The 141186-nt window shown below is 50.5% G+C and overlaps 3 protein-coding genes, 1 long non-coding RNA gene and 5 other non-coding genes across 14 annotated transcripts in view; 6 read left to right on the top strand and 3 right to left on the bottom strand.

Moving 5' to 3' along the window:
- Positions 1-47088, bottom strand: part of AACS (acetoacetyl-CoA synthetase) — a 54314-nt gene extending 7226 nt beyond the window's left edge. The window contains exons 1-14 of one of the 4 annotated variants that reach the window (XM_057745016.1): positions 46784-47088; positions 38799-38902; positions 36982-37102; positions 36217-36330; positions 31109-31206; positions 23182-23296; positions 22911-22992; positions 19203-19350; positions 14876-14956; positions 11936-12060; positions 7082-7146; positions 6823-6945; positions 3745-3858; positions 2908-3033 (exon numbers count right to left, since the gene is read on the bottom strand). In XM_057745016.1, the coding sequence (XP_057600999.1) occupies positions 2908-3033; positions 3745-3858; positions 6823-6945; positions 7082-7146; positions 11936-12060; positions 14876-14956; positions 19203-19350; positions 22911-22992; positions 23182-23296; positions 31109-31206; positions 36217-36330; positions 36982-37102; positions 38799-38902; positions 46784-46916 (1549 nt within the window). In that variant the 5' untranslated portion in view covers positions 46917-47088. Of the gene's footprint in view, positions 1-2907; positions 3036-3744; positions 3859-6822; positions 6946-7081; positions 7147-11935; positions 12061-14875; positions 14957-19202; positions 19351-22910; positions 22993-23181; positions 23297-31108; positions 31207-35335; positions 35400-36216; positions 36331-36981; positions 37103-38798; positions 38903-46783 lie in introns of those variants that run through there. The other 3 variants (XM_057745017.1, XM_057745018.1, XM_057745019.1) reach the window with 3 other exon arrangements.
- A 20629-nt stretch (positions 47089-67717) lies between these two features.
- On the bottom strand, positions 67718-93391 carry BRI3BP (BRI3 binding protein). The gene is made up of 3 exons (XM_057746704.1): positions 93066-93391; positions 81820-81922; positions 67718-72724 (listed from the first exon to the last, which is right to left on the bottom strand). The coding sequence occupies exons 1-3, from the start codon at positions 93270-93272 to the stop codon at positions 72303-72305; spliced, it is 732 nt and encodes a 243-aa protein (XP_057602687.1). The 5' UTR covers positions 93273-93391; the 3' UTR covers positions 67718-72302.
- A 2886-nt stretch (positions 93392-96277) lies between these two features.
- Positions 96278-126550, top strand: DHX37 (DEAH-box helicase 37). 2 transcript variants are annotated; one of them, XM_057746278.1, is made up of 27 exons: positions 96278-96472; positions 99642-99814; positions 101957-102069; positions 103708-104053; positions 106832-106980; positions 108121-108213; positions 109970-110066; positions 111351-111464; positions 113719-113820; positions 114028-114142; positions 114803-114898; positions 115098-115180; positions 116001-116145; positions 116583-116659; positions 116994-117226; positions 118761-118872; positions 120697-120803; positions 120956-121144; positions 121568-121692; positions 121807-121923; positions 122768-122940; positions 123657-123771; positions 123883-124020; positions 124205-124299; positions 124395-124468; positions 125745-125842; positions 125995-126550. In XM_057746278.1, the coding sequence occupies exons 1-27, from the start codon at positions 96367-96369 to the stop codon at positions 126078-126080; spliced, it is 3471 nt and encodes a 1156-aa protein (XP_057602261.1). In that variant the 5' UTR covers positions 96278-96366; the 3' UTR covers positions 126081-126550. The 2 variants fall into 2 exon arrangements, with proteins under 2 accessions (XP_057602261.1, XP_057602260.1); XM_057746277.1 differs by having other exon boundaries at positions 103705-104053.
- Positions 126551-128013: 1463 nt separating this feature from the next.
- Positions 128014-128085, bottom strand: TRNAA-UGC (transfer RNA alanine (anticodon UGC)). The gene has a single exon. It is a non-coding gene; the product is annotated as a tRNA-Ala (tRNA).
- LOC130858050 (uncharacterized) lies at positions 128082-131109 on the top strand. Of its 2 annotated transcripts, XR_009054973.1 has the most exons (3): positions 128082-128358; positions 129771-129986; positions 130567-131109. It is a non-coding gene; the product is annotated as an uncharacterized LOC130858050 (long non-coding RNA). The 2 variants fall into 2 exon arrangements; XR_009054972.1 differs by lacking the exon at positions 128082-128358 and having other exon boundaries at positions 129426-129986.
- On the top strand, positions 128342-128413 carry TRNAD-GUC (transfer RNA aspartic acid (anticodon GUC)). Its single transcript has one exon. It is a non-coding gene; the product is annotated as a tRNA-Asp (tRNA).
- TRNAF-GAA (transfer RNA phenylalanine (anticodon GAA)) lies at positions 130384-130456 on the top strand. The gene has a single exon. It is a non-coding gene; the product is annotated as a tRNA-Phe (tRNA).
- On the top strand, positions 130923-130994 carry TRNAD-GUC (transfer RNA aspartic acid (anticodon GUC)). The gene has a single exon. It is a non-coding gene; the product is annotated as a tRNA-Asp (tRNA).
- A 5176-nt stretch (positions 131110-136285) lies between the features above and the next one.
- Positions 136286-136357, top strand: TRNAA-UGC (transfer RNA alanine (anticodon UGC)). Its single transcript has one exon. It is a non-coding gene; the product is annotated as a tRNA-Ala (tRNA).
- The last annotated feature ends 4829 nt before the right edge of the window (positions 136358-141186 follow it).

Here is a 141186-nt window from a genome sequence, read left to right as displayed (position 1 = left end):
TTCTAACTGGATGGTTAAAGGATTCCCCTACACAAACAGAGGGAGAACTTGCAAATGACACGCCAGGTTTTTGCAGAAGCATATCTGTACGGCCACTCAGAAAACCAGGCTTATAAATGGTGGTCCCAGCAAGCTGCAGACACAGCAGCAGGGCCTGTCCCACCCATCACCTGGGAATCCTTTTTCATTTTGGAATTTGGGTGCCAGGATCAATGCACAGTCTGGCTTATATGGAGTCTGGCCTCCCACGAGCCTGATCCTTATTAAAGCCCTGGAAATGCGAAGGAAAAGGAAGATGCAAATCTCCCGGAAGTAGTTTTCATTTGTGAGAATGAAATGAAATGGTTCAACATTTTGCACAACAAAAGCTAAGGGGATGAATCCACAGGTGGCTGGTGGCTCTGGTGCTGGGTTGTCACGTCAGAGAAAAGAAGGGTTTCCCTCTAGGTTTCCATGCCCCGGGCCTGCAGCTCAAACTCTCTTGTTTTCATGGCAGGTGATTTGGCTTCACTCTGGTTCTCTCCTACTCTCCCATTTCAGGGATGGGACCCGTGAACAAATACACTAGGATGAATGAGCAAAACCAGCCTTTCTCCTGCTTGAAATCTTTTTATAGTGAGCATGTATTCTTGTATGTAAAAAAATATATATGTGGCTCAGCTTTCCATGTACATGAATGTACTACTATTTGTGAATATAAATAATCAACACATTGCACATACATACTTCTCTTACTACAGGACCTAAGATCACTGGACCTGTTCTGCTGATGAGGAAGCTTTGGCTGCTCCGTCTCATCAAGCTCAAAATCTTGATGGTTGTGGGTGGGCCTGGTCTCCTATCTGGAATTTGTCATCTGCAGTCAGCTGTACCTATTACACTTCCATTTTTGCCTTGGCTGCCAGGAAACTCAGAGCTGAAATCATTGCTTTGAAGGGCCAGAATGATCTAAATCTTTCTAAAGTCTGCCTTTAATTTCCTTTTAAGTTTCTGTTAGGTTTAAAAAAAAAAGAATAAAAAGTCACAAAGAAAATCAAGATGGCTCATAATTCCACCACTCAGATAACTCCTTATAATGAAATGCATTTATTCTCACACACACACACATATATATTTCCTTCTAAAAATTTACACAAAGGGGATACAATGCTCTCTGTTCTGAACTCCTATTTGCCACTTAACAAATTATTGGATACTTCTCCATATCAGCATGTTGTCAGTTTACATTTTCACCTGGGCTAATTTTTCAGGGTGGTGATGTCTGTGAGTCTGCTGCCCCTTGCAGGAAGGAAGACCTTGCTTCTTTGTTGCTGTTTCCTTTTATCATAGAGCCACGCCCTATACGGTCCAAGAATCTCTCAGTGCTGGGGCTGCTGAAACGGTCTGAGTTCAGCCTGTGTCCGCCGTGCCCATGACCTAAAGCTTCAGATCCCATACTCTCATCTGCCCTTTCCTCCATATTTATTCATATGTCCCACCCACTTCCAGAAAGTATTTGAGGAAGCTACCTATAAAGCCAACTATCTGATAGGGTTATTGAAAGGATCAGAAACTCTGCCCTGGGCTGAGAGGACTCCTACAACAAAGCAATGATGACAGCTCTGAGTTTCCTGGCAGTCAAGGCAAAAAAGGAAATACAACAGGTCACAAAGTATTTGTTTTCTCCAAGAAGGAATACCAGCACTTCAGAAATAAAGACTTTTTCTAAAATTAATCCTGAGAGACATTTATCATGCGAACCCCTGTATATATAACAAAAAGTGACAGAAAAGACAGTTTTCAAGGAGCAGAGTTGTTGAGGATGAAGAGATGTCATTTCTTAGATGGATCTTCAAGCTGAAGTTCTAATCCTTTTCTAAGACAGGAGCCCCTGACTCTTCAGGGTCACTGGAGGAACACATCTCTCTCTCCCTCTCTCTAATCTGCCTTAGTCTGTCTGAACAGGTACACACTGGTAGGAACCAAGGTGGGGCTTAAATGCAGCAGGCATCCGATGGAGGCCAGGCCATGGGGACAGGGTGGGGGACGGTGATGCTCCTGCTACCCTCATACGGGAGGTACGATGGCTTTTATGTGGGATGTTACGTGGGAACATGCAAGGCTGAGTAGAGAAATGGGATGGGTCCATGGCAAATTCTACCCACAATGGTCACCTGCTACCTTCTGATTCTCCCCATGTGGTTTATGCAAAATCAAATTACCTTTCTAGAGACTGAAGAGAGCAAGTACTTAGTATAAATAACTCTAGAGCAGAAGGCTTGCTAAATTATGAATTACATAGCAGCAGTAATTCAAGGTTGCTTATGAAATAAGATGAGAAGGCAGGAATCAGAGCTTTAAATAAAAAGACTTTCCAGTTCTGGGGCAAGACACCGCTGCGAAGATGAACGGAGGGCGGCAGCCTGAGTGAGTGACGGCCTGGAGTTAATTACCCCACCGCCAAAGCTCTCTTCTCGCATCACCTCCATGAGGACTGGATGATGGGGTGTGAGACAGAGGAGACCCCAGAAAGACACCTCTTGCACACGCATCCCTCCCCAAACAGGCAGACAAGCCTGGGTGGGTGAGCACACCCCTCACCCCGCCCCCACGCAGGCAAACCAGTGGCTCAGGCCAGCGCCCTGGAGCAGGGCTCGGGGCCAAGGGGCTCTGGGCACAGAGGGTGGTTAAAAATAAACGAAACCCGGGTCAGAGTTTCGTATGATGGCTTCACGCTGAAGGTGACAAAAGACTGATCAAAAATTCACCATGGCCCCCCTGCCGGAATGAGCCGCAAGCAGCCTTCCCAGGCTTTGGGGTGGGGTGGGGGGGGGGGGTGGCTGGCAGGGGGCGAGCACATCCAGAGCTGGACACGGAGGGCCCAGCCTCGGCGGGAACCTGGGCAGCTCTGCCCGCATCCCGACCCACCTGGGAACTTGGAGAAATACGCCTTCCGGTACTTGCTGCCGTTCTCGTCATTCCAGAAGTGCGTGGGCTGGCAGGGAAGCGGCTTGGTGCACACCAGCTCCCCGCTCTCCCCCCAGACTGCCTTTCCTGCTCGGGGAGGGACGAAAGGTAAACGGAGCACATACCACTGCCACACCCTGGCTCGCTTTCTTTCTCTCCTTTTTTTAAGCTATTAGCTATTACACAGCGTTTTGGACGCGTACAAAGCCACAGAGCTGTGGTCTCACATGCCCAACACCCCGGGATCACTGAAAGCCATGCTAACCCCTCCCCACATGGCTCTCCCTCCTGATTCCCTCTCCCAAATCTCTCTCGACTGTAATGCTGTATTATTCCCTTACGTGTATTAATACTTTTACTACATCTACATGCATCTGAATAATGTGTCATTTTGCGTATTTCTAAACTTTGCACAAATAGCATCGGCACTGCGTCTTGCTCTGGGTCCTCGTCAAGGTCAGGGCACAGCCACTGGGACTTCTCTGATGGTCCAGTGGTTAGGTCTCAGCAGCAGCCGCAAAGTCTGGGTCCCTGCCTGGCGTTCCGAGCACACGGCCCTCTGTCTGTGCTCCAGCCAGCACCTACTCCTCAGCTGGATGGGCTGAAGGTGGCTGGGGAGCCCCGCGGGGGTTAAACCAGGCTCGGGGGCCGTCAGTCTGCAAGTAGGGGGGGTTGGGGGGTGGCCCCTCAGATGGGACGGTTTTGGAGAACTGTCCCCAAGCAAAGTTACACATCCAAGCACATTCAAGTTACCATTCACACCTCGTCACAGAGAGAGAAAGGGTTTGGGGCTGTCACCTTCCTCATTCCATGCCTCCACGGCCATGCCCAGGTTCCGGGCCTGAATCTCCCCTTTGTACACAGGAACGGAAGGATTATGGCCCACGAAGCAGGAGATGATGTCGGTGCCACCTGCAAACAAAAGGAGAGTCAAGATTCAGAAGACTGGGACTTCCCCGGTTGCCCAATGGTTAGGGCTCCGCACTTTCACTGCTGAGGGCCTGGGCTTGCTCCCTGGCTGGGGAACTAGGATCCCAAAAGCATACAGTGCGGACAAAAACAAAAATTTTTTTTTCAGAAGACTGAGACAAACTGCTCATGTTTTTTTTTTTTTTTTACTAATGAACAATAAAGGAGAAAGACCTTGAAGGACAAATATCTACTACTCTTTCTCCAGATCAATACTGAAAAATTCCAAGACAGTTGAGCTTCTTTTCAGGGAGGGAGGGGGGAGGTGATTTAGAAACTGGTGTAAACCTCCCATGTCTGGGTGATTTATTTTTTTTGACCAGGGCTTCCCTCTGGGGGAGAAACCAAATAAATGACCTCTCATGGTCACGTGGAAATCTGAGACTCGGGTTTATGGGAAATGGAAGCTTCGCCCCATTAGATCTGCCCGCAGGCACTGCCATGGTATATGGGTCACGTGCAAAGCCTCTTTGCTACGGTTTACGTTCACTTAATCATTGCAGAAGCAGAAACCCTGTGGTGCCTGGAGTGTGAGTCGCACACAAGAGAGAATGTGCTGGATGGGAAACACTCCGATCTCAGGAAGGAGCTCGAAAGGGACTCAGACCCTGGGTGCCATCAAAAGGGAGTGGCATCGGCACAGAGCAGCTAAGCCTGTGTACCAAAACTACTGAGCCCGTGGGTCACAACTACTGAGCCCGCATGCCACAACTACTGAGCCCACATGCCACAACTACTGAGCCTGCGTGCCGCAACTACTGAGCCTGCATGCCACAACTACTGAAGCCCATGCACCTAGAGCCCATGCTGCGCAACAAGAGAAGCCACTGCAATGAGAAGCCCACACAACCGCGATGAAGAGTAGCCCCCACTCGCCACAAGTAGAGAAAGCCCGCATGCAGCAACGAAGAGACCCAATGTAGCCAAATAATAATAATAACCTAAAAAAATAAAATTATTTTTTTTAAAAGTTCAAAAAAAAAAAAAAAGAGGGAGTGGCATTGGGACTTCCCTGGCGGTCCGGTGGTTAAGGCTTCACCTTCCAATGCGGTGGGTGCAGGTTCGATCCCTGGTCAGGGAGCTCAGACCCCACATGCCTTGGGGTCGAAAAACCAAAACATAAAACAGAAGCAATCTTGTAACAGATGCCATAAAGACTTTAAAAACTGTCCACATCAAAAAAGCTTTAAAAAAAAAAAAAAAGGAGGGAGCAGCATTAACCCCAGACCTGGACCCATCCTGCAACAACTGTACCCACCCACCCACTGGTGCAGGCAGTCGGGGTGGGCGGGGCCTCACGTGACTGCAGTGCAGGATGTCCTGTGGGCACAGCAGATGGAGACGGCAGCCCAGGGAGGAGAGAGGGGAGGGCAGGGGGCACACACGGAGCCCCTGATTCAGTCCCTTTCTAGACTCGGCCATGCGGACACTGGTGTCCATGCTGCCCTTTATACCTGTTTGTCCACTAAAAAGACGGCCTTGCGATTTAAAAAGTGCTTCTCCTTAATCACACTCTGCGTATATGCATGGGGTGGGGCAGGGCGGTTCAAAACCCGCATAAAATGATCCAGTGCTTCCAACAATCCACAGGATTAATTCAGGCAGAGAATTGAAATGTGATGTCTTTTCTGCCTCCTCCCTACACCTCGAGTCACCGGCTTATGGGTCCCGTGAAAATGGGAGACTTGCATTCACTGCAGTGACCAGCAAGCTCGGACCAGCCCCCAGCCCCCGAGGAGGTATAAGCACTGTGAGCAGAAGTGCTGCTTCCGCTGCTTCAGGATGCGAGCTTGGGCTCTCGGGACAGGGACAGGAGGACAGGCCAAGAGCCTAACAGACGCGGCTGCCCTGAGATGGGCTGGGCCGGCCTGGGAGACAACCCTCTGGCCCACCTCCGCCCACTAAGAGGGCTCTGGGGAGGACCAGAGGATGGGATGGGCGGGGTGGGAAGCTCCAGCTCTGGGGCGGCAGGACCGGGCTTGAATCCCACTCTGTGCCCAGCTAGTGGGTGGCCTCAGGCCAGTCACTTAGCATGTCTGAACCTCGTTTTCTCTTTTGTAAAGAAAACAGAATCTGGGACTTCCCTGGTGGAGCAGTGGATAAGACTCTGTGCTCCCAATGCAGGGGCCAGGGTTCGATCCCTGGTCAGGGAACTACATCCCACATGCATGCCGCAACTAAGAATTTGCATGCCACAACTAAGGAGCTGTGAGTCGCAACTAAGACCCAGTGCAACCAAATAAATAAATAAATATTTAAAATAGGGGCTTCCCTGGAAGCACAGTAGTTAAGAATCCGCCTGCCAATGTAGGGGACACGGGTTCAAACCCTGGTCCAGGAAGATCCCACATGCTGTGGAGCAACTAAGTCTGTGCGCCCCAACTACTAAGCCTGTGTGCCACAACTATTGAGCCCCTGTGCCACAACTACTGAAGCCCGCATGCCTAGAGCTTGTGCCCCACAACAAGAGAAGCCACCACAATGAGAAGTCTGCACACCGCAACAAGGAATAGTTCCTGCTCGTCACAACTAGAGAAAGCCCACAAGCAGCAACGAAGGCCCAACGGAGCCAAAAATAAATACATTAAAAAATAGATATATTTAAAATAAAATCTACCAGAATGAGTTGTTTAGGATCTAAGGTTATAATGGCTGTGTGGTGTATGTGTACATTCCCCACCCCCAGCAAAGGCTCAGGACTTGCTAACTCCATGTTTGCAGCTTCTCCCTAGAACATAACTACTGAGAATAAGGAACAGTGACCGCATGTACGTGCAGGCCCTGCTGACTGTTTACTCGGATGAAAGCAAGCCAGTGGACTTGTTGGGTCAGGGGGGAAGTACACTTAAAGGCCAAGCCTGATCCCCAAGTCCTCTGATTCCTCCAGGCACCTGGCGGGGGCCGCACCTGAGATGGAGGCCAGGAGGACACTGCTCTTGATGTTCCTGTAGACGTAGTCGTAGCTCTGGGCTTTCAGCGGGGAGCCAGTGACCAGGATCGTGCGCAGCGTCTGGAGGCTGTGAGTTTCCACTAGAGCCAGAATCACTGAGAGATCAGAACCCAACCCGACACTCTCTGCCTCATGTGCAGAAAAACAGGTAACACAGGGGATTTGACTTCTGCGGCCAGGGAGACGGGGAATGGACACGCTGGGAGGCACGCTTACCTGGCTTCATGCCTCTCTCCTCCAGCACTGACAGCCACTTGGCACCCGTTCCAAGGATGGTGATGCTGATGGAAGGAAAACACCAGAAACTTGTCAAGGCTCTTGTACATTCCAGGCACCAAAGCTTTCTCAAATGAGTGATCTGTTTCAGACAAGGTTGCAAATTCCAAGACATATAGTTTTTCTGGGTTGAAATAATATTTAATATTTAGTTGAAAGCAAGTTACAACACCTGTGTTACTCTGGGGCCAGCAATGACATGTCTGCAGAGCACCCGGGCTCCCTTTAACCTTTGGCTCTACTTAAAACAACTGTCTGGGGACTTCCCTGGTGGCGCAGTGGTTAAGAATCTGCCTGCCAATGCAGGGGACGTGGGTTTGATCCCTGCTCCGGGAAGAACCCACATGCCACGGAGCAGCTAAGCCCTCAAGCCACAACTACTGAAGCCCGTGTGCTGCAACTATGAAGGCCACGTGCCTAGAGCCCGTGCTCTACAACAAGAAGCCTGCACACGGCAGTGAAGAATAGCCCTCGCTCACCACAACTAGAGAAAGCCCGCACGCAGCAACAAAGTCCCAAACGCAGCCAAAAAAACCCAACTGTCTGTACATAAACCCACTATCTTCCCAACTGAAAGATGCTTTCTCTTAGGGGGACCAAAGGAGGCCATAGAATCAAGACCCTTCAAATTCTGACCTCATGCGATCATTTTCCAGGGAAGTGTAGAGGGCCAAGGAAGCTTTTGTTAGAATAGGTTCCATGCTTAGAATTCCTGACCCATCCCCTTTTCTTTTTTTTATTTATTTATTTATTTATTTATTTATTTATTTATTTTTTGGGGGGGTACACCAGGTTCAATCATCCGTTCCCCTTTTCTTAAATAAGCTCCCGTTTTTATGAAACTTAGAAAACTACACCTCTTCCCTTTTTGAACGTTTAGAACCAACAGTCCTTTATCCCCGAGTGTGCACTAAAAACAACACTTTATGCTGAGTATAAATCAGTTTCCAAGGGGAGAGTGTTACTTAATGTTCTGTTTCTTTCCAGCGAGGCAACCCTTAACACGAAAGCTCTATCTTCTGAACTAAAGGATTTTTTCTCCTGGGGCTGAAGAAGGCCATGAAATCCAGGTCCCTCCTCGCCCCTCTGGGCAGCAAAACCCATCCCTTCACGCGTGGCTGGTGAGATTCATCCCAGGGAGACAGAACGCTGTGTGATTCAGGGCCGGCTGGGCTGGGAGGGGTGGAATTCACGGCGGCCGGGGGAGTGGGGGGTGGGGCTCAAAACTCCTGAAACTACTGCCTTTCATGCCTCCTGTCCCCCTTCCCTTTCTTCACTTCTCTGGGACACCCTGTCACCACTAAAACCTCAGGTGCCTCCTGGGCTCGCTGTGCCCTGGTGAAGGCTGTTTTGGGAGCTGGCAGGTTGTGGGGAGCAAGAAACGTACATAATCCCCCCCACCCCCTTGTTTATTTCATAAACTCAGAGCGGCCGATTAACTAATGCCAGATCACCTCTGAGGACTGAGGTGTCACCTGCTTCGGGAATACCCCATTTCAACAGAAGACCAAGGACCCCCTCACATGAACAGCAGGGACCCCCTCCAGCCACACGTACAGAGATCTCCAAGCACACCGGCCCACACCAAACAACGCCGGGATTTCTGCTCATCCCCCCCACCCCCCCCACCCCAAAATCGACGGCCCTCTGTGGTCCTGATGAGCGTCCAAGTCGCAGGTGTCTCTCTGCAAACCGTGACCCTGGCGATGTGTAAAGACTGAGTCGGCATCCCCAGGGCTGGGCCCCAGGCCTGCTTGTCTCAAGAAACAGTGAGGAGGCCTCTCCACCTGCCTCCAGCGCTTGTGTAAGGCGGTTTAGGAAACAGTTCAGGAAGGGCGGACGCTCCTGCGTGGGTGCTGGGAGCTGTGTATTTTTAGCGAGTCCTACTGGAAAGTGCCCCACAAAGAACAAGGCGGCGCTTCGGCTCGGGGCGTCGGGACCCCAAGCCCCATGCAGACAAGTCTCTGCCAGCCTGAGCCCTGGTCTCCCCGCAACCCCACAGCTCCTGGGGGGGGGGCCATGTAGCTCCCCCAACTCAAACGCCCCAACGGTGTCCTGTTTCACGCAGAAAAAACACATCCTGCAGGCACAGCCCGGAAATCCCAGGGGGATCGGGCTCCTGCCCTCACTCTTCAGGTTCCATCACCTCCTGCCCCAACACCTGCATCCGGGCCCTAAGGGCCTCCTCCCGGCCTCCCCAACACCCCAGCTTGGTCCCCTCTTTCTGCCCTCAGGGGGCCTCAGCTCTCACCGTTCCCTCGGCCTGGACCACGCGTCCCCCAGTCCTAAACATGAACAACCTGCCCAGTTACAAACCTGGAGAAAGACCCCAGAGTTCTGCCCTGACCCCAACCAGAATGTTCCCCCGGCTAGACTTGGGAGCCCAGAACTACACCCCAAACAAGAGCACAATCCGTCCTTTGAAAGACTCACTTGGTTATCAGACATGTTAGTGAGCCTGGGGGCTGACACCATGGTAATCAATGAAGATGTCGTCCCTAAGCACATCGGCGTTATTTTAAAAATCAGAGGCCCTGAAATAGCACTGTAAGGACCCTGCCCGCCTTGCCAGGGCTGAAGAATCGTTCCTCCTGCCACAAACCAACAGGAGCTTATGTTAAACCACGTCTGGTCCGTGTTACTTCATCTTCGGGAGGTGGCGGCGCTGGAAGGGAGGCATCCCGCCCCACCCGACCTGCACCCTCCCCTCTCACCCCCGTGGGCGGCCGAGCGCCCCTCACAGGCTGCGAAGTGGCACCTGCCTGGCTAAGCCCAGCAGGTAAGCCCTCCCAGCCAGGTGGAGAGCCAGGTCAGAGGGGTCCCCGAGGACAGCCAAGGCCACGGCTCCGCTGGAGGCTGGTGCACAGGCTAAATCGGGATGGAAGGCAGAGGCCCAGCACGTGCTTACTGCACGGACCCAGACCACAGGGCTGTGAACCCACTCACACGCACCCTCTCACCCACACACCTGCGCACACACTCACAGATGAGTGCCTTCACGCCCACGTGTGCACACGCTCACACACCCACTTTCCTATGCACATATACACACACATACACACGCATATACACCCTCACACTCAAGTGCACGTGTACTCACACTTGTGCACATATGCACACTCAAAGCTGGGTCGCCCTCCATCCTTCAACTTCATGAGCTCCAAGCCCCAGGATGTACCCTTCTCCATCCCTCTTCACGTCATCCTTCTTCAGGCACACACGTCCAACGTGTCTCCGCCTGAGCCCAGCTTACAGGTATTAAGGGCAAAAATCTTCCTGGGGATTTGATTAACCTTTCGCTGGAAACAATCTCATTAGGAAATAACCTTCCTCGCTAATACTGTGAGCCAAATGTCAGGATTTAAATATTACCCAGGCCAAAGCTATACTTAAAATACCAACGGTCAAGGATTTAAAAACATTAGGGGCTCCTTCCGTTTCCCCAATGTGAACGGACCCAAACGTAAAGTAATTAGAACATTTCAGAGGGCAGTTGACTTCCGGGCCCCGGGAGCTCTGGTGGCTTCGTGTTCGCCTTCCTGGAAATACGATCATTAGGCCAGTGGTGACCGCCAACCACAGTGGCGAGGACCCATCGGCTGGTAATGATTAATTCATCAGCAAAGAAAGTGCCGATGGAACAGGGTCTGCTGACAGCTTCTAACAAGGACGATGAGGAGGCGGCTGGGGGAGGAACGGGGCCACTTCACCCTTCCTGACACCCCACCGCCACTGGCCGCTGCCTCTGCCGACAGGATGCCCGCTGGTCACCCTGTTAACAGGACGGCGGGGAAGCGGAGACACCCTCTGCGGCACTGGCAGCAGGGCTTCTAGGAGCACGCTACTGGGTCTGAGGAGCTGCTCGGGCGCTGGCCAACCCTGAGGGCTCGCAGAAAGGTGGGTGGGAAGGCCAAACGCTGGGAGCACCCCAGAGACAGACCTGCCCTCCCCTGATTGAGCGTGTGCACACCATCCCCTGAACAGGCTTGTACTTTCAGGCTGGATCACTCTCTATCTCACCCTTGCGGCCACAGCCCGTGTGAAACAACGCTCTTTTCAGCCCTCAGCCTGCCTCTCTTCTGAGCCGCTGCTCTGCAAGCTCTTAGAATCCAGAGTTATAGAAATAAGACACAGACTTCCCTGGTGGCACAGTGGTTAAGAATCCTCCTGCCAATGCAGGGGACACAGGTTCGAGCCCTGGTCCAGGAAGATCCCACATGCCTCGGAGCAACTAAGCCCGTGCATCACAACTACTGACCCTGCGCTCTAGAGCCCACTAGCCACAACTGCTGAGCCCACGTGCCACAACTACTGAAGCCCGTGCTCCATAACAAGAGCCTGTGCTCCATAACAAGAGAAGCCACCGCAATGAGAAGCCCGCGCACCGCAATGAAGAGTAGCCCCTCGCTCACTGCAACTAGAGAGAGCCTGTGTACAGCAACGAAGACCCGACATAGCCTATAAATAAATAAATAATTTATTTTAAGAAAAAGAAAAGAAAAAGAAAAAAGACCACGCTCCCTCTCCTGGTGCCCACGGTTTCAGAGCTCACCCCAGGCCTGGGGAGTCGGGGGGGCAGCCCCCTCCTCACTACGTGGAGCTCCGCAGCCAGTCCCTGTCAGGACGCCCGCCCCTTCCCTCCCAACTTGACAACTTCCCCTGCTCTGGGCACCTCCAGCACCCTCACACAGCTGCCCCTGCCCAGAGGGGGACACTGAAGGTGGCATAGCATCCAGAGACGGCACCCAGTCCCTCAGAGCAGCCGCCCTATGTCTGAGCATCCCAGGTACCTACCCAATCCTATCGACCAGGTCCCAGAGCACGTTGGGCGTTGGCACCAGGGGGGAGCCATCATACAGGACCACGGCCGCCCCCGTGGCAAGAGCAGACACCACCCAGTTCCACACCATCCAGCCAGCCTGGAGTGGACAGAAGGGAACACGTGTCAACCCGGCACCGGCTCCCCTCGGCCCCATCACGCAGCCTCTCATGTCCCTAGAAAACTGCCCGACACTGAGCCAAAGTTGCCAAGAACTGCCCATCCCAAAGGCACGCTGCTCCGCCCCATCAGGAGTTTTACGGCAGGGATTAACACACACGTGTGCCTAAACCAATACAACGACAGAGCAAGGGAGTGGGAATCTCTGTCCAGAGGGCAAAACAACCCAATTCCACCCCGTAAGCAAGGAGCGCAGGAGAGGGGCCTGCCCGCAAGCCTGGAGCAGATGCAGCCAGGTGTCCCGGGGTACCCGGTGTCCCCAGTTCAGAATCCCGCCATTGGGGACTGGACGACCACTTGAGGAGGCACCTGAGTGGCAGTTAAGTTATCCCAGACGGGGGCACTTAGGACCAGCAGCGTAAAAGCCTGACGACCAACCTATGCTCCACCCTCGGCACCATGGAAACAACAAAGCGAACCAGGGGTCACACGAAAAGAAAACCTTCATTTAGTTGAGCAGCCTTTTTTTTTTTTTTTTTTTAAGGGTTTTAACATCCTAAGTTGAGTTTCTTCTATTAAGGAATATTTTTTTCTTTTCTTCTTTTTTTTCGGCTGCACCACACAGCTTGAGGGATCTTACTTCCCCAATTAGGGATGAACCTGGGCCCCTGGCAGTGAAGGCGCGGAGTCTTAACCACTGGACCACCAGGGAATTCCCGAGGAATTACTGTAATAAGCAGCACTGCATTCTTGCCACCTCAGGTCCAGCGGTTAAAGTGGGTCCGTAAGTGACAGCGCAGGCCTGGCTGGGGTACCCGAGGCTGCTGCTGGCACCTGGCATACTCCACCAAAAACTCCAACAGCCCCATCCTTCATGGGCAGGATGCGTCCCAGAAAAGTGAAATGCCCTTGAGAGAATTGCTCTGGGGCTCTGAGTCCTTCCGTTGCCCTCTTGGTGCAAAGCCCTGCGGTTTTCAATCACAGTGTCCCAGGGAGACAGCTGAGTCGGACATCAGTGTAGCTGTAGCTGCCAGGCGGCGGGGTGGGGGCGGGGGGGGGCTTCTGCTATTCAAAACGATGCTCCGTTAATGCCCCCAGGCTGGCCTTCCTGCGTGGAAAGGGCCAGAGTCTGGCGGGGGCCCAGTACCACTCACTGTTCCACGATGGGGGAGGGGTGGGGAGGGGGATGGGAGGAATGCCTGCAGCTGAAAGAAACCCGCATCATTTGGCCCAAACCCCTGGATTCACAGCTGGGCACACAGGGAGATGGGCGGCCCGCCCTGGTCACACGTCAGCGCTCCCTCCTGTATCTGCGTGGGATCCCGGGCTCTGGCACCAGGGAACCAGCAGGGCACCACTGGTGGTTCCCTGCTACTATGCTCACATGGGCCTCATGGGTTAGGAGGACGCCGTCAGCGTTCTGCTTCCTTAAAAACGCAGAGCAGAATCATCACCCAGGAAAGGGAACTAACTCATTCTGGAGCCTCCTGCTAGTTGCGGTCTTGGAAAAAGCTGGTTTCGAGTTTTCCTCCCTTGGGATAAACAACACTTCCTTTAACTGGGTGAGCTTTCACCTTTCAGCGGGGTCAGGAATACCTCCAACGCCCAGAGCTCAAGCTTTGGTTTGATACGCCCGTTCCACACTAAACCGTGTGAAGGGCTGCAGGCAGGATCACATCCGTCCTGGAGGCAGGACACTGCGGTGCAGGGGCGGCTCTGGTCTCACCGTGTAGCCCCCTGCAGGCCCCGCCCAGACTGCCCCGCCGTCCAGCAACTGCGCGAGCCGCCCTGGCTGTGCTCCCTCTCACTGGGGTCAACGGCTGCCACACACCCAGTGGCCTACATGTATTGTCTGAGCATTCTGGAGGTCAGATGCCCAAAATCAGGTGTCGGCAGGGCTAGGAGTTCCTTCTGGAGGCTCCAGGGGAGAGTCTTTCTTTGCCTTTTTGCAGCTTTGCAAGGCGCCCGCATTCCTTGGCTCATGGCCCTACATCACCCCGACCTCTGCTTCTGTCGTCACATCCCCTCCTCCTCGGACTCCACCTCTCCTGCCTGCCTCTTATAAGGACCCTTAGGATCACACTGGGCCCCCTGGATAATGCGGGAGCATCTCAGGAACCCTAACTGAATCACGTCTGCAAAGTCCCTTCTGCCACGTGAGGTCAGACATACACAGGCTCCAGGAATGAGGACATGGAGCTCTTCGGGGCCATTATTCCGCCCCCCACACCACCCAAGGGCTTCCAATAAATTCCTTTTCAGCCTGAATGGGTCGGAGCCCCTTTACTATTGCACACGACTAAGCACGGACCATCCTCATGGCGTCTCTGGTAAGTTCCTGCCCCCCTGGTTGAGCCACAGATTTCAGTCATGTGATTCTCATCCCCGCTTCTACAGGCTCAAGAAACTGAATTAACAGTCAGGGTCCTTGGTTTCTCTAGAATTCCCCAGGGCACCTGGTCCCAGTGGCAACCGAGGTCAACACAGGAGGACAGGCCAACTTGAGGAGCGACCTCGGTGCCGATATTCAAGTGGGCAGCTGCCTGGAGGGAGAGAAAGAAAGCAAGAGCGAAGGATCCCGCAGCAGAGGCCGCTGGCGCACACAGCCCGGGGCCTGGTGCACGCAGCCTGCGGCTTGAGCTGCGCTTTTGGCTACTGACACATGCGATGGTGGGTGGAGAGGCAAAAAGGAGAGTAAAGATAAAGGCCTCCCTAGCTGAATGAACCGAAGACCGACCTGGCAGGGGCGCAGGGGTGGGGCAGGGCACCCGTCTCAGCACAGCACCCGCACTCACCGTGGTGTAATACAGGATGATGTCACTGCTGGTCATGTTGCCGTGAAGAACGTGTTCCTTCATGTGCTGGAGGAGGGTCCCCTGGGGAGAAGCGAGAGAAGTCCGTGTGAACCGGGCTGCGTCCTCTGAGCGCACAGAGGCACGTGGCACAGACACTCGGCCCCGGGGCAAGGAGGAGGCAGAGCTCTGAGCACCCCCGCCCCAGGACAGGCGATGCTCCCGTCCCTCTGCCACCTGACCCCTGAGACTCGCCAAGGACACGAGAGGAAACCCTGACCCACTCCTGCCGGCCTGTGGGCTCCGGGCACCGCGTGATCAGGAGCACAGGGGACCCACCAACCTCAGGCAGAGAGGAGTGGAGAGTCACAGGGCACAAGGACGCAGGCTGGGTGCAGCGACACCTCGACACCTGCACCTCCAGACCAGGGCACTACTCGCTCGCTCGCCGTGGATGGGGAAGGGCAGACGACCGAGCAGGACCGTCCCCAGGGAGCACAGCTACGGCTGCGTCTGCAGCCCCCTCAAGCCTCAGATCGGAGCTCAGGGACTCCTCGGCCAAGGGTCAGCTCGAGACCCTGCTCTCAGCTCAAACACCCAATCGGACCCCTCTCTCCCAACCCCCACGCATGATCTATTATTTTTTTAATGTTTACCAGGCAGTATATTCGCTTGGACCAAAACTCTATAGCATACACCATGACAAGCTCCCCGCCCCCCACCCCCACCCCAGTGACCGTGTAAGTTTCCTGCGTATATTTCCAGGTATATTTCTTGCCTATCTGTGTATATTTATTCATGCTGGTTTTTTATTTGGACGCATTGTCCTGAATACTTTGCTTTTTCCATTTATCAACACAGAGCTTCCTCATGGTTTTTCTTACAGCTGCATAGTATTCCACGGCCCAGACCCCGCTCGTTCCAAATGACTCTGTCATCTGCGGCTCACAGGGAGGATAGGAAGCTTCCCATCCCCCAACTCGGAAGGCAAAGCAAGGAGACCCTGAACCAGCCGTTCAGTTTTCTCATCCTTAAGATGTACCTCACACAAGATCCTAAGGCTAGACCAAGGATGCTGCCCCTCTGAAGCCCCTGAAAAGCCCAGACCACCGCACTCAGTCTGGCCCACAGACGGGAGCTGCTGGCTGATGGCAACGGTGGCCCTGGTTGTTTAGGAACTATCGAGACCCACATAGTAAAACCAGCCTTGACGACCCTCGTTGTACCCAAGAGAAATAAAGAGCGAGACGATAGGAGGAGATGATCCCTTTCAAAGCTCAGCAGAAACAACCCTACCCAACAAATTCTAACTCAGGAGCCAGAGCTCCTGTTCCAGAGTCGGTCCTGGATGTCGCCCCATCACCAGGCCCGCGTGGGGGCGCCTGCCCCGGGGCAGGCCACATGGGGGACGTGCAGATGGCAGGAGAAAGGCTGCTGGGAGGGACAACCCGTTCCAAGGGTTCCCTGAGGCCACCCTGGCTCTGCAGGAGCCGAGAGTCCCATGGCTTTACCTCGCGTGCATCCTGGGGTCAGGGATAGGCCCCCTACCCCTCACCCAGGACAGTCCTAGCCTTCCTCGGAAAGTCCTACAACACACACTGTGCTCCCGCAGAGTGGGTGGGCGATCGTGTGGGGACCACAAACATCTCGGGAACTCTTTCGATAAACGCGACGTGTTCACGTGGCAAATCCACGCAAAGGACTGGGGGCTCCTGGGATTATATGAACCCGTGGCAAATCCCCGTCCCACTCCCCTTTTCACTGAAATCGGCGTAATCTGTGCCTTCGCCTATAGGGTCTGCCTTTTTAAGCTCCGCCTATTCACAGCCCCCCAAGGTTCATCTGCTCAGTACCGTTTCTCTTGATGGCACAAAACTGTCCTTTGGGTCTCTTTGTGTGAACCTTAACGAGTCACATCAATAGTTCTTCCCTTTTTTTTTTTTGCAGGAGGGTGGGCTGCATTGGGTCTTCGTTGCTGCGTTCGGGCTTTCTCCAGTTGTGGCGAGCGGGGGCTATTCTTCATTGCAGTGCCCAGCTTCATTGCGATGGCTTCTCTTCTTGCAGGGCTCGTGCTCAGTAGTTGTGGCGCAAGGGCTCAGCTGCTCCGCGGCATGTGGGATCTTCCTGGAGCAGGGATCGAACCCGTGTCCCCTCCGTTGGCAGGCAGATTCTAAACAACTGCACCACCAGGGAAGTCCTGCCCTTAATTTTTAAATATATATGGCAAGTCTGGATGCTTTCCTGAGAGTCAGGAAGTATAAGCAGCATGGTTTCCTGGGTCTCAAGCAAGAATAATTTAAAAGAAGGAAGAAGGAAGCTGTTTTCTGGGCTCTTTCATGGTCTTAGAAAACACAAACCAGCAAACCAGGACATCAGCAACCCCCAACAGTCCCGGGGCACTGTTGGCAGTCCCACCTTCCTGTTTTCAAGTTTCCCCTCGAGGTAACTCTTGAGAACAGGCAAGATGCTTAGTCACTCCTCTGGTGATGCAAGGGCCCAGCAAAGCCAGAATTAATGTAATTTTTTCTGACTTTTCCATACTCTAAATATACCAGGCACGATGATTTTATGAGCAAACTACATTATATCTAACACATTTTTATGCTCCACTCCTAAAAAAGTGACACTCACTAGGCAAAGAGCACTAAAAATAAAAGTACAGTGGGGCATTTCAGTTTTTCCTAAAATGTGTTGTTTTGCCACACACCCCCCCCTCACCCTCATCTGCAAGGTTTCTAAAAACGCTCATCTCTCTGGCTGGGTATGGGGCCTCCAACCAGGCGGACCAGGGCTCCCCCTCCAGGGAAAACACGATACCAGCAGCCACACCTTAGACGATCCACATGCCCGACTCGACTTGATAAAATAGGATGGTTTGAGCAACAAGAACTCACTCCTGCAAAGAGGCCACATGGCCCCGCCAGTGTTGCTTCCAGAAATCAAGCCTTTGGCCCCCGAGGTCCCCTCCCCCCTGCTCTGCGGTTCCCGAGAAGTCACCCGCTGTGTATGAACAGGCGCGTGTGCACCTGGCGGTTATAATTCACAACCTGCTATCAGACCTTCCGTGAATCCAAGTCTAGGTAATAACAAAGCTCTGTTAACTCCTTTCCACGTTCTGATGAAAACACCATGTAAAGGGCTGTACGAGGTGTTAAAGTGATTCCAATGTATGTTTCCTTTCTCTGGCAGGGGTTCAAACAGCTTCTAGGTGCAGAGAACATCTGTAAAAGCTAAATGAGCTAGAATAAGAGAAATTTTATATTTTATTTCCAAATCCCGCCATCTGACTAAGCAATTGCTAGCAAGCTGTTTGAGAACGTGAGGTTTCTCCACTCGGATAGTGCTCGGGCCTCGGAGCGGGGAGGAAGTTAAAGTGAGGTCGTTAGGGCAGGCCCTCACCCACTGTGACTGATGTCCTCACAGAAAGAGGAAATTCAGACATCAAAGATGTGTCCAGGGAAAACACTCCAGCAGCCACACCTTAGACGCTGAAGATGCCCAACTCGACTTGATAAAATAGGATGGTCTGAGCAACAAGAACTCGCTCCTACAAAGAGGCCACTTAGCCTGGCCAGTGTTGCTTCCAGAAATCAAGCCTTTGGCCCCCGAGGTCAAAGAGACGCCGGGGATGTGTCTACACAGAGGAAAGACCGCGTGAGGACACAGCAAGAAGCCGGCCGCCTGCAAGCTGAGGAGAGAGGCTCGGAAGAAGCCAATCCTGCCTACATCCCAATCTTGGACGTCCAGCCTCCAGAACCGTAAGGAAGTAAACCTCTGCCGTTTAAGCCCCCTGTCTGTGCCATTTTGCTAGGGCGGCCCGAGCTGACTAGCGCAGTATGGTAAGTCCTTCCTCGGTTAATTGCACTTTATAACGTAACCCGGTAGCTTTCAAACTTTTTGACCCAAACCCACCATTAGAAAGTTCTGCGATGCTGCTGGCAATCGCACCATCCACACCCTCACATGACAGCTTGAGAAACCACACCAACACCTCTTACGACCTGGGAGGCACTGATATTTTCTATTCTTATCTATCCTGTTTCCTACCATTTAAAATGCGGGCAGGGCCCATCCATTGGACTCACGATCCCCTAAAGGGTCACGACGTGTGGTGTGACTGTCACCGGCTCACCAGGCGCGGGCCTTGCCCTGGTGGCACTGCAGAGCCCCTTGCAGCCCGTGGGGAAGGGGGTCACAGCAGCTGGGCCAGCGGCACCCCATCGCCCGGCTCGAGGCCGGATCTCTGCACGTCACCCCACCTGGAGAGCGGAGATGGGGCGCCGCCTTCACCACCGGGGAGCCGCTGAGCAGGGACGGAGAGCAGACCTACCCCGGCCGAGTGCACCATGCACTTGGGAGCTCCGGTTGTGCCCGATGAAAACATGATGAAGAGCGGGTGGCTGAAGGGCAGCTGCTCGAACTCCAGCTGGGGGGCTTGCTCACCTTGCCCGGTGGCCAGGAAATCCTCCAGAAACACGCTGCGGGCAAAAACACACAGGAGACCAACGGTGAAGTTTCCAGAACCCTGTTGGGGGTGGGGGGAGGAATCTGCCGAGTCCTCCTGTTCACTCCCCTCCACGTCCACCTGGGTGGCAGCCTGGATTCCGGGACCCACCTTGTCTGGAAGCTTTACACGAGGGAAGGGAGAGGCCGGGGCTCATGGATTCAGGCTAATTGAAGGAAAACTGAGTGAGTGAAAACTTCCGGTTGCTTTATTAGGCCCGCTGACAGGTGGGGGCCAAGGGTTGTCTCCAGAGAATCTAAGTGCTTTAATAAACACTGTGGAAAAGGATCACTTGCAATGAACACCTCGTCTGTTTATATGCAAACTCTGCAGAGGCGGGGTCTGAACCGATGCTAAAGTCCTCGGGGCCCAGGCCCGCTTCCTTTTGGCTCCTAACCATCTGATTAGCAGATGCCTTGTTTCCCCAGGTCCCCCAAAGGGAAGTGAGAGCCAAGTGGGTCTGAATCCTTCCCTGTTTCCCCAGGAGAGGGGGGGGAGGCGATAGGCTAGTGAGCTCTTCTGACAAGGGAAGGTCACAGCCAGAAGGTGGGGCCAAGGTCCCAACACCTGCCGGGCAATTATCACGTCCTCGCTAACTGCCTATGTCCTGAGGTTTATGATGGCCAGATGCAAATATCTGTCCAGCTATCGGCTCTGGCCTAAACAGCCCGCCCCCACTTTGCTCCCAAAGCTGACGTAAAGCTGTTTTCTGAGCAGAAACAGGGCAGCGGAAGCCACAAAGTCACCTTGGGTGAGAGGTGGTTTCTCTATTTTGAGATCAGTGGAAGCATCGATCCTCAAACCCTGGCCCGGCTCCTCTACTGGTTTAGAAGGAAGAAGAAAGGGAAAAAAACAAAACTACCATTTTGACAAATGGAACTTCGTCTCTTTCAAGGAAAGAGGAGAAATCAGTTCAACTCGGCCTGCAGCAAACTGCTGAGAATTACTCTGAAATACAAATGCATGCACGCTCAAGTAAAGAAGCGTGCTATCTTGCACGGGAAGGCATCCTTACAGACGAGGATGTCTCCCGGGTGGAGGTGCGGCCGTTTGAAAAGGGCACCCCAAATAATTCAGCTCTGAGCAGGAAACAAGCAGCGCCTTCCTCTCCGGAGTGTCAGGAAAATCATTCACTGTGGAGCCTTCCAGCCAACGAAAGCCCCATTCCACCTCCACCTCCTATCCGAATCTCATTTATATAAAGGGCGCAATCGAATCAGATGCTTCACACAGAGAAAAACCTTTTCTTTCCATCGGTCTATAAATCACAGTAAACAGCGATTACTTTTGTTGCTTCCTCTAAGAATGAAAAGCCCAAAGGGCAGTCCCACCTTCCAGGCCTCCGCACACAGGCACGGATGTGCCTTCAGTTTATCTATGGTGTCCAGCAATCAAAAGCTGGAAAGTGATGGGGGCCTGATTCCCAGGGTGGACCAGGGGGAGCTCTCCGCATTGTCTGAAGCTAAATGAAGCAGCTAAAGTTAATTCTCCTGGATGCTCTCATCGTATATTAATCACCGATAAACACATGCAGAAAAATAAACGCCAGGCCACAGTGGGGCCAGCAAAGCGTCCTGTTTTCCTCCCGGCCTCTGCGCATTGCAGCCCCATCAGTAAAACCGGGGGAGCTGCGTTCATGGCTGGGTGTTATTTATCAAGGTCAGCAGGGTTCCCACGGTCTAAGGGACAAGTCCAAGCCCCCAGCCTGCCTGTAAGGACCTGCACATCCTGACCCGGAAGCTCTAGAGGACGCAGCCCACTCGAGCCTGCGGCTGTCACCTGCGCGTGATGACGGACAACATTACTGAGAGCTAACTTCGCGCACACTGCTAATCCTGCGAGGAAAGTACTGTTATCGTCCCCGTTTTACAGACAGGGAGACCGAGGCACAGAGAGGTTGATCGCGGGTCCAGGGCCACACAGCGGAGATCTGAGCCCGAGCAGTGTGGCTCAAGGCCACGGCCTTCAGGGAACAGTCACTTTGCTGCAGTACCCTTTGGCCTCTGGAATCCTGGTACCTGCAGCTGTCCCCAGACCCTGCTCACCTCTCAAGGTCACCTCCCCCAGGCCCCACAGAGAAGCAACCATGCCCTTCTCTCGCCTCCTGGGCACCTCCTGTTCCCCGACTCAGTGGGTATGGCTGTGCCTACAGGGACCCGTTCCTGCAGGTGTGTCTCATCCCCCAGCTCAACTGTAAACTTGGGGGACAGCACATGAGCTTTATTCCTCTCAGTGTCCCCAGAGGACGCCTGCACAGAACCACTCAGCCACACGTCCACCCAACAGCAAGGCCTCTGCACCTCCTCCCACTCCACTCACAGAGCACACAGGAGCCCCCACCTGCAGCTCTGCCGCCACTTCTCATGGGGTCTGAGGCCGCTCAGAGACCCAGCCCAGACACGAGGCTTAACGGACAGGTTTACCTGTGCAGGGAAACAAGGCTGATCTCAGAACTCTTTCCTCTATGATCACTTCAAGAAAGATGAAAGGTGATCCAGTGGTTAAGACTCCGTGCTCCCAATGCCCGGGTTGGATCTCTGGTCAGGGAACCAGATCCCACGTGCCACAACTAAAGATCCCACATGTGGCAACAAAGATCCCACGTGCTACAACTAAAGATCCCACATGTGGTAACAAAGATCCCACGTGCTACAACTAAAGATCCCACGTGCTATAACTAAAGATCCCACATGTGGCAAAAAAGATCCCGCGAGCCACAACTAAGACCGGCATAGCCAAATAAATAAATATTTTTTAAAAAAATACTTAAAAAAAAAAAAAGAAAGATGAAAGGTGTATAACAAGAACTTTGGGCAGAATCTCAATTTGGACCAAATCATAATCGATTCTCTCTCTTTTTTTTTTTCTTTTTTTGGCCAAGCCTTTTGGGATCTTAGCTCCCCAACCAGGGATCGAACCTGTGCCCCCTGCAGGGGAAGCGCCAAGTCCTAACCACTGGACCACCAGGGAAGTCCAATCATAGTCCATTTTCTTAATTTCTATTCAGAATTAAGGTGTTCTCCATTCTCTTTGGTGCTCAGGGCCTGTGGTCTATTTGCTTGTGAATGTCAGAAAAGCAAAGGAAGATACCATTAGCAATGGCGACAAAAAAATAGGTTCTAAAATGAAAAAAGCATTACGTATGTGTATACCTTTGTGTACATACATATATACAATATACACATACACCGAGGTGTACACGTCTGTGTAGACACACAGATTCACACATGTAAGCACATGTGGATACATAATATTCACCATTCAGAACGGTGGTGGCCAATCCAGCGGGTCACCTAGCCCCATCCGAGCTGCCACTTCCAAGGAACATGGGACAGGAAGAGTGAGGATGCCTGGGACCGTCTCTGTTCTGCCACTAAGTTACCACGCAGCCCTCAGGTCCCATCTACAGAAGGATGACATCCTGCACCTCTAAAACGTTCCGACTCCAGGTGCAAAGATGCACAGAACCTGCTGCCCGGTGGGACTTCGAGTGGGTTCTGTGTGGAACCAGTCGTCAGCATGCAGCTGGCTTACCTGTTTGGAATCTTGGAAATGTCTATCTTCTCTCTGGAAGAGATGTAGGGGATCACCACCACTTTCTTCAGGTCTGACAGTCCTGAGAGCAGCGGGGAGGAGAAACACAAGCTTATAGGATACGACGTACTTAGTCACTGATCCTTTTTCTTTTTTTTTTTGCTGAAAGTTAACACAACCTAGGGCTGGGACGGCTCCGTTTCCGTAGGGCTCTTGGGACCCCCGGGGCGACTCTCGCCCCTGCGCCCCCGCCCCCCGACGGCCCACGCACCTTTAACGACCTGCTGCAGCTTCTCCATGTGGGGGTGCTCTTTGCCGTTGTAGACGACGGCCTCCACGGAGAAGATGAGCTTCGGCTGAATCTGAGAAAACCGGTCCAGAACGCCCTGCGGGGGCGGGGAGAGTTGTCATTGCTCATCCAAAAGGCAAAACCCTCCAGCAGCCAATGGGACGCCACATCTCCAGGGAAAGAAAGAGCGGCGTGCCCAGTGCACTAGTCACGTCCCTGCGTCCCCGTCACCCGGAGGCCAAGAAAGACGGCTAAGCAAACGGGACGTGCACTCGAGACAGGATCCTCACTTCACACGAAGCGTCAATACAAGAACCACCAGCCGGGACGTCCCTGGTGGCGCAGTGGTTAAGAATCTGCCTGCTGATGCAGGGGACACGGGTTCAATCCCTGGGTCGGGAAGATCCCTCATGCCGCGGAGCAACGAAGCCCGGGCACCACAACTACTGAGACTGTGCTCTAGAGCCCGCAAGCCACAACTACTTAGCCCATGTGCCATAACTACTGAAGCCCAAGCGCCTACAGCCCGTGCTCTGCATCAAGAGAAGCCACCGCAATGAGAAGCCTGCACAATGAAGAGTAGCCCCTGCTCCTCGCTTCGTGCAGCAAAGAAGATACAACGCAGCCAATAAATAAATAAATAAAATTTATTTAAAAAAAAAGAACCATCAGACGGACTTACAACAGACACACACTGAATCTATCAAATGAGGAAACAATGGGGTGAGCATTTGCACCACCACAGGGATCCCCCACGTTGCAGCGAGAGCCTTCCGACACGGCTGCCCTGGCGTATGTAAGAGAAGGCTCACCTTCCAAAGGCAGCTCTGTGTGCAAAGTGGTCGCATATTTTGGTTCTCTTTTAATCTTCAATGAAAGAGGTACCTGAATCCTCCACATAATACTTTTTGCCAAGCCAATACATAAGCCCATAAACATGTGCACTTGTAAACAAGCCCATTTGAGGGACTTCCCTGGTGGCACAGTGGCTAAGACTCCGTGCTCCCAATGCAGGGGGCCCGGGTTTGATCCCTGGTCAGGGAGCTAGATACCACATGCCTGCCGCAACTAAGAGTTCACATGCGGCAACTAAGAGTTCACATGCGGCAACTAAGGAGCCCGCCTGCCGCAACTAAGACCTGGCACAACCAAATAAATATTAAAAAACAAAATGAAAGAAAACAAGCCCATTTGAAAAAGCAGGCTCTCCACACCCCGCTGTCGCTTTACACCACACATGGAATCCCTGCCCGCCAGGCACACCCCTTTCCCTGAGAGAAGGCGCACCTCCCACGCACACAGTGAAGTTGTTCCTGATACTGATGGGTGTAGCCTCGAGACGCACTGATACAATCTGTGTGCAACCCCGAGGGGGACAGATACAGGCTCCCTTGGTCTCCCCTCCAACTCCCCTCCCAGCCTGCCAAGTTCAGACTGTGGTAGAGCCATTTTTATCCACAAAAACAACACCTGGAAGGCATGACCCAGATGGCACTCCTGGTCTCCCGAACATCAGTCCAATGCAGTGGTTCAAGTTCAATGCCCAGCTACTCCAAGGGCACCAGCAGGGATGCCAGAACCTCCGTGTGAGGACCTGATGGGTGCGGTCTCCACCCTTCCTGCAGGTCAGAGCCACCTGTGGTGTGACGATTAATTAAACTCATTGGGTAACTAATTAACTGGCCTAGAGTGAGGCAGGCGCTGCTTCTCAGAGCTCCCAGGAGTCAGCAAAGTGTGTGCCTAAGACAAGGGGAGGCCAGGGCCCCTTGGAGTGGTCCTGGCAACGACAGCATCACTTGCAGCCCTAGACCTACTGAACTGGAAGGTCTGGAGGTGGCCCGGAAATCTGTGTTTTCACAAGCCCTTCCGGTGATTCTAATACACAATAAAATTTGAGACTCTCTGGGCTAAGGATTCAAGGACTGATTCTACATTCAATGCTACTGATTTTCAAGACCAGAAGCTGAATTAACAGAGAAGAGCTGGGGGCGGAGAGAGCGAGGAACCATTTGCTTATTCCATCTACTGCGCCAGGCAACCAACAAGAGTTCCTTCTCCTTGGAACATACAATCTATCGGGGAAGAAGAAGCAAGGCAAGTATAAACATTATTGTTTCCAATTTCCAGTTGTTTTCAGTGAACTACACCCATGGTTTAGGTAGCCAGGAAAACGAAAAGAAGGAAGGAATTAAAGCCATAAGGAAAAATTAATGATGGATGTGACCAATAAAACCAAAATCTTTTTTCCAAAAAGATCAATAAAATAAGCCTCTTGACAAATCTGATCAGGAAGACAGATCATATTTCTAGCTAACACTTACACAGTGTTATTACCTATCAGGCACTGTCCCAGGCACTTTACTGACAGTGACTCATTTAATGCTCTGACACAGCATTATTATCCCCATATTACAGATGGATAAACTGAGGCACACAACCATCCAAAATCAGAAATCACACTTTACTACAGAAAGAGAGATTAATAAATGACGACACACTACGTTCAATTTTTTTAATAAATTGATGAAACCCAGATGAAGTGGATGATTTCCCAAGAAGGCATAAATTTATCAAAAATGATTCGAGAAGTAGTAGAACTCCTGAAGGGGCAATGACCATGGGAGAAAAAGCAGTCAAAGGTCTACCTCTTAACACAGGTAGCTTTTATATAAACCATCCCAGAAGAGAGACAGAGAACGTATAAACCGAAAGAGAGATTATAGACCAATGTAATTTACTACACTAACAGATGAAGGGGGGAAAAGCCTATGATTATCTGAAAGCTTTCGATAAAATGCAACACGCTTTCCTCACGAAAAGCTTTAAATAAGCTGGAAACTTCCTGACAAACAGTGCCTCGCAGAATTCTATGACAAACACATCATTTTTGATGGTAGAGATAAGGGTCCCGTAAAGAGCAGACGCCAGGGACTTCCCTGGTGGTCCAGTGGTAAAGACTCCGCACTTCCAATGCAGGGGGAGCAGGTTCGATCCGTGGCCAGGGAACTAGATCCCACATGCTGCAACTAAAGATCCCGCATGCCACAACTAAAGACAAAAAAGATCCTGTGTGCCGCAACTAAGATCCAGCCCAGCCAAATAAATAAATAAATATTAAAAAAGAGAGAGAGAGAGCAGCTACCATCCATTCCCCAGACTTCCACACTGTCCTGGCGCCCCCACCAAGAAAACAAGCTACACAGAAAGCCCATAAGAACCACCAGTCCTCACATTAGCTTGAAAGAAAATTTTTGCCAATAAAAACCCCTACGTGTAATGCACTGAGCACTCACCATGCACCTTTCCAGCTGGTGACAGGCACTCACACATCTGAGTTCAGGTCCCCAGGAGTGGACTGGGGCCATGATCAGCTCCACATCCCTGGTGAGGCAGGACCAGGGTAAGTCATCTGCCCAAACCTTCCCAACCTGCCAGCAGCAGAGCTGGGGGTGCAGGCGTCTCGGGCCGCCGCGGGGGCTGGTGCTCTTAACCACGGTGCTGCCTCCACTCAGGAAAGACTAACCCTTGGGACAGGAAACTGAAGAGCAGCAGAAGAAAGCCAGGGCTGGGGTCCCCGCACACTGAATCGGGAGGAGGAGGCGAGAATCACGGCCAGAGCATCCCAGGAAGCCCCGGAGAGCATCTCTGCTCAGGGGCGTCAAGGGGAGCAGCAGGCTGGACCGCCAGGCAGGAGGGGGGAGTCCGTCCCAAGCAGAGGTCACCAGAAGAAGAGCACTGGGCAGGGGGAGCTGCCCAGGGAAGGGAAAGAACTTCTAGAAAGCCTGGGGCCAGGGAGGAGCAGGATGGGGCCAGACTGGAGAGCCCGGGAAGGCGGCAGAGATTTCTCCACAACACCCAGCATCCCTCCTGGTGGACCAGCCCACACAGGTGGGAGGACGAGCAGTGGGCAGGGATCTGGGGCTCAGATATCACAGAGGTGACCCTCGGTCACAGGGAGAGAGGACAGCAAAGACGACAAGTGTTTCAGAACCAGAAGTCAGAACTTGGCACCGTGGAAAGACTCGAGACCCCACGACATGGTGGCGGTGTTCCTGGCTAGTCAAGGGCGGGTCAGGATCTCTGAGCGCCGGAAACCAGCTGTTGGCCTGTTCTGGTCCAGGAGAGAACTGCTTTCATGTCACGATGAAACCAACACACCTGTGATTGTGCAGCTGACTCGAATATGGTGCTTAGCAACCAAGCAATCAGGCCCTCAAGCCAACAGCCGGTGCTGCATCACGTGGACGGCCACCCAGAGCAAGATGAACAGCCATCCTGTTTATGTGCGCGCGCATGCATGCACACACGCGTGCACACACGCACACACACATGCACGCGAGCACACACACACACACGCAGCAACCTGAAAGAGCTCTGTGAGTGGAGGGCTCCAGGCTGCAGGCCTGGCTCTGAGATGTGTGAGTATCAGAGGTCAGACTCCCCCGATGTCTTTGAAAAAGCCACCCCCTCAAATGTATACGGTGAAACAAAGGAAAAAACAAATGTCAAAACACACAGGACCTGGAGGTCTTGGTGAGGCTGGCAGGTTGCGGACCCAAAGAACAAGCGCCTCCCCCCCACCTGGAGATGCCCCCCGAGCCCAATGCGGGGTGGTATCCACGCAAAGAGGGCAGGAGAAGTGGGAGAGGTGGAGGAAGGGGCGTGCGGTGAGGAGGAGAGCAAGGCAGACACAGGGCCAAGGGGCGTCGAGGGAAGCGAGCAGTGGCCGCCAGCATCCTCGAGCAAAGGCAGCGTCCCCACCCCTCCCCAGAACAGCCCTCGCAGACAGGCACACAGCCTGGCAACAGAGCGGGTCCTTTTATCACAGCCTGGCCAGGTGAGGGGAGGTCACCACTGCATTTGTGGACCGGGGAACCCACATGTATGGAGACCCTGTCCCCAAATCTGCAAACTGCCTGGTAACTACCCCACACGTGTGTGCCATGGTAGAGAGCCCACACGTGTGCCACGGAGACTAGAACTTACTTCACAGTCACTAATGACGTGACCCCAACATTAAAAAAAACCAAAGTCAGGATCTGTAAGAGTGTGGCAATTTTCCCTTTATTATAGGGATTTTCAGGGATATGCAACAGAAAACGATTCAAAGTAGGAAAGACATTCGTGTTTCACTGCAAATTTCAGAAGCATATCCTTTGCTGAAACTGGGGGACCATCTCAAGTTTACATTGGTGGGACTTCCCTAGCGGTCCAGTGGTTAGGACTCTGCGCTTCCACTGCAGGGGGCATGGGTTTGATCCCTCGTTGGGGAACTAAGATTCCACAAGCCACGAGTCACAGCCAAAGGGGAAAAAAAAGTTTAAAATGCTCACATCAGAAATTGAGAACAGGAGACTCTTTTATGCAGCGATGTGCAAACTGCTGAAAGGACCATCCTGGGCTCACGGGACCCCTCTGTCAGCCCCAGGCCACCCCCCGTCATTAACTCTAGGCACTTCCCTATAGGTTTTAGCCGCTGGAAAAGAACGGAGAAGACGTCTGAGGCTCTGGGGTCACTGCTTTGCCCCTGGTCCTTGGCACACAGGTACCGGTGAGCTCTCACGTGAGCCAGCGCTGTAGCTCGGGACTTGGACCAGGGCTTCCCAGCCAGGAGGGCTCACCCTTGGGAGCTGACAGGTGGTGCCAGCAACCAGGGGCCCTGAAGTCACCAGGCTGATACACGCACTCTCAGCTGCTCGACACTCACTCCAAACGACTGCGCACACGCCTCCCTGTCTCTGGCTCTACACCAGGGTCCCAGCAAAATGAGGACCGCTTCCCAGAACTCGGGGCAGAGTGAAGCAGCTTAGTAGGTTGGCGTCTGGCCCTGTCACTTTCTCACCAAAGGGAGGGCTCTCCTGAGAATCAGGTCATCGTGTCTGCAAACATTTCCCAGAACCAAATGTGCTGAAGGTCATGGCCAGGGCAGGGCCACGCTGCCATCCAGTGCACACAGGCTTCCAGCGACAGCTGCCACCCCAGGACACCTGAACCAGCCTCAAACCAGGGAAGGGATGCCTGGGACACTGCCCCAGAGCCACCTACAGGCTGCGTCCTCTACACAACAGGACCCGGGACGAGAGTCAGCCAGAGTGCCCTGTGGTAGTGACATGTCACACAGGACAGGCCCGCGAGAACAGACCCAGGGTCAGGGCCAGCTGCTGATGCTACAGCCACGAGGGAGGTGGCTGGGCCCCTGCCGGTCCCCTAACCCTCCTGCCCTGCACTCCACTCCCTACTCACTAGGAACAGCTAACATCTACTGAGTTGGAGGGGCGGAGGTCAGGCACTGTCCCAACCCTAGACGAGCGTCCCTGCTGCAGTCCTCACAAGCCCCCCACGGTGTGTCCCGAGGACACGGAGCCAGGAAGCGGCAGAGCCGGATTCGAACCCGGGCAGGAGTCTGCCTGCTGGTAACCTCCATGCCACACGCCTTCTCCAACCCCGATGCCCCTTCACCGCTTCGGGGCAACACAGCTCAAGGCTTGCTGAGGGATCCAAGATGACAGTGTCCAGGGACTGGGTCCCAACCCTCCAGGACCCCCCACAAGGATGGCCTGGCCCCAAGCAGCTCAAACGGCCTCACAGAGGGCCTTGGGGACCAAGAGACCCCCCCAGAGCTCCAGGCTCAGGTCAACCCTGGTGGTCCTGGTGGAGGCAACCTGGGAGGCACGACCACGGCTGCCAGCAGTGAGGTCTGGAGTGACCGCCCGCTCCCCAAACGCAGCAGGGCTCAGTCCCCCTCCCACAGGGCGATGAACTAGCCTCAGCCGGTCGCCTCACTGCTCCAGGCCTCTGTGTCGCAGAAGCATGTCTGTCCCTCTTCTGCACAGGGTGGGGGGAAATAAATACCTTGGAGACCTTTTCCAGAAGAACAACCCTCAAGGCAGACGCGAGTGGCAAGCTCACACCCAGAAAGCCCAGCCTGTGGACAAGGCACGCGGATGGCAGAGCCCAGGGCTGGAAGAGCACCGTCACCGTATCCTCCCACGCCAAACACGGGCTCACACGGCCTACGCTCAAATCGTGAGACTCTCTTCCCGCTGCCCCTGCTTTGCACGTGAGGATAAATAACTCACCCAGGGACACACGGCCAGAGAAGCCAGGCCAGCCCTTAGCCCCTGGGATGCACTGGCCGGTGCACAGCGCAGGGGCCACGTCCAGAGTAGAGGAAGGGCAGTCAGGGACGTGGGGGCCGGCCATGTCCTCTAACAGGGGCCCATCCTCGTGGCTCCTGAGGCTCCCTCATTCCCAAGGCTCTGCAACCAGGAAAGGCCCCCGATCAGGAAGTGGGGGCTCCAGGATGTCCTGCTCTGCCGCTTCTTCCTTCCCTGCCTGGGCCACTCTGCAGTTGGCGCATCTTGGTCCCTGGTGCCTTCGGGGTTTACAAGGATAAAGAAGCCCCACCTCCTCCCGCACAGAGCGCAAAGCTCAGACCCAAAACAAGAGATCAGAAATGCCAATTACGGAGGCCTCGGGAGAACTTCCGTGAGCAAATGTGGAAAACTGTCTGCAGAGGATAAACATCAGAAAACCTCATGCGGTCACGAAGTCACAGGAGCAGTGACCGGGCACCTCCTGCCAGATGCTCAGGACGCCACCCGTCACGTGAAACACACACTAACGCAGCGAGTACGTGCAGCTGGGCATGAGGAACACGAGAAACGAAGGAAGGATTGTGCACTTTTAGATTAAAAAGAGATTCAGCTCCTCCCGGTTCCTTCTCACCCCCTGATCTCGAGTCATCAGCCAGGGAGACGGAAAGCCGTCATGATGCCGTTTCCTCCCAGCCCTTCAGGTCCTGCCCCGAGGCTGCCCACACCCCAACCCAGCACGTCAGGCGGAAATCACACGGAACGTTCCCCCGCGGAGGCCGCACACCCGGGGCCCTGGAGGGGACCCAACTCACGTTCACGCCGAAGTCTGGGGACGTGGAGCTCCAGATGGCGCCAACGCTCGCAGCCGCCAGCATGGCCTCCACGGCGTGCACACCATTGGGCAAATAGCCTGCAGAGGGGACCGGGGGAAAGCTTGGTTCAGGGTGTGAGGACGGCGTGGACGTCCAAAAGTACCTCCCAGACCCAGGGCGGCAGTGGGAGAGGGGCTGGCTGTGAACGGCTCACGCAGCACGTTCAGGCCCACCCCACCTGCCTCGACATCTCTTGCTCGGATGACCCTGTCACGTGCCTGCCTGACCACCTCCTATCATCACTCCCTCCAGCCCCTTCCAATCAGTGACCCCTGCATGACCCCGTCCAGCCCTTCTCCCTTGGCTCCGCCTCCCACTCCGAGATCAGTCAGAACAGCCTCCCATTAGTTCTTCAGTTGTTCTACCCTCCTCCTGCCTCAGGGCCTTTGCACAGGCTGCCTGCACTTCCTGGACACTTCCACCCACACCAGCCTTCACTACTCATCCTTCAGCTCTGAATGCAAATGAAACTCCCTCAGGGAAGCCTTCTCCAAGGCTACCCCTTGAACTCAGGTCCCCTGGCCAGTCCCCCACAAAGTATACTGTGTTTCTCCCTCACCAGATTTACCAATAATCACCTAAGTATAATCATCATAACTAGCAACTTGATATCTGGTTGTCTCGTGAGGGGAGGGACTTTGCCTGTCTTGCTCTCTGCTTTACCAAATGCCTTTTGCCACACCCTACAGAGCAAGGCCCACAGATACTGGCCCGCTGGCCGGCTGGTGGGTGGATGTTTGGATGGGTGGAGGGAAAGAGAGATGCAGGGGAACGAAGACTGAGGGCAGCTGGAGACACAGACAAGCCTGCAAGGGGCTCAGGCCCTCCATCCAGCGGAGGCTGGGCTTTCACGATAACAGAGCCAGATAATCTTCATGGCCAAAGACACTATGATCCATTAAACAGATCGTCCTAAATGTTCCAGAGGAAAGGATCTGTGCACAAGGCACCAGGGAATAGAGAGGCCAGGGCCTCCCCTGAGCATGGCTGCCTGGGCGACACAAAAGCTCTCTGGGCTCCAGCACCGCCAGTGCCCTGGACAGCTCTCCCCCGCCCCTCCTCCCGCGGCTCTGAACTGCCTCCTTGATCACAGCGGCGGGTACTTGGCTACTTCCGTTTCCTTTGGTTCACTGCATCTCCCCTGCTGGGGGTCCCAGGGGGCCAGGGTCGCGCATCAGTCCCTCGGCTCCCGGGCTCCTCCCAGCCCTGCCGCACCGCAGGCCCGCTGACGGACATCGGCCGCCCAGAAGAGGCTTGGCTATGAGTGTAGACTGAGGTGTCCCCACGGTGCCGTCGCCCCAGGCAGGGCGGGACTCACCACCAGGGAGGCTGTATGACCCTGCTGGCCGTGGGGATGGACCGTGGCCCAGAGATACCTGCTTTGCAGACGAGAAACAGCTATGAGCAGCTCTAACTGCATCTTCGAAGCCCTCCAAGCATGTGCCCTTTCAATCCCCCTCTGCATTCTTCCCTAGCGCTCTCTTCTGGGAAACACAGTCCCGTCCTCGTAACTGTGACCAGGTCAAATTAGAACCCGAGATGTGACACTCAAGAAGCGGGCGTCACCAAGTACCAACCTGATTCTGAGGCGTCAAAAGTCCCCCAAGAAAGCAAGGCCAAGAGGGAGCCCCAGGACACCCTGTTCTCTGTTTCTCCTTCTCAGAAACGTTTGCTTCAAAGGGACATTTTTAAAAATGAAAATTGGAGGGAAGAAAAATTGCTGGAGGGGAGAAGAACCTTTTGAATTCCTTTTCTAGACAGATTAAATTGGACCAAGAAGAAGCCAAGATATTCAGGTTTCAATCACAAAGATGCCAGCTCATTCAATAAAGACGCGTTATACACCTGCTACGCGCCAGGTACCCACAGACTGAGATGGGGCCACGAACAGAAGACAAAGCCTCTAGTGCTAGAGGATGGACAGACAGACATGCACGAACACACACACACACACACACACACACACACACACACACACACAATCCTATGATTTCAGGGGGCAGTAAGGCAACAAAGGAAAGGAAAGTGGGATGCAGAGAGTGGTAATGGATTTTTCCACAGGACAGCAGGGATGGCCTCTGAGCAGAGACTTCAATGAACCTGGGCAAACCCTTGGATCTGCAGGAGAACATTCCCTCCAGGGCTGAGACAGGCGGTAACGTGGCACACCCCTTACTACTGACTCCTTTCCAGTAAAGTAACACAGGGCGAGCGGTTGCTCCGCCCCCAGCTCCATCATTTAAGAAGGAGACTCGGGGCCTGGCCCCTGCACACAGTTTACACAGGGCAAGCCCGCTCTCTGTACAAACACACACCGAGCACTCACTTGCAGTGAGTCCCCTGGGAGAGGCATGGTCACACCAACACGCCCAGCAGCATCTCCTGCTGTCATCCCCGCCTGTGGCCCCGGTGCCATGGCCCCCGGAAGGGGGGAGGGCAGCCCAGCAGCCGGACCAGCAGGCCTCGTGGACTTTACAGCCAAACAGAGGAGACTGATGCTCAAATAATCACAAAACCAAACAGATAACTACCAACAAGGCGCCCTTTGAAGCATGAGGACAAGATGCCAACAGAGGGTCCAACAGGAGGGCCTGGCTCAGGGGCAACTAGGGGGCTTCCCTGAGTGATGCCATTTGGGGAGAGAGCTGGGAGCTGGTGGGGAGGAGGCCAGCTTCCCCAAAGAGCATCTGTTGGACATGCTTAGGAGGACAGAAGCCAGGAGGGGAGTGAGGATGGGACGGGGTGTGAGGAGACGGGAAGGAAGCGAGAACACGGGGCCTGCCGACCTGGCTCCGGGTCCTCACCCCCACCCTAGGGGCAGTGGGGGCCAGCGAGCCACTGAGCTGGGCACAGACACCTTGCATGCCACGGGATTGGTGCCAAGAGTGAAGCCGTGCAGCCAGAGGACAGAGAACCCTCTTCTTTGGTTTAAGAACAAGATCTGACGCCTGGTCCTGGAAGGAACGATTTCAACTCTGACCCCAGCACCACAGCAAAAAGTACACAGAACCCCAACCAGACCTGGACTGGGACCCGGCCCTGGACGCGTCCGTCACTGTCACCAGCCCAGCCTGGGGTGCCGGTGGATGGGCAGGACCAAGAAAGCACATGTAACTTCTCCGCCCATGAGATACTCTCCATAACCAGACAGGTGGGCCTCTCCGCCACCGTTTAAAGATGAAGAAACTTGAGGTCCAAGGAGGAGAAAGTCCTCAGCCAAACCCCCAGGCCCAAAGGCAGCACCAGGCCTGGAGGGAAGGTCTCCTGACTGTGGGGAGCCTGGTGTCCGCAGATGCCGCTAAACAGATCCTCACCGGGAAGGACTAAGTGGGAGAAGCCACAATGAGTGAGGAAGCCCAGGTGGGGAGCCCAGGGGACAGTGCGGCCGAGGGCCACCAGCCGGGCACCAGGAAACCCGGGCCCCGGGGCACTGCTGCTGTGTTCTGGCACCAAACAGCTACAACCCATCCATCTGTGATGAAGTGTCCTGGCTACGAAATTTCATGCCTCACTGTAAAGTCCGTCTCGGGGAATTTCCTGGCAATTCAGCAGTTAGGATCCAGCTTTCCCTGTCGAGGGCCTGAGTTCAATCCCTGGTCAGGGAACTAAGATACGACAAGCTGCGTGTCCAGAAAATAAAAAAATATAAAAGTAACTGTCTGTTTATTATCTCTAGAGGCTATTTCCACAGACTGTCAGTTAACAGCCTTAGGACTTGAAATTGTCTATAGAGTTTAAATCAACACCCAGGGATTTCCCTGGTGGCGCAGTGGTTAAGAATCCGCCTGCCAATGCAGGGGACACAGGTCCGATCCCTGGGCCAGGAAGATCCCACGTGCTGCGGAGCAACAGAGCCCATGCGCCACAACTACTGAAGCCTGCGCGCCTAGAGCCCATGTTCCGCAACAAGAGAAGCGACTGCACTGAGAAACCCACGCACTGCAACGAAGAGTAGCCTCCACTTGCCGCAACTAGAGGAAGCCCGCTCTCAGCAACAAAGACCCGATGCAGCCCCCAAAAATCCATATATAAATATAAATATATATACACACACATGTGTGTGTGTGTGTATATATATATAAATCAACACCCTTTTTTTTTTTAACGAAATCCTTTCCAAGTTTTTTAAAAAATGAGTTGGTAAAAAAAATGAGTTGGATAGTTTACTTCTCTCCTCTGGGCCTCGGTTTTTCATCCGGGAAACAGCAGGCGGGTGCAGCAACCCAGGCGTCTGTGAGTCATAGGAAATCAGTCAGGTAAGCCTCTCCAATGATAAAACTCGCTCTGCTGGGTTTTGGGGATTAGGAATCCGTTTACAAGGGTGCCAGCACAAAGAGCGAACATCTCGTAGAATGGAAATCACCCTCGGGAATTCCTCAGGAAAGCATCGCAGTGGAGGCGGGCAGACCCAGAAGACGCTGCAGCTTTTCCCGGCCTCGGAGTGGGTCCTGGCTCTCTAATCAAGGACCTAATGAACTATCTGGCTTGTGTTTAATTTAAGGACCACATTTCATTTAAAAAACATAATCATGGGGGGGTGGGATGAATTGGGAGATGGGGAATTGACATATATACACTATTGATACTGTGTATAAAATAGATGACTAATGAGAACCTACTGTATCGCACAGGGAACTCTACTCAATGCTCTGTGGTGACCTAAAGGGAAAGGAAATCCAAAAGAGAGGGGATATATATGTGTGTATAGCTGATTGACTTTGCTGTACAGCAGAAACTAACATAATATTGTAAAGCAACTATACTCCAATAAAAATAACAATAATAATAATAATACATGTCTGTGAACACGGACTCCCCCCCAGCCCGAGGATGCGCTCACACAGAGGCCAGGAGTGGGGGACCCTCACGGCCCGGCTTGCCCCAGCCAGGCCGCACTTTCAGTGATCGTCCCTCTCGGTCCGGTTTGTGCGGCACTTGTACACACACACGGCTGTATGTAATCTGACCCGACGCCACCTCAGTCCTTCCGAGCCACTCCCCTGCCGGGGACCCTTGTCCCCGCCGTGACAGGCGCCAGAAATACCCACCGACGACCCGGTCTCCTCTCCTTATGCCCATCTTCCTCATCGCCGCGGCACACAAAGCCACCTGTTGCCGCAGCTCTTCAAAAGTCACCTTCGTGATCTCCTCCCGGCCTTCCCCTGGGAAGACAAAAAGGACAGGTCATCCGTGGACCATCCTAAAAAGAAAGGTTGAGTCACAGAAACGGATCAAAACTCACACCTGTTCAAACAGGTTAGAAATATGTACCCAGGAGATGTTACACAGGTGCAAGGAACACAAAACAAGATCAGGCTTACCCGCTGTTACGGAAAAGAAAGGCTGTGGGAAAGGGCACCTCTGAGATGCACGCCCAGAATTTGCCATTTAAAGATTTTTTTGTTTCTTTGTTGTTGTTTTTTTTTTACAATTGGGAATGCTTTTATGAAGTGAAGAATCCTTTGATTTGGTTGCGATTCTTTTTATACAACTTTCCAAGGGCTGGGGGAGGAGGAGGGGAAATCAGTGTTTAGTGGGTACAGAGTTTCAGTGAAAAAGTTCCAGAGGTCTGTTGCACAATGTAAATATACTTAACGCCACTGACCTGTACACTTCAAAATGGTTAAGGTGGTAAAGTTAATATTTTGTGTTTTCCCCCACAAAAAAGAAAAAGAGAAAGTTGCCGAGATAGTGTTTGGAAATCATAAGCACTGCAGTTTCTGAGCGCTTCGGAGCCTCTCCAGACACGCGGCCCCCCAGGGAAGTGGCCCGGCCACACCAAGAGGAAAATCTGAGAAGCTGTGGGGACTCACGTGCAACGTAAAGCGCCACTCTGTCGTTCTCCTTGTGTCGCAGGAGGTTTTCTGCATAGTTGAGGCGACTGCCTTTGAACCACTCGGGGACATCTGCGATCCCTTTGGATGTGTCCACAACCTAGAGCACGACAGCAAACCAAGACACAGACACACGTGAGCGTGACACCTCGGGTGCACAGAAGCAATTCTGAGTCCCAAGAAGCTAGCTAACTCGCCGGCCCGAAGAATTACTAGATTGCTTTAGAGACTGAAGGCAGACCTGGCCCAAAGGCTTGAAACTGTAAATAGAAATGAATGCGATATTGTGCACCTGAAAGCTGCTGAGAGCAGATTTTAAGCAGTCTCACCACCAAAAAAAAAAAAAGTAACTGTGTGAGGTGACTGATGTGTCATTTTTCTTGGTAATCATCCCACAAGGTGTATGTATATCAAATCATCATGTGTACACTTGAAATAGATATAATTATATGTATCAAGTGTTCCTCGCTAAAGTTAAAAAAAAAAAAATGCCAAGGGAAAACACCACTGCCACTCATTTACTCTGTCAACAGCTATTAAGCACCTACTTTCTGAGCAATGCTGATGAGAAAATAAATAAGAGAGATGGGGCAGCTGCCCAGTGTTCAGGGTCTGACCAGGAGCATGGAAACCTGGAGATTAAAGTGCAGGGCCCGCCTGACCCGCCTGCCACAGCTTTCAGGAAGTCGGATCCCTGCCTCCAGCCTCGGGAGCCGGAACCTTGGTTTTCTTCTCCAAGTGCCGACAGATGAAACTTTCAGAATGGTTCACCCCATAATCAAACCAAAAATACAATAAATGATACTCTGAATAACAGAGTTCCTATTTCCTGGTTACTTATTGAGGATAATGAGTTTTTAAAAGAAAAATCTCTAAAACCCAAGTAAATAACAAAGCTACTGATAGTTTAAAAAGCAATTACAGTATGGGGACTTCCCTGGTAGTCCAGTGATTAAGACTCTGCACTTCCTCTGCAGGGGTCTGGGTTCCATCCCTGGTTGGGAAACGAAGATCCCTCATGCCATACAATGCGGCCAAAAATAAATAAATTAAATACATTTTAAAAATGTGAATGTATGTGATATCACTGAACTGTACAGTTTAAAATGGGTAAAATGGGGACTTCCCTGGTGGCGCAGTGGTTAAGAATCTGCCTGCCAATGCAGGGGACATGGGTTTGAGCCCTGGGCCGGGAAGATCCCGCATGCTTCGGAGCAGCTAAGCCCGTGTGCCACAACTACTGAGCCTGCGCTCTAGAGCTCTCGAGCCACAGCTACTGAGCCCGCGTGCTGCAACTACCAAGCCCGCACACCTACAGCCCGTGCTTCGCAACCAGAGAAACCACCACAATGAGAAGCCCTTGCACCACAACAAAGAATAGCCCCAGCTTGACGCAACTAGAGAAAGCCCACTCGCAGCAATAAAGACCCAACGCAACCAAAAATAAATTTATTTTTAAAAAATGGATAAAATGGTAACTTTTGTGTTATGTGTTTTAACCACAATCCTAAAAAATTTTAATAAAATAAAAATAAAGTGATGCCCTACTCTTAGGATCACTCAGATTCCCAGGACACAACTTGGGGTCCACATGCACTGGGGGGGGGGGGCCCAGAGCCTGCAGAGTCCCCATAAGGTCCATGACCCTAACACAATCTCCCGCCAACTCCCTAGGACAATGACTTTTTCCATTGATGTGATTTAAAAGAAGATATGACTTAGTCTTCCCCAAAATTAACACTTCATTCTGGATCATAACCATGAAAAGATAATGTGTGAGCAAACTCTCTACCTACCTCATCATACATGCGTGAGAAGACAATTCCACTGAATTTCCAGAACTCTGCCCAGAAGTCCGAATATGACTCAACTGACCAATGATACAAGTCATCATAATTTTCTGGGGAAAACAAAAACAGGCACATAGCTCAGATAAATCTTAGGAGGAAAGTCTTAGTTTCTGTGTGTCTGAGGGGTTCAACCCCCACCACTAATACCCAAGAGGAACAAAAACAATGAAGTGGTGATTTTATATTTTAATCAGCATGCCTAAGACCACGGACTCTGGACCCAGAAGGCCTGGGTTCAGAGCCTGGTTTGGCCATTTATTAGCTGTGAGGCCTGAGGCAAGAAGTGCTGCACCTCCGCTTCCTCATGTGTAAAATGGAAATAATAACAACTCGCTTCATAGGGCAAACATGACGATTTCAACGAGCCCGTGTATAAAATGCTTAGAACACGGGAGTTCCCTGGTGGCCTACGGGCTAGGATTCTGGGCTTTCACTGCCATGGTCCAGGTTCAATCCCTGGTAGGGGAACTGAGATCCCACAAGCCGCATCGTGTAGCCAAAATAATAATAATAATAATAGAAAGGGAAAACGTAAAATAAAAAAAAAACGTAATTAAAAAAGTAAGTATATAAAATGCTTAAAACAGGGCCTTGGACGGAACCAGAACTACATTAAGAGTTTACTGTTATTATACCAAACTCAGAAAACCTATGTTCAGTAGATTTGAAAACCCAGTCAAAACTTTAAGCTTGCTGACGACTCCTCACGCCAGGACGATGCTGCGGGATTTTTCTGGATTATTCATTTATTTTGATTTGAGTAAGCGATACATTCACAGGATTCAAAATTACAAAGCTATATAAAAGATTAAAGGTTATATGGTTTAAAAAAAAAAAGAGCCCCCTCTCTCTTACGCCCCACAGCCATCTAACTTTTCTGGCCCAGAGGTAACCAGTTAACAAGATTTCTTTGCATCTTTCCAGAGATTTTCCGTGTCAGTAAATACACCCCTCCCCATCCCCCCGCCCCTCCCAGTTCAATACGAATGGAAGCACAGTCTTCTCACCAGCCTCTAATCCTGGGACCGTGCCCTCTTTGGGCCTTTTTAATCTAATACGTTTTCAACGGGACACAAACATTTACTCGCTGGTGCTCCCCGGTGTGATACCAGCAGGAAGCTGACCAAAAGGCCGAATTCTCTCACTGCACCCATCGACTACGGCTTAAACTGTCCTCGCTGGGGGTGTATCCAGAGGAAGAGACACAACGCTCCCCGTCCTTTAGCAGGGTCCCTCCTCGATGTGGTGTCCATATGTCCTCAGTCGTGCGGACTTGGGAGCCGGGGTGGCTGGGGCAGGGCTGGGACCCTGGAGGAAGCTGGGAGCCCAGGTCCAGAGAGTGAGTGGGTCTGGGGCAGAGATGGGGAAGAACAGATTGGGGCGACGTGGGAGAGTCAGCACAGCCGTGATGAGGGGACACGGGCCTTAGAGCTCTGAGCTCAAGAAAGAAAGAAAGGGCTTCCCTGGTGGCGCAGTGGTTAAGAATCCGCCTGCCAATGCAAGGGACACAGGTTCAACCCCTGGTCTGGGAAGATCCCACATGCTGCGGAGCAACTAAGCCTGCAAGCCACAACTACTAAGCCTGCAAGCCACAACTACTGAGCCCACGTGCCACAACTACTGAAGCTGGCACGCCTAGAGCCCATGCTCCGCCACAAGAGAAGCCACCACAAGGAGAAGCCTGTGCACCGGAATGAAGAGTAGCCCCCGCTCGCCACAACTAGAGAAAAGCCCAAGTGCAGCAACAAAGAGCCAACGCAGACAAAAATAAATGAATAAAAATAAAAAGTAAAAAAAGTAAAAAAGTATATGCCTTTAAAAAAAGAAGAAAGAAAGGGAACCTGGTTCCCAGCAATGATGCCTGCAGTTTCTCTGAGCCTCACTCAGGAACCTCTCCAGAGCCCCACCCCATGTACTCAAGCCAGGGCCACAGCCCAGGTCGACCAAGCACGGGGAAAACACACCAGGGACGGTGCCTCCGGAAGGCTGGGGCCAGCCCTGACTCTCGAGACGGAGCTTAAGGACCTCAGGCAGGCCACTCTGCCTTTCTGGGACTGCTTCCCTTCAGTGTCATCTGGCAGTCAGCTGGAGATGGCCAGGGGTCCTCCCGTGACAGCACAGGCTTAACCTGCACCCCGGGGCCAAGCTGGATGACCCGCGTTCAGACCTCTGCTCTTGTGACTTACTAGGCAGTGCACTTGGGCTGGCAGCTTCACCTCTCTGAGCCTCTGCACTCTCACCTGTAGCACGGGGACAACCACAGAGAGGAGCAAGAGAGCCCGTTGCTCACATACAGGCTCCGGGGCCCCACCCTCAGGGCGGAGATCCTGCCACTCTCTAACTAGCTGATGTCACACAGTCACTCATCTCCCCTGGGCCGCAGTCTCTTCCTCCCTAAAAGGAAGATGATGGCAGTTATCATAGGGCCACCGCAAGGACTGCATGAGTCAAAACACATGAAGCACTAAGAACAGTGCCTGGCAGCGAGAAAGTGCCTGAAGGTGTTACCCTAACCATCACTCCTAAGTGTCCTGCGGGAATGTGACACACGATGGGCTTCCTGACAGCACAGGGTGAGCTCAGACAGGGATGGAAAAGCACGTCAGTTAGCAGGAGCCTGGTCCCATGTTCTTGGTCGAGGAGGGCAGTGCTAGGCCCCGGGGCGTGTCTGGGAGCAGAGCCTCTGGAAGGCCTGCAGGAAACTGCACTAGACAAACAGGCCCTGCAGCTCCTCACTCTCCTGGGCTTTTTTTTTTTTTTTTTTTTGGTAATCACCTTGATCCTCACAAATTGCAAAGAGCTCCGGCACCAAAAACGCCTCCGGGCTGACACAAGAGGTGGAGCAGCGCCTCCCCTGAAGACCTCGAAAGCCCATCATCACACAAACGCATCACAACAGCATCCCGGAGAGTGGAGGATGTAACCAGCCTGGTGAGCCTGGGAGCAAGCAGTCACGGTCACGGCAGCACCTCAACATCACGAGGACCCGAGAGGACGGCAGAGAAGTGGGTGGACTTTGTTGGGAAACCTTCCCACCATGGACAAGCGACCCACAGGATTCTCCAGTCGAGCAGGGGCTGCCCCCAACCTCCGCCATCCTCCACCACTCAGAGGCTGCGATCCGGATGCCCAGGGGACCAACCACAGGTATATTTAGTTCAGCCTACACGATGCTCAGAAAGAAACTGAACTGGCTGATCATAAATTGTTTTCAAATGAAATTCAGGATCTCTGGCTTTTCCCGAGAAGACAGGTCACCCAGCCGGGGGGCGGGGGCCGCCAATGAGTGTCACCTCCTGCCATGTTTACGTCCCCGTGTTGTCCCTCCCCCGCTGAGCAGGGCTCAGGAAATGCCGGCGCGAGCCTTGTGAGGCTGGGTCATGAGGTTATAACCACGCTGCAGCTTCCACCTGGCTGCAGGACGCCAGTGGCCATGTTGTGAGGACACTCAAGCAGTCCTAGGGGGTGTGAAACGGAGGCCTCCTGCCCACGACCAGCACCGACTCATTGCCTCGTGAGCCAGCCCCCCGGGACACAGAGCCCCCAGCCCCGGCTGATGGGCGGATACAGCCTCGGGAGACCTAGAACCTGCACCACCAGCTAAGCCCCTCCTAGAAGCCTGGCCCACAGAAACTGAGAGATACTAAAGGTTTACCATTGTTTCATGTCATTAGTGACAAAAGTCTTGGGGTGACGTGCCATGCCGCAGTAGGTAGCTAACGCCCCATCACTCCACACGGTGACGGTCGGCTAAAGCAGGTAACAGCTGCCCCGCCGGGCCCTCCATGCACATGCGCACATGGGCGAGGCACCCGAATACAGCAGGTAAGAGCACCGACTGCACTGCTCACAGCTGCGAGACCTCAACCAAGACTTCGAGCTTCCGTTTTCTCAGCTAGGAAACGAGATAAAAGCTGCACCTGCTCGGCCGGGTGACTGAGGATTCAGTTAGTTAATCCGTGTACAGTTCAAGAATGCGGCCTGGAGTGCACGAAGTGCTCACTAAATATTAACTGCTATGAACATCCCTGTCACCTGCCTGGTCCCTGCAGGCGGCCGAGTTTATAATCCTCAACTCCCCCCGCCCCCCGCCCCCCACCTGTGAGAATTCTGACCGGCCTACACCTTCGAGTCTCAGCTGAAGAACGTGTCAGCCCCCTTCGACAGCATCCTGATAGACCCGGAGCTCAGAAGGCGGACAGCACGCGCCCCTACACCCACTGCTTGGTGCTGCTACCTTTGCACAATCCTTCTCCCCACAGGACACCTGAGCTGCTGGAGGAGAGAGACCAAGCCTTCTATTTGTTGGCCAGCTCTGTCCCGGATGCTGGCACACAGAGGCGAGTTGTAGACTGTGGTAGAAAGACACTTGGGGACTTGCCTGGCAGTCCAGTGGTTAGGACTCCAAGCTTCCGCTGCAGGGGGCACGGGTTCCATCCCTGGTCAGGGAACTAAGATTCCACATGCCGCGAGGCCCAGCCAAAAAAAAAGAAAAAAAAGACACTTGGCACAGTCCTCCAAAAGAGGGTGCACTATAAAGCTGGTGGCACTCCCCTAATGACCGAGGGCTGGTACATGTAGTATGTCCCCTGGGGCCTTGCAAACAAGGTCTAGTGTCACAGGCACATAAGCTGGGCTGGGGCTGCAGGCCGCCCGTGAGAGGTCTGCATCCAGAAGGCGTGCAGGGGGGTCCCCAGGAAAGCTCTCCTGGAAGCCAGGACAAGAACAAACCAGCCTGTGCCTCTGGTCCTGGAAGAAACAGTGCAGCCCTGCCCCTCTTGAAGTGCCGGGATCGATGACCTTGGTCTGGGGAGTCTGCCGGGCTGGGGAATGCCCCCCATCCATCCAATCTCAGGGCTGGAGCAGGGCTGAGATGGCCTTTAAGGATGTGCACCTTGCTCTCTCCATACATCCAAACAACAGCACTGCTCCACACTGCCTGCCAGTCACATACCAGCCACTGCTGGCGGCGCAGACAGTATAAGTTCAAGGGTGCTGATACACGTTCAATAGGAATGCTCACAAACAGGGACCCCCCTGGTGGTCCAGTGGTGAAGACTCCGCACTTCCACTGCAGGGGACACAGGTTTGATCCCTGGTGCTGCGTGGCCAAAAAAAAAGCTCACAAATAAATGAAGCAAGACAGACAAAGCCCAAATTACATGCACTTGGAGAGCAGAGGAAAGGAGAACGTGGTCAAAGAGAATAAACAGACTAATGAGAACCTGCTACACAGCACAGGGAACTCTACTCAGTGCTCTGTGGTGACCTAAATGGGAAGGAAATCCAAGAAAGAGGGGATATGTGTACATGTATAGCTGATTCACTCTGTGGTACAGTAGAAACTAACACAATATTGTAAAACAACTATAAAAAAAGAGAGAATAATCAGAGAGAAGACAGCATTCAAGTTGGCTTTTAAAGCAAAGTCTAAACGCCCAGGGCCAGTTCCGTGGGAAGGAGAGAAGCAGGGTGGGTTAACCACCAGGAGTGGGAGAGGAGGAAAAGAAAAAACCAAGGACTAAACCACTCCCAGGGACTTCCCTGGTGGCACAGTGGTTAAGACTCCATGCTCCCAAATCAGGGGGCCTGGGTTCAATCCCTGGTCAGGGAACTAGATCCCACATGTCGCAACTAAGAGTTCACATGCCACAACTAAGACCTGGTGCAACCAAGTGAATAAAATAAAAATATTCAAAATAAATAAATAAAAATAAATCACTCCCAGACCAAGAGAGGAACCCCACTCAGCTCAACTGATGCCGTCACATGGGGACCCAGATCATCATCACAGACCTTTGGGTTTTCAAAAGAAGCTGGAAATCTTGCTTTTCCTATGTGGTCTCTCAATGTATGAGCCACCTGAACTAGGTCTGCAGGTCCAACCTGGCCCGTGGGTTGAAGGGCAGAGAGGAATTGGGCAGGCAGACTGGGAGCCACTGGTGCTTGCCAGTGTCTTCTCAGCTACCCCCACAGGCCAGGGGCGGGTGATCATTTGTCACCCTCATGCCCACCCAATGACACGGGCCCTCTCATTATGCCCATTTTACAGATGAGGAAACTGAGGCTCTGGAGATCTGGTGACTTCCTTCTGATCACACAGCTAGTAAGTGGTGGAGCCAGTTCAAAATCCCGGCAGTCAGATTACAGCTCAGTCTCATGCACCTCACAGGACTGCCCTTCTGTGAAATCATTTCTGTGAAACCCCCCCGTAAAACAGAAGGGGGGATGGCTGGCAGAGGGGCAGAGGAAAGAGAGACGGAATCCAGGCAAGGTAATGCAGAAGAATGCAGACCCACTCCTGGCTCTTCTTGGGAATCAAGTCAGTCCTCCAGGGGGTTCCCTGGCGGTCCAGTGGTTAGGACTCCACGCGCTCATTGCCGAGGGTCCAGGTTCAATCCCTGGTTGGGGAACTAAGATCCCAGAAGCCGAGCAGCGCAGCCAAAAAAAAACAAAAAAGTCTGTCCCCCAATCCAACACACATTAACTTACCAACTACTATCTGAAAGAAGCCACATCTGTCTCCAGGGGGCTCACTGTGCAGGGAGCGGAAGGGCGGGAGGAGGATGGGCTGGGCTAGCCAAGGGAAAGGCACACCCCACCCACCCACACCTGGAAGCTACGACACCCACTGTGCTCTGGGGGGCTTGCAAGCTGCCAGGTAGCAGGATTTGCAAGTCCATGGTCAACAAGGAGCCACTGTGAGCCCTGGAGCCCAGGCATGACAAAGTCAGACCTGTGCCCTGTGCTTCAAGACTGCTCTGGCAAAGCCCACATACAGGGCGTACTAAAGGGCACGGGGAGGAAAAGCAGGAAAACCAACCAGCGTTCAGGGAAGAGGGCGCGAGGGCCCCAGGGAGATGCTGGCGCTGGGGTGGGAAGGGGACGATGTGAGAAGGCAGACGACCCACGTCTCCAATTCTGTGAGGCTCCCCGAGGACAGTGATGCCACCAACGGAAACACAGGCATCCCTGCAGCCAGCAGAGGGGGCCAGAAGGGGAGGGCAAGGGCCCTCAGGAGCCGAAAACATCTGAGATGGGGGAGGGCGCAGGAGGCAGTTGGACCAGCCAGGCAGAGCTGGGGGAAAGCTTCCCATCCAGAAAAGCGCCTCTTCGCCCAGGTCCACACCCAGCCAGGTAGCTCCTGAGGCCAAGGTGGTGGCTGGAAGGGGGGCCCTTGACTAGGTTCGGTTTAGGGCTGGGAGTGTAAACACGTGAGAGGAAGGACTTCTGCCCCAATCCCAGAGGCAGACTCCTCGCTGACCATCCTTCTCCTTGGTGCCCAGAATCCATGCTGGCCTCTAGCAGGGTCAGCCTGGGAGGCGACAAGAGGACAGCACGAGGTACCGCTGGCCGGAAAGTGACCCCTCCCCAAGAGAAGGAAAGAGCCAAAAGTCAGAAAGGCCTTGTGTCGGACAGGAAGCCTCCCGGGGCTGAAGCCCAAGACCCCAGGGAGCACACCTCACAGGTAGAAACACCTAGCAAGGGACCTCTCAGTCCACAGGGGTTCCAAGACCAAACGGGGGACCCTCCCAGGGATGGGGGGACCCTCCCAGGGAGACCCTCCCAGGGGAGACCCTCCCACGGATGCTGCCATGAAGAGGAGACGTGCCCCCCGGAAGCAGAGGAACAAACCCCTGCACATACAAAACCCCACATTCAGAAGATGCCCCACCTCTGGGGAGGGGTCCCCCTATTCAGTGGCTCCTCCAACCCCCAGAGGAGGGAAACTGAAAATCAGAAGACCATTCCAACAACTAGGAGGGATCCCGACACCAACGCCCAGGAAAAGGCGGCGCCCGGGACCCCAGGAGGAGAGGCCCTCTGCCAGGTGGTCCCTCGGACCCCCCGAGGGGGGGAGCCCGATTCCTGGAAGCTCCTGGCCCCGGAAGGTGGCCGGGGAGCCCGCGGGACGCGCGCCCCTCACTCACCCAGCGCCAGGCCGCAGGCGGCGCCCACAGCCGCCCGGAAGCGGTCCATCTGCGTGTTCTTCTTGCTGTCAGGCTCCCACATCACCTGGCACTCCAGGATCTCCTCCCGCCCGGCCCGCGGCTCCTTGGACATGGCTGCGGAGGGGGACGGCCGGCGGGGAGGCCGGGTCTGCGAGAGGATGGGGACCGGGCCAGGGGCCGCGGCGGAGGCCGGCGCGCGCGACACTGGTCTGAGCTGAGCAGCCGACGTGCAACAGCCGCACTAGCAGCTGCCGCCCAATCCGGACTCTCAGCGAGCCCCGCCCACCGAAGGGCCCGCCCACAGGAGGCCCCGCCCCTCCCGGGGTGTAACCTTCCGCGGGCGCAGCGCCTCGCATAGGAGTGCTGCCGCCTCCGGGACTAGAACCTGCACACGCCGACCGAGTGGGGATGCGCAGGCGCGTTGGGCTCGGGCTCCCCAACCTCACCGGGAGAGTGAAAGGGTTAAACCAGCGCTGGCAGCCAGGGGCCAGAGGCTTGAGGCTCATTCAGTTGTTCATCCATTCGCCATTTATTTGTTCTTCCTGCACATATTTACTGAGCGCTGACTGGGTACCAGACACGGAGCGGGTGTTGCAGATACAGCACCGATCGAAGCAAAATTCCTGCCCTCTGTCAACAAGAGATAAGGGGTGGGGGACAGGTGTGGGGAGGAGGGGAGTCAATTACAAATATTATACATTTTATGTATATATATGTCATACATAGAATAATATGTACAATAAAAAAGAGTATACTAGTGAGTACCATAATATACATAGATTATTACTCATAATGAAAGGTGACAGGTGCAATGAAAAATCAGGGGAGAGTAGAAAACATGGGAGGAGTGTTTCTGTTTAAATAAGGTTGTCAGGGAAGCTCCCATTATGAAGGTTACTTCCATCAATACCTTGAAGAATGAATGAGCTATTTAGTTATCTGGAAGAAAAGTTTCCAGGCAGAGGGAAGAGCAGTTGCTAAGGTCCTGACGCAGGAGAGTGTTGGACACGGTTAGTGAACCAGCGAGGAGGCCAGTATCTTTCACTTGAGAGACCTAGAGTAGAAGACAAGGTCAATGAAAGAAGAGGTGGCAGCTCAGGTGGGTCCTGGAGACTGCTGAAGACTTGGGCTCTTACCCTGGGTGGCATGAGACCACTGGAAGGCTGTGAGCAGCAGGACATGCTCTGACTATAGCTGTCATAGTGAGGTAGGAGATAGATGGGCTCCAGGCTAGGCATTTACAATGGCCTGTTCCCACCTCTGGGGTGAGAAGATGAGCTCCAGGCCAGACATCCATTACCAGCTCCCTGTTTACATTTCCCAAGGCAAGAGACACCTGGGCTCTAGACTACATAATTATGACCCGATTCCTGTCTATATTTTGAGATTTGCACCTTGATATAAGAAACAGCAACAGAAATAGGGTAAATAACTGGACATTTGGACACTTTTATGGCAGGGACAGAGAGGGCTAAGAGATCAAGAGGTCATACACTCCCCATCTTTGGGACAAGGAAGACACTACGCATGCGTAACAGGCTTCATGGGGTCAAAAAGTTAGGGGATGCCAGACCATAATGTCTTGCTATCTGTCTCCCAGAGGGCTTTGCGATGGGATCCATTAATTGAGGGATGTATGTGCACCCAGGGGAGGGGCCAGAGGCAAATTAACCCTGGGGTCAAAACAATATGGCTGGCCAAGAAGAAGACAAAGACCCGGAAGACTACCTCTTTATAAAGAATTTAAACTCCCCAAAGGTGCGACTCTGGGGACTCTCTCCCTAAGCGTGCCCTTGCATCTTTGCGCATGTACTTTGCTTTTCCAATAAACTTTCTACTCTTCTCTTTACCTTCTGCTTCCTCGCCTGAATTCATTCCTGACAAGGCAGGCAAGACCTAGGGACCCAGGCCCTAGCCACTGGCCCCTGTGGTGCAGTGATTAGGACTCCCGGTCTGGGAACTAAGAATGAAGATCTTGCTTCCAGCTACTTCTCGCTGCTGCTTGCTGTAAGCTGCCTCTTACTGCTGCCTGCATCCGAAAACAATAGGAATCCCTCCAGCTGCTGAGTTGAGAATAGTCATCAGGAAGTAAGGGTAGGGACTTCCCTGGTGGCACAGTGGTTAAGAATCCACCTACCAATCCAGGGCACACGGATTCAATCCCTGGTCTGGGAAGATCTCACATGCCGCAGAGCAGCTAAGCCGGTGTGCCACAACTACTGAGCCCACATGCTGCAGCTACTGAAGGCCTCATGTCTAGAGCCTGTGCTCCACAATAAGAGAAGTCACCACAGTGAGAAGCCCACGCATCACAACAAAGAGTAGCCCCCACTCAGCTTTTGCACAGCAACGAAAACCCAACACAGCCAATAAATAAATAAAAATTAAAAAAAAAACTTTAAAAAAAAAAGGAAGTAAGGGTATAACCAGGGGGACCAGTTACAATAATATTGCAAGAGATGATGGATGGGATGTCCCTGGTGTTCCAGTGGGTAAGACTGCATGCTGCCAATGCAGGGGGCCTGGGTTTGATCCCTGGTCAGGGAACTAGATCCTGCATGCCGCAACTAAGACCCGGCGCAGCCAAAATAAATAAATTTAAAAAAAAAAATCACTAAGACTCCACTAATAAAAAAAGGGAGGGAGATAATGGTGGCTGTGGAGATGGAGAGAAAAATGGGATGGGATGTATTTTGAAGGTTTATTTACTGTACTCTTACTGCACGCTGGCACCGTGCTAAGGACCTTCCCATATTTCTCATCCTTCTTTATTCCAACAGCTACCCAATCACCTCCCCACAAATACAGTTTTGGTTTTTTTTTATAGATACTATGTTTTTGTTTTTTGGCTGCATTGGGTCTTTATTGCTGCTCAAGGGCTTTCTCTAGGTGCAACGAGCGGGGGCTACTCTTCGTTGCTGTGCAGTCTTCTGATTGTGGTGGCTTCTCTTGTTTCGGAGCTCGGGCTTTAGGTGCAAGGGCTTCAGTAATTGCGGCATTCAGACTCAGTGGTTGTGGTTTGTGGACTCTAGAGCGTGTGCTCAGTAGTTGTGGCACACGGGCTTCGTTGCTCCGCCGCATGTGGGATCTTCCTGGACCAGGGCTCGAACCCCTGCCCCCTGCATTGGCAGGTGGATTCTCAACCACTGCACCACCAGGGAAGCCCCATGGTTCATTCTTAATTCCTTCAGCTCAGCGCCCCCCAACCAAGCACAGGGCCTATAGGGGAACCCAAGGGAGAAGTAAGCTACAGTCAAAATAACTGGCTAAGCCAAGGTCCCCTGGGGTCCCAGGCTCTGCCAACGTGCTTTCTGCTCGCCCCGCATTGGCCACCAATATTTCCATTGAACTCAATGGTCTTGAAATGTGTTTGTCCGTGTACGCCTCTAAAAATAACTTTGAAAAATTGCGTTTTCTCTTGCATAATTTCTAGTGGACATTTAACATTTTTAAATATTAAAATTAATACTAAATTATGAAAATGTAAAAAAAAAAAAACCTGGCTATTTGTCATCACGCCTTGACACTCTCCCAGACACACTTTTGGTGGTGCCTTTTCAGGCCCCTCCTTGCTACCCCATATCCTTCTCAGCAAGCTGGGGGGAGGGTGGAGCGAGAGAGTCAAGAAAGTTCTTCCCAGGACTTCTCTGGCGGTCCAGTGGTTAAGACTTCGCCTTCCAATGAAGGAGGTGCAGGTTCGATCCCTGGTCCGGGAAATAAGATCCCACATGCTTCTCGGCCAAAAAAACAAAACATAAACCAGAAGCAATATTGTAACATTCAATGGACTTTAAAAATGGTCCACTTAAAAAAAAATGTCTTCCTGTTTAAAATGGGAACAGAGTGAGGAGGGATAAATTAGGAGTTTGGGATTAACATATACAGACTACTATATATTAAATATATAATCAACAAGGACCTACTGTACAGCACAGGGAACTCTACTCAGTATTCAGTAATAACCTATATGGGAAAACAATCTGAAAAAGAATGGATATATGTATATGTATAACTGAATCACTTTGCTGTACACCTGACACTAATACAACATTGTAAATCAGCTGTATTCCAATATAAAATAAAAATTAAAAATAAACAGATGGCCAACAAACACATGAAAAGATGCCTAACATCACTAATCATTAAAGAAATGCAAGTCAAAGCCACAATGAGGTATCACCTCACGCCAGTCAGAATGGCCATCATCAAAAAAATCTAGAAACAGGAGCTTCTCTGGTGGTGCAGTGGCTAAGAATCTACTTGCCAATGCAAGGGACATGGGTTTGAACCCTGGGCCAGGAAGATCCCACATGCTGCTAGCAACTAAGCCCACACACCACAACTACTGAGCCCTCGGGCCGCAACTACTAAAGCCCACACGTCTAGAGCCTGTGCTCTGCAACAAGAGAAGCCACTGCAATGAGAAGCCCGCGCACCGCAATGAAGAGTGACCCCAATGGAACCCTCCTGCACTGTTGGTGGGAATGTAAATTGGTACAGCCACTATGGAAAACAGTACGGAGGTTCCTTAAAAAACTAAAAACAGAATTACCATATGACCCAGCCATCCCATGCTGGGCATATACCCAGAGAAAACCATAATCCAAAAAGATACACATACCACAATGCTCACTGCAGCACTATTGACAATAGTCAGGACATGGAAGCAACCTAAATGTGCAACAACAGATGAATGGATAAAAAAGATGTGGCACATATATACAATGGAATACTACTCAGCCAATAAAAGGAATGAAATTGAGTTATTTGTAGTGAGGTGGGTGGACCTAGAGTCTGTCACACAGAGTGAAGTAAGCCAGAAAGAGAAAAACAAATACTGTATGCTAATGGATATGTACAGAATCTAAAAAAATGGTGCTGATGAATCCAGTGGCAGGGCAAGAATAAAGATGCAGATGCAGAGAACGGACTTGAGACATGGGGCAGGAGGTGGGGGTGGGGGGGACTGAAGGGGAAGCTGGGATGAAGTGAGAGAGTAGTATTGACATATACACACTACCGTATGTAAAACAGATAGCAAGTGGGAAGCTGCTGCATAACCCAGGGGGATCAACTTGGTGATTGGTGATGACTTAGAGGGGTAGGATAGGGAGAGTGGGAAGGAGTGTCGGGAGGAAGGGGATATGGGGATATATGTATGAACACAGCTGATTCACTTTGTTGTACAGCAGAAACTGGCACAACAGTGTAAAGCAATTATACTCCAATAAAGAGCTTCAAAAGGAAGGAAGGAAGGAAATAAATAAATAAATAAATAAATAAATAAAATGGGAACAGAGCTGGAAGGGCTTTCCTTTCCCAAGAACCTTAAACTGTCTGTAGGTAACCCGTCCTGGGTTTCTGCAATTCCCACCTCCCCCTTCTACCAGTTGCTTATTTATTACTTTTTTTTAATTCTTGGCTCTGCTTTTAAAAAATGTTTCTTTGTTTTTATTTATTTATTTGGCTACGCCAGGCCTTAGTTGCAGCACGCAGGATCTAGTTCCCTGATCAGGGATGGAACCCACGCCCCCTGCACTGGGAGCGCAGAGTCTTAACCACTGGACCACTGGGGACATCCCACCAGATGCTTATTTTTGATTTAATGATTCAAATGGATACTATTTATACACCACACTCCTGATCTGTGCTTCCCCAGGGTATTCTAGCTGCTTCCAGAAAAATGTTACAGGTGTATAGAAATTTGCCAGACCAAATGCACTTGGATTGTTATGAGAGGGCTGACCTCCCAGTCATTTCTTTGGAATTTGCCCTCAACATACAAGTTCACCTATGTTCTTTTTTATTTCTCCCACTGTGGAATGTGTTAAATTTTCCGTGTTTCAAACTTCTCACTATTATACATTTGACCATTAATCAATAACCAATTTGCATGCATAACCAAATTATGCAACGATATTGAGTTCTCTGGGATATGCTGAAAGCAGTTTCAGGTGAAAGGCATGAGTATTCACCAAGAGCGAGGAGTTTTTTGTTTTTTTTTAAAGGCCCAAAGTGATGGTCTGGAAGAGAAGTGGCACCGTACTTGACATAGAAGCCAAGATTATCAGAGGGGAGTACATGTGGATTTGACAGCTTGAATTTCAGATTTCTCCTGTCTTGTCACTTTCACTTCCCAGCCCGAGGGGCTTCTATTCACGTTGGTGCTTTGATCACCCATGTGGGATGGTTTCGACCGTTTGATCTGAAGCCAAGAGTAATATGAAGCCATCAGTGGTAATTAGGGAAGATCAGATCCCCAAGCCAGGACCCCTCTGTCACAGCTCCCATGTCTCAGTATTCCAGGAGGACAGGGAGAACAAGAACAGGAGATTCTCTACCTAGATGAAGTGAAGCATCCAGCCCATTGCTGATCTCCAGGAGGAACCTCCCAGACACAGGGCACAGCAAGTGCAAAGGCCCTGAGGCTCACTTGACACAGTCAAATGGTAGCAACCATGCAGGGCCTTGGGAGGCCACAGGATCAGGACTTCAGATGTTATTCAAAGTGTGATGAGAAGCCATTTGGAAAGAGTTGAGTAGAGGAGTGATGTGACCTACATTTCCAAAGCATTATTCTAGGTGCTATTTGGTAACAGAGTGAATGGGACTGGGTTTGAGGGGGTGGGATGGAGTGCGAGCAGTGTTAGGGGGATATTGGTGGGAAGGTGGGGATGCTGAAAAGGAAGAGTTGTATATATGTATCATATATAGGAATACAGCAGACAAGATTACACCATCTTTTGACATCTCCTCCATGGATTCCATTGGATGACTATCCCATCATTTACTTATCCCTATGCATATGTATGTGATATAATATGAGTATATAGAGGTATCATACATATCTGATATGTATATGATATATATATGGTACCTATCTATAGGTCTATATACCTATATAAACATAGGCTTCTATAGATACTCATCTTTATTTACTTATTTATTTATTGGCTGTGTTCGATCTTCATTGCTGTACACCAGCTTTCCCTAGTTGCAGAGAGCAGGGGCTACTCCTCATTGTGGTGGCTTCTCTTGTTGCGGAGCTCGGACTCTAGGCTCTCGGGCTTCAGTAGTTGTGGCACATGGGCTCAATAGTTGTGGTGCACAGGCTTAGTTGCTCCGCAGCATGTGGGATCTTCCTAGGGCAGGGATCGAACCTGTGTCCCCTGCATTGGCAGGTGGATTCTTAACCATTGCGCCACCTAGGAAGTCCCACATCTTTCAATTTCTATAGATGCATAGAGATATTTTGGAAGGTAGAACCAAGAGGATGTGCGGCTGGATTAGAAAAGCAGTCCTTTGGAGCCCAGACAAGATGAAAACGAGTTGTAGCAGAAAAGTGATTTTCCCCAAGAGCCAACCAAAGGAGTCATGAAGTGGGACTCAAGGAAGAAGAGAGAAGGGGCAAGAAGCTGGCATATTTTTCTTCCCAGCAGCTCCTGCACAACAGGCTCTCCCAGGCTAGTCCAGAAGCAAGGTGAAAGCGTGATTCCAATCGGGGACTCAGCCAAGTTACCTGACTTTACCAGGCCAAAGGGTTGTTTGAGGATTTCTTTTTCTGGCCTCCATGGTGTGGTTGGCTCAACCCTCCCTGCCCACCCATGGGGCTGTGGAAATCGGGTGGATGGTATCCAGGGCCAAATGTGCCTGAAGTGATGGTCCAGCGTTCAACCACTCCACCTCCTTTCCAGCCCCAAGGGGAGAGCAGAGGAGAAGATGTGGCCACAGCCCAAGGTCCTCACCAGGCACAGGGACAAGTAACTAATGGGAGAGTCACCCAATGGAATCCATGGAGGAGATGTCAAAAGATGCCGTAATCTTGTCTGCTGAGTTCCTTTTTTTTTTGGCCACGCTGTGCGGCATGTGGGATCTTAGCTCCGCAATCAGGAATTGAACCTGTGCCCCCCACAATGGAAGCACAGAGTCTTAACCACTCGACCGCCAGGGAAGTCCTGTGTTCCCATTTTTTTAAATAAGGGGAATGTATTCAGTTATTCCTTGCAGTGTTAAAACTTATTATCTTGATTCACCTGTCCATGGTCTAGCTCCACCTTACAATGTTAGCTCCACGAGACCTGGGGCTTTGTCATTTTTTTTTCAGTATCATAGCCTAGCAAAGAGCCTGGTGCCCCAAGGAAGCTACGTAAAGATATGCAGAATAAGTAAATAAAGGATCACTGTGTATGTAAATACTTCCAAATGTCCAACCATGTTCAGAGCTCCCCACTTCAAGCCTTCTCTTTCCTGGAGCCTAGAAAGAAAGATTTCCATGGGCACAGTTTGGACGTGCAACTCAATCATTCTACAAAGTGTTTTTGATTGATAAAAAAGCCTGGAATGGGTCAGAGGCTACAAGAGTGAACAAGAGGTTCACAGAACGCCCCTTCCCCCCACATTCACAGGAGCTAAGGAGTCAGGGACAGACAGAACGAGATGAGAACCCTCCAGGTTAACACTCAAGGTCCTTTGGCTGGATGTTCCTCAATAGACTGAATAAGAAGAGATTCATGGGAACTTACCTGGTGGTGCAGCGGTTACAAATCCGCTTGCCAATGCAGGGGACACGGGTTCGAGCCCTGGGCCAGGAAGACCCCACATGCCGCAGAGCAACTAAGCCTGTGCGCCACAACTACTGAGCCTGCACTCTAGAGCCTGTGAGCCACAACTACTGAGCTTATGTGCCACAACTACTGAAGCCTGCGTGCGCCTAGAGCCTGTTCTCCACAAGAGAAGCCCAAGCACCACAACAAAGAGTAGCCCCCGCTCGCCACAACTAGAGAAAGCCTGTGCGCAGCAACGAAGACCCAATGCAGTCAATAAATAAATAAATAAATAAACAAAATTTTAAAGAGAATAGATTCATGAAGCATATTTTCTATATTCAAGGAAAAATCAGAAGACTTGCTTCTTACTGAATCTAATTCAAGAAGATGAAGCTATAAAACCTGTTTTTTTTAAGGATCTTGATTACTTTTTTATTATTTATGAATTTTTATGACAGTTTTCCATTCCCAGAAAATTAAATCTGCAGGCAAAGGATGATTATTTGCTATGATTAATGATTTTTTTTTTTTTTTTTTTTTTATAGTTGTGGCACATGGGCTTAGTTGCTCCATGGCATGTGGAATCTTCCCAGGGCAGGGCTCGAACCCGTCTCCCCTGCATTGGCAGGCAGATTCTTTACCACTGCGCCACCTAGGAAGTCCTATGATTAATGATTTTAAAAAACAATACATAGGTATTTATTAAGAACTTTCATAACTACTCCACAATATTTTTATTAACTGCATTGTAGTTGGATTAAGTCACGGTTTCAAAAGTGACCATAGCAATTGTGAATGAGATTAGATGAAGCACAAATTTTTTAAAAATCAGTAAAATTATTTCACAGTGTGATCTCACATAAAAGTGCCAAATAAACACTTTTCTCACGATTTCCTCCAGAACTGGAAGCTTTCATGGATAAGTTGAACTTGACATACATTTTGAAGAAGGGCAAATACATATAAAAGAAATGACAGGTGGATGAATATTCTTTGTGGCATACAGAGGCATGAGCTGAGGCATGGGGAAATGCATGGCCCCTTTAGTTAAAAAAGCGTGAGTGGGGGAATGGGATGAAATTCTATCAGTAGCTTTCACATAAAACCAGTTTTTTGATAAACTGGTAAATCTGGCCAGTTCAGCAAATCCAGGAAATTGCTTATTTGCCTCACCGGCTTTTGGCAAATTGTTTTGGATGAATTGGACCACTTCTGGGATTACCTGACATAGACATTTGTTATTCAAATGTTATCCCCTCATCCCCTTCCATAGGCCTAACCCAGCCAGCCAACAATTAGATAAATCTTCCCCCGACCCCAAGCTACAAATATTTCACTCTGCTTTCTTCATAGTCTAAGACTAAATCATTCTGATTATTAATTTATTTTTTTCTTTTAAAAAATATATATATATTTATTTGGCTGCACAGGGTCTTAGCTGCAGCACATGGGGTCTTTAGTTGCAGCCTGCATGTGGGATCCAGTTCCCGGACCAAGGAAGGAATCCAAGCCCCCTGAATTGGGAGTGTGGAGTCTTACCCACTGTGCCACCAGAGAAGTCCCATGTTTACTTTTTTCTAGTCCGTCTTCTCCCACTGCCATGAAATTCCATGGAAGAGGGACCTTTCTCCTTGTGGTGGCACATGGCAGGCAGGAAATATGTGTCACATGAATACAAATAGCCCTTACAGCTCAGTGGTCTCTACCACTGTAGGTGCAGGGCACACACTCAGAGGGCACAGGTCACCTTCTATCTTTTATTTTCCCTTAATTAATTAATTGGCTGCGTTGGGTCTTCATTGCTGTGCAGGGGCTTCCTCTAGTTGCAGCAAGTGGGGGCCACTCTTCATTGGTGCCCAGGCTGCTCATTGCAGTGGCTTCCCTTATTGTGGAGCACCAGCTCTAGGCACTAGGACTTCAGTAGTTGTGGCACATGGGCTCAGCAGCTGTGTCTCCTGGGCTCCAGAGCGCCGGCTCAGTAGTTGTGGCACATGTGCTTAGTTGCTCTAGAGCATGTGGGATCCTCCCAGACCAGGGTTGGAACCCGTGTCCCCTGTATTGGCAGGTGGATTCTTAATCACTGAACCACCAGGGAAGTCCTGATTCTTTTGTTTTTGTTTTTAAATTTCTAGGAAGCCACGAAACAGTTTGAATTTGCTGGAGAGGGTCCTTACAAGGAGAGAAAGGGCCTCTGGACAAAGCTGCCCGGCTCTGTCCCTTTCTCCTCCATCTGGCACGACATCGTTCTCTTTCCCCTGTCCCAGGGCAACCCAGTCGGACCCGCCCCGACCTCCCGGAACCCTAGCTCTGGCTGACCAGCCCAGCCGCGATCCCGCGGCCCTGGCGGCGGCGGAGGGATCCGGGCCGCCCGGCCGGCACGCACTCAGGTCGCACACTGATTGGCTGGCAGGGAACTAGCTTCACATCAGCCCAGGAAAGCAAGATTGAGCGCCAAGCAATTGCAAAGGGTTCCGGTGCATCGAGGCCACGCCTCTCAGCCAATCGTATAGGGGATTCGGAAAAAGGGGCGCCCAATCAACGCCGGGGAGAGGGGCGGGGTCATCCTTCGACCGCTGAGGCTGAGTGCTGTCACCTTGACAGCCTGTCCCCAGCAGGACAGTCCTGCAGCAACTGTTTGTCTCCCTCAGTCCCAAAATATTCACCGTTGACCTCACTGAGTCACAGCCTCGAGCTCGACTCCTGTGGGGCTAAAGGAGGGATCTGCCTCTGATGTGTCTGGGACATGCTTTCTCTTTCATGTAGATGTTCAGATGTGTGTATTGGGCTCCTAGTGTGTGCGAGACTCAGTGTGGTTGGGGAATCAGAGGGAACTGGACAAAGTCCAGTGGGAAGAAAGTGAACAGATTCATCAGATAACCCAAGTTAGTGAGAAGTGCCTAAAGATAAAGTTACAGAATAGAGAGAGTGGCTGGGGGGTGGAGGCGAGGAGGGGGCTACTTTTGATGTGAGTGTGGCCTGAGTTAACGTGTGATCCGTGCCAGGAGGCATTTTTTCCACCATCCCCTCTACTTGGCTATGGGTCAGGCAGAGGTGTGGGACCCGCAGACTGGATGACGCAAACACAGGTGCCTACAAGGAGATTTGAAGCTCTCCCTGCCCCAACTGGTCCAATCAGACTCATTACCCCTCCTGAAGGCAAAATGGGCATGAGACTCCATCAACTTGCCTCTTTTTTTAAAAAAATTATTTATTTATATTTGGCCGTGTTGGGTTTTGGTTGCTGCTCTTGGGCTTTCTCTAGTTGTGGCAGGTGGGGGCTACTCTTCGTTGTGGTGCAAGGGCTTCTCACTGCGGTGGCTTCTCTTGTTGCGGAGCATGGGCTCTAGGTACGTGAGCTTCAGTAGTTGTGGCACACGGGCTTAACAGTTGTGGCTCGCGGCTCTAGAGCGCAGGCTCAGTAGTTGTGGTGCACGGCCTTAGTTGCTCCGCGGCATGTGGGATCTTCCTGGACCAGGGATCAAACCCGTGTCCCCTGTGTTGGCAGGTGGATCCTTCACCACTGCACCACCAGGGAAATCCCTGAAACATTTTCTAAACATAGAGATATGTATAGAATATGTATGTACAGCTTATATTTGAATTCTCAGATTTCTAAAATCAGCTCTTTTTAATGATGGTATTATTTTCTGACCATCCTCATAAACAGAGACTTGCAATCACTGAAATAAAACACTTCCAGAAGAATTCTGACACAGAAAAACAAATGTAGGAGAGGATAGAATTCATTGTCATAATTCGGGGCAAATCCTAGGTACTCAATATTTATTTATTCACAGATGCATTTTTACCCAGAAGTCTGATAGGACACAAAATAGAGTGGGGGCAGTCATCTTCGAATTGATTGGGACGTTTCTGAATTTTATCTAGATCTGAACATGTTTGATCATTTCATCCTTTCTTTAGATTCCTTTTCTTGTAAACTTGCCTGTTGTGAGAAAATAATCTTTAAAAAGTGTTTAGAGCCTCTCAGTCATGGCACAATGTCCATGAATACTTAACAGAGCCCTGAAGGAGACAGAGTTGTGGGTATAGCTGCAGACAGTCAGCACCCGAACATGGGCCTGCACACCTCTACCGCAGAACACACAAAATCTTACTACACATACACCACTGAAGAATAACCCCAGATCCCTGGGCCCTAAATGAAACTGGCCCACCTTAAGGAGCCCTGGGATTAAACATTACCACTCTTATTTCACTCTGGCTAATAATGCTTACTCTCGTTGTGTTACAAGCAGAATAGATGGGACAAATAATGTGTTGGGGGCAGGGGGGGAAGCTTATTCATTAGACTAACGATATAAATGCAGCTTTTTATTCAATCACCATAAATTGGTTTCAAATTTTCTGCACCAAGGGAAAGATGGGTAAAATGAAATTAATAGCCTGGTTCCTAGAAGACTATAGGCAAAACTAAACACTTAATAACATATTGTGTTATATCATATAATAATGTTATATTGTGTTATATAACAATGTTACATAATGTTACATTTGCACTGAGTGCAACCACTTGCATAAAAATCCCAGATACACAATGGGAGGCTTAAGGTAAATAAGTCAATTTAGGAAGTGCAGCTGGTGATCAGAACAAATTTACCAAAATCCTTAATAAAGGAATAGGCCTTCCTTACTGGCGCAGTGGTTAAGAATCCACCTGCCAACGCAGGGGACACGGGTTCGATCCCTCATCCGGGAAGATTCCACAGGCCGTGGAGCAACTAAGCCAGCGCTTCACAACTACTGAAGCCCGTGTGCCTAGAGCCCGTGCTCCACAACAAGAGAAGCCACCGCAATGAGAAGCCTGTGCACCACAGTGAAGAGTAGCCCCCATTCAACGCAACTAGAGAAAGCCTGTGTGCAGCAACAGAGACCCAATGCAGCCAATAAACAAATAAAATAAATAAATAAATTAAAAAATAATAAAGGAATAAAGGAATAGTTAAATAAATTGTGGTATATCCATAAAATGGGGTACTATGAGCCAAAGAATGGTACTGCAAACTGATATGTATGTACAAACAAACAAAAAAACAGGGTCCAGAAAAGTGTGTCTACTATGCTATTATTTGTTATATAATGGTATATACATACCTACTGCAGGCATTGGCTATCCCTAGCTAGAGTCACAAGAAACCGATGAAGGGGTTTGCCTTGGGAAGGGGAATGTGATGGTCAGGGAGCAGGGAAGGAGCAAGACCTGATGGTTACCGCACACCCTATTGTTCCTCTGAACTGTGTACTATGTGATTACTTACCTTTCCCAGCAGGTCTCAAACGTTTTGGTTTCAGGACTGCTAGAGATGGAATGTCTGTGTTCCCCCAAATGCTTATATTGAAACCTAACCCCCAACATGATTGTATTTGGAGATGGGGACTTTGGGAGGTGAATCAGTCACGCAGGTGGAGCCCTCATGAATGGGATTAGTGCCCTAATAAGAAGAGCTAGCTCTCTCTTCTTCTGTGAGGACAGAGAGAAGACAGATGTCTCTGCACCAGGAAGCAGGGCCTCTCCAGACACCTGATTCGTGGGTGCCTTGACCTTGGACTTCCCGGCTTCCAGAACTGTGAGAAATAAATGTTTAAGCCACCCAATGGATGGTGTTTTTGCTATAGAAGCCAAAACAGACTAAGGTGAGGACCTTTATATATTCTTCGACTTACTGAAGACCCTGACAGCTTTTGTTTCTGTGGGTTATCAATTAGAATTAGAATCTATCAATTAGAATTAGCAATCAAGTTAGAAATAATTACCAAATTAGAAGTAAAAACTGAGAGCCAATATATATATATGCATATATATATATATATATATATATGCATTTAAAAATAATAATGATAAGTTCATGACAGGGTACCATAAACAACATATTTTTGGAAAAATAACCATCCTTTGCAAAACAAACAAAAAAAATTAGTGAGAAGAGTGGCATTGTTTTCCATTTTTGCAAATCTCTGATGTCTCACTTAAAAACAGCTGAGTCCTCGTCTCTGCTGCAGCGGTCCGTCTATTACGATATCACATGTCTTGTAGCCTCTGGAAAACTCCTCTGTACATTTGTGAGAACGTGAGAGTGAAAAATGCAAGCAAATTATGACTTTTATAAGCATCTTATGTAATTAGTATTTTATGTAATTAGAACCCAGACCACACTTTGAGAACCCCTGGCCTATGCAAATGAATGAATGAAGGAATAAATGAGTAAATATTTCTTCCCCTTCCCTGCCCCCACAAGGCTGAGCCATGCAGCTTGTGGGATCTTAGTTCCCCGACTGGGGATTGAACCCAGGATCTTGGGAGTGAAAAGCATGGAGTCCTAACCACTGGACCGCCAAGGAATTCCATTTTGTTTTTGTTTCTGTTTTTTTGATGGAGCATTCTTAACTCTCCAAGTCTTCCTCTATGTGAAAAAAATTTATATATATATCTATATATAACTATATACATATAAAAATTATACACACACACGCACATGCGATAACACTTAAATGATTTTACATAACTCACACAGGGTGTTCTTAGCAATACAAGGAAAAGATTTAAAAACTAAGCCGAGGGAATTTGCAGTCTTTCGAAATCTAGGTTGATGAGAATATACTTGGTGCCTTTGTTTTGCCCAATTCCTGAGGCAAGAACTATTTCACTCCACCTGAACAAGATCCTAAATCCTAGTAACACAACCTCTTGGAATAGAGTGACCTGAGATCCCTGAAAGCCAAAAAGTGTCCAGAAAAAAATCAGTCTGAGCTGAGGTTCTCCTGAATGTCTAAAAAGTGGTGAATGCACATTAAGCTCCTACTTTCCCAGCACAGCTGCAGATTGGTTTAATGCGGGGAGAATAACCAAATGCGTGCATTTATACATTCTCCCAACTGTCAGGAGAAAAGCTTATTATAAGTAAACTTTGATGATACAGAGGACACACTCTATGCCTCCGCGTCCAGTGGGAAACTGGATGTGGAGTAAGCACTGCTGGGTTTCACTCCTGACTCCCCACACTTCTTCTTTTTTTTATTTTAATTTTATTGCAGTATAGTTGATTTACAATGTTGTGTCAGTTTCAGGTGAACAGCAAAATGATTCAGTTATACATATACATATATTCATTCTTTTTCAGATTCTTTTCCCATCTAGGTTATTATGGAATACAGAGTAGAGTCCCCGTGCTATAGAGTAGCAGATCCTTGTTGGTTATCTATCTTATATAGAGTAGTGTGTGTATGTTCATCCCAAGCTCCTAATGGATCTGCCCACCCCTCCCGCCCCACGCCATATTTCCCGTTTGGTAACCATAAGTTTGTTTCCAAAGTCTGTGAGTCTATTTCTGCTTTGTAAAAAAATTCATTTATATCATTTTTTTAAAATATCAGATTCTACATGTGTGATATCGTATAGTATTTGTCTTTCTCTCTCTGACTTCACTTTGTATAATCGTCTCTAGGTCCATCCATGTTGCTGCAAATGGCATTATTTTGTTCTTTTTTTATGGCTGAGTAATATTCTCCCCACAGTTCTTATTAGTTGTGCCATTTTGTCCAAGTAGCTTCACCACTCTGAGCTCCATACAAAACAAGAATTTGCTGTAAGTCTTAAATTTTTTTCAGAAACCGGTAAACTGTAAAACAACAAATACTACTTATCAGTACTCCCAGCTGCCTCTCTTCAGCATAGAGAGGATGGTAATTTTTTGAGCTTTTCAACTGTCATTTACAGTCATTGTCATGGTGACTAATGAATATCCTTACTGATACAAGTTCAGATAAAACCCTCAAAAGCCACAACTTCTCCAGAAGAGAGATCCTGTAGGGTGTAATGATTCCTGCCTTTGGGAAGAAGGTGGCCTGTGAGACAGGGCTCAACCCAGGTTCTCAGGACAAGCCACTGGACCTTGGCCAATGTTCCTCAACCTCTCTGAGCCTGGGTTTTCTCATTTTTATTACAGAGATAATCCCTCCTTGGCAAAGAGAGTGTGTAGCTTCAACAAGCCGGGGCAGGTAGAGCAGAGCTGACACACAGAAGCCTCTGTTTATGAGAACTACTGCTGTCACTTACAGGGACCACATAATCGCCATCCCTTTGCGCCACACGGCTTATGGGATCTTAGTTCCCCAACCAGGGATTGAACCCACTCCCTCGGCAGTGCAAGTGCGGAGTCCTAACCACTGGACAGCCAGAGGAGTCCCCCCCTGTCATCTTTCATGTCAACCTGTCCGACCCTTGGTCTTAAAACTCATCTAAGGGAAAACTATTTCTCTACTCACAACACTCTGACCACCAAATGCGTGGAGTTTTCCTTCACATTAAGTATTTCCGACACTAACTACCTGAAGTTAGTGTAGACCCCACTGGTTAAAAGCCCAGTCCCACAAGACTTCCCCCCCACTTCAGATGCGAATCAAAAGTAGTGGGTCCCCAGGTTACCCACACTTCTGTCCAACCTGGCTACGAATCAGAGAGTCCACGACCCCCTCCTCAGCTTCAGTAATTCTCTAGAATGGCTCAGAGAACTCAGGGGAAAAGCTTTACTTACTATTAAGAGTTTATTACAGAGGATGTGATAAAGGATACAGATGAACAGCCAGCGGTAGAGGTACATAGGGCGAGGTCTGGAAGGGTCCCAAATATAGGAGCTTCTATCCAAGCGGAGATGGGGATGCGCCATCCTCCTGGTATGGGATGCCTTCCCCAACCTGGAAGTGAGGGGGTGGGGAGCTGAAAATTCCAACCTGCTAATCGCACTGTTGGTTCTTCTAGCAAACAGCTCCCATCCCGGGGCCCATCAAGAGCCATCTCATTAGCAGAAACCCCAAGGGGCTTGTTACGAATAACAAAAGACACTCCTTTCATCCCTATCACTTGAGAAATTCCATGGATTTTAGGAGCTCTGTGCCACAAACCAGGGATGAAGACCAAATACATATTTCTTATTCTATCATAATATCATATTATCACTCCCTAGGACCCGCCCCCCTCCACACCTGCATTTCTCTAATTCCAGCTCGATAATTGGAAATCCTCCAGCCTCACCTTTATCTGATGCTCTGGCCATTCCTCAATGGTTTGCAGGACAGAGGGCCACTGTCAAACTGGAACTGATTAACCTGAGGGTGTTTAACTGTCCGGTTATCAGAGTAGATTATCCCAGGATGAGGCCATTTCTAGGCACTGACTCAAGTACACTTTGTATTGTGCAGATTAACTACTGTCTTGAGTTACAAGATTCATTTGTTTCCCAACAAATATGCATTGAGCCCCTGTGTCTGGCATCAAGACCCCGAAGCTCATACCTCTTCCCTCCCCGGGGACCATATAAGCCCGCAGAGCCAGGCGTTACCACGATTCTCCAATACAATGAGCACCTGAGTGATTGAAGCTGGCCCTGCTCTAGCTTTGTTTATATAATTCAATGAGGTCTGGCAACAACATAATGGTGATTATTATGGTTTATGATTCCTCAGAGTTTTTAATGTGAAAATATGTATGATGAATAGGAAATGGGGGACTTCCCTGGAAGCACGGTGGTTAGGAATCCGCCTGCCAATGCAGGGGACAAGGGCTTCATCCCTGCCTCAGGAAGATCCTACATGCTGCGGAGCAACTACTGAGCCTGCACTCTAGAGCCCGTGAGCCACAACTATTGAGCCCACGTGCCACAACTACTGAAGCCTGTGTGCCTAGAGCCTGTGCTCCGCAACAAGAAAAGCCACCACAATGAGAAGCCCCCGTTTACCGCAACTAGAGAAAGCCCGTGTGCAGCTGCAGCAACGAAGACCCAAAACAGCCCATAAATACATAAATAAGTAAATAAAATAGGAAATAGGTATGCTTAATGTCTCAGTGTATAATATTGAAGGCTTTATGCCCCAGATATATTTACCCACATTTTTCCAGGTGGCTTAGGTTGTGGACAAATTTACTGATTCTGTTAAAAGTAGTTCACAAATTGGATGAGGAATGACCCTGCAGGTGAGGAGAGCAAGGAGAGCCAATGAAGAAGGCTCAAGAAGAGAGAGATATGAGGAAAGGAAGCTTATTCTTTTAGAACCACCTGCTCCACAACCCCCCACCCCTCTCCAAGAAAAAAACTTGCGTGACTGGTCTGTGAATTATTTCCAGTAATCTCTGTAGAATGATAAAGAATAGCAAAACAATGTAAGATTAGACATGAGAGATTTTGTTCTAAATATCGTGACATGAGAGAAGGTGAGTTCCAAAAAGTCTGATTTAATGCTGAAATTCCTTGGTGGGGGCAGGGCTGGTAAAAGAGGATAGAATATTAAACATACATTAGACTGCTGTGTTTCTGAGCATTTAGAAAACAAAGCAGCAGGCATATGACCTCAGAATGGAAGATTCAAAACAAGCCATGCCAAAGTCATTACATGCAGGGAATGTATGGGAGCAGATATTGATTTCAGGCAAATACAAGGCAAACTATCTAAAGATAATATTGTGGGAAAAGGCTGCAAGGCAATTCAAAGCTGATTAAATACTTTAACCAATGAATGCAAATTAAAGGATTGATAGTAATCTTAAAGCAGTTTTAAAAGATTCTGGAAATGTTGTTTCCTCATTATGAGGAGTATACTGTCAAAAGTCCAATAAAACTTGGAAACAGAAAAAAAAAAAACCATAATGAAAGCCACAAATGCAAACCACATGTGCAATTTAAAATTTCACAGTAGCAACTTCCCTGGTGGTCCAGTGGTTAAGACTCTGTGCTTCCACTGCAGGGGGTGCAGGTTCCATCCCTGGTCTGGGAACTAAGATCCCACATGCCATGAGATGGGGCCAAAATAAAAAAAATAAAATTTCCTAGTAGCCATATTTTATTTTATTATTTAAAAAAATTTTTTTTTATTGGAGTAGAGTTGATGAACAATGCCATGTTAGTTTCAGGTGCACAGTGAATCAGCCATGCAGACTCATATCCATCCTTTTCCAGATTCTTCTCCCACATAGGTTATTACAGAAGATTGAGTAGGGTTCTCTGTGCTATACAGTAGGTCCTTATGAATTACTTTTTCTATTTCATTTTTCTGGCCACACTGCGAGTCTTGTGGGATCTCAGTTCCCCAACCAGGGATTGAACCTGAGCCACAGCAGTGAAAGCACCGAATCCTAACCACTGGACCACCAGGGAACTAACTCTCTATTTTACGCACAGTACTGTGTGTATGTTAATCCCAATCTCCTAACTTTTCACTCCCCTCCACCCCCACGTTTCCCCTTTGGTAACCATAAATTTGATTTCGAGATCTGTTTCTGTTTTGTAAATAAGTTCACCTGTATCATTTTTTTTATTAGATCCCACGTATAAGTGATGTCATATGGTATCTGTCTTTCTCTTTCCGACTTACCTCACTTAATATGATAACCCCTAGGTCCATCCATGTTGCTGCAAATGGCATTATTTCATTCTTTATGGCTGAGTAGTATTCCATTGTATAGATGTACCACATCTTCTTCATCCATTCATTGTGTCGCCGGACATTTAGGTTGTTTCCATGTCTTGGCTATTGTAATCAGTGCTGCTGTGAACATTAGGGTGCATGGATATTCTTTTCTTTTTAATGTGCTCTTGCAAAATGATCAAGCACATGTATTTAACTCACTCGCATGGACGATGTTGTCCTTTCTCCTCCCGGTCCCCACTTTCTCAGCCAGCAGTGACGCTGTGGCTCACTGCTGAATTGCCCTGCACGGTGTAGGGTCCCTGCTTTTGACCTGCTCACTCTCCCAATGCTGGGCCAGCCAGGGGGCCTCCAGATGATGTCACGATGACTGGCCTCAAACCGTCCCCTGGAGACCCCTGTGAGATTTTCCTTGCAATATAAATATTCCCAGGAGCAACACTCTCAGGTCATAAATATTTAATGTCACCGTTCTCCTTTTACATTCGTTCCTGAATGTTTGCTAATGCTAAGGAAACAATGTGCAGCACCAAAGAAAGCACCCCAGTTTAGGCTGGGCTACAGGGGTGTACAGCAGTTGCTATACCCTGCTAGGATTGCCTGATTAAGCAAATAAAAATACAGGATGCCCTGCTGAATTTGAATTTCAGATAAGCAACAACTCTTTTTTTCCCTTTGGTATAAGTGTGTCCCAAATATTGTACTTACACTAAAACTGTATTTGTTGCTTATCTGAAACTCAGATTTAACCGAGTGTCCTATATTTTATCTGGCAATCCTACCTCCAACCAAACAATTAAACTCAAGTCAGACGGGGGAACAGAATCCTGGAATCAGCATCACACGTCAAGATGGGGAAAACGCCACAAACGCTTGGTCGGAAGGAATGAAATCTATTTAGGAAGTACATACCACAAAATTACCACAAACATTTATTAAGCTGTAATTTTCACAATATTTTAATTCTGTTCTGAAATTGGTCTACAAATATCTCTACACAACACAGAAGCCAGTGATTTAATAAATAAGAGGAATGTACGGCTCGCTTTGCCAAAAAAATAAGCCTTATACATTTATGTCTATTTATATTTGTAGAATCAGTTTCCCAAGGCTCGTGAAACTAACGTGTGCACACACCACATATGCACACGCACACACCACTATATTAAAATCAAATGGCTTCACAGTATCAAATTAAACGCTATGTAGAACTGATAACCAGACACACAAAGTACGCATCTGACTCATGAATACACTGTGGATGATGGGTACCACACCTCACGAATATGATGTCCAGTTAAGAAGAGGGAAATAAGCGCTTCGCTGGATTTTTAAGTGACTGCTAATCACCACCACCATCACAAGAAATCAATTTAATCACAGTTTTCAAAGATTTAACACCCATGCGCATGTTCAACTGACACTACAACAAAACCTTTAAATCTGCAAAAAGACATTAGGGCGTATGGTTGACAACACCACTAGCTGCCAGAGGTTTTCAGTAGACGGTGCAAAGGACAATCAGCTTTTCATGCCACCACCAGGGAAAAACTGGTCCCGGTGTGTCTCCTACGTATCGAGGCATCAATGGCATGCTAGCAGAGCATGGAATTCAGTATGCTGGACAGGGCTGGTTTCTCCCAGACACGGTACATCATGTGGATGTTTGTCCAACACCAATTTTAAGGGCACTATGTCAGATCCTGTGAAAATATATACGTCAATGAGTCACCACTGGGGAGCAAAGTTTCAACTACTCAAATGGCCATAAACAAAACTTCTGTAGAATGGTGATATATTATTTCAAAAAGTTGGGGGAGGGAGTTGACACCTTAGGGCCTTAGGAATTCCTTTTATTATTTTATCTTATTATTTTTGGCTGCGTGGCATGGCTTGTGGGATCTTAGTTCCTCAACCAGGGACTGAACCCAGGGCCCGCAGCAGTGAAAGCGACAAGTCCTAACCGCTGGACTGCCAGGAAACTCCCAGGAGTTCCTTTTAAAGTGAGCTAGCTGGATGGCGAGAGCTGGTTTTTTGTTTTTTGTTTTTTTTGCTGAAATCAGCTAATTCAGAACCCATCAGGAAGAAGTGATCAGGTGTCACAGTGTCAGGCAGGTGTCATTCCTCAACAGCATCTTAAGAGGTGGCCAAAAGCACAGAGATGACATCAAGCAGGATTCCCGCTGTTGACACGGTGTCTTTGTCATGTTTTAGATTCTGCACTGGACATCTGACATGTTATTCCTAACCTGTTTAGAAGGCTGCGGAATCACAGGGCCAGACTAAGGACCAAAGTGGTTTACATCCTCCCCGCAAGCCAGCCCTCGTGGGCATGTAAAAGTCCTATTAAACACCCCCCCAAGCACTGAGCCCATCCTGCCTGCACGTTCACCCTTCGTTCCAACAGGCAATGTCCGCAACTAGCTACTTCCCACCACAGCAGGAAGGACATAGACCCAGTTCCCCCCTGCATGTGACAGGCTTCCTGTGATGCCGCGTGACATGGTATACGTGTCGTCTTTGGGGAACTGTGGGTATTAAAAAGCTACTTTCAATGGCACTAACCTCTCTCCGTGCTGTCACTCGGTCACCTTCATACGTGAAGACCCCCTGGCCCAATTCACAAGGCCAGCTTTCAGGAAATTCTGTTGTTGCGCTTTGCTACCAGAAATGATATGGGGTAAAAAAACCAAAACAAGCAAAGCAAAAAACCCAGCAGGCAGGTAATGCTGATTGGTATTGGAAAATATACTTATGGAAGGCTGGTGCCACAGAAGCATCTTTGCTAGGATGTCAAGGAAGAGATCGCTCCAAACATTGATCCCCAAACATTCTCAGAAATCCAGCAATCCAGAGACAGCTGGCCCTTTTTTCTTTTCTGGACTCTTTTCTGTTCTTGGTATTCACTGTGATACTGAAGCATTGGGAAATTAACACTGATGGACTTGAAGATACCTAAAAAACTGAGCCTCAGCTATAACAGATCCACAGGAGTTTTTGTCAGGATGTTTTCGTATCACATTGAAGGACGTGTTACACTAAAATATTCTATAGCCCTGAAGATATAAAAAAAGGTTTCTCTTCAAGGTGTGAGGTATGGTACAAAAATACATTTCTCCATGTACAAAAGAGAGAAAAAAGGAAGAGATGAGGGGCAGTGGGGGAGGTCAAATACCCTACAAGCTTCCAGGGAACGGAAAAGAAAAAACCGGAAAACCCAAACTATGCACGGTGAAGAACACGCCCAAGCAAAAGTCAAATTTACACATCAAAAAGCAGGAGTCATTCAGATCGAACAGCTAAGATTTCGATCAGAATTTCAAGGACGGTTCTACCCTGAAGTGACACTCCTAAAGACCTAATAACTATTTAACTTTCGTGAAAAATAAAGACATCTTTCTTTTGAGTGTACTGTACTCTACGACTGGCTTCATAGTCCACACTTAGCCAATCTGGAAAACAAGGTGCATTTTCTCGACAGCAATTTCCCGTTGATGCTGTGGCCACAGTCTACCAGTGCCCAGATACGTGAGCCTTCCTTGATTTACTAGAAGTTAAAATGCTTTTCCTGCCTGGATCTCCATACAGCACAGTGCCCAGCAGGTTTCCATGTGTGAAGGTGGGCGAGAGAACAGAGTGGATGTTCTCTCTCCCCAGACCAGTAATTAAAAAAAAAAAAAAAAAGCTTTGTGCAGAGAATGTCAATTTCCCCCCGGCTAACAGGAGCAAAGCAAATACCTAAACATGCCAAATACACAGGAGCCAGACGCACAAGAGGAAGGAAGGCAAAGATGACCCCCTTGGAGTTCTTCATACCTTGTGCTAAAATAGATTTGTCTATAAGTATCTAAATGACAAAACTGGAATGGTTTCGATGTAGAAGCCATGGGGTTCAAATGCCCCTGGAGAAAGATTTGCTCAAGCAAATTCTAGAGAACGTGTATGTGTTCCAGGAAGTGAACGGAAGGCAGGAGAGTCTGGGTCCCGTTACTGTAAAACCTTAAAAATAGACGTTCGCTTGCATTTTCCAGGGACTTGCAACCCCAGATAAAACGTCACAGAAACGTAGCACAGGAGGAGGTGGCAGGCAGCTGAGTTTTCTCCAAAACGGATACCTGGACCAAGAGGTCTTGGTTCTACCTGATCCGACAGGGGTCTCTGCAAACCTGTGTACGGGAGCCCTTGAGAGGGGGCTGCCAGGGCACGACGCAGGTGGGCGGGGGACGGCAGCCATGGCCCCTGGCAGCAAAATCTGGGGCATCCTTTCCTTGCCCTTCTCTGCTTGTTGGTACCGAGAAAGGGGCGTCTCCACTAGCCCCTGACCCGAGCCATGCCAAGCCGCCTCTGTCCAGGACCCAGACAGCTGTGGAGCTGTCTGTCCTGCACATACCTCTCTCCACCCCTAGAGCCCACCTACAATGAGGCCGCCACAGACTCCAGAAAAAAGCACCTAACGCACGTATTGTAAAAATTTCAGGAAAAATCATTCAGATCTTTTCCAAGTCTGGCTTATGCCCGCTTATTATTCCTGAGGACACGTTATAAGCAGCAACAGACTTGAAAATGTTATTAGCTGCAATGGTTGATTTTCCTTCTAAGGTCCTGAGTCAACCAAAACCAAAACGAAACAAATAAACAAAAAAACCCTGGAGAGTATATCTTTCCTATATCGACCTAGCTGGCCAGTGCCGAAATTCAGATGTCAGATAGGTTCCTGAATGAGCTTACCCAGGCAGCTCTTGGCATCAAACCCCAAAGACATTTCTTTGCCTGGTTCTTGAATTTTCCTTTACAAAATGTTGAGGTTAAAATACATCAAAGTACAGAAGGGGGGAAAGAAATCTTAGGTTTTCTACAAATAATGATTTCTTCATTTAGAAATAGGATCGAAGGACCCAGAAGACGTTTAGTTTCGTCCTTGAAACCCAACAGTCCACATTCAGAAGCAACGGGTAGTCATTAAATAAATCAACATCAACTCAAAACAACATGAAACGAAGGTCACAGCTTTGGAACATGAAAAGAACACACAGAGACCTCACCCACCAATCCCTATGCTGCAAAAACAAACGCTTGCCTTGAAACTTTTCCAAAAGGTCAAATGAGCAATTCCTTCCCCTCCACGTAAAGTTTTCAGAAACTTGACTCGAGCTGCCTTTATTAAAAACCTTACAAAAGATGTATGTAAATGCTTGAAAAAATTAACTTTATGCCCTATGCACAGATAAACTTCTCTTACTGTACAGCTAATATGGTTATATCCTTTGTTTAAAAAATATTTTTTTTTCCACTAATGACACTTGGTGGGTAGTTCTACATCAACGACCTTGTCCTTCCTCCCGGAAGATGTCCTAAGAGTTGACACGTGGCCAGAAACACCCTCGCAAAGCGCCACTCTCTTGCTCAGGCATGTTTATTTAAGATGGTCTGGGGTTTGGCGTTCTTTTTTTTCTTCTTCTTTTTTGTTTCCGGAGAGAGGGCGCTGGTGGGAGGGGACCCGGCCGGTTGGCTGGTTGTCACTTGCCGTTGGAGCGGTCTAGACTCTCGAGCACTCGGTTGAGACGGATGTTGAGCAGTCTCACCTGATTCTCCAGCTGTTCCAGTTTCTCCTCCACGCTGGGGCCGCTGGGGCTGCTGCGCCAGTAGAAGCCCATGGGCCCGGTCATGAAGTAGATGGCCACCACGAAGCACAGGGGCAGCACGGCGTTCTCCGGCTCGCCCTCGTACTTGTGCAGGATGTACACGCAGGACATGGAGAACAGGATGACCCGCGCCACCCAGAAGAAGCGGCCGAACACCACGTGCAGGATGCTGAAGGTGAAGCCCAAGGTCAGAGACAGGACCCAGTAGGCCAGGAGGACGACGCCCACCAGCAGGATGGAGCGAGCGGGGCTGTTGGCCACCGAGCTTGGGTTGAAGTACTGGGACAGGTTCGAGACTGCAGGACAGAGCAGAGGGACAGCGGCTGGTTACAAGGGGTCAGGGAGTTCTCTGCAAGCTGGGGGTGGGCAGCTCAGCTCAGTGGCTGGGCCTCTGCGACCCCCTCAAGGAACTAAAGTCGTCTGCCTCATTAGTCTTCATACTAAGTCCTGGGAGAAGATAGGGCAATGCTGTCACATCGCGGGTTTAAAACACCTTTCGGGTAGGGCAGAGCTTGCAAACTGGCCTTCAATTTCCTTCCTTCCTGCCTTTCATAGTAACAAATGCCCAATGTTAGGCTGGGCACACGGCTGCCTAGGATAAGGGTGTTTCCCAGCCTCCCTAGCAGCTACATAATTAAGCTTTGGTCAAGAGAGGTAAGCAGAAATGTTTTGGGGTGGCTTCCTAGAAGTAGTGGGAATGTGCCCTTTACCTCTTCTTCTTCTGTCTGATGGAATGTGGATGCGATGGCTGGCATAGGAGTAGCTGTCTTGGGTCATGAGGGAAGGGAAGTCACCTATTGGGGAGCAATAAGATGGAAGGGGCCTTGGACCTGAGGAGAACGTGCTGCAAAGCCACCTACCTGCCTAGCCACCTACCTGTGAACTTTCACATAAGAGAAATAAGCTTCCATCTTGTTTAAGCTGCTGTTATTTGGGGTCTCTGTTACTCACAGCCAAACCTAATCGTAACTGGTACCCACACATGAAGTTCCATCTTAAGAATGGAGTGAAATGGAGGACTTGCATCTTCTGTGTGCCCGACTTAAGAAAAGTTTCAAATAGAAAAGTTAAAAGGATAGTAAAATAAATACTCCTATCAAAGCCACTGAGGTTTAACAATGGTTAACATTTAGCTCCAGCTCTAGTCACACACCTTTTTTTTACCAAACCATTTGAAAGAGGCACATGTCCTACATCAGCACACAACTTTCTTTCCCAGTTTTAACTGAGATATAACTGACATACAGCACTATATACGTTCAAGGTGTACAAGCATGACTTGACTTACATATATTATGAAGTGATGACCACAGTAAGTTAAGTTAATATCATCACCTCATATAGATACAAAAAGAAAAAAGTTCTCTCCTTTTCCTGAAAATGTTTAGGATCTACTAACTCTCTTAAAACTTTCAACTATACCGCGCAGCAGTGTTAAGTCACTCAGTCATCATGCTGTCCATTACATCCCCAGGACTTATTCATCTTTTAACAACGATACAGGGTGCAAGTTTGTACCTTTTGACCATCTTCCTCCAATTCCCCTACTTTCCACTTGCTCTCTCTGGCAACCACAAATCTGATCTCTCATTTTATGAGTTTTGTTTTAAGATTCCACATATAGGTGAGATCTTACAGTATTTGCCTTTCTCTGACTTATTTCACTTAGCTTAATGCCCTCAAGGTCCATCCATGTTGTTTCAAATGGGAAGATTTCCTTCGTTGTATGGCTGAATACTACTCCATTGTATATATACACACCAACATGTCTTTTCCGTTTTTACTTATTTGGTTGCGCCCGGTCTTAGTTGCAACAGGCAAGCTCCTTAGTTGCGGCGTGCATGTGGGATCTGGTTCCCTGACCTGGGATGGAACCCGGGCCCCCTGAATTGGGAGCTTGGAGTCTTAGTCACTGGGCCACCTGGGAAGTCCCCACACCAAAATTTCTTTATCCACTCTTCTGTTAACGAGCACTTAGGTTGTTTCCACGTCTTGGCTATTGTAAAGAAGGCTGCAATGAACCCGGGGGTATAGTTCTCTCTTTGACAGTGTTTTTGTTTCCTTTAGACATATTCAGAGAAGTGGAATTGCTGGATCCTATGGTAGTTCTATTTTTAATTTTTCTTTTTTTTTGGGGTTGCACCGTATGGCTTGCGGGATCATAGTTTCCAGGCCAGGGATTGAACCCGCACCCTCAGCAGTGGCAGTGCAGAGTCCTAACCACTGGACCACCAGGGAATTCCCTATTTTTAATTTTTTGAGGACCCTTTACACTGTTTTCCACAGTGGCTACACCAATCTACATTCCCACCAACAGTGTAGGAGGGTCCAATTTCTCCACATCCTCACCAACATTTGTTATCTCTTATCTTTTTGATAACAGCCATTCTAATAGGCATGAGGTAATTAATATCTCACTGTGGTTTTGATTTGTATTTCCCTAATGACTAGCAATGTTGAACCACTAGTAATGTAGTATTTATTTATTTATTTATTAGCTGCATTGCTGCACGCAGGCTTTCTCTAGCTGCAGGGAGCAGGAGCTACTCTTCATTGCAGTGCGCAGGCTTCTCTTATTGCAGAACATGGGCTCTAGGTGTGTGGGCTTCAGTAGTTATAGCACACAGGCTCAATAGTTGTGACTCACGGCCTCTAGAGCGCAGGCTCAGTAGTTGTGGTACACGGGGTTAGTTGCTCCATGACCTGTGGGATCTTCCCAGACCAGGGCCCGAATCCGTGTACCCTGCATTGGCAGGTGGATTCTTAACCACTGCACCACCAGGGAAGTCCAGTAGTGTAGTATTGATACCTTTTCATGTACCTGTTGGCCATTCATACATCTTTTTTTTGGAAACAATGTCTGTCCAGGTCCTTTGTCCATTTTTTTTTCTTTCTAGCTATTGAGTTGTATGAGTTCTTTAGCTCTTTTGGATATTAACTCCTTAACAGATATATGTTTGCAAATATTTGTTCATTCTGTAAGTTTATTTTCTTGATCATTTCTTTTGCTGTGCAGAAGCTTTTTAATTTGATGTAGTCCCACTTGTTTATTTTATATTTTTAAAATTATTTATTTTATTTATTTTGGCTGTGCGGGGCCTTAGTTGTGGCATGAGGGATCTTTAGTTGCAGCATGTGGGCTTCTTAGTCGCGTGCGGCATGCAGGATCTAGTTCTCTGACCAGGGATCGAACCTAGGCCTCTGCATTGGGAGTGCAGAGTCTTACTCACTGGACCACGACGGAAGTTCCCACTTGTTTATTTTTGCTTTTGGTGTCAAATCCAAGAAATCATTGCCAAGACCGAGGTCAAAGAGCTGAGTGTCTATGTTTTCTTCCAGGAGTTTTATGGTTTCTGGTCTTACATTTCAATCTTTAATCCATGTCTAGTTAATTTTTGTGAGTGGTATAAAATAGGAGTCTCATTCCATTCTTTCACATGTGAATATTTTCCCAGCACCCCTTATTAAAGAGATTGTCTTCTCCATTAAGTTCTCGGCTCCGTTTTCAAATACTAGCTGACTGTACATGCGTAAGTTTATTTCTGGGCTCTGTGGGTCTGTTTTTATGCTGGTACTATATGTTTGGATGACTGTATCTTTACAACACAGCTTGAAATCAGGAACTGTGATACCTCCAGCTTAGTTCTTCTTTCTCAGGATTACTTTGGCTATTTGGGGTCTTTTCTGATTCCACAGAACTTTCAGGACTGTTTTTTTCTACCTCTGTGAAAAAAAAGCCATTGGAATCTTCATGGGAATGGCACTGAACCACAGAGAGCAATTTGCCCGGGGTCCCTGCAGTGTCGTGGTTCATAAGAAAAATATATATTTGGTTATCCCGATGGTTTGGTCGTCCAGCGTTCCTGGCTCACAGCTCCCCAAACGCTTGGAATTCTGAAGGATAAGAGCCATGGGAGCATCTATTGTTACGTTAATGAAAGTGACCTTTGGATCCTACCCCAAGGTGGGGGCTGGTTGTCTGGAGAACCAGCCAGATGATCAAAGGGTTGGAACTTTCAGTCCCTCCCCGATTTCTGGTTGTGGAAGGGGCCTGAAGTTGAAATCAGTCGATACTGGCCAATGATTTAGTCAATCAGTACCCTGTAATAAAACCTCCATTAAAAACCCAAAAGGACAGTTTTTTTGGCTCTTTTTGGAGAGCTTCCCAGTTGGGGAACCACACTCTCCAGGAGGCCAGGAGCTCCTCTGATCAGACTTCACCCTTTGTATCCCTTTATCGGGGCTGTTGATTCATATCTTTTATTTTTTTTATTTTTATTTTTTAAAATTTATTTATTTATTTAAAATTTATTGGCTGCATTGGGTCTTCGTTGCTGCGCTCGGGCTTTCTGTAGTTGCAGAGAGTGGGCGCTACTTTTCACTGAAGTGCTTGGGCTTCTTCTTTGCAGTGGCTTCTCTTGTTGCCGGGCATGGGCTCTAGGCGCGTGGGCTTCAGCAGTTTTGGCACACGGGCTCAATAGTTGTGGCTCGAGGGCTCTAGAGCACAGCCTCAGCAGTTGTGGCTCATGGGCTTAGTTGCTCCTTGGCATGTGGGATCTTCTGGGACCAGGGATCGAACCTGTGTCCCCTGCACTGGCAGGCAGATTCTTAACCACTGTGCCACCAGGGAGGCCCCGTATGTTTTAACATGCTTTTGTAATCAGTCGGTAATCTAGTGAATAAAAGGGTTTGCCTGGCTTCTGTGAGCTGCTGTAGCAGATTAAATCAAACTGGGGGGTGGGGGGTGGGGGTCATGGGAGCCTCTAGTTTGTAGCCAGTTGGTCAGAAGCACGGGGGACAAGCTGGACTTACAACTGGTGTCCCAAGTGGAGGGTGGTCTTGTGGGACTGAGCCCTGACCTGTGGGATCTGATTCTACCTCTGTGTAGACAGTGTCAGAGCTGACTTGAATTCTCCAACACCGCATGGCGTCTGTGCATTGCTTATTGGTGTAGGGAAGCCTCCACACACGCACATGCTTTGGAATTGGGTCTGAGAACCCCTTTCAGTAGCACACTTAGGACAGGGAAGTCCCAAGATGGTGACATTTTTAATCTATTGGGTTAACTAAAACACTTATTGATTTCACTGGTTTTCTTTTACCTTTTTAATGTAGCAACTGGAACACTTAACATCACATATGTGGCTGGCACTCTATTTCACAACCACTTTGGACTAAGGAGTCTCCATTTTATTTATTTTTTTAAATTTTAAAATTCATTTATTGGCTGCGTTGGATCTTTGTTGCTGCGTGCAGGCTTTCTCTAGCTGTGATGAGTAGGGGCTACTCTGTTGCAGTGTGCAGGTTTCTCATTGCAGTGGCTTCTCTCATTGTGGCTCATGAGCTCTAGAGCACAGGCTCAGTAATTGTGGCACGTGGGCTCAGTAGTTGTGGCTTGCGGTCTCTAGAGCGCAGGCTCAGTAGTTGTGACGCACGGGCTTCGTTGCTCCACGGCCTGTGGGATCTTCCCGGACCAGGGCCCAAACCCGTGTCCCCTGCCTTGGCAGGTGGATTCTCAACCACTGCGCCGCCAGGGACGTCCCATAAGGAGTCTCCATTTTAACCAATACCTTGAAAAATTCTGAAGGAAATTAGAGGACTGCGTTCACGGAAACATTTGGTGACAGAACACTCAAACGTCTAAGCATAAGACACACTCCAAAAGCCTTCGGAAGCTTTGAAGCTTACGCATAAAGGGAAAAATACCACGATGTGGAAGTGAGTTCTAGCTCCAAAACGCGCCAGCTGCCCTCCTCACAAATATAAGCATCTATGGCTCCACGACAGAACGACTGTTCCGATCCTCTCCCAGGTAATGAGGAGGCCACTCGGCTCTGGGGTCTTTCATTTCAAGCTGCGTGCAACTTCTTGCAATCAGGTTTGCTTCTCCAGGGCTCATTGCTCAGGGATGGAAATGCCGAGCGTTTACCAGTCTGGGCACGTGGTGAATGTGAATTCCAACCGGGATTGCACTCAATTGCTGTATCTGGGTTATGTGTTGACTCAGCCCGAGTCCCAGGAGAGGCCCTCAGCAGCCCAAGGGGGCTTCGAGCTGCAGAGCATCCTCTCAAATGGTCACGCTGCTGCCTCTGATTCTCTGCCTGAGCGCTGGGATGCCCAGAGTTGGCCTAAGGCCTCTCCAAGATTGAATTCAGCGGTTCAAGGCTGGAGGATGGGTTCTTGGTGACAGAGGGGGACAATGGCAGGTGTGAACCAGAGTGTGGGTTTGGGCCAGTGGCTCAACCTCAAGACCTGAGTCTCCGATCTGTAAGGCAAGACTGTCAGGGCTGATGGAGAAGCGGGCTGATTCTGAGAGATCGTGTGTGTACCAGAGGGAGCTGTGCTGGTCTCCTAGGGCCGCTGTAACAAATGACCAGACTTGGCAGCTTAAAACAACAGGAATGCAGCCTCTCACTGTTCTGGAGGCCAGAATTCTTTTTCTTTAAGGATTTATTTTATCATTTTTTATTTTTGGCTGTGTTGGGTCTTCATTGCTGCACACAGGCTTTCTCTAGTTGAGATGAGTGGGGGCTGCTCTTTGTTGCGGTGCATGGGCTTCTCATTGTGATGGCTTCTAGAGCATGGGCTGTAGGCTCGAGGGCTTCAATAGTTGCAGCATGTGGGCTCAGTAGTTGTGGAGCACTAGCTTAGTTGCTCCCAGGCACGTGGGATCTCCCCGGGCCAGGGATCAAACCTGTGTCCCCTGCACTGGCAGACAGATTCTTAAGCACTGTACCACCAGGGAGGTCCTTGGAGGCCAGAATTCTGAAATCAAGGGGTAGGCAGGGCTGCACTCCCACTGAAGGCTCCAGGGGAGGATCATTCTGGCTTCTGGGGGCTCCAGGTGTTCCCCGGTTTGTGGCCACATCCTTTCCGTCTCTGCCTCCATCTTCACACTCATATGGCCATCTTCTCCATAGGTCTGTGTCTCTGTTCAACTTTGCCTCTTCTTATAAGGACACCAGACATTGGATTGAAGGCCCACCCTAACCCAGGACGACCTCATTTTTAACTTGATTACACCTGCAGAGACCCCTTTCCCAAACAAGGTCACTTTCACAGGTGTGGAGGCTTTTGGGGGCACTTTTGGAGAGGGTCACATTTCAACTCACCCCTGAAGTGACACAGCGGGGCCATCAGACCTCCAACTCTTATTAATGATGGGCCCCTTCGTGCCAGGGCAGAGTTGGGGCCAAGGCTGCAGCCTGGAGGAGGTGGGCAAGACCACACTCATGGGATCTCAGAAACGAGACGGGTAACACACACACACACACACACACACACACACACACACACGCACACACACACACACACACGGGAGGGGACGTTATAGCTGACGAGGAATGTAGGTGTGAGAACTCACAAGTGGTAGTCAGGAGGGGCCTCTTGGAGGAGGTGTCATGTACCACAGACCCAAGCATGGGAAAGACAGGAGCAGGCAAAGGGCTGGGAGGATCATCCCCGGCAGGGAACACCTGGAGGGAATGGAAGGCATCGAAGACCCCAAGAACAGGGGTCCAAGGACAGGATGGGGGCTGGCCAGAACCTTGGTGCTCATGGTGTCCTTGGTGTGAACTTGGTTGATTCAAAGTGCATCAGGAAGTCACTGGGCAGCTTTAAGGAGAGTGACTTGACCTGACTTTTTTTTTCTTTTTAAATCACTACTATAAAAGCAGTAATAAAAAAAATCGCTCTGGATGATTTGTTGAGAAGAGACCCCAGTTAGGAGCTGTGCAAGAGTTCACCCAGCAGGCCTGAGGCTGCTCTCTGGAAACACCGGCTGGCAACGTGGGCCCTTGGCAGGCATCTGGGAACTTGGATTTGCGGAGTGTGAGATTGTGACGCATAAGGAGAAACTTGTCTGTGGTGTCCATCCCGGTTTCCTAAGACCCTGGGAATTTCCTAACTGACAAGCGTGATAAAAGCGTCTTGATAATTCACAGCCCCTTTCACCCACACCTGTGTCCATTAATCAGGTGATTCTGCAAAGCCTCCAAGGATGTAGGCTGGTTGCCAGGGGAACCAACCAGATGATTAGAGCGTTGGGCCCTCTGACCGCCAGGAGGGGCTGAAGGTTGAATCAATCACCAATAGCCAATGAGATGTGGAAGCTCAGAGGCCCCGCCCAGAAACCCTGCCCCACGCATCTCCTTCACCTGGCTGTTCCCAAGTTATGTCCTTTCATCATAAACCAGTAATCTAGTGAGTAAACAGGTTTCCTGAGTTCTGCAAGTGGCTCTAGCAAAGTAACTGAACCCAAGGCGGGGAGGGGTTGTGGGAACCGCTGATCTATACCAGTCATTCAGAAGCATGGGTGACAACCTGGATTTGTGACTGGTGTCTGAAGTGGGGGCAAATCTGGGACTGAGCCCTTGACCTGTGGGATCAGATGCTACCTCCAGGGAGATAGGGTCAGAACTGAGTTCAGTTTGGGGGGCACCTGATCAGCGTCCTGGAGAGCTGGGTGAATTGCTTGGTGGTGTGGGAAACACACACATTGCAGGGAGGGTGCCCTCTGTTCCCTGAGAAGAGGGACTCCCTGGGCTTGGAGGTTTTTACAGTCAGTGCAGTTCAGGCTGACACCTGCTTTCCTTTGGAGAGTCAGGAAGGTGCAGGCAGAGGCTGCCTACATGACCAGCCTCCAACAAACACCCTGGGCACTGAGTCTGTACTGAGCATCCCTGGTAAAGGAGACCTCACACGGGGAATGAGGGGTGTCCTGTGTGACCCCCCGGGGCGCGGGCTCTGGGAGCCTGTGCCTGGTTCCCCTGGATGTCACCCCACATGCCTTTACCTTTGCTGACAGTACTTTGTGTCCTTCACTGTAATATATCACAACTACCTGCTGGGTCCTGGGAGTCCTCCTAGAGATGCACAGAACCTGGGGCTGGTCTGGGGGACCCCGACACAGACTGCTGCAGGCATCCTGGAGACAGGCAGCAGCCTGGACCAGGACCGTGAGCTTAAATTCAAAGGGTTCCAGCAGCTGTCTCCCGATTCCTGGACCAGGGCAGCAACCCCTGGGGGTCACACGTCGCTCCCTCAGCCCTTCCGATGATTCTGTGAGCGCCTCGTTCTCTGTGTTAAATCCCTCTATCTCGAAGTCACTGGAGTAGTTGGTTACGAATCCCTGCAACCCAGAAACTCCACCTCCTGTCCCCGAGGTTTGCCCGGGGGCAGACGTGTGGGCACTGCCCAACTGTACCTCATCCTAACAGCATCTGGAAATCTCAGCTACTGACACACGCAACTATGACAATACAGAAGGTTCTCTCGTACGCTCACTGCTCCCTAGTCTTCTCCTGCACCCCCCGCCCTGGGTACCACTCCCATAACTTGAGAAGCACCAGAATGAAACAGTGCCTTCAAATGAACGCCCCCCCACACCTACCGTCAAGTCCAAGGACATCCAAGAGCTCCGCCCAAACTTTCCACACGGTTTCCACAAACATATCCACACCCAGCACGAACCTCTCGGTCAGCCTCGTCAGGAACTACAGAAAGGAGAGAAAGGTTATTACCAACCCAGCCAAAGCGCCCTTCTTCCCAGTCCAGCCGAGTTTACACTTGGATGAGAAAACACAGCCAGCCAATGATAAAGGCCACCCCAGGATTGGCCGAGTAGCCCAGGGGACTGACGGAGCTCAGGACTAACTGTGCAGGTGCCAAGAACCAAGCTAATCTGGTCAAATGTTCCTCCTACAGGCAGAGGGATGTGGGCACTCTCTGCAAAGCTGCCCACTTCACTTCCGATTCCTCCCAGAGCCCTTCTGCGGCCTCTTTTGTCAAAGTCTCTGCCTGATTTCTCATTTTTAAACAGTGGGAGGTGCTGCAACCAACCTATTTCACCTGGAGGCCAGGGCTCTGCTGCAGGGAGGGCAAGAACAGCAGTTCTCACACCTGAGTCCCATCAGCATCTCCCAGGCATATGCAAAGGATAGAGACCCACGCCAATCCCAGCTTTAAGGACCCGGGGCCTTGGAGGACTTCAGTAGCTCTCCGAGAATGATTATGAGGTGCAGCTCCATTTCACTGTATTTTTTAAAAATAAGTGATATTCGGGACTTCCCTGGCAGTGCAGTGATTAAGAATCCACTTGTCAATGCAGGGGACACGGGTTCGAGCCCTGGTCCAGGAAGATCCTACATGCCGAGGAGCAACTAAGCCTGTGTGCCACAACTACTGAGCCTGCGCTCTAGACCCTGTGAGCCAACGCTACTGAACCCGTGTGCCACAACTACTGAAGCCCACTCGCCTAGAGCCCATGCTCCACAACAAGAGAAGCCACCACAATGAGAAGGCCACGCACCAAAGCAAAGAGCAGTAGCCCCAGCTTGTCACAACTAGAGAAAGCCCGAGTGCAGCAACGAAGACCCAACGTTGCCAAAAATTAACAATACAATTTTAAAAATAAATAACTATAAAAATAAGTGATATTCTGGGAATTCCCTGGCAGTCCAATGGTTAGGACTCCACGTTTTCACTTTTGAGGGCCCGGGTCAGGGAACTGAGATCCTGCCAAGCCAAGCAGTGCAGCCAAATTAAAAAAAAAAAAAAAAGTGGTATTTTTAAACACATGATATAAAGTCTCACTCCCTGCAACCCATATCCCCTTCCGGAGGCAGCACTGTTACCACTCGGCTGTGGACCCTCCCTTAGATGCGCCGGGGGAAGAAAGGCACAGAGGAGCATTCCCCCCACATACAGCAGCGTCTGTATACAGTTCTGCCATGTTTCTCACGGAACACCCTGCCTTGGTGATTACTCAACCTTGGGCGGGACACAGCAGCCTCCTGGAGCTGTTTAACCAGTCGCCTACAGAACAACCTAGGTTGTTCCCAGTGTCCCAGGGGACGGGAGTGTTGCAACAGGATCTGGTCCACGTGCCCTTGGGCTCCCGTGGGGAGGATGAATGCCTCAAAGCAGATTGGCTATGGCATTTGAAATTGGATGTCCTGGTTGGCAGGATCCCCCAGGACAGGGGAAAGAGGAGCAGGGTTGAATCAGAGGCCAGGAGAGCAAAGGATGCCAGTAACCTCTGTGCTACTGCTGTGGCTTGGCTGAGAGCATGCTGGCCTGGGAGCTTAACTGTTTGGGTTCAAGTCCCAGGTCTGCCCCTTATTTGCTGGCCATGGGCATATTTTATGTATGATATACACCAGGGCTCCAGAAATGGGATATTCACGTGAAATGCTTTAACGCACCCAACGGAGGTCCAAAATGCCTACATACAGACATCCCATATTCCAACAGAAGCATTGGCCCCAAGACACATCTGCAAGGACACATCATCCTTTCAGCCTCAAATTTCCTAGCCGCAAGCGCCAAAGGGATGTGTACATCGAAAGACCACGTGGCCATCAGCTGATGCATGGATAAACCTGGCATATCCACAAAATGGGACATTATTTAGCCATAAAATGGAATGAAGTACTGACACAGGCTTCAACATGGATGAAACTTGAAAACCTTAATGTTAAGGAAAAGAACCAGATGCGAAAGATCATAAATTGCGATCCCATGTATAGGAAATACCCAGAATGGGGAAATCCATACTGACAGAAAGTAAATTAGCAGTTGCCAGGGGTTAGGGAGAAAGGTTGGTAGCTAAAAGATTTCTCTTTGAGGTGATGAAAATGTTCTACCATTGACTGTGGTGAGGGTTACACAACTCTGTGACTATAATGAAAACCACTGAATTATTCTCTTTAAATGGAGGAGCCGTAGGGTATGTGAATTATTCCTCAATAAGCTGCTATTTAAAAACTAGAAGGGTACTAACATGACATTGTAAGTCAACTATACTTCTATCTCAAAAAAATTTTTTTTTAATTGGAAGAGTAAAAAAAAAATGAGAGTTGACATTTTAAAAAAACACAAACAAACAAATAAAAACAAACACGCAGAAATGCCAGAAGGAAGTATGTGTGTCAGAGAGAAGAGAGAGGGTCGCTGCCCCTCTTTGGTGGGGGTAGGTGGATGCGGAGATTTCAGAGTACATATCCTCACCTGGAGAGAAGGCACACTGGTGTTGGTTTAGTTTCAATTCTTTTTTTGTTAAAGAGCTTTATTGATCTATCATTTACATACTATAAAGTTCCCGCCTTTAATTTTTTCTAAAAAACATTTATTTTTTTGGCTGTGCTGGGTCTCAGGTGCAGCAAGCAGGCTCTTGGTTGCGGCATGTGGGATTTAGTTCCCTGACCAGGGACCGAACCCGGGCTCCTGGCACTGGGAGCGGGCAGTCCTAGCCACTGGACCACCAGGGAAGTCCCAAGTTCCCATCTTTAAAACGCACGATTCAGTGGTTTGTTTTTTTTTAAAGAAATTCCCCATAATCTAACGTCAGCACAATTGTCACCCCAAAAGGAGTCTTGTCCCCATCAGTATTCACCCCCATTCCCTCCCCCTCCCAACCTAGGCAACCACTAACCTCCTTTCTGTCGCCACGGATTTGCCTTTCCTGGGCTTTCCATACAAGTGGAATCAGGCAATCCGTGACCTTTTGCGCCTGGTTCCCTGCACTCAAAATAACATCGTCAAGGTTCAGCGGTGTTGCAGCGTGAATCGGTACTTAATTCCTGTTTGTTGCCAAATAGCACTCCCTTCCAGGCATCTACCGGCTTTGGTTTCTCCTGTGGTGATTCTTTAAAGTATGCATGATTTGTACATGTTTGTCAATAGGTAGCAACTTTTACTTTTTGTTCAAGTGGAGGAAAAAGGAAAGGGCTCCACAACAAAAGCTATTGGGCTTTGCAAGGACACTAGCTCCCCTAGAAAGGGTGAGAGGAAGTAGTTATTTGGGGAGGAAGAGACACAACAGCTACTGCCACTGCCCCTCTCTGTGCCTCAGTTTTCTCAGCTGTAAAATGGGACTAAGATAAGACAGACATTAGAACCTGTAAAGACCTCAGGACGTGGGAGCCGCTTAGGTTGCTTGCATCAGATCCGAGGATGGCTGGGTAGTGACCCGGCGCTCCCAGCAAGGAAGGAGGCCCGGCCGTCTCTCCAAAGGGAGCCGTCTCCTTCCCACCTAACAAATGTCTTCAAGCAGGTGCTCGGACACCCGCGGGCCTGAGCAGGACCCAGCCGTGCTCAGAGGAAAGGTCAGGCCCACCCTGGGGACCAGCTGGGGCAGGAGACGGTGTTGCAGGGACAGACCCATCGTGGGCCTTTTGGAGCGAGTGGTGGGAACACCTGCTCTCTGCCTGGGGGCCTGGCACCGTACACTGTGGCTTCTGCTTGGACAGTGTGACTCCTTGGCTCCCTTGTCTGTGTGAAGACACAGGAGCCCTCAGGGGGTGTTGCGGGCTCCACTGTTTTCCTCCAAATCTCAGCGAAGGTGAAGTGAGATCCATAGGGGGGGCCCTGATCCAACAGGACTGGGTTTGCTACAAGAAGAGATGGGGGGACTTCCTAGGTGGTGCAGGGGGTGGGAGTCCACCTGCCAATGCAGGGGACATGGGTTCGATCCCTGCCCCAGGAAGATCCCACATGCCACAGAGCAACTAAGCCCATGCGCCACAACTGTTGAGCCTGTGCTCTAGAGCCCATGAGCCACAACTATTGAGCCCATGTGCCGCAACTACTGAAGCCCATGTGCCTAGAGCCTGTGGTCTATAACAAGAGAGGCCACTGCAATGAGAAGCCCGCGCACCACAACGAAGAGTAGCCCCCGCTCACCACAACTAGAGAAAGCCTGTGTGCAGCAACAAAGACCCAACACAGCCAATAAAATAAATAAATAAATTTATTAAAAAAAAAAAAGAAGAAGAGATGGGGGACTTCCCCGGTGGCTCAGTGATTAAGAATCCGCCTGCCCAGGCAGGGGACTCGACTTCGAGCCCTGGTCCGGGAAGATCCCACATGCCACGGAGCAACTAAGCCCGTGAGCCACAACTACTGAGCCTACGTGCTGCAACTACTGAAGCCCGCGTGCCTAGAGCCCATGCTCCACAAGAGAAGCCACCACAATAAGAAGCCCGCGAGCCACAATGAAGAGTAGCCCCTGTTCAGGGCAACTAGAGAAAGCCCGCCCACAGCAACAAAGACCCAACGGAGCCAAAATAAATTAAAAAAAAAAAAAAAGACATGATGACTAAATGTGATGTGATGTCTTGGACAGAAAAAGGGCATTATGTAAAAACCAAGGACATCTACACGAAGTATGGACTTTAGCTAATGACAACCTATCAAGAGTGGTTCATTAGGTAACAAATGTGCTGTTAGAATATAAGATGTGAATAACGGGGGAAACAGGGTTGGGGTGTATGGGAACTCTTCTCAATTTTTCTCTAAGTCTCAAACTGTTCTGAAAAAGTAAAGATATTGGGACTTCCCTGGTGGTGCAGTGGTTAAGACTCTGTGCTCCCAATGCAGGGGGCCAGGGTTCGATCCCTGCTCAGGGAACTAGATCCCACATGCATGACACAACTAAGGAGCCTACCTGCTGCAACTAAGACCTGGCACAACCAAATACATGAATAAAATAAATTAATTTCTTAAAAAAGTAAAGATATTAAAAGCGACTTAAAAGACATATCAGTGAAATGCAAGTGCAGACTTTGGATCCTAATTTGAACCAAGCCGTTTTGTAAAAAGACATTTTGAGTCAGTCAGGGAAATCAGAAAACGGACTTGGGTTGGTTATTAAATAACTGTCACGAGCTGTCATGACGGTACTGTGGTCACGGTCTTTGCAAAATGTTTATCTGTTAAAGACGCAAACTGAAGTATTCAAAACTGAGCTAATGTGTCTTGGATGAGCTTTAAAATACTATGCCAGGCTTCAAAAAATTTTTTGATGGGGGGAGAGATGTAACAAGAACGGCAAAACTGGGTGATAGGTACAGTGGTTCATTATACAATTCTTTCTCCCTTTGTGTCTGTTGGACAATTTTCAGGATGAAAAGGTAAAACAAGGGAGATGCAGATGAACCAACTCAGGAGGCCTGCGGCCATGGCCGAGGCGGTGGGAGAAAATACGATGACTCCAGCTCAAGGTTACATCGCCCTCCTCCTAAACCTGGAGGGCATCCTGCATCCTAAGCTCTCCTCACCTCCCCCTCCAACCCTGTCACCCCAGGCACATGCAAACTGGCTCCCGGAGGGCCTGATTTCATCTGTCTTCACGAGCAAGGCAGAGAAGGGGCGAGTTTCTGCGGTTCAGAGGTTATCCAAGCATCTGAGGAACCCAGTGAGAAACAAAGTGAACTGAAATGTGTGAACTCAAAGTGCTGGAACACACGCAGATCACGAATGGATTACAAAGGGGGAAAGATATCTCCAGGACGGAAGGTCCACCAGCCTCAACTGAACATCAAAGTGATGGGACAGGCTGACACCATGTGCCCTGATATGCTGCCCCAGCAAGGACACGAGACCCTCATGTAGAATTCTTGCTGGAATTGTATGACCTCAATCTAACCCCGAGGAAATAATCAGACAAGACGCATCCTGGGACGATTCAAAAGTCAACTGACCTGTCACAACCACAGGGAGATTCCATGTCAGCCCCCCTAGAACGGCTACAATCAAAAAGACAGACAGCCATCAACAGGTGAATGGAGAAAGAAGATGTGATATAAACACACACACACACACACACACACACACACACACACCCTGGAATACTACTCAGCCATAAAAAAGAAATTTTGCCACTTGCAACAACTTGGATGGACCTGGAGCATACAATGTTTAGTGAAATAAGTCAGACAGAGAAAGACAAATACTATATGACATCCCTTATATGTGGAATCTAGAAAAATACAACAAACTATTGAATATAACACAAAACAAGAAGCAGACTCACAGATATAGAAAACAAACTAGTGACTGCCCATGGGGAGAGGGAAGGGGAGATGGGGAAAATAGAGGTAGGGGTTTAAGAGGTACAAACTAGTATGTGTAAAACAGATAAGATACAAGGATATATCGTACAGCACAGGGAGGAGAGACGATATTCTATAATAACTATAAATGGAGTATAGGCCAAGAAGATACCGAGTCACTATGTCGTACACCTGAAACTAATATAATATTGTAAATCAACTATATTTCAATTAAAAAGTAAATTAAATAAAATATATCCAAGGGGTGGGGGGAAGACAAGAACATGTGCTGGGGAGGATGGGAAGAAAGGAATCTCATACACTGCTGGTGGGAACGTAAAATGGTACAGCTGTGCAGAGGCTCCCTGAAATGTTAGAGCTGCCATATGACCCAGCAATTCCTCTCCTAGGTACATACTCCAAAGTACGAAAAACATATATTCACATAAAAACAGCCACATGAGGGGCTTCCCTGCTGGCACAGTGGTTAAGAATCCGCCTGCCAATGCAGGGGACATGGGTGCGATCCCTGGTCCAGGAAGAGCCCACATGCTGTGGAACAACTAAGCCTGTGTCACACTACTGAGCCTGTGCTCTAGAGACTGCAAGCCACAACTACTGAGCCCCTGTGCCACAACTACTGAAGTCCGAGAGCCTAGAGACCAAGCTCCGCAACAAGAGAAGCCACTGTACTGAGAAGCACACCGCAATGAAGAGTAACCCCCACTCTGCAACTAGAGAAAGCCCACGCGCAGCATGGAAGACCCAATGCAGCCAATAATAAATCTTAAAAAAAAAGTCAATGTCATAAAAGCCCCTGCACCCCCAAACGGGTGAAGGGGCTTTGACAGACTAAAGGGAACCAAAGAGACATGAAAAGCAAATGCAATGAGCAATCATTGACTGCTGGCTTTTTTTAAAAAAGCTATAAAGGAAATGTGAATATGGGCTGTATACTAAAAAATATTATACCAATTTTACGTTTTGGGGTGGAGGGGCCATGGTACTATGGTTCTGTTGGAGAAAGTGTCATGCTGTCTGCAATTTACTTTTAAAATAAAAGAGAGAGAGAGAGAGAGGGAGAGAGGGACAGTGTGTGGGTGTGTGTGTGTGTTTGTAGAGAAAAAGAAACAGTCTTGGGGGGAAATGGTGAACCCAGGTGGAGATTGTAGCTTGTTCCTCATTCAATTCTTTCAGCTTTTCAAAATAAAAAATTAGAGGAAACATTATTTTGCCTGCAGTGATGTTTTCAGGGGTGTATACATATGTCAAAATTTAGTAACGTGTACACTTTTGTCCCATTTTAAATATGTGCCGTCTATCTGGATTACACCTCAATAAAGCTGTTGAAATGTTGGTGGGAAAAAAGACTGGAAAGTGTCAAGTTAGTCTGTTCAAAATATTTTCCTACAAAGCAAAAAAATGCAAGGCTCTTAAAAAAAAAAAAGACCAACGGTTCAATAGAAAAACGGCAAAGGAAACAAAAAGCAGTTCCCAGAAAAGAAGTAGCCAGTGGACTCTGGATAAGTGAAAAGACCAAGTATCTCACAACAAAATAATAAAACCCAAAAGTTTACTGACACTTGGTTGGAAAGGGTTTGGGAACGAGCTCTTACACATATGATGGGAGTGGAAACTGGTATAACTGGGAAACAAATTTCTCAGTACTAAAAATGTACATGAACTGGAACGGTGCATAAAGGACAGAGCAGACAAAACTAATATATGTTGTCAGAGTGAGGAGAGGGATTATCTTGGGGCAGGGGGATTTTTATACATTTCTCGATTTACACACTGGTTACATGGGTGTGCTTGGTGTGTGACAAGTAATTATGCTGTATACTTACACAGAAAAGTGTACCACTTATAATTCAGTTGAAACTTTTAAAATGGAGAGATCCTTTGGCTCAGCAATTTCATTTCTAATAATTTACAGATGAACTTGTCTATGTGCACTCCAAAAATGTATAGAGAAAGACCTCCATTGCAGCCAGGATTGGAGTGGCCAAAGAAAGGAAAACTAACAAAACACTGACCATCAGGAGTTGGTTAAATGACGGTATATCCTTACACTAACTTACACCAGGCGAATCCTTCGTATATAAATATTTTCTACCATTTACTAACTGCTTATTCAGTGCCTGGTATTGTACAACCTGACTAATCCCATTCGACCCTCCAACTTATCTCTTTGGCACAAATGAGACACACAGAGGTCAAGCGACCGGCCCAAGGTCACAGAGCTAGTGAGAAGCAGAGCTGGGATTCAAATCCATGTGTTTTGGAGAGCAAGGTCCACGCTCCAAACCAGAAGAAGGTCAGGGGTTAATTTTAGACGAGTCCTAGACAGAATGTGGAGTGTTTCATTAAACACCCTCAAACTTCACAACCCACTAAGCAGGTCTGGCTCCCTGAAAGCTAGAGCTGCTAGCAGATCCAATTTTCCTTTAATTAAGATTAACAAAACAATGTCCCCCAAGCCTGGCCGGTCTAGGCTACACTTGGCAGGAAATATCAGGGCAGCCTCATTCTAGATGCCACAATGATTAGGGGAACCAGGAAGGGTCATGACGCCGGAAGACCGGTGCGGGTACCAGTGTGGACACCAGTGTGGACTCCAGACCCACTGTGCCTCGGTTCAACTCCCGCCTCTGCCACCCAGCCTGACATGAAACCAGTCACTTCACCACTCTGTGCCTCAGTTTCCCTATCTGTAAAATGGAAACATTAACTGTACGTACATCATAGACCTGTTCTGAGGATTAAGTGAGTTCCTCTATCTATAAAAGGACTTAGAACATGGACTACTTATTTGCTAGAAGGGATGTTGCCCAGTTCATGAATTGCTGAAAAAAGGCAATTAGATCTTTTAAAAAAAGGTGCATTTTGGGACTTCCCTGGCAGTCCAGTGGTTAAGACTCTGCACTTCCGCTGCAGGGGGCTTGGGTACAGATCCCTGGTCAATTGCTGGTCAGGGAACTAAGATCTCGCATGCTGCTTGGCCAAAAAAAAAAGAAGCATCTTAAGCAAATAACAAATAGTATTATCATCATCTCTATTGAAGGCACACACCTTCATTTACCCCAGAAGGAGCTGTGACCTCGAGATTCTCAGATTCTTCGCCAGAATACAGCTGTCTTATTGATATTAACCCACATTTAAACTCTTAAATATCTACTTTGTATTTCAAGTCCATGGACCTTAGATTCTCAGATAGGGCCATCGGATGAGACATGGGGTTACTTGTGCTTACCCTCCTCAAAGAAAATTCTTGCTGTAAAACAACTTCTGCCTTCAAATGGCTCAGGCACATGGCAGGAGGGAAGCAGATTCACCCTTTAGGCTCAGGAAGACTGGATGGCCACCTTTCTGCACTCAGATGTTATGCTTTCTCCCTCCGTGGCCAAATGCAAAGAGATATCCCCCCCACCCAGAACCCACATCCTCTGGGGAGGCTCAGAACATCCACAGGAGAAGGTGGTCAGAAGTCAGTTTTCCCAACACACTAACCTGTTGTGTCATCTCATCCAACCAGAATATGCAGTCCATCTGATCTGGGTTTTAGTGTTTTCTTTCCCCTCTATCTCAAGCACCGGAAAACTTTTTTAAATCCTCAAAGCTCTTCCAGCAGAGCTAAGCAATGCTGATTTGCGCCTTGGCCAGGATACAACAAACAACAGTAGCTGACACTGATTCGGCCACTACTTCGGGCCAAAAAGGTACCAACGATTCATAATTACAAACTCATAACCAAGAGGATATTATTATCAACCCCATTTAAGGAATAAAGAAACGGAGGCTCAAAAAAGTGAAGCCACTCGCCCAAAGCCATCCAGTAAGAGCTGGAACTTAAACCCAAACTTCTCTCCGCTCCAAAACCCCAGGGCAGGCGCAGAGCAAAGGAATTAAGAAGGCAAAGAGTAAGGACTGTACTCAAGGAACTGCCTGATCGCGGGCAACCGTCCCCCTATTCACTTCCCCTTTCTGGGTGGACTTTTACCCCGAATGGCTCACGCAGCTACCCGAGGGCAGAGCTGGGAGAAAGGACTCTCTGCGCTTCTCCGGAGCTCAACACCATCCTCAGGGGTCTGAAGCTCCTCAACAGCTCCAAAGGAAACAAAACGCTCCAAGCGAAAGGCCCAGCACACAGTAGGTGCTTAAAAAGGTTGTTACTGTGCCAGGTTGTCAAAGCAACAGAGCAGACCGCATTACTCCCATTCTTAAAAAAATAATAAAAAAAAATAATAAAAAGCCTGAATATCTTCAAAGCAGAAGGAGGCGGGCCTAAGGTGCTCAGGGGAAGTGGGTCGGATGCAAGGCTACAGGAAATTCGGGGTTGCCGGGGAGAGCGCAGCAGCGTGGGGAGAGGGCGCGGGCGCGGGCCGGCAGGGCGGCCCCTGGGCAGCAGCCACCGTGCCTGGCTCACAGTAGGCGCTCATTCAAACGTGTTGAATGAATGAATGAGAGGCGCGGCTGGCGTCAGCGCAGCCCAGGGCAGGCCCCGGCCGCGCGCCCCCGGGGGCAAGGTCCAAGGAGAAGTACCGCGTGGAACAGAGGACGCCCCGAGGCCCTGCGCCGGAACCGGCCCCGAGACCCGACGTTGGCCAGGCACGGCGCGGGCCGCAAGAGGCAGGCCCCGGGGCGCAGGCCGGGCCCCCCCCTCCCGCCCCGCATCCCAGCCGCCCTCTTCCCGCGCCTGGGCCGGCCTGCAGCCCCGGAGGCCGCGCATGGCCCCAGAGGGCCCCCGGCGCCAGGTGCGCGGCGGCCAGGGCAAGGTGACCGCGGGCGCGGGCCCGGCGCACACCTTCTGAGCGGCGCGCACGTTGTCCTCGCCGAACAGGCTGCTGACGCTCTGCGAGAAGGTGTTGACCGTGCGGCGGTAGCTGTTCTTCTCGGTGCCACCACGGCCCCGCGCCCCCCGCGCGCCCGGGGCCAGCAGCCCGAGCAGCAGCAGGAGCAGCAGCAGGAACCCAGTCCGGGCCCGGGGTCCGCCCGAAGCGCGCGCGCCCATCCTGGGGCCGGCGGGATGCGGGGTCCGGGAGAAGGGAGAGGGCCGCACGGTGGGACGCCGCGGCTCTGCCGGGGACCGCGTGGGCGCGCTCGGTGGCCGCGCGCCGCACCTCTGCCCGCGCCGCCGCCGCCGCCGCCTGCCCCGCCCCGCGCGCAAAGGCGCGATGGCCCTGCCCACGCCTCGCCCCGCCCCCGGACGCGGCACCGGCCGGCGACCTGGCCGGAGCGCCTGGGGCTGCTGTGAGGTTACGGATCTCCCCGCCCCCACCCCCCGGAAGCCCTCCCTGACCTGCTGGGACTCTAACCTTATCTCTTTTTTTTTTGTTTAATAATTTTTATTTTTAACTTTTCTATAAAAAGCAGCTCAAGCTTGTAAAAGTGGAAACAACCCCAACAGGGACAATGACTGCAATTAATTGGAGGCTTTGAACTCTATACATCTTATATATCGCTGAATTTATAATGGCATCCAATAACTGGCCACCGTTGCCGATGGCATGGGCACGCGCTTATTCATTCATTCTGAAATGTTTAAAGGGAAAGCATTAAGCACACCTCCTGCCCTTTTCCCACGAATTCTGTTTCAGAGTCACAAAAGAGTTGAGGACAGAAAAGTTGTTTTTAGGTAAGTCCAGCTGGTAAAAGAGGAAGGCGTGAAAGAGATTAGAAAATTAGAAGTTAGAAAATCAGTTTGCACTCCTTAATGGAATGTTGGATCCAGGCCACGATCATCAAGAGACTAAAACCAAAAAGTGGCCGGTTGGTGGGGAACTCTAAAAAAGGAGGGGCCAAGTGGTCAGGACCTGGCCCCGCCAGTCTTAGTGGCGGAAGTACCAGCGCCACCTATGATGGAATCTTGCCAGAACTCTTTGGACCCTAACTTGATGTGGGCTCCACATCTAATCAACAGTTTACAGGAAATATGGGGGATGGAGGAAAATAATTAGAAGCAGCAGAAGCAATCAGCTAAGGCCAGAATGTGGAGCATTCAACGGGATTAACGACCCAGTTTCCTCAATAAGTAAATGATATGGGGGAGGGGGGCGAAGGGGAAGCTGAGAGGACGTGAGAGAGTAGCATTGACATATATACACTACCAAACGTAAAATAGAAAGCTCGTGGGAAGTTCCTCCATAACATAGGGAAATAAACTCGATGATGGGTGATGCCTTAGAGGGCCAGGACAGGGAGGGTGGGAGGGAGTCTCGGGCGGGTGGGGATATGGGGATATATGTATAAATACAGCTGATTCACTTTGGTGTACCTCAAAAATCGACACAACAGTGTAAAGCAATTATATTCCAATAAAGAGCTTAAAAAAAAAGTAAATGACATAAAAAATGAAGGCGGGGCAATTTATCGGTTTTAAAAGACTGAAGAGCCACAATAACCACATACAACCAAGGGCCTAGTTTGCATCCTGAGTCAAACAAACCACGTCTAACCAGACATTTTTTGAGACAACCAGGAAAATAAAATGTAACTTTTGTCAACCCAAAGAGTGAAAAATTATATATGATTTTTGAACTTACATTTTTCTAGGTTTTTGGTGAGGTTTTCATGTATTCACTGGCCCTATATTTCATCATTATTTTTTAAAGTATACACAAACAGACAAGTACACAAATCATAAGGTGCCTCTCTGAGTTTAAACAACACACAAGGTGACCAGCTCCCAGGCTGAGAAAAGGAACATTACCATTTATGCAGAAAGGCTCCCTTTGCCCTCGCCCGTTCACTATGCCCCCTCCAAAACGTAGGGGATTCATTTCGCCTGTTTTTGAACTTTATGTGAATTGGATCATAAAGTATGATCTTCTGTGACCATTCTATTTATGACATCCATGCTGTGTATTTGCCTTTTTCCTTTTGCTTCATAGAATGTTCTTTATATCTTCTGGAAATAACCCTTTGGTATCTAATATTTTAGAAGAAAATATAAGAAAATGTATTATTACCTACCTAATAATTTTAAGATGAACACACTTTTTATTTGCTTAAATAAACATATTTAAAGAAGAAACCATAGATCACTATCACCTTAAGCAATAAAACCCATGAAAACACAGGTTTGATTTTCTCTTTATAACTTTTCTCCCCAAATCCTTTTTAATTAATTAAAAGCATGTTCTTATGTGTACTGTCTAAATCCTCTCATGCACCACCCGTGTGTTTGTGGGGGGTTGTTTTTGTTTTTGCTTTTCCGGGAAGAGGGGACCTTATCCAAAAAATCACACTCTTCATTCATTCATTTATTCATTTTTATAATCAACAACTACTTATTGCTTATCTACTCTGCAGCCAGATCTGGTTCTGGGTTATACAAATGTTTTTTCCTGGGGCAGTAACTTATAACAACTCTTAAAAATAACTTGATCCTTTCTAAAATTCTAAAATAACTCCTAGTGCCTTCACTTTTTTTGTGATGTAATTTAAATGTTTGCCCTTAACCAGTTAATGCTTTTAACAGAAAAAAGGAGACACAATACAGCAGTTCTGTTCGCAAGATAATTACAGGATTCAGAAAACACATTACTTCCTAGTGCGCTGCAGACGATGCGATGTGGTCATGAGAAATCAAAGTTGTCTAATAGACGCCTTCTTTTAGATCGTCTATCTGTCACTGTAACGGAAATATTTAGTGCCTTTTTGTTACACAACTAATGTTTCTTGTAGGAATATCAGAAAATGCAGATAAGCAAAAAAGAGAGGGAAGAATATTGTATTGCGCCAAGGTTATATTTTTAAAGGTGACAAAACACTCCCAGTCCCAAATAGCCAAACTAATATTAGTAGATAATTCAGATTGAGACAGAGCACACCTCTGTGAGAACAGCCCTGGGCTTAAACTGAGGCCTCCGCAGCCCCGCCCCCTCCTCTAACTTGGCCCCGCCTCCGCCTCCGACCGGCCCCGGCTTTCAGCGTGGCCCCGCCTCCATCCCCGGCCCCGGGGGTGGGGCCCAGTTAGTCCCAGCTCTCGCGAGAGCGCAGGCCGGAAGTTTTCCGGCCTGAACCTGTGGTGGGAGCCCACGTGGGTTGGGCTTCGTAGTGCGCGGGTCTTGCGACCCGCGGGACCAGAACAGGATCCGGGAGCCATGGGGAAGCTGCGCCGGAGGTACAACATCAAGGGGCGCCAGCAGGCGGCCCCCGGCCCCTCGAAGGGCCCTCCCGAGCCGCCCCCCGTGCGGCTGGAACTGGAGGGTAAGGCGTCCCCGGACGGGGGCTGGGATTCGGGGGAGGGACCAACCAGAGCCTCGGGGCCAGGGCTGGCCAGTGGGGGCCGAAGGGCTCCCGGACTGTGCCCTGCCTCCGCGACTCGGGCGGGAGACCCGAAGAGAGCTCCCCCCCACACACACACCCAGATGATACAAAGGAAGGGCGAATAGTGACAGTTTCGTTTTAACTGACTTTGGAACAATACCTGGAGTTTCTTTCCAGTGGGGTCCAGCCCTAGTATAGCAATAGGGGGCATTTGGGCAAGAAATTATAAGGCAGTTCCATCCATTCTGATGGCTTCGATTATAACCTCCCTACCAGCGACCCCAAAGTTTGTATTTTTCAGCCCAGACCTGTCTGCTTAGCTCCAGGCTGCTTGACATTTCTGCTCAGACCCCTCCGTTTTGCTAGGAAAGACTGTTATGTGCCAGGCTCTACTCTAGGAGGGTAACAGAAGAGAAGATAAAGGGGAAGAAAAATCCCTGCCTTGTAGAGTTTAGATGCTTCTGGGAAGAGACAAGCAAAGATAAACACAAAATATATAGGACGTTTTGCACACATTCATACTAAAGAAATAAAGCACAAGAGGTGTTTGGGCAGGTTGCAGTGTTTCATCGAGTGGCTGGGGAGGCCCCATTGAGAAAGCATTGAATCTTTTCTTAAGATCTGAAGGCAGTCAGGATGGCTGAGTGGAGGTGAAATTTAAAATCGGGGCTGGATCGTGTAGGGTCTGGTGCGTCATGGTGAGGACTGTGGCCCCGCAGGGTTGAGAGCAGAGGGAGGACACAGCATGGGCTTAGGTTTTAACAGCATCGCTTGTGGCTGCTGTGTTGAGGAAAAATAGTAGAGGGCTACTGAGTGGACAGGAGATGCTTGGACCAGGTGGGCAGTAGTAAAGGAGGTGAGCGGTGGTTGGACTCGGGATGTATTTGGAAGATGAAGCGAGTAGGATTTGCTGGCCAACTGTGCGCAAGAACAAAGGGGATGTCAAGAACGAATCCCAGGCATGGGGTCCAGTGGCTGGAGGCTGGAGAAGGCAGGGGTGGGCAGCTTGGGGGGTAGGCCAAGAGCTTGGCTTTGGATATGAGTGGTTTGGGGGGCTTGTTAGAGATCCAAGTAGAAGGGTAGGCGGGCAGCTGCGGATTTGGACGCTTGAGAGAGGCAAGTCCAGGGGAGACAGCAGTTTGGAATCATCTGTGTATGTAGAAGATATCTATTTAAGTCTGAAGACTGGACTGGCTCTCTGAGGCAGTGAGTGCAGCCCAGTGAGGTAGGAGGAGAGCCCTGGGAGAGTGTGGTTGTCTGGGGACCATGAGGAAGACCCACCATCTGTGTCAGATGTCGCTCTGGGGTCAGGGAGGGAGAGAACAACCCCTGGATGTAAGATCGGGGAGGCCATTGGTGACCTTGGTGGGTCCAGTTTCGGGGGAGAGTTGGGGTGAAGTGATTGAGTGGGTTCAGCTGTCTTGCAGGCCTCTGAGACTGAACGCATTCCAAAGTTGGACTCATCCAGCTGCTTGTGTAGGATTCTTGAGGTCCAAGCCAATTTAGGTGTTAGGGAAGAATAAGTCTAGAATCCGCAGGGGCAGGAAGGGAGAGCCAGGACCGCTGGGGAAGCCTGCTTCCGTTGAGCCACTAACCAGCCTCCTCTTCCACACTCTCTTCTTGGACCTGGAAGGCAGTGAGTTTATGGGAAAGATTGTCAGGGTGGGAATCTGGAGTCTGAATTCCCTCCTGAGAAGTTGGAGGGATAGGCTGGCATCTCTGTGCCTCCGTTTTCTCAGCTGTCAAAGGGTCCAGCACGAACAGCCGTCTACCTGCTCTCAGAGTCATGGAGGTGGTATTTTGGGAGAATACGTTTGTGACTGAGAATGCTTTGAAAAGTAAAGACAAGCTGTAGAGATGCGATGTGTCCTGCGATGGGTGTCATGCAGTACAACACAACAGGGACAGCTCAGGAAGTGAGATGGGCAGAGGACCTAAGAGGGCAGAGGACCCCTGGACTGATAGTAGAGTGAAAGCAGAGCGGCCTGAGGTCTCTTAGACCCAAAGATTTGGGGAAAGTCGTTTCTCACCCCAGAATAAGACATCTGTGTTTATCTCTGCCTTTCTCAGGGGCCAGAGGCATCTTATAAGGATATAAAGCAGGTTACCTTCATCAAAGAGCTTTCCCTGACCACGGATCCAATATCATCACCCTCTTTCTTATTTTTATTTTTAGCACATCCCCTCTTGGTTTTTTTTTTCCCCATAGTATAGTAGTTCTCAAAGTTTTTGTACTAAGGACCCTTTTACATTCTTAAAAATTGAAGACCCCCAAAGTGTTTTTGTTAGTGTGGTTTATGTATCAGTATTTCCCATATTAGAAATTGAAACAGAAAATTTGAAACACAAGCGCGTACAAGCACAAGTTCCTTTAGCCATTAACACATCACACGATTTGGAGCCTTGGCAAAATGCCACTGTACACACTTTTTTCTCTTTCGTTCTTTTCCCAGATCTTTATTGGAGGATAATTGCTTTACACTGTTGTGCCCGTTAGTACACCCTTTTTTTCCCCTTGCTTTTAATTCTCTTTGAGAACTGCAGAGTTTTTGGCTGTGCCGGATCTTAGTTACGGCATGCAGGATCTTCGGTTTGGCATGCATGTGGGATCTAGTTCCCTGACCAGGGATCGCATGCGGGCCCCCAGCAGTGGGAGCGCGGGTCCTAACCACTGGACCACCAGGGAAGTTGTAAACTCCGATATTTAAAAACAGATATGATTCAAGCTTGGTACTTAGTCCACTGTACATGCATAAGAGAGTGTCTTTTAGAGTTATCGTAGAAATAGTTTTGACTTCACAGCCGCGCTGAAAGCAGGACCCCACTGGGAGGGAGACACTGTTGTAGCTTGTTCCCTCCTTGCTGTTCCCCCATCCCTCCCCACAACATGAGGATGGCTGACCTGTGGCAGGTGCTGGGTGAGTGGGCAGAGTGAGGGTATGAGGGCCCAGCACCCCCATCCCTGTGCGGGTGCTCGGGTGGCTCACATGGGGGTGGGGCAGGAGGGCCACCCCGGAGGAAAACGGCATTACCGTGGCATCTTGAGACGCACAGGCATCCGTGCTCTCCGGCCTCTGGGGCTGTGGGTCAGATGAGCGTGTCTTTTCAGATAAGGGCACGTTGAAAGGAGTCGATGCAAGCAACGCACTCATCCTGCCCGGAAAGAAGAAGAAGAAGAAGACCAGAGCCCCTCCCCTGTCCAAGAAGGAGAAGAAGCCCCTGACCAAGAAAGAGCGGAAGATGCTGCAGAAGATCTTGGACCAGAAGGAGAAGAAGAGCCAGGTATACGCACTCTGTCTGCACACAGCCCTCCAGCTGGGGGGGGCGGGGTGCTGTCTGTGTCCCCTGAAGTGACCTCTGCAGCAGGACTTTTGGATAGAATTTTCTGGAATGAGGGACATGTTCTGTGCCTGCAGTGTCCAGTACAGTGGTCACCAGGCAGGACTGGCTACTGAGTACTTGCGATGCGGCCAGTGTGGCTTGAGGAATTGAATTTTTAATGTGATGTGGTTTTAATTAAATGCAACCGCCACATGTGACTGGCACCCTCTGTGGGTCACGCAGATCCAGAACCTTCCGACCCTCAGTGCACATGCTGCTCAGGTTTCTGTCCATCTGAGATGGGTCCAGGTTTGTGGAGGCCACGTGTTTACTGAACCAGGAGTTAGTTGATCGATGTGCTCACTTTTTATTTTTCCCCCTCATTTTTTTTTTTTAATAAATTTATTTATTCATTGGCTGTGTTGGGTCTTCGCTACTGTGAGCGGGGGCTGCTCTTCATTGTGGTACGTGGGCTTTTCATTGTGGTGGCTTCTCTTGTTGTGGAGCACAACTAGGCGTGTGAGCTTCAGTAGTTGTGACATGTGGGCTCAGTGGTTGTGGCTCATGGGCTCTAGAGAGCAGGCTCAGTAATTGTGGCGCACAGGCTTAATTGCTCCACGGCATGTGGGATGTTCCCAGACCAAGGCTTGAACCCATGTCCCCTGCATTGGCAGGTGGATTCTTAACCACTGTGCCACCAGGGAAGCCCCACTACCCTTAACTTAAAAAGGCTCTTTTTTAGTAAGATCGCATTCTAAGACATGGACTTATCTTTTTGGAGGGCCGCCATTCAACCCATGTGCGTAGCATTTTATCCTTGAGTATTTCAGTTTGTGTCTCTAAAATAAGGACCATTTCAAAATAACCACAGTGCCATTAGCATGTCTAAATTTTTTCAAAATACCATCAAATATCCAGTCAGTAGTCAAATTTCTAAATGTTTCATAGATGCTCCCCACCCCATCTCTTGTCTTTCCCCCTTATAATTTGTCAGAGAGGTTGGTTTGTCTGAAAGATTTTCACACGGTCTGGATTAAAAAATGTTTATCTCTCTGATATAAACATACTCTCCCACCCTCCAGATTTCCTATAAATTAGTATTTGGGTCTGGGGCAACGATTCTCAACTGGGACAGTTTTGCCCCCCCACCCCCACCCCGGCCACAGACATTTGGGGTCGTGCCTAACTGGGGGGATGCTACTGGCATCTGAGGGGTAGAGGCCTGGGATGCTGTTTAGCAGCCTACAGTGCCCAGAACATCAAAAAATTATCTGTCCGCGAAAGCAAGTAGTGTGAAGACTGAGAAACCCGGATCTAGAGGCTTCAGGAGATTCTCTCTCTCTCTCTCTCTCTCTCTCTCTCGTTTGTCTTTCTGGCAAGGTGACCACACGGGCTGCTGTGTCCACCAGGGGACATAGGGGACCCAGGCCTCCCGTTAGCAGCTCTGATGCTCGGTCCCTCGAGCCCTTCATGCAGGGGAGGCTCAGTGTCCTGTGAGTGTGTCCTGTTTAAATCCTGTCAGCATCTTTGCTTGCGGTTCTGTACGTTGTTTCTTCTTTTGCTGATTGTGAGATATGTGTGTGTGTGTATATATATATATACACACATACATATACGTATGTGTAATTTCAAGAATAACGAAACAAACACTTGTGACTCGCTCACCCAGGGGAAAGGAAACAACTGGGCCTGCCCCCGCTCACTGCTGTATTCAGGGCAGCTTGGGGACCACTTCCCGTCACACGCAGAGCTGTTCCTCCCTTGTACTAACTGCTGGGAGTCTTACATTATATAGACGGGCCCTACTTTATTCCATCTCCCTTTGCTAGGCACCTGATAGGCAGTGATCTCTTACAATGCACCGTGGTGCAAAGGGAGCCTTGTTTACCCAACCCAAGACTCTGTAAGGGGGCAAAAAGCCACTCTAAGCTCACATATCTGTCACGTTAAGAACACCGTGAAGCAAGGCAATTGAAGTTCAACTTTCAGTTCAAAAAAGACTGTAGGTGTTAGTGATGCTAGAATTTTATTTAGAGTCTCAACTTCCCCTCTGAAGAGAGGATCGTGATGCCAAATGTATAACACACCCATTTCCTTCCCTAGCGAGCAGAGATGCTCCAGAAGTTGAGTGCAGTCCAGGTTTCGGAAGCCGAGATGAGACTCTTTTACACCACGTCCAAACTGGGAACTGGGGACCGCATGTACCACAGCAAAGAGTGAGTCGGCCAGCTCGTCCCTGAATCCCATCCCTCCCACCAGGGCTCTTGGGGAGCTTGAGGGTCACGGGGTCTTCTGGGGCTCTGAGAAATATGTTTGCAATGGTCCATTTGCTAAAATGCCTCTGATGAGTAGAGACCTCAGATGATGCAAAATATCCTACAATGAACAGTTCTTACTCCAGGGATGCTGGTGTTTTCCTGCAACGCCGAGTCCCACATTACAGGTCCTTCCAGCTTCTGGAGGGACGAGTGGGCTAGACATTGCCGTCAGGGAGGTCAAGGATTTGATTTAGCCAATTAGCAGGTTTTGTTTAGTTCATATAGTATTGTTAAGTATTTAGATCTCTTGCCAATGTTTAAGTCTCCTAGGGCTGCGGTAACAAGTCACCACAAACTGGGGACCTTGAAACAAGAGGGATTTATTCTTGCAGTTCTGATGACCAGAAGTCTAAAGTCAAGGTGTCAGCAGGGTTAGTTCCTTCTGGAGGTCAGAGAATCTGTTCCAGCCTCTCCCCCAGCTTCTGGGGGTGCCAGCAATCCTGGGCGCTCGTGGCTGGTAGACACGTCACCCCAGACTCTGCCTCATCGTCACATAGTGCCCTCCCTGTGTGTCTCTGTGTGTCTTCCGTGGCCTTTTTCTGTCTGTGTCTGGGCCTCTCTTTTCTTTTTTTTTTAAGGCCACATTGCATACAGGATCCTAGTTCCCTGACCAGGATGGAACAGGGATCGAACCCAGGCCCCGTGCATTGGGAGCGCAGAGTCCTAACCACTGGACCACCAGGGAAGTCCCCTGGGTCTCTGTTTTCCTTTTTTTTTTTTAAGAACTTTTATTGAGATACAGTGTTTGTTTCCTTATAAGGACAGCAGTCACTGGATTAGCGCCCACCCTTATCCAGTATGACCTCATCTTAATGACATCCGCAAAGACCCTGTTTCTAAATAAGGTTACAACCGGAGTATCTGGGTGGGCCATGAATTTTGGGGAGACGCTATTCAAAAGCCAACGTTTAGGAATTAGGAGATTTTACATTAAAATCCAGGGTCCCCACGGCCTTGACCCGTTGGATGATCCGGGTGCACCAACTGACATTCCTGTAGGGCAGCCAGCCTTAGTTGGGGCCCATGTGCTCCCCGCCAGCCAAGGCCCCCACCCGCTGCTGTCTCACACTTGGCCCGCTCTGTTCACTTCCACTGCCAGCCTGTAAGCCTTGTGGTGCATTACCGAGTGCAAACTGCATCTCAGCCTCTCCTCTGGGCCCTAGGACCAGAGCAGTGCACAAAAATTAAATTTCTTCCCCTAAGAAGCTTACATTCTAATGGTAGGGCGATGGACAGTGATCAAAGGAATACATATATAGTGCTGGTGAGCACTAAGCAGGAAAGAGCAGGAAGAGGATGGAGGGGGTGGGAGAGGTGACTGAGGCTGCATGGTCAGGTCCAGTCTTCCTGAGAGGTGACCTGGGAGTCAAGTGAGGGAGAAGTTGTCTGCAGGGAGCCTGGACAGCAGGTGCAAAGGCCCTGAGGCAGGAAGGGGCGTGGCCTTTGAGTCCTGGCCTCTGGTGAGCCTGCAGCAGCCCAGAGCTGCCTCAGGTCCACTGGCCCGTCCTAGGGTCTGACTTCTGGCTCTCCCAGCAGGAAGCCCGACGAACTTGCAGCCCAGGGTCCAGAGAAGATCAGCAGCCTCCGTGGAGCCCACCGGAAGCGCCACCACCAGGAGGCAGAAGAGGAGGAGTCTGAGTCCTCAGTGGAGTCTGAACCCGAGGAGGCCCCAGCGGACGAGCCAACGGAGGCTGGTGCAGGGTCGGCCCCAGCACATCTGCCACCAGTTCCGTCGGCGGCCAGGGGCCAGAGCCCGGTGCCCAGCAGCCTGGCCGGGATTCCTGCCCCTCTGTCACCTCCTCCTGTGGCGGCCTCTGCCCTGGCCAGGACCCCGGCGAAGCCCGCCGTCTTCATCCCGGTGAACCGCTCCCCGGAAATGCAGGTTGGCCACTCTGGTATTTGATTAAAAGTTTAGGTGCTCCGGTCAGCGCCGTGAGGGGCTGAGGGTGCAGAGAGAGGGCATCCCGGGATCTGAGCAGGTTGCATCACCTTCTATGCCTCAGTTTCCTTGCCTAGAAAAGGGGGATAGCTGCACCCACCTTGTAGGGTTGTTGTAGGACTGATGAGCGGGTGCCCGGCATGTGGCCAGGGCTGCTGAGATAGGTGTCACCTGCCTTTGTCATCGTCTGGTCACTGTCACCTTCGGCCTCTGACCACAGGACCTGGTCCAGGCATCCGCTCATGGGGACTAGAGCTTGGGCTGTGGAGTCTGTTGACGTGGAATGGAGGGTTGGTTCCTCCACCTTCCAGTTCATTCCTGGGCCTCGTGTTCTTTGTCTGTAGGATGGGGGCCCTTGCCTACTCAAAGGGGCTCCACCTCTCTGCATCTTGGTTTCCTTGTCTGGTAAAATGAGGCTCTCAGTGGGTTGTCATGACAACATGTCATGAAGTTTCAGGGCTGTGAAGCCCAAGGCCCATGAAAGGCACGTGGGTAGCCGTGAGGTTGGTGATGCCGCAGGGCCTGGCCCATCGCAGGTGGTAGTTATTCCATCCACACGTTTCCACTGAGCGTGTGCTGTGGGCCAGCACAGGAGGGGGAGCCATCTGTGGCCTCTGGAGCTTTCGGTCCAGCAGAGGAGACCAAGGTCAACCACACACAGGGACAAGAGCCATGGGAAGGGGAAGATGGGGTACCATGAGGGGGCAGCATGGGAGGGCCTGGCCCCGTCAGGGAAGGTGTCCGGGGTGAGAGCTCAGGGATTAGCTGCGTCCTTTGGGGCGTCCCACACTGAGAACTGCAAGAGCAAAGGCCCTGAGGCAGAGGGCTGCTGGGTCTTAGAGCAGCAGTTTGAAACCACAAATTGGATTGTGGAAACAAGGCAGTTTCAGTCACGGGTATGTTTGTGTGCTTATAAAGAATTAGGAGGACTTCCCTGGTGGTCCAGTGGGTAAGACTCCACACTCCCAGTGCAGAAGGCCCGGGTTTGATCCCTGGTCGGGGAACTAGATCCCACATGCATGCCGCAACTAAGAGTCTGCATGCCACAACTAAGACCCAGTGCAGCCTAAATAAATAAATATTAAAAAAAAAAAAGCATTAGGGGACTTCCTAGGTGTCACAGTGGTTAAGAATCCGCCTGCCAAGGCAGGGGACACGGGTTCGATCCCTGGTCCAGGAAGATCCCACATGGCGAGGAGCAACTAAGCCCGTGCGCTGCAACTACTGACCCTGCACTCTAGAGCCCGTGAGCCACAACTGTTGAGCCTGTGTGCTGCAACTACGAAAGCCTGTGCACCTAGAGCCGATGCTTCACAAGAGAAGCCACCGCAATGAGAAGCCCACGCACCACAATGAAGAGTAGCCCCCACTCTCCACAACTAGAGAAAGCCCATGTGCAGCAACGAAGACCCAACGCAGCCAATAAATTAAATAAATAAATAAATTTATTTTAAAAAAAAGCATTAGGGTGAGCTCACTGCTCTAACAGAGCCTGAAGTGCCACTAGCTTCATGCCACAAAGGTGTCCCTGCAGGTGATGTCAGAGCCCAGTGCCGTCCGCTGCAAGTGGGCGTGTGGGATTCTGCTCCACACAGTGATTCAGGGGCCTGGGCTCTGCCGTCCAGTGTCCCTGGTGCCCCCTGGGGCTCATCCCCCACCCGTTCTCTGTGCTTTTTCCACGTGCACATTCCTAAGCCTAGGTGTACCTGTTTTTATATGTGGTCTCATGTCATATGTATTTTTCTGTACTTGGCTTTTTCGTTAGTCCGCGTTCTGTTCCTGAGGTCTATTATCTGTGTAGATGTGTGTCACCAAGGTCGATTTGGGCTTTTTTTTTTTTTTTTTTTTACACTGCTATAGAGTATTCCGTTGCTTGAATACAGCACAGTTTAAATACTCTTCTCTGGCTGGGCATTTGGGTAGTTTTAGCTCTTTGCTGCTACCGTCACTGCCAATTTCAGCTTTCTTTCCCTTTTCTCATAGGCACGGGTACAAAATTTTTTGAGGGGCAGCATTTGGAAATCACAGGCAGCACCTTTTTTTTTTTTTTAAACTGATAGAGTGGAATAGAAGCAGAGAGAGAACAGAATTTTTCTTTTTTTTTTTTTTGGCTGCGCAAGATCCTAATTCCCTGACCAGGAATCAAACCCCGGCCTTCTGCAGTGGAAGTGCTGAGTCCTAACCACTGGACCACCAGGGAGTCCCGAGGACAGAGTATTTTACATTAGCATGCTAGCATGCTTCACACATAGTAAAGGCAAGCAGGGGTTCATGAAACTTCTCCCTCACTATGTAATACTTGTGTGTGTGTGCGCGTGTGCACACACCCACATGTGAGTATCTAGGCGAGGAATCGCTGTATCTGACATCCTCGATTTTGGTAAAATTAGCACCTGGTTGTTTGCCAGAGTGATTGTGCCGTAAGTGTAGGCTCCCACCAGCAGCAGCTGAGGGTTCCTGTGTCCCAGAGAGGCTTCCCTACACCAAACTGTCCCTGAGGACCCAGCCCATGTCTCTGGCCCACTCCTCAGCCATCAGGGCTTCCATCCTCCAGTGGGCGCCCCTCTTGCCCCTGGGTGCTGGCTGCCGCTTTATGGGAACCACGTAGCCCTATGTAGTCTTGCTTTGAGCAAAGCCCCCTTATCCCCTCCACCCTTCTGTGGGGGCAACACCCTGCTCTGCCCCCCATTCCGTGAGCACTGACTTCCCCTCTCTCGCCAGGCAGAACGGCTGAAGCTCCCGATTCTCTCTGAAGAACAAGTGATCATGGAGGCAGTGGCCGAGCACCCCATCGTCATCGTGTGTGGAGAGACTGGCAGTGGGAAGACCACCCAGGTGCCCCAGTTTCTCTACGAAGCAGGCTACAGCAGGTGGGGGCTGCCACAGCGTCCCCTGCAAGTCGCTCGGGTGATAGTGAGACCCGGTCCCCAGAAGTTGTTAGGAGCACGGGCCCTTGGGGATCTAATTCTGGCTCTGCTGTTGACATGCTGTGTGACTTGGGGCAAGCTCCTTACCCTCTCTGGGCCTCAGTTTCCTCAGCTGTGACACGGGGCTCGTCATTGCACCTACTTCACAGGGTTGTTATGTAGATGAAATGACTGAATTTGTGTAAAATGCTTAGGTCAGTCTCTGGTGGGAGGGATGGTGTGTAAGCCTCTGTTGGCCCTTTTGACCCACGTGTGTCAGGGTCCCCAAGACCATCCCCAGGTTCAGTGATTTGCTGGGAAGATTCCCAGGACCCATCATGTGGTGGTACCCACGGCTGTGATATATTACAGTGCAGGACGCAAAGCACAGTCAGCAAAGAGAAAGGCATGTGGGGTGACATCTGGGGGAACCAGGCACAGGCTCCCAGAGCCCTCTCCCAGGGGGTCACACAGGACATGTTTCGCTCCCCTGGTTGACAAGTTGTGACAACACGTGTGAGGTGTTCTCTACCAGGGACGCCCAGTAGAGGCTCAGTGTCCAGGGTGTCTACTGGGGGCTGGTCACACAGGCGCCCTCTGCCTGGTACCTGCCAAATTCCAGACTCCCCGAAGGAGAGCAGATGTCAGCATAAACCACTCTGTTTGTGCAAACTGTCCAGGCACAATGAGCCCCTCTTATCCATCAGGGAGAGGTGGGAGCCCTCCTGAGATCCAGGGTCCCAGATGCCAGCCAGGGGCTACCCTGGAAGCAGGCCTTTGTAGGGAGAGGAACCTCGGGCCCCAGCTCCTTCCTGCCCAGAAGCCAGCAGCCCATCCCCTGGGGAGGTTCTGCGCCTGGAGGAGCGTGTGCTCAGTCACAGGCCCAGGTCCACCCAGGCCTGTTCCCGTTGGCGGCTGCCTGTCTCCCTCCGCACCGTGATTCTCTGCACATCTCCTTTGCGCTGCCCTGGGGGCTGTTCCCTTTCGCTGGTGCCTTGCCGGGCACCTGTGTCCCCAGTGAGGGCCACGTCCAGAACCGAGGGTGACTTCGGGGCAGACAGGTGGGGCCGAGCACTGCTGAGGACTCGTGTTCTCCTCCCCCAGTGACAACAGCATCATCGGCGTCACGGAGCCGCGCCGAGTGGCCGCTGTGGCCATGTCCCAGCGAGTGGCCAAGGAGATGAACCTGTCGCCACGGTGAGGGCTCTGCCCCCCGGGGGAGGGTTGGGGGCGGCCCTCCGGCCCCGCCAGAGCGGAGCTGGCACTCAGGCCCTCGTTCACCCCTAGGGCCCTGGGTGGGGGCACCACATCTGCACCTCAGCACGGGGAGGGCCCTACATGCCGACAGCAGGACCCCCCCAGGCAGGGGGCCATGGAGCAGGGACAGACCAGCCAGACCCTTGGTGAGGGGACAAAGTGGCCCTCGCAGGGGCTTGGCAGAGCAGAGCAGCAGGTGGCCAAAGGCAGGCAGGCAGGTGGTGATGAGCGTGGCCAGTTTAATTTACAGCTCCAGGTTCAAAAATGAAAACCCTCTCCCGGCAGTAAGGCTGCAGGACTTGCCTGCGAGAGCAGTTTGAACACAGCACAGCACTGGCTTGAGGGTGACGCGGTGCCGTGTTTACAGCGCAGACGCCAGGGCCTCAGTCTAGACCGTCCGATTCAGGCTGGAAGGGGTGGCATATCCAGTGTGGCCTGAGGCGCAGAGCGCTCAGAAGTGCGTGGAGGGAACGTGTTCCCCATCCATGCCGTCATCAGATGTTTACTAAGCGGGACCTGCCTGGGTCAGGCCCGTCCTGGCTCTCAGGACAACCCCCCAGCCCCACCCCTGGGGTCAGCCTGGCAAATCGGGGAGCCTCGTTCTGTTTGCATCATGGGTGAGCGAGGCACCTCAGCTCCCCTCCCGGTGGCGGCCACCACTGAGCATTTCCTGTGGATCCTTCCAGACAGTTCTGTGCACAAGCAGGCCGCTCTCTGTGTCTGTATTTCTCACCGTCTGGCTGCTGCACGGATGGTTCATACTGTTCACCCTGCCTGTGTCTTTCCTGTGCCATTTCAGTGCGTATCTTGAAAGTTACAGTGCATACACAGCCGCCCGTTTTTTTCATCCTCTGTAACTTTTTAGCGTGAAATTTTTAAGTGTATACAAAAGCGGAAAGATTAGTATAACAAGCCCCCCATGTACCCAAGACTCAGTTTTAGTTAATTGGCAACTCGTGACCAGCTTTGTTCCATTGGTGTCGTCCCTTTCCCCCTCCAGTGAGTGAGCAAGTCTCAGATACCGTATCATCGCAGCGTATTTCACTCAGTATTTCACAGTGGGTCTGAAAGATCAAGACTCTGGTTTTTTGTTGTTTGTTTATTGTTTTGCTGTGCTGTGAGACTTGCAGGGTCTTAGTTCCCTGACCAGGGATCAAACCTGGGCCACCTGTCGTGGAAGCACGGAGTCCTGACCACTAGACCGCCAGGGAAGTCCCTGGGCTTTTTGGGGGGTTTTTTGTTTTTTTTTTTTTTTGGTTTTTGGTTTTGTTTTTTTTAGGTTTTTTTTTTAAAGATGAGGACTCTGAAAACCTAATTGCAATACCATCACCATCACTAAAGAGTGTATCGTAGCTCCCACATGTGCTCCAGTTCGTGTTCCCATTTCTCCTAAAAAGCTTTTATAGTTGGTTGCTGGAATCGGGCTCCCGCCTAGGTCCATGTGTCTGTTTGACTGACATGCTCTTCACTTGGCCGTGACAGCTCCCCTCCCCACTCACACTAGAGGCCAGGGTCCTGGAGAGGGAGGCTGGGTGGGCTAGTGTCCGGGCCTTGCTGGGGGAGCTGGTGGGCCCTGCCCTCAGCCACCTACCCCATGGGGCCAGGTCTGCTCTGCTGCCTGCCTTGGAGTAGCCACACGGCTGCAGCCCCAAACAGCGGCAGCTCTGCGGGGCTGAGCTGTAGCCTGTCCCTGCAGGGTCGTCTCCTATCAGATCCGATACGAAGGAAACGTGACTGATGAGACCAGGATCAAGTTCATGACTGATGGCGTCTTGCTCAAGGAAATCCAGAAGGTTGGTTGCCCATCTTGTGTCACAAAGCAAGGCTGCTGAGCATGGGGGCAGGGAGCTGGGATGTCACCCGGGATGTGAGCAGCTGGCATGCCAAATGTTGGCAAAGCACTGCATACCACTGTGCCGCTTGTGACCTTGGGTGAGTTAGTTAGCCTCTCTGAGCCTTGATTTCTTTTCTTTCTTTTTTTTTGTAAATTTATTTATTTATTTATTGCGGCATTGGGTCTTCGTTGCTGCGCGTGGGCTTTCTTTTGATGTGAAGAGCGGGGGCTGCTCTTCATTGTGGTGCGTGGGCTTCTCAGTGCGGTGGCTTCTCTTGTGGAGCACGGGCTCTAGGCGTGCGGACTTCAGTAATTGCAGCACGTGGGCTCAGTAGTTGTGGCTCTTGGGCTCTAGAGCAGAGGCTGAGTAGTTGTGGCGCACGGGCTTAGTTGCTCCACGGCATGTGGGATCTTCCCAGCCCAGGACTCGAACCCGTGTCCCCTGCATTGTCAGCAGATTCTTAACCACTGCGCCACCAGGGAAGTCCCCAGCCTTGGTTTCTTGATCTGCAGGCTGGTACCTTCTTCCTGATCGCTTTGAAACAAAAACTGTGTGATGCATGAAAGCACCTTGGTACAACACCTAGTAGGTGCTCATTAAATGTGAACTTGTATTTTTATTGTGGTTTGGTTCACAGACTTTGTGAGTTAGCCAAATGCATACTGCTCCTTGTTGGCTATGTGAAGTCCTCCTGGGCAGGGGTCTCTGGGGAGGGAAGAAGTAATTCCCTCCTCTGCCTTGAGGCTAGCCACGGTCACCTGGGACGGTGGCTGTGAGTGTGTTTTGGGGTCTGATGGCCCCTTTCTCTGTGGTATGTGCTGGCCTGTGGGCCCCGGTCCCCACTGACACCCTCTTGTTTCTGTTTCCTGCCTGCTCTTCCCACCCTGTGGGCATCTGCATTTGATAGCTGAGCTCTAATAGATCGTAGCAGCCTTTTCTCTGATAATTTCTCCGCCAGGCCCCAGGCCCTGTGCTGTGTACTTTACAGATAGTAATTGTCATCGAAACTTCACCATGACCCCATGAGATGGGTCCTGTTGTCCCATTTTGCAGATGAAGAAACAGGCCTGGGAGGTGAAGCCACTCGCCTGGGGGTCATGGGACCCCCAGCAGGCCGAGTGCTCCTGGATCTGTGTCGGCTGCCAGAGGGGCTCCTTGAGTAGGCGCTTTGGGGTGCTCGCTGACCCTGGGGTGCTCAGGCCTGGTGGCCGGCCCCCCCCAACCCCCTCCCTCTCCCTCCAGGACTTCCTGCTGCTGAGGTACAAGGTGGTGATCATTGACGAGGCCCATGAGAGGAGCGTGTACACCGACATCCTCATCGGCCTTCTGTCTCGCATCGTGTGTCTCCGGGAGAAGGTAGGCAGGAGGCGGGGGTGCCAGGAGCCCTGAGTCCCAGGCCACGGCTCCGCGGCCCATGCCCCTCCGTGCGCAGGCTGCTGCTGTGAGAGGGTCTCCCGGGAAAGGACACCCCCACCCCTGCCGGGCCTGGTGCTGGGTTGCAGGTCTCCGTATAAACAGACCCTGTGTGATTCCAGTCCTGGGTCCAGCCTCCTCGTTTGCTGTGACCCTTCCCTCCATCCAAAGCAAGAGGCTCAAGTTCATGGTGGGACGGGCCCCACCGCAGCCAGCTTTAAGAGGCCAGCCAGTTCTTTGAAATCTGCAGAGCTGGCAGGGCCGCCTAGCCAAGCCCTTATGCTCCATGTGCTCTGAGACACTTGCCCTGCACCCGGCCTAGGGTCAGCCTCTCCCTCCATCTTCCCAACCCCCGATCGGGCAGAGGTGGGCGTCCAAGGGATGCTGCCCTGGGGTAGGAGTCCTGCCAAGAGGTTGACGCTTTACCGTGCCCGGTTCTTAGAAGTGCGGAACCTTTATCAAACTGACATCAGTTCTGTGTGTGCTGTGTGCCAGGCACCGAGCATGTCTCAGCAAACAGGACCGAGGTTCCTGCCCTCCTGGGGTTTCCATTTCCGTGAGGGCAACTGGCAGTAAACAAACTCAGAGAACCTGTGAGGTGGTGACAGCCAAAGCTGGGGCGAGGGGGCAGCGCCAGGCAGAAGGTGGAGGGTTGATGGTGAGAGAAGACTCACCGAGAGGGTGGCCTTTGAGTGGGGGGCTGGAGGAAGCGAGGGAGTGAAGAATAGCAGGTGCAGAGGCGTCAGCATGATACCTGGGGGCTTTTTCTTTTGTAACTTTATTTGACATAGTGGCTGCACTTCACGTGTGCAATTCAGTGGTTTTTCGTGTACTCAGAGGTGTTCTACCATCACACAATTAACTTTAAATATTTTCATCACCCTGAAGAGAAACCCTGTACCCTTTAGCTGTCACCCCTGTCCTCCTACACTCCCCGTATCTCAAGATACCCATAGCCTATTTCCTGCCTCTGTGGATTTATCTGTTCTGGCTATTTCACATGGTGAAATCACACAGCACGTGGCCTTCTGTGATGGGCTTCTTTCACGTGGCATGTTTTCAGCATTCATCCCCAGTGTAGCCCGTGTCAGTACTTCATGCCTTTCTGTGGTTGAATCGTCACCCGTCGTGTGGAGGGACCCCATTTCATACATCCACTCATCTGTTGCTGAGCACTTGAGCTCTCGCCACTTTTCGGCTCTCGTGAACACGCGTGGCCAGGTCTCCATGTGGACATGTTTCCTTTCTCTTGGGCTTGTGCCCAGGAGCAGAGCTGCCGGGTCCCACAGGGACTATGCGTTTAAGCGTCTGAACATCCCAGACCGTCTTCCGCAGCGGCTGCGCCCCTCCCGTTCCCACCAGCAGTGTATAGGCTGCCAGGTCACATCCTCGCCCACACTTGGGATTTTCCCTTTTTTTCAGCCCTCACCATCCTAGTGGAGATGAAATGGCATCGGACTGTGGGCTTGATTTGTGTGCTGAGAGTGGTCAGGAAGCCTGGTGGGGAGAACCGGAGATGCACGGGGTGGGGCCAGACGGGGGAGGTCGTCATGGGGAGGAGGCAGGGCCTCTGGTCTGCGCTGTGCTTCTCACTGTGGCTTGTGTTCACCAAAGACACTGAACTTTGGGTCTGGAGTTTACGAGCCTCAGAAGAGAGCTTCCAAAGGCTCAAGAGCAGCGCCCACCATGGGGCACAGCAGGTGCTGCCCAGGGAGCTGGGCACCCAACACCCCCACACTGCACGCACCCCCTGCAGTCAGGCCATGCCTCCCTGAACTAGGGGGCAGATGGACGGTCACGACGTCGGGGAGTGGGGGACGCTGTGCCTGTGTGTCGGGTGGACCCCAGGCCCAGCCCTCCGGTCTCACCTCTCACCTCAGAGCTTGACTCGAGGGGCATCTTTTTTCTTTTTTTGGCCACGCTGCACAGCTTGTGGAATCTTAGTTCCTCAACCAGGGATTGAACCTGGGCCCCCCCAGCACTGGACGTGCCGAGTCCTAACCACTGAACTGCCAGGAGAGTCCCTCGGGGGGATCCTAAGGGCTCCTTTCACAAGCCAATGCCTCCCACTTCTTCCACTTTTTCTGGGATCTTTGGCAACCAGACAAGGGACTGAGGATTGGGGGAGGGCAGAAGTCTCCCCTGACCCCGCCGTCGGCATCACCGGCTGTGGGTCCCCGGGTCTCTCGTCCCTCAGAAGCACCTGCCGCTGAAGCTGCTCATCATGTCGGCCACGCTGCGGGTGGAGGACTTCACCCAGAACCAGCGGCTCTTCGCCCAGCCGCCCCCGGTCATCAAGGTACCGTCCAGGCCGGGCTCTCGGAGGCAGGGCCCCTCCATCAGCTATGACAGAGCTCGGGATGCCTGCTGCGGGGGAGATGGATGGGGCTGTAGCATCAAATGGAGACCTTCGTGGTCCGAGAATTCAGGGAAGGGGGCGGGCCCGGGCCAGGGCTCAGGTCATCCCCGACCCCCCAACCCCGTGCCTCCCTGGGTATCCTCGTAGGTCGAGTCCCGGCAGTTCCCGGTGACTGTGCATTTTAACAAGCGGACGCCACTGGAAGACTACAGCGGAGAGTGCTTCCGGAAGGTCTGCAAGATCCACCGCATGCTGCCCGCAGGTTAGGGAGGCCCTGGCTCGGAGGAGGCCGCTCCTCCCCTTCCTGACCCAGGCGTACAGGCAGCGGGGACTCCTGGCCCGTCACCGAGGGTCTCAGCGTCGTCACTTGCTTCGCTGTGCCTCCGCGTCCTCACTGGTCCCGGAGCGCTCCCAGCACCTGCCTTGCCAAGTTCCGCCCCAAGGATTGCAAGGCTGCAGGGACTAACAGGGTGAGGGTGGAGGTGGAGGGTGCCTTTGTCCCCACAGACACAGGGCAGGTGAACAGGTGCGTCCCACCTGAATCTCATTCATGACCTCCCCCCCCACGCACCCAGTTCTCATCATGTCCCCACGGCGCATGCTCCGTTAGTTCCGTTTCTCTACCCACCAGGTGATGGACACTGGGTTGCTCCCGCTTCTTGGGAATAGAGCTGCTTTCCTGATCCTCTGGGTTCGTGCTCAGGGATGGGATGTGGTTCCCATGGTAACTGTTTGGCTCCTTGTCCCAGCGCCCTCAGTGTGCAGGCAGCTGCCTGTTGCTCCTCTGAGCCTCTGCAGCCTTGGTTTGACTGGCGCTTCCTCGCGCCCCAGCTCTCAGATCCGGGCCCGGCACACGGTCACGGCCAAAGCAGCGTCTGCCACGTGAACGGCCGGGTCACATTGGGGCTGGTTCTCCCCGCAGGCGGCATCCTGGTGTTCCTGACGGGGCAGGCGGAGGTGCACGCGCTGTGCCGCAGGCTGAGGAGAGCCTTCCCGCTCGCCAGGCACAGGCCGCCGGGTAAGCCCGGGCTGAAGCCCTCGCCCGAGAGGCTGGGGGTGGTCAGCCTCCCCCGAAAGCGCCGGCCCCTGGCCTGCCCTCCCATCCCCCCAGCGAGTGGTGACTGGTGCCGCAACCTGACCCCGGCCTTTCCCTGGACCCCAGTGACCTGGCACCAGCCACGGGTGTTTTTCTCTCTAATCTGCCCGTCTTTTCCCAGAAAAGGACGATCAGAAAGATTCAGCAGAAGAAATGCGGAAGTTTAAGAAGTCACGGGCGCGGGCGAAGAAGGCTAAGGCCGCGGTACGTGGAGGCGGGAGACGGCAGCTCAGGCTCTGAAGCCGCCTTGTCCGTGTGGCCCCTGGCCCCGTGCGGCTACGCCGATGTAAATTTAACTAAAAACAAATCAGGGAGAGACTTCCCTCGCGGTCCAGTGGTTAAGACTCTGCACTTCCACTGTAGGCGTCATGGGTTCGATCCTTGGTTGGGGAGCTAAGATCCCGCATGCCACGCAGGGTGGCCAAAAAAAAGAAGCCAAATACAATTAAGATTCAACTCCTCAGTCATTTTAGACACATCTCAGGTGCCCAGGGGCCAGCTGGGGCTGCTGGCGGCCTTATTGGACAGCAAGGGTCTAGAACTTTGCTGCCTGGAGGGTCTGTTGGCTGGTGCTGCACCAGGGGCTGCAGGCTGGGCTGTGATGTAACACATTCCAGTGCTGGGGGCTGGGAGGAAGCTTCCAGAAGGCCGGGCCCTGAGCAGGGCCTGCAGAGATGCCCAGGGAGGGTGGGACAGGGAAAGGGACCCCTGGTGCTTGCTGTAGAGCTGGGGGGGTCGGGCTGGCCGGGCATGAGGGGCGCTCCCCCCAGGGCATCTGCATGACGTCACTTCTGCTTTTCCAGCGTGCCAGGCAGCGGAACCAGGGCTTCATGCATATTAACTCAGAGTCCTCGCGGCAGACCTTCTGGTCCCGTGATCATCTCCGACTCTTAGAGGAGGACACTGAGGCAGGAGGGGGTCGCGTGACCTGCCCGGGGTCACGTGGCCTCGGGCTCTGCTCGCGACGCCCATCTCTACACAGGATCCCCTGCACCCTGAGGTGCTGATGTCTTGTTTACCGTAGACACTGCCCCAGATCAGTTTGGACAGTTACTCGGTGTTGCCAGCGGGTGAAGGTGACGAGGACAGGGAGGCGGAAATGGACGAGGAGGAAGTGGTCCTTGGCTCCGACCTGGACCTGGACTTAGGGGACGACGGAGCGGTCGGAGGTGGGACCCGCCAGAACCTCTACTCCCACCGCGCAGGCTCGGGTCGAGTGATGGGCCCTCACCAGCGATGAGCCCTGAGGGCGCTGAGGTTCCCTCTACTCTCTCCTGAGCTCCTGAAACCGCCTGGCACAGAGAAGGCCCTCAAGTCTCTGTTGTGCTGGTTGTAATGGGGGCGCCACTCCTGAGCTTGGCTTTGCTGGGTGAACGCAGGCCTTGGGGGTGGGCCGGGGGGGTGGGCGGTCAGGATCAAGCCCTTAGGGGTCCCCACGCAGGGCCCGGGGCTCTCCCATGGAGGAGAGACGGCAGCATGGCCGGCTTTGTCCACCTCCCCTTTCAGTGCTCTGGGTTGAGTTGCAGGGGGGCTTCTCCAGCAGAGCAGGCAGGGGTTCGGGGCGGCCGGGGGTGTGGAGTGCAGCCAGCCTCTGCCTCCCCTGCAGGTGAGCAGCCTGATGCCTCGCTCCCCCTGCATGTGCTTCCTCTCTACTCTTTGCTGGCCCCGGAGAAGCAGGCGCAGGTAACCGTGGGGGGCCTGGGACGGATGCCTGGCGGGGGCACCCAAGGGCGTTGAGGTGGGGGCAGGCCAGCACCCAGGTCACCCTCCCCATCAGCTGTCTGATTAGCACCCGAGACTTTTGTGAGGGTACTGGGATCTTCTACCTGGAGGACAGAAACACTTCCTGCATTTAGTTTGGGAGGGGTGGCTGGAGGCGAGGAGAGGACCTGTCGACCTGGTCACCTCCAGGCCCTGCCCCGCCTGGCTGACTTCCTCTGACCTCTGTCCCGTGAATTCTTCCCTGACTCTGGAGGAACTGAGGTCAGTTTTCTTGCTGCCCGCCCCCCCATCCTAGGTCTTCCAACCTCCCCCAGAGGGGACACGGCTGTGCGTCGTGGCCACCAACGTGGCCGAGACGTCCCTCACCATCCCAGGCATCAAGTACGTGGTGGACTGCGGGAAGGTCAAGAAGCGGCACTACGACCGTGTCACTGGCGTGTCCTCCTTCCGCGTCACCTGGGTTTCCCAGGCCTCAGCCGATCAGCGGGCGGGCCGAGCAGGCCGGACGGAGCCCGGCCACTGCTACAGGTGGGGCTCCCAGGGGCCCCTCCAGTGACGCTGGGGCCGCTGTGCGGCGGTCACTCACCCACAGGCGAGGAACGGGGCCTGTGTCCTACCTTAAACTGTGTCTTTGGGGTCCACACACCCTCCTGCTGGCTTTCAGCACTTGCATTGTTTCTTTATTCTGCTACTGACATCAAGTCCTGTGTTTATTAGCACCTTTGTTTTTGTGTTGTTTTATTCACAGCTTTGTTGAGATAAAATTCACATCATAGAACTCATCATTTTAAAGTGCTCAATTCTGTGGGTTTTAGTATGTCTACAGAGTTGTGCAACCATCACCGCTATTAACTTTCAGACGTTCTCATCACCCCAAAAGAGACCCCGTACCCAATTAATCAGTTTTTCCCCACACCTCCCTATCACCCCCACCCCCAGCACCTGGCAACTGCAAATCTACTTTCTGTCTCTATGGATTTATTTACTCTGGACATTTTCTGTAAGTGGAATCAGACAACATGGGACCTTTTGTGTCTGGCTTTTTTCACTTAGCATTATTTTTAAGGTTCATCCACACTGTAGCCTGTGTCAGTGGCTTCATTGCCTTCAACGGCTGAGTAATGTTCTGTTGCTCAAATGGACCACATTTCACACATCCATTCATCTGCTGACCGCCACTTGGGTTGCGTCCACATTTGAGCCCTCTTGAATAGGGCTGCTGTGAACATTCATGTATGAGTACTTGAATGTCTGTTTCTGTGTCTCTTGGGTATATACGTAGGAGCAGAATTGCTGAGTTATACAATGGCTGTGTTTAACATTTTGAGCGACCACCAGACTGTTTTCCCAAAACAGCTACCCCATTTTACATTCCCACCAGCAGTGTGCGAAGGTTCTAGTTTCTCCACATCTCACCAAAGCTTGCTATTTTACACTTTGTAAAAATGAAAGTTTGAGGTGGTGTCTCACGGTGGCCTTGGTTTGCATTTCTCCAGTGACACTGAACAGCTTTTCACGTGGCCATTTGCACACATCTCTGGAGGAATGTCTATTCAGATCTATCATTTATTTTTCAATCAGGTTGTTTGTCTTTTGATTGGTGAGTTGTAAGTGTTCTTTGTATAATCCTGATGTGAGAGTCTCATCAGAGGTATTGTTGGCAAGTATTTTCTCCCAGTCTGTGTGCTGTGTTTTTTCTTTTTTTTCTTCAATAACTTTATGCTGTTCTTTTCAACATTGCTTTAAATTACAAAAAAAGACAATTGAGAAACCATGCAGAGAAAAGTAGTAAGAAATAAAGTAGTTAAAACGTCCCAAGTGCCGTGTGCCAGGCGCTGTTCCAAGCACTCTATGTGAAGATACCTAAAGTATCTTCACCAATCCCAATGGGGCAGCTGCTGTGTTCGCCCATTTCACAGGTGAGGAAAGTAAGGCAGGAAGAGGGTAAATACCTTGCCTAGTAAGTGGCAGAGTCAGGTTTCAATGCCAGGTAGTTTGGCTGAGTTCCTTTCTTATTTACTTACGTTTTTTTTTTTTATCGCTGGTGCTTCTCTCTGCCCAGACTGTACTCATCTGCGGTTTTCGGTGACTTTGAGAAGTTCCCCCCTCCTGAAATCACCCGAAGGCCAGTGGAAGACTTGATTCTTCAGATGAAAGCCCTCAACATTGAAAAGGTCAGTCGCAGCCCCAACCTTGCCATCACCCCACTGACCTGTCAGTGCACCTGTGTCCAGTCAGGTGGGCTGGGGCGGCCCCAGCCCCTGGTGGGCTGTTCCACCTTCCCTGCAGCCTGGGGAGCCCGGGGAACTGAGCCCGGTGGTGCTCACTCAGCCCCCTGGTGGTCTCTTGTGGGACCCGCACCTCCCCAGTGCTGCACCCGTTGAGTGGAGAGCTGTCAGTGACCTTGGGGATCACAGGATGTTCTGTCCACTCGGTCCCCTGGGAAAGGCGGGGAACGTCCTCACATTGCCCTGGGCGGGGGGTCACCCATCCCTGCCCCGCCCCAGGAGGGCTGGTCCAGGCAGAGAGAAACCCCCTCCCCATCAGTAGGCACTCCCAATCCTTCCTCCCCCCTGGCCCTGGCAACCAGAAGTCTACTTTCTATCCCTATGGATTTTACGTTTTGAGCATTTCATAAAAAAGGAGTCATATAATATTTGTCCTTTCTTGTCTAGCTTCTTTCACTCAGCATTGTGTTTATTTTGTGTGTGTGTGTGTGTTTTGGGGTTTTTTTTGTCAATTTAAACTTCATCTCTCAATCAGTTCAATTCACAGTAAGATAATATCATAAAAGGGAGGGTGACGCTTCTCATTGCTAAAAGTTTTTACATTAGCTATCTTTGGGATTTTATTTTCAGTGTCAAAGAACCTAGCTGACAGTTTGAATCGGTCAGTTGATTTCAGTGAATGTTAGAAATTGATATCTGTTTTCTATTTCTGTTGTCTTGATAACCCATGGCTGAACATCTCAGTGTTGTGTTTTCAAGGTTCATCCACGCCGTAGCATGTGTCAGAATTTCATTCCTTTTTATGGCTGAATCACGTTCCGTCGTATGGATGGACCATAGTTGATCCATTTTTTTTAAAATTTACTTATTTCTTTATCTTATTTTTGGCTATGTTGGGTCTTCTCCCGGGTGCGTGTGGGCTTTCTGTATTGCAGTGAGCAGGGGCTACTCTCCATTGTGGTGCGCAGGCTTCTCATTGCAGTGGCTTCTCTTGTTGTGGGGCATGGGCTCTAGGCACATGGGCTTCAGCAGTTGTGGCACTTGGGCTCAGTAGTTGTGACGCATGGGCTTAGTTGCTCCACAGCATGTGGGATCCTCCTGGACCAGGGCTCGAACCCACGTTCCCTGCATTGGCAGGCAGATTCTTAGCCACTGCGCCACCAGGGAAGTCCCTATCCAACCATTGATGGACATTTGTTTCCGCCTCTTGGGTGTCGTGACTAGTGCTGTTGTGAACATTTGTGTACAAATACTTATTTGAACGCTGGTTTGGAGTTGGTCCCTCTTTCTAAGGTACCATCGTCCGTGACCCCAGTCACCCCCTGTCTGCTGATCATCTCATTGTCTGGGCACATTTTCTCCTGTGATCCTGTTTATTCATGTGTACTTGCTGGTCGTCAGCGGCCCCTTCTGGTTGAATGAAAGCTCACTGGAGGCAGAGCCCTTGTCTTGTTTTTCTCGACCTCCATCACCAAGGACAGCCCCTGGTGCACACAGTTGCTCAGCTTATGCTTTTGAGTGAGTGGATGCTGTGAATGAAGGACGGAAGAGGGCCTTTGGGGTTCCCCTGGCGCGTAGATTCAGAGTTGTGCCCAGGGCTCCTGTCTGCGTGTCCAGGCCCCCGTGTCCCATGTCTGAGCATGAGTGGCGCTCCGAGGACAGGCGACGGGAGCCCCGTCTCCTTGCCAGGCCTGGGCTCGCTCCCTCCTCCAGTCCCCTGCTTCCTCTTCCACCTTCTCCTGTCTCCTGCCACGTCTCCCCGTGTCCCAGGTCCTCAACTTCCCCTTCCCGACACCTCCCTCCGTGGAGGCCCTCATTGCTGCCGAGGAATTGCTGATCGCGCTGGGTGCCCTGCAGGCACCCCCGAAAACAGAAAGGTAGGGCAGGGGCCGGTGGGAGCGGGGAGCCCACGTCCTGCCCCGTTCTCGGCCCTCTCCCCTCTCCCGAGCTGACTGAGCACCAGACCTCGTGGAGCCGAAGGCTCCTCGTGGAGCCCGCCCCCCACCCCTCACAGACCTCCATCCTGCAGGGTGAAGCAGCTGCAGAAATCCCGGCTGAGCTGCCCCATCACCGAGCTGGGCAGGACCATGGCCACGTTCCCGGTGGCGCCGCGCTACGCCAAGATGTTGGCACTGAGCAGGCAACACGGCTGCCTGCCCTACGCCATCACCATTGTGGCCGCCATGACCGTCCGGGAGCTGTTCGAGGAGCTGGACAGGTGGGGGCCGGGGGCCAGGCACTGGGGAGCTGCCCTGGGCTGGGAGATGACGTGGAGCCTGGCCTCCTGGGGCATAACTGACTCCCTGAGCGGTCTTATGCGAGACCCTCGCTCGCCCTGCGCCTGGCAGTGTTCAGATCTCTGTAGATCTCTGGAGGGTTTGGGGGTTTTTTGGTTTTTTTTTGGCTGCACCGGGAGGCTTGTGGGACCTTAGTTCCCTGACCAGGGATTGAACCCGAACCCCCGGCAGTGAAAGCGCAGAGTCCTAACCGCTGGACCGCCAGGGAAGCCCCAAGACTGTGATCATGCTGATGAGTGACCTCCTCAGGCATTTTAGGGCCTGCCCTGAGGAACCGGCGTGTCCCCTGCCCCTGTGGCCATGGGCGGCCAGGGCAACAGCCCAGGTGGTGTGTGTGTTTGCAGGCCGGCCGCCAGCGACGAGGAGCTCGCCAGGCTGAAGGGCAGGCGGGCCCGGGTGGCCCAGATGAAGAGGATCTGGGCGGGGCAGGGAGCGTCTCTGAAACTCGGAGACCTCATGGTGCTGCTGGGTGGGTGCGCTGCGTGGCGGGCGTGGTGTGGATGGAGGGTGGGTGAGTGGGGGTTCAGACGGGGCGGGATTGGGCAGCGAGTGGGTGATTCCCCACCCCCCCCCGCATCCCCAGGTGCTGTGGGGGCCTGCGAGTACTCGGGCTGCTCTCCCCAGTTCTGCGAGGCCAGTGGGCTGCGGCCCAAGGCCATGATGGAGATCCGGCGCCTGCGGGGCCAGCTGACCACCGCAGGTATGCCCTTTCCGCCAAGAACGCGACCCTGTTGACGTTTAAAGGCGTTTTGAGCGACGTCATCCACATACAGTCCATACCCGCTATTCACAGATGCCATATGTGCAGATTCACCTCTTCGCTGAAATTTATTTTAGCGCGTGGCACTTCTGTGGTCCTTCGAGGACACGCACACAAGCAGGGCAGTGACACGCGCACGCTCGCCTGTCAGGCTGTCTGTCCATCTCATTGTTTCCTTGGTGACACCCCTCTCATCACCCTCTGTCCCAGCTCACCAGGTTCCCGAAGCCCCCTCTCCCCACCTGCCTTCCAGATCCTGCTCCTCTTGTTTTTTTTCCCTTCTGCCCCCTGCCCCTCCGAGCAACAGGGCCCAAGGCCCCGCCTCCTTTCTCCCCACTGCAAAGTGTCCCAGAGCTTTGGATCCTTCTTGTGCAGAGGAAGGAGGCTTCGCCCTGGGTCTCACTCCCGGGCTCGGCTGTGCAGGGCACCTGAGGGGAGAGAGAGTCTCCACGCTCAGAGAGCGTGACCCGTCCATCTTGTCCCCCGGGTGGACGCGCTACCCACCCCGAGGCTGACAGGGCGTCGAGTGCGGGCTCGCAGCTGCACAGTCGTGGCCCACAAGGAAACTGGGGTTTTGTCTGAAGGACGAGGCAGACGTGGATGTGGGTGGGCAGCTGGTCCTGCCCTGCTGGGGGCTTCACCTCCCCAGCACTCTCAGTGGACAGGGGCCGAGATGTGCAGGTGGCTGAGGGCAGAGCTCCGAGCTGAGCGGTGTGGGGCCTTCCAGAAGGCTGGGCGGAGGCAGCCGCGGCCTCACCGTCCTCACACCTGGATCTCCCCCCAGTCAACACCGTGTGCCCTGAGGCCAGGCTGTTTGTGGACCCCAAGATGCAGCCGCCTTCCGAGAGCCAGGTGACCTACCTACGGCAGATCGTGACGGCCGGCCTGGGCGACCACCTGGCCCGCAGGGTCCAGAGTGAGGACCTGCTGGACGACAAGTGGAGGAACGCCTACAAGGTTGGATGCTGGCTCGGAGACGGGCAGCGGGGCAGTCCCTCTGGGCAGCATCCGGACGCCTGCGCGGGGCAGCCGGGGGGACCCTTGGGTCTACGCGGGCCTGTCCTCCTCCGTCATGGGTCCCACTGTCTCTGGGAGAGTCCCCACCAAGGGCTGGGGGTGGCGTACAGTGCAGTCACTTCTCCCTCTGGGGCGTGACCTTCACCCCAGCTTCATCGAATGGAGGAAGAAATCGCATTCCATACGAGTCGCCATGGTAATGTGTACAAATCAGGGGTCTGTTCGCAGAGTTATGGAACCATCACCGCAATTAATTTCAGAACATTTTCTTCACCCCAGAAAGACACCCCACAGCCATTGCAGTTGCTCCCCACTTCCTCTGAATCTCCCCACCCCAGGAATCTGTTTTCTGTCTCTATGGATCTGCTCTCCTACTCGTTTCACACAAATGGGATCCTGCACTGCGTGGCCTGTTGCACTAGCTTCCTTCACTCAGTGTCGTGTTTTCAGCGGGTCATGCTGTAGCCCGCGTCAGTACCGCTCACGGCACGATACACGCTCCATCGGCCGACACATCCCGCCGGTGTCGCCATTTGTCAGTTGACGGGCGCTCTCCTGCTTTTCTGCCTGAGGGTGTAGCTGGATTCCCGGTGGTCAGCCTCCCCTGGTGTTCGTGCATTCCCCAGACTCACGCCCACCTACCATCTCTCTCTCAGACCCCACTCCTCGATGACCCGGTCTTCATCCACCCCAGTTCCGTGCTCTTCAAGGAGCTCCCTGAGTTTGTGGTCTACCAGGAAATTGTGGAGACCACCAAGATGTACATGAAAGGTAGCGCAGCCGGCCAGCCCCTTGCCCGACCTCTGTGGCTCTGGTGAGCTGTCGCTGGACCTTTGAGGGGAGAACCCACGAGCCCCCGTCCCTTCTCTCCCGGGCCGCCAGGTGTCTCGACCGTGGAGGTGCAGTGGATTCCGGTCCTGCTGCCTTCTTACTGCCAGTTTGACAAGCCCCTGGAGGAGCCGCCCCCTGCCTACTGTCCCGAAAAGGGGCGGATGCTGTGTCACCGGACCAGTGTGTTCTGTGAGTCGGGGCGACTCAGTGGTAGCCTTGGACTCCACTGGACACAGGGTCCCGCCTCCCAAGCGCCCTGGGAAGTGTGTGTGTCCTGAGTGGTGTCACCCCAGGCAGCAGGCCCCCTTGGGGCGGGAGGCGGGGGACTGTGCAGCTCCATCGTGGCCCCTGCTCACGGGCCCCTGTGTCCCAGATCGCGTCGGCTGGCCACTCCCCGCAGTCCAGGTGGATTTTCCAGGAGGCCTTGACTGCTACAAGCACTTTGCCCGGGTTCTGCTGGAGGGACAGGTAGGCAGTGCCGTGGCTCCCTCCGCCCCTTCCGTGGCACCATGGGCGGGACGTGAGCCCCAGATCCCTCACCCCGTCCTGTGGTCTCTCCCCAGGTCTTCCCCAGGCTGGCCTCGTACAAGGGCTGTTTGCTCTGCAGCCCCAGCACAATGCTGAAGACGTGGGCCAGGTACAGGCTTTCCTGGGAGCATCGGGGCGGGCAGGTGGCAGGGGGAGCTGGGACGAGTCTCCTGGGGCTATCATAACGTCCCCACCCACGGAGGGGGTTGAAACAACAGAAACGTGTTCTCTCATAGCTCTGAGGCCAGAAGTTCAAAGTTAAGGTGTCAGCAGGGCCATGCTCCCTCTGAAGGCTCCAGAGGAGGATCCCCTTGGCTTCTTCCAGCCCCTCGTGGCTCAGGCACTCCTTGGCTAATGGCCGCATCCCTCCGCTCTCTGCCTCTGTCTTCCCAAAGCCTTCCCTCGTCTCTGGGTCCCTTCTAGTCATTGGATCTAGGGTCCACCCTCTCCAGTATGACCTTGTCTTAATTAATTGCATCTGCAACGACCGTCTTTCCAAATAAGGTTACATTCTGAGGTTCTGAGCGGGCATGGACTTTTGGGGGCGATACTAGTCAACCCACTGTGGGGCTTCCAGGTGCCAGCAGGAGGCACCCTACACCTGAGCCCCCGGGGGCTTCTGCCCACTGAGCACAGAGCCGCCCTCATCCCACCCATCATCACCCTTCTCCCCTCCTCCACTTCCTCCTGCTCTCTGCCTGTCCCTGCGCCTCTCTTTTCCTTCTTTCTGCCCACGGGCCAGCCCCAAGAAGCTGCTTCCCTCTTCCCGAGACTGGCCTCCTAGACGGCGCAGGGTGCTCGGGCACAGGAAGCAGGCAGGCACAAGTGCACAGGCACCCTCACTCCTGGGGCTCAGGATCAGGCTGTGGGTCCAGGAGCCCCTGCCAACCAAGTCGTCCACCCAGCACGAGGTTTTGAGCATCTGCTCTGTGCCGGGCATGTTCTCTTGCTGGGATCGAGGCACAGCCCTGTCCTGTAGGGTGTTCCAGGGCAGGGGGGGTTGTCCCCAAACAGAACAACGAGTACATATGGCACGTGGTGGCACGGCTACGAAGAGACAAAGCAGGATGTGGGGATGAGGCGTTGGGCAGCTGGGGTCGGTCAGGAAAGCCTGACTGAGCAGGTACAGGGGAGGCAGGGCTGTGAGCTGGGCAGAAGTCTGGAGGAAGGTTCTAGAAGGGACAGGCACCATGTGCAGAAGCAGCCTGGGTGGGCCGATCAGAGGCAAGTGGTGGGAGGGGATGGAGTCTAGATCCTTCCATCCGGCCAGCACCCCCAGCAGGATGGAGGGAAGGGGACCTCCTGCGGCTCCTGGGCAGGGTCGGCCTGGCAGTGGCCAGCGTGTGGGTTTCGTGATGCCCTATGTCCTGCATCCCCGCCCGCAGGCTGCAGCCCAGGACAGAGAGTCTCTTGAGAGCCCTTGTTGCCGAGAAAGCTGACTGCAGGGACACGCTGCTGGCTGCTTGGAGGAGAAACCCCAAATGTGAGCCTGACCAGGGCAGGTGCCCCACAGCGAGAGGGTTGCGGGGGGGCTGGGATGAGGCCACCAGGGGAGCCCAGGCTTGGCAGGAGGGTCTGCCTACAGTGGGAGGGTGGGCACAGCCACTCTGACCATCCTCGCTCCCACCCCTGCAGACCTGCTGGCTGAGTACTGCGAGTGGCTCCCGCAGGCCATGCACGCCGACATTGAGAAAGCCTGGCCGCCCATCCCTGACCACTGACCCGGTGCCTGCCTGCGGGGCCGAGGACTGGCCTGTGGACCGAGCGGCCTGGCAGCAGCCAGTGTCCAGCATGGTCACCCCGACCCCAGACTGTGCCCAGGAGGCAGGTGGAGCCTCTGGTCACCCTTGGTTATCTTGGCTCCATTTTGGGCACAGCTTGCTGTCACCCTGGGCAGTCCCCCCCGGGGTGACTTTTTTAACTGTTTATTACAGGGTGGATGATGATTTTATCTCCCACGCTGGTCCCACGTTGTGCTCTGTGGACTACATTAGTTCCTTGTAGAGCAGCAGGGCTGGAGGGCGAAGGCAGCCACGGGTCCTTCCTCTGCTCCCCGTTCCCTGCGGGTGTGGTGCACCCTCCGCACAGCCAGGGAGGGCCCCCAAGGCTCCCGCTGGCTCCTGTGGAGTGGGCGTCTCCTCCCCGGGGGTCACCCGCTGGCTGCATTGATGTAATAAACCTTAACCGTGACAACGGCTGTGTACCAAGCCTAGTGAATTCTTTTGGTGAATCGCCGAACATTGCGGGGGAGGGGGGTGGTCTGGGGGACATCCTCCCCCCCACCCCCACACGCATGTGGAACTAGTCCGGGTGGACGTTCAGGAACATGGTGGTGGTAATCCTACCGCACAGCGAGCCTGTAGAGGCTGATAATTTTCTCACTTTTACTTACGTATTTTTCTGGAATCAATTTGTGCTAATATAAACACATAAAATCAGGAATTCCCTGGCGGTCCAGTGGTTAGGACTCTGCAATTACACTGCTCGGGCCCAAGTTTGATCCCTGGTCGGGAAACTAAGATCCTGCAAGTCGCGTGGTGTGGCCAGAAAAATAAAAAATAAACGTAAATTCCATAATAAAAATACATACGTAAGACAAAGCAAAGATACGTGTTTAATGTTCCAAAACTGTTCACTTTCTCCACAGCCTAGCCATCAACGTCGTGTTCCCCCAAACTAGGAGATCTCATCTACCCCCTCTCTGCCAACATTTAAGTCATCCACAAGGTCTGTTAGTCCAGAACATCCTCGTGCTCCCCACCTCCACTGCTGTGCCACCCCCACCTCTGCTCCCAGCCAGCTTCCACCGGCGCCCACAGGGGCCGTGGCGGTGTCTTCCTGGCTGGTCTCATGTCCATTCATCCCGCCTGTGATGGCCTCCACGTGGCAGCCGGAGGGAGCTGTTTTAAAACCTAAATAAATCATATCATTCCAGTGTCTTGGAAGGCTCCACCCTTTCCTACCCTCATCATTAAATATGCACAGGGCATTTTTCCTGTCCCTTCAATGCAGATTCATCCCCTACCCCCCTTCAACCTTAGGGCCTTTGCACCTGCCGTTTCCTCTGTTTCTGCAGACAGGCCCCCCGACACTTTATCTACAGCGGTCCCCACATCCTTCCCCTTTAGTCTCCGTTTCATCACACTTACCGTCTTCACGAAACTCGTTGCTACTTGCCGATTGCTAGTTTCCTAAACTGGAATACCGAGTCCAGGAAGGCTGAGAAATCTTGTCTGCCGTATCCGGGAATACAATGGTACTTAACACTAGCTGAGCACACAGTAGGTGCTCAGTGTGTCCACATGTCTTGGCACTAGGCGCTCAGGAGTCACGGAATGAATGGCCAGTTGCAAAGGCCTCCTTAGAAATTCAGTGTTTTCTAACTGCTTCATGACACAAATATCACTGGGAGTGTTTGTTTAAAACCACACCCCACCGACGACCTGAATCCGAATCCCCAGGGGAGAGGACACGGGCATCTGTGATTGAGACCCGGGGCGTTTGACTAGCGCAGCCCTCTTCAACGCATGTCCCTTCTTAAACCAGCTGCTGGGGAGAATTTGGGCCCTTTGCCTGCTTTGCCTTCTGGTCGTGCGCCTGTGATCCGAAGGGGGTGGGGGGTGGGGGCTGCGGATAAAAGGAGGAAGAAAAACGTGGAGATGCCGGGGATTGAACCCGGGGCCTCATACATGCAAAGCATGCGCTCTACCACTGAGCTACATCCCCCAACCTGGAAAGCAGTGTGCTGGAAATGAGGATATGGGAACTGGCGTCTTCGGTCCTTTTTCACATGTTTCTTCCTTTCTGGAGACTCAGAGCTTCCAGAGACTCAGAAGTAGAGCTTTTCAAGTCCCAGGAAGCCCACCAGCCAGGAGCGCCCGGCACTGCGCCGGCGGAGACCGCGATCCAGAGCAGGCGGGGGCGGCAGCCGAAGAATGGTGTTTCTATATAGATCGGGCGGAAGAAACACTCACGCGGTGCGTCCTCGTTAGTATAGTGGTGAGTATCCCCGCCTGTCACGCGGGAGACCGGGGTTCGATTCCCCGACGGGGAGGTTGATCCACCGTTTTAACTAAATTAATAAAAGACCTTTGGGGCATCTTCAGAAAGATCTATGACACATAGATATGCCTGGAACCGTGAAAACTTGGCCTTCGAAGGGTGTCCATCTCCCCAAGACATAGTGAAAAAGGCTGCATACTCGGCCGTGAGCACTGTAGGCTCCCTTTTATGTAACAATAAATGTATATAGTGAGTATACGCACATTTAGCTTTCTGATCGCATTACAGCGACAACTAGAGCCAACGCTATATAGCTCCCAAATGCAGCAGGCAGTATTCGTAAGCGCTTTACAGGCGTGCACTTTTACTCCTCACAATAGCCTCGTAGGGGCTATTTTGTCACATCACACAGATGAAATGCAGGCACAGAGAGAGGATCCAATAGCTTGTCCAAGGTCACATGAATCACAATCTGGTCTAGACACTGCTTACTTCTGGGGAGAAGGGCTGGGATAAGGTGGGAGTGACTCTGCCTTCCCATGCTGTAGTTTTCTGGACTGTTTGAATTTTATTTAATATTTTTTCCGCTCTCCTCCCATTTCTTCTTTCCTTTCTTCCCTACTCGATTTTTATCAAATTCATACACTTAAATAATTTTTCAAGAGCTACTACGCTTTCATGAAAAGCAGTAGTAGGGGTCCCCTGCGGTATCCCCTCGCTCCTGAAGGAATTCAGGGCATGCCATTTTGGTGTATTGTTTATTCTGAGCTGTCAGCACCTCACTGTTCTCCTTGTGGCCACTTGAGCCCCTCCTGTCCATTCTCCATACAGCAGTCACTGGAGACTTTAAGAGGTAAATCATATATATCTCTCACTCCCCCGTGGTTTTCCAACACAGAAGAAAGTACGAACCCTTCACCGTGGCCTTCAAGGCCGGCAAGATCTGGCCTCTGCCCATCTTATTGTCCTTGCCTCCTACCTTCTCTCCCCTCACCCCCTTCACCTCTTCCGCACTGACTTTCTTTCCATTCCTATAATCAGCCAGACTCTGTTTCAGCCTCAGGGCCTTTGCACCAGCTGTTGCCTCGGTCGCAGAGCCTCTTCCTCAGCCGGTTCTTCATCCTCCAACTCTTCTCAGCAGTCCAGGTATTCCATCCCATCACTACCATTTATTTTGCTACTTAGCATTCCTATTATAACAAACTATTTTATTACAGTATTTGTGACTGAGTCACAGGGTCATTAGGTGCTTAGCAAACACTTATTAAATGACTGGAGCTCATGAAGGACGTCCGCACTTGCTCATCCTGTCCCAGACAACGCTCCCCACCCGCCCATCTCCCGAAGGGCAGGGAAGCAGAGATTCTCGAACCTAGATGCCGACCTGTTGATTTCTTCATGCTTTGAAGCTGAGCAGGTGCCGCAGGTGGAGTGGCCATGCTCGGAGGCCGGATCTGAGTCACAGCCCCAAGGAAAGCCACATTCTGGGCCATACGACCTCCTACGTGCCTTGGCGTGGACAGCATCCTTGCCATGCCTTGGGCTGCTTGGGGATGTGCACCCGAGGGGAGATCTTGTTCCTTTGCTCAGAGAAGGGAGCTTGAGAAACCGGAGCTCTAAACCAGGTAGGATTCATTCGTTCGTTAACTCAACAAATATTTTTGAGTATCTATTAAGTGCCCAGGCACTGTTGCCGGCCTTAAGCGATACAGCAGTGACCGAGGCCGATGACTTCCCTGTCCGTCGTGGTTCTGTCATTCTATCTGGGGGAACAGATAATGGACAAGGAAAATAATACGTAAGCTAACAGTAAACAATAAAGGGCTGGAGTCGCGTAGGGAGGCGACATCAGGGAAGGCTTCTCGGAGGCGGTGGCCTTGAAGGACGAGAAGGGGCGGGTGTGGAGCGAACCTGGCAAGCGCGCGTTCCCGCTGACCCTGGTCCCCCAGCAGCGGATCCCGGGGTGAACTTAGGGCCGTTAGACGACGAGGAGGACAAAAGTGAAGCTCAGCGCCAGCAGTGGCCGAAATAGCTCAGTTGGGAGAGCGTTAGACTGAAGATCTAAAGGTCCCTGGTTCGATCCCGGGTTTCGGCAGCTTCGCTTTTACGGGGTTTTTTTTCCCCCGTACATCGCGGGGAAAACAAAAAAAACGAAATGATTCTTTCAAATTAATAACGGGGTCTCATTTTCTTTGTTGAAAACAGCTCCGAGCAGTATCGGAGGGAAGCCAGAGGGTATGGGAACTGCCTCGCAACCCCCGACTGGAAAAATCCGACAAGACCAAGAGTTTCCTGACTCCCTTTCTTTCATTTCGTAAACATAACTTCTGTGAGATGTCCTTTGGTTTATTTTTGCTGTTTATTAATTTCTGCTCTCTGAACCCTCTCGGCTACATCATGGACCAAGCAGGAAAAGCTCTAAGACGGAATTAAATAAAATGGGACTTTTCCTATTTTTGTAGGAAGAGATGGAATATTGAACGTTTTGGTACGCGGTGCTGTTTAGGGAACGCTGATTGTACCTTTAAGGATGGAGCTGAAGGCCGTTCTCTCAGCGCTAGTCCTCGTTAGTATAGTGGTGAGTATCCCCGCCTGTCACGCGGGAGACCGGGGTTCGATTCCCCGACGGGGAGACAGCAGGAGCTCTTTTAACGCCTATATCACATTTTCATTTCTCTTCCAAACGAATTTAACCTTCATAAAAATTCCTTAGTCTTCTCTGAAAGAATAAACCTAGCCGGCAACTGAGGTTTGGACTGGCGATTGTTTTCTCATCCGCTTGGTCGCAGTCACGCTGCGGGCGCCCCCAGGTGGTCGCATGGTTACAAGAAAGAAAAAGACAAAGTTCTCGCATTGAAGTGGAATTTTCCATTTCCTGCATCCCACAGCGCCGCTGTCAGGTGTTCGGTTTATATAATGATTTCCCAGAATAAAACTGTCAACTTCTAAGGCCCGGAAATGCTCGTTCTGCTGCATATATTTCATCTTCTTATGTCTTGCGCCGGCCCAGAGGTAGCACTCAGAAAATGTTTATGGATTTGGGACAGGAGGTAGGGTGATTCTAAACTGAACCGTTTTCTTGTCTTACTTCAGTTGCAGACTCAACTTCCTCAATACAGCTATCATCCTTCCCAGGCTCCTAGTCTTCATTCATTTGTTTGTCTGTCATTTAATTTTTTTTCACATGAATTCCATAAATATTGACTGAGTACTTATTATGTGCTAGGCACTGTTGCAGGCACAGGGGACAGAGCAGGAAACAAGATAGAGGAGGCTCTGCCCTATTGAGCTTATGACCAAGTCAAGGACACAGACAATAAACAAATGGTATAAAAACAGGTTCTGAGAGCGATAAATACTATGAAGAAAAACAAAACAAATCAAAGGGATGCGATAGGGAATGCATGGGATTCATAGGTCCCTTTTTTTGTTTGTTTTTTATTTTTAATTTTTATTTATTTATTTTTTTGCCGCACCAGGCAGCAAGCTGGATCTTATTTCCCCTACCAGGGAGCGAACATGGTGCCCCCTGCGGTGGAAGGGCAGAGTCTTAACCACTTGCCAGCCAGGGATATCCCCGTAGGTCCCTTTAGAGACGTGGCCAGGAAGGCCTTTCTGAGGACCCTGACAATAAGAAGCCGACGGTGAGAAGATCTGGGGAACAGATTTCCAGGCAGAGGGAATGGCAAGTGAAAAGGCCCTGAGGTGCATAGCAACCTGGTTGGCCTGAGGAACAGCAAGGAGCTGGTGTGGCTAGAGTGCCCCTAGAGAGGAGGAGGGGAGTAAGGGAGGGACAAAAGAGGGGAGGTCAACAGAGGCCAGATCACCAAGGGCCTTAAAGATCAGAGTTAGGAGCATGGATTTGATTGTAAGTTTTACACAGAGAGCAAACATAATCGGGTTTGTTTGGAGCAAAACAATCAGGGACACCTGTTGAACTGACTACAACCCCTCAGCTCATTCCCAAACCACGTGCAAAATACCGCTACCTATGTCTCCATCCTTCTTCCGTCCTGCAGCTAAGGTCGCTCTCTTGGCCTCCCCATTGAGCTAGGAGAATAAGGATAGAGGATGGCTTTCAGCGGAGCCCCATTCCACAGCTCACTCCCTCACCTTCCTGCTCGTTCCCTCTTTCATCAAAACAGCATCAGCAAAGCGGCAGTTCACACATGGGGTGAATATGAGAAACAGTAGCCCTTCGCTGGAGTTCACATAACAACAGCATTTTTAAGAATGAGAACTGGAATCATACACCATGATCAAGTGGGGTTTATCCCTGGGATGCAAGGATTCTTCAATATACGCAAATCAATCAACGTGATACATCATACCAACAAATTGAAGGATGAAAACCATATGATCATCTCAATAGATGCAGAAAAAGCTTTTGAGAAAGTTCAACATCCATTTATAATAAAAGCTCTCCAGAAAATGGGCATAGAAGGAAATTACCTCAACATAATAAAAGCCATATATGAGAAACCAAAAGCTAACATCGTTCCAAATGGGGAAAAACTGAAAGAATTCCCTCTAAGAACAGGAACAAGACAAGGGTGTCCACTCTCACCATTATTATTCAACATAGTTTTGGAAGTTTTAGCCACAGCAATCAGAGAAGAAAAAGAAATAAAAGGAATCCAAATTGGAAAAGAAGACGTAAAATTGTCACTCTTTGCAGATGACATGATATTATATATAGAAAACCCTAAAGACTCTACCAGAAAACTGCTAGCACTCATTGATGAGTTTAGTAAAGTAGCAGGATACAAAATTAATGCACAGAAATCTCTTGCATTCCTATACACTAACAAGGGAAGAGCAGAAAGAGAAATTAAGGAAACTCTCCCATACACCATTGCAACAAAAAGAATAAAATACCTAGGAATAAACCTGCCTAAGGAGGCAAAAGATCTGTATGCAGAAAACTTTAAGACACTGATGAAAGAAATCAAAGACGACACAAACAGATGGAGGGACACACCATGTTCCTGGACTGGAAGAATCAACATCGTGAAAATGACTGGACTACCCAAAGCAATTTACAGATTCAGTGCAATCCCGATCAAATTACCAATGGCATTTTTCACAGAACTAGAGCAAGAAATCTTACGATGTGTATGGAAACGCAAAAGACCCCGAATAGCCAAAGCAATCTTGAGAAGGAAAAATGGAGTTGGAGGAATCAGGCTTCCTGACTTCAAACTTTACTACAAGGCCATAGTGATCAAGACAGTATGGTACTGGCACAAAAATAGAAAGGAAGACCAATGGAATAGAATAGAGAACTCAGAGGTAAGCCCAAACACATATGGGCACCTTATCTTTGACAAAGGAGGCACGAATATACAATGGAAAAAAGACAGCCTCTTCAATAAGTGGTGCTGGGAAAACTGGACAGCTACATGTAAAAGAATGAAATTAGAACACTTCCTAACACCATACACAAAAATAAACTCCAAATGGATTAAAGACCTACATGTAAGGCCAGACACTATAAAACTCCTAGAGGAAAACATAGGCAGAACACTCTATGACATCCATCAAAGCAAGATCCTTTTGGACCCACCTCCTAGAATCATGGAAATAAAATCAAGAATAAACAAATGGGACCTCATGAAACTTAGAAGCTTTTGCACAGCCAAAGAAACCATTAACAAGACTAGAAGGCAACCCTCAGAATGGGAAAAAATAGTTGCCTATGAAACAATGGACAAAGGATTAACCTCCAAAATATACAAGCAGCTCATGCAGCTTAATACCAAAAAAGCAAATAACCCAATCTACAGATGGGCAGAAGACCTAAGTAGACATTTCTCCAAAGAAGACATACAGATGGCCAACAAACACATGAAAAGTTGCTCAACATCACTCATCATCAGAGAAATGCAAGTCAAAGTCACAATGAGGTATCACCTCACACCGATCAGAATGGCCATCATCACAAAATCTGGAAACAACAAATGTTGGAGAGGGTGTGGAGAAAAGGGAACTCTCCTGCACTGTTGGTGGGAATGTAAGTTGGTACAGCCACTATGGAAAACAGTTTGGAGGTTCCTTAAAAAACTACAAATAGTACTACCACATGATCCAGTAATCCCACTCCTGGGCATATACCCAAAGAAAACCATAATCCCAAAAGAAACTTGTACCATAATGTTTATTGCAGCACTATTTACAATAGCCAGGACATGGAAGCAACCGAAATGCCCATCAACAAATGAATGGATAAAGAAGATGTGGCATATATATACAATGGAATATTACTCAGCTATAAAAAGGGATGAGATGGAGCTATATGTAATGAGGTGGATAGACCTAGAGTCTGTCATACAGAGTGAAGTAAGTCAGAAAGAGAAAGACAAATATTGTATGCTAACTCACATATACGGAATCTAAAAATGGTACTGATGAACTCAGTGACAAGACAAGAACAAGGACGCAGATGCAGAGAATGGACTGGAGAACTCGAGGTTTGGGGGGGTGGGGAGTGAAGGGGAAGCTGAGACGAAGTGAGAGAGTAGCACAGACATATATATACTACCAACTGTAAAATAGATAGCCAGTGGGAAGTTGTTGTATAACAAAGGGAGTCCAACTCGAGGATGGATGATGCCTTAGAGGACTGGGACTGGGAGGGTGGGGGGGAGTCGAGGGAGGGAGGGAATACCGGAATATGTGTATAAAAACAGATGATTGAACTTGGTGTACCCCCAAAAAAATAATAAATTTTTAAAAAATTAAAAAAAAAAAAGAATGAGAACTGGCATTGCAGAGCACAGGCCTTGTACCAGGCACTGTTCTAAACCTCTGTGTAACTCATTCCATGGTCACAATCACCCTATGAAGTATTTACTATTCAAATCTCCATTTCACAGGTGGGGCCCAGAGAGGTGAGGTAATGAAATCACAGCTGCTGGGTCCAGTGTCTTGGGCACAAGCTCATTTGGGACTTCACTGTGAAGGGTTTCAAGTATCAGAAGGCTGAAAGGGAGATGATTAGTTAAGGACCGAGGTGGCAGGATATTTTTGGGTGCCTTCTCCACATCATAGGAATGGGGGCGTTCTCCACTCTATTTCCTGCCGGGAAATCTCAAGTGCTGATGGAAAGATGTGTAGCCTCAGTTTTCTGTGTTCTTGTCTCTCACCAAACCGGTGACTTGAAGGACACTCCATACACACTGACTTCTCTCCCCTCCATGCTTCATGAGCACTCTTGAAAAGAGAAGTGCTAATTGACAACTAAGAAATGGTTCTTTTCAGTGAGTTATTGCAAAGAAATTCCTTCTTCAGCATCTTAGCCGTGGCTGGTGAGGGTGGATCTGTTTCTTTTTGGTTTGCTCTTTTTTTTTCTTTTGCATGTACATATCTTTTTTTCTGCATATATATTCTTTATATATTCTTTTTTTCATTGGAGTAAAGGTAATTTACAATGTATTAATTTCAAGTGTATAGCAAAGTGATTCAGTTATACACATATATATTCTTTTTCAGATTCTTTTCCATTGTAAGTTCATTTTTTATATTGAGTTCTTGTGGGAGGAAAAAAAAGTTTCTGCAAACCTCAAAGTCACCGAAGGTTGGAATGGTTTTAAAGAACAGAAAACCAGAGATTTCTGGGTGGAGGTGCAATGTCCTTATTTATTGGAAAGAAACTCTTATTTTTCTTTCCTTCTTTTCTGTCTGTGGGAAACAACATTCAAGAATAGGTCTGTCTCCCTTTGTTCCTTGGTTCCGGTATCAGCTAGAATTTCAGCTGCAGAGCTATGAAGGACTTACCTAGTTGGGAAACATAAAGTGATTTATTTTGATTTGCTTTGGTAAACTTAAACACTGATTTAAGTATACAAAATTTTAATTTGGGAAAAAAAAAAACCTAAAGAATAGACTATAGCAGAGAATTTCAGAAAGGTTAGGAGAGCGGGAGGGGGATGTAGCTCAGTGGTAGAGCGCATGCTTTGCATGTATGAGGCCCCGGGTTCGATCCCCGGCATCTCCATCGTGCTTTTTCTCTGTGAGTAGTGGTTTTTTTCGTTTTGTTTTGTTTTTTAATTTCTGTTCTCGTTCATCATACAGACACCGGGGACATGATGATAACAGGTATTACTCCTCCAGTCACTACTTGCAAGTGAGATTTTCACAGTAGGTGTGGTCTGCCCTTCTTGAAGTGCCTAACACTTGAAATGTAGTTCTGTTAGAAGAGGCACAGCGAAGCAGTTACAAGAAACATGTACAGGCAAAACCTGACATGATGACTGAAACCACGGCAAAAGTGAGAATGAGCACGTAGGGAGTTTACCCTACGCTTCCTGGCATTGTGACCGCAGTACAAGGCCTGGGGGCCCGGTGACTCATTCCCGGCCCTCAGACGGCAAGCATGGACGTCATTCACAGGTCTGAGCGTCTGTGCTGGCCCTTTCCCCTTAGTTGTGCTCTCAGTAACGACCATTTTCAGAGGGAGCCACCCAAAAGGAAACCCGCAGTCCCAGCAGGTGGGATTTTGCTTCCTGCTTCCTCAGCAACAGGCCACCAATGGACGCATGAATAGCTGTGGCGCACATACGGTTTAAACCTATATTTACACATTGTAGTTTATCATTCAAAATAAAAGCAATTTTATTTTTCAAAGGGGTCCTGTTGCACTCTGGGTTGGGTGGTTCTTTGTCTGCAGAAATAATGAAATCCTATCAAATCCTTCATCAACTCCTTTCTTTGGATTTGACCCCATGTTTTAAATTATAAAAACATCTCTGCTCCGAGCTGGCGGGATCTGACTGCACAGCCTTCGTTTTTCGAGATGAAACTGAAATTCATGAAATGACTCACCCAGTTGGGGAGTGGAGCACTGGTGACAGCTCCCCTTGATAATGAACTTCTGTGAAGGTTATTTCTCCCTAAATGTCAACAAGGTTTTAAGAGAACAAAATGTTGAGGTTATTCCTAAAGTTATCAGGCCTCACGTGAAACGAATCATATGCGCCTGTTTTACTTTCTACCTTATGATTAAATATTTCTAATAGCACAGTGACAAGGAAAAAAACACCATAAGGAAAAAAGAACAAGGCTTGTGCTAGGAAATGGAGCTTTCCAGAAAAGATGTCATGAATCTTTGAAAAAAAATGTTTTCCAATGATGAGATTTGATTTTACAATTAAAAAAATCAAAGCCCATTATATGAGGTACCAAAACTAGTCAAATTCACGGGACTTCCCTGGCCGTCCGGGTGTTAAGACTCCATGCTTAAGACTGCAGGGCACACGGGTTCCATCCGTGGTCAGGAAACTATGATCCTGCAGGCTGCAGGGTCAAAAAAACAAACAAACAACAACAAAAAAAACTAGTCAAATTCATAGAGACAGAAAGAATATTGGTTGCCAAGTGCTGGGGGTGAAAGCTTAGTGTTTAATGGGTACAGAGTTTGTCCTGCAAGATGAAGAGTGGAGATGGATGGTGGTGATGGTTGCAAAACAGGGTGAAAAAGTTGAAGGGTGGCCCCTTTGATGTTATTTTGAGCTATAGGCACTTGAAAAACAGCAAATGCAAAGCAAGGCTTTCACTGAACTCCCCTTATCCGCCCAAAGACAGATCCTTCAAAAGGAACTCAATGGTCCTAGACCCCCTCTCGAGGAGTTTCACCAACCAGAGAAGACTGCCTTTTGACATAGGAGAGACTAAAAGTTGACACCAAACTTTGTCACAAACTATCATCTCTTTACCTATTCTTCTATTCTCCCAGTAAAAATTATTTACTCTCCCTTAAGAGGACTTTCCCTGTTAAGATGGTATTTAAGCCTAAATTCTAAAGCCACATCTTTGAGTGACACATTTTCTCTCTGGGGCATCTCCTATATATACATGAGGTGTGCATGTTAATAAATTATTGTTTTGTTTTGTTCTTTTTTCCTCTTGGTAATGTTTTTCATTACAGGCATCTCAGCTAAGAACTCAGAAGTGTAAAAGGAAAATTATTTTTCCTCCCTTGCAAAATGCTTCACACTACTGAACTGTACAGTTAAAAATGGTTAAGAGGATATATTTTATATGTATTTTGCCACAATTTAAAAAGAACAAATTAAAACACAAAACGAAGACACAGTAAGTTAACTAACTTCTTAACATTGTATACTAGGCAAAATTAGAGACTGGAACGTCAGTCTGATTTTCTGACTGCTGGGGGATGACATGGGTTATTTTGAAGCTGGAGCCGTTTGTGTTCTGCCACACAATGCGAATACACAAATGTAAGCAAGAAAAGGAACAGTCTCTAGGGCTTCTTCATCTTCTTTTTCTTCCTCCTAAGCTGCAGATCCCCTTGACTTCCTTTTACGGTTATATAACCAATGACAACATCCAGCTCTCCGGTTTCATCCTTTCTCTTGGAAGGAAAACGTTTGCTGGTCACTATGTGGATATTCTTATGAGGCTGAGTTAAGTCCCACACAAGGTTGTGACCTTCAGGGGAACTGAATCCTTTGGGGGAAGGAGAAAAGGCAGGCGGACAAACAGGCACCAGTCCAACCCCCTGCAGCCCAACACCCAGGCCCTTTGTGAGCTCCGCTCATCACGTGCTCACGCCTGCCTGCCAATCCCACCTTGTTGCTGGGCCTCTGTCACTCTGCCATTGGTGCCAGCTCTGAAGCAATTCCTTCTGGGGCGCCTGCAAAGGATGGATGAGTGGGTGGAGGGAACTGAAAATGGATCCAGTGACTCATCCTGCTTCTGGTGCCTTCTAGCACATTGCATTCTAGGTCAAAGGATTTTAGGAGCGTGACTTGCTCCCTGCTTCCTGAATCCAAGTGGGACATTTAGACTTTGGGAGCCCTTCTCAGCAAATAGAAAAGCAGTTGTAACAACAACAAAAATCCTCTGTAGAGCAGGGTTTGTCAACCTGATGGGTTACTGACATTGGGGGCTGGCTAATTCTGTATCGTGGGGGACTGTCCATTGCAGGATGTTTAGCAGCATCGCTGGTCTTTATCACTAGATGCTAGTGGCATCCCTCACCCCCGATACTACAGTGTGACAAACAAAAATGTCTCCTGGAAATTCCCTGGCAGTCTAGTGGTTAGGACTTGGTGTTCAAGTTAGGACTGTTGTGGCCTGGGTTCAATCCCTGGTCAGGGAACTCAGATCCCACAAGCCAAGCGGTGGACCAAAAAAAAACAAAACAAAAAACAAACATTGTCTCCAGACATTGCCAAATGTCCACGAGGTGCCAGATCAACTTGTGGCTGAGAACCACTGCTCTAGAAAAACAGCAGCCACCTGTCTTTGGGGAGGTCATCTTTCCCTCCCCTCCTTTGCACCTCAGTGCCCTTGCACAAATGTTTATTTCCATTTGTTTCAACCAAACCCACAGATAGACTTAAGTTAGGGACCACAGGCGTGTTGCAGAGAATTTTTCTGCAAGAGACAACATCAGGGTTCTCAGCTTATAAGAATGTTGTTTTCTCTTTGGAGATAACCCTGGGTCAGTTCCCCACACTTTGAGCCTCTCTTCTCCTGCCTCTCCCCCTCTTTCTCCTTCTTTCCCTCCCCTGCCTCAGGAATCAGGCTTGTTTTTCTCTGTACCTTTTGGACTCTGAAAAAAACTATGTCACAAAGCTCATGACTCTGCCTTTAAACATGAATCACAAGACTTGCAGCAAAGGAACAGCCAAAAGCAAACAGGGTGTGGTTTGAAACCAGGCCTGGTCACCTGAGAAAGAATTTCAGTTTCTTCATTCCTCTGAAAACTTCTGACATTTAGGGAGAAAAACAAAACCAAAAAACCAAAAAACCAAAAAACCAAAAAAAAAAACAAAAAAACCCACTTTATAAGGAGTCTTGATGCTATATTCCTTTAAATCCACTTTCCAAAAGTTTAGAAATAACTTTCACAGAAATCTGTATTGGAAATCACTGTGAAACTGCAGAAATGTGTCCCGGGGGCTCAGAGGAACTCAAGTTCTTTATGCCTCAGCGCAGAAAGTTCAGAGAGGCAAAGGGATAGATAAGAAGTGATTAGAATAGGACGCTTGTGAGGTTTACAAGTGGGCAGGCAAGAGGGTGCTGCACCCCAAGAACTTAGTGGGCTACAGTTTTATAATCAAAGGAAAGTGGGGAGGGGGGAGAAGACCAGCTTCTTCTTCATTCTTGAGTACATGTGAAGTTTCCATCATCAGTTTCTCCTCCATGATGGGCAGGGAGTTTTCTTGTCCTTACATGGTCAAGTCAGGACTGTCGTGGCACAGTGGAAATGAGCAAAAAAGTGGTAACACACTAAAAATGGTAAATCATCTCAGGTTTCAGTATAATGTCACCCTCTCTTTATATTTTTGTTTATAGTGTGCTCAGAGAAGCATGTTCTAGGAATCATTAAGTTACTGAGCTCACTGGGCAGGGTGTGTGTCTCATTCCACTAATGTTTTATTGTTTTGGGGCATGTCTCATGCTTCTGTTGCATGGTTTCGTTGCTAAGCAAGCCTGATTGGTTCTGTGGTTAAGCAAACTCGCTTTCTTGAGTGAAAGATCCCTTAACTTACAGGGGTCTCCCATACTTTTTCTCTACTTACAATCCCCTAGTGGGATTAAGTATAATATTTAATCACCAGCTTTATCGCTTTACTCTGTCCCTATCAACTGGGGTCTCCTGCTAACCCCCCAAAACGACATTTTATTATTTTAATTTTCCCGTAATAAATTCACTCTGAAACATGTCAAAAATGACGTTTGTTTTTAAAACTGCTCAGACCTTTTTCATAAGTACGTACGGTATACAAATTACCAAAGAAACTATAGAGTTTTGTTTTGATTCACATTTTAAGCATAATGTTTAAATAATGTAAC

This window comes from Hippopotamus amphibius, chromosome 8 (assembly GCF_030028045.1).
Source record: "Hippopotamus amphibius kiboko isolate mHipAmp2 chromosome 8, mHipAmp2.hap2, whole genome shotgun sequence".
In the NCBI taxonomy this organism is placed as follows: Eukaryota; Metazoa; Chordata; class Mammalia; order Artiodactyla; family Hippopotamidae; genus Hippopotamus; species Hippopotamus amphibius.
Note: the sequence above shows the minus strand (reverse complement) of the source record. Positions and strands in the feature narration are given on the sequence as shown.

Bases quoted from the DNA above. Each gene is read 5' to 3' on its own strand.
- BRI3BP (XM_057746704.1), bottom strand. From the start codon at position 93,272: ATGGGCGCGCGCGCTTCGGGCGGACCCCGGGCCCGGACTGGGTTCCTG. The intron at 81,923-93,065 runs GTGTGCGCCGGG...TCCTTTCTGTAG, and splicing joins ACGTGCGCGCCGCTCAGAAG to TTCCTGACGAGGCTGACCGA. The intron at 72,725-81,819 runs GTAGGTGTGGGG...TCTGTCCTGCAG, and splicing joins GGATGTCCTTGGACTTGACG to TCTCGAACCTGTCCCAGTAC.
- DHX37 (XM_057746277.1), top strand. From the start codon at position 96,367: ATGGGGAAGCTGCGCCGGAGGTACAACATCAAGGGGCGCCAGCAGGCG. The intron at 121,924-122,767 runs GTATGCCCTTTC...ATCTCCCCCCAG, and splicing joins GGGCCAGCTGACCACCGCAG to TCAACACCGTGTGCCCTGAG. The intron at 124,021-124,204 runs GTGAGTCGGGGC...CCTGTGTCCCAG, and splicing joins TCACCGGACCAGTGTGTTCT to ATCGCGTCGGCTGGCCACTC.